This window comes from Dendrobates tinctorius, unplaced genomic scaffold, assembly GCF_039654945.1.
Source record: "Dendrobates tinctorius isolate UK_male_01 unplaced genomic scaffold, ASM3965494v1 ptg000011l, whole genome shotgun sequence".
NCBI classification, from domain to species: Eukaryota; Metazoa; Chordata; class Amphibia; order Anura; family Dendrobatidae; genus Dendrobates; species Dendrobates tinctorius.
Window position 1 is genome coordinate 120,907,547 of NW_027361679.1, and position 144,179 is coordinate 121,051,725.

The 144,179-nt window shown below is 46.1% G+C and overlaps 1 protein-coding gene and 1 long non-coding RNA gene across 2 annotated transcripts; both read left to right on the forward strand.

Moving 5' to 3' along the window:
* The first annotated feature begins 27,122 nt into the window (after positions 1-27,122).
* On the forward strand, positions 27,123-94,920 carry WDR18 (WD repeat domain 18). Its single transcript, XM_073547013.1, has 10 exons — positions 27,123-27,475; positions 27,553-27,663; positions 43,134-43,267; positions 67,528-67,669; positions 72,719-72,862; positions 73,193-73,251; positions 84,333-84,457; positions 84,634-84,800; positions 84,975-85,043; positions 93,932-94,920. Exons 1-10 carry the CDS (start codon positions 27,266-27,268, stop codon positions 94,055-94,057), a joined length of 1,287 nt encoding a protein of 428 aa, XP_073403114.1. The 5' UTR covers positions 27,123-27,265; the 3' UTR covers positions 94,058-94,920.
* On the forward strand, positions 86,083-89,532 carry LOC141050171 (uncharacterized). Its single transcript, XR_012220478.1, has 3 exons — positions 86,083-87,913; positions 88,294-88,683; positions 88,970-89,532. It is a non-coding gene; the product is annotated as an uncharacterized lncRNA (long non-coding RNA).
* Positions 94,921-144,179: the final 49,259 nt, after the last annotated feature.

Genomic DNA, 144,179 nt, shown 5'->3' on the forward strand with positions numbered 1-144,179 from the left:
ACGAGCCCTGTGTCGATGTCAACAGTTGGAGCGCCGTATCATGGGTGAACCGAGGTCCTAAAAAGACCTGTTTCAGAGTGATCAAGAACCGTAGAGCACTCTGTACCACATGATCGTCTCGCTCCCATAATGGCGTGGCCCACTCCAACGCCCTGTCCGACAGGAGGGATATTATAAACCCCACCTTAGCCTGCTCTGAGGGAAAATGTGCAGCCAGGAGCTCAAGGTGTATTGCACACTGGCTCAGAAATCCCCAACATGCCTTACTATCGCCAGAAAATTTATCTGGCAGCGGGAGGCGGGATAATGTCGGAACAGGGGTGGCAGTGGACAAAGTAGCTGCAGCAGTGCTAGCAGCCTGAACAGCTATTGCGGTAACATCCACGGCTGAGGTTTTGCGCTCAAGAGCCGCCAACCTACCCTCCAGCTGCTGGATGTACCGCTGCAATCGGTGTTCGTCCGCAATTACTAGCCAGACTCTGGCGCTAATATAATGTTAGGGCTGGCGGAACGCACCAAATAATAAAGATGGTAATAAGGTGCGTTCGCAGCCCGGGGTCCACCGTGCAGGGGTGGTAAACTGCTGCTCAGTAATGGTGGACGCTATATGGTGGCATAATAGAGGAACACACGCGCGTTAATGTCACCCCGTGTGTACAGGGGCGGACTCTGTTGCTTCACAGAGCTGCACTACTGCTGAACATAAATGCCGGAGCCTGTTAAAGTTCACAGAGCTCGGCAAGGTAAACGCTCAGTAACAGGTCACAGAACTCAGCCCCAAGGACACAGGGTCAGAGTCCCTCTAGACCTACTAAGCGTGCGGCGTCACAAATGTGGACGCCACTAAGTGACGCTGGCGACCGTGGAGTTTCGACCAAGTGAACCATGGCGTACAGACCAAGCCACCACTTGGCACTGATGCCAGTCTCTGACTCTGCCTCCTACTTGCTCCTCAGCCACGGCGCTAACAGGCTAGGCTACACGAGCGGCCATGCGAACCTTTTATAGCCGCATCCTTCCAGGACCTTCCTGATAGTCCAATACGACCTGGAGAAGGACCTGCGCATGTGACCTCTGTTCTACATTGAGAGATCTACCCACGGGCATGCTCAGTGGACCGAAAGGAGGACAGTCCCTGGAGTAGCTCGCTGCTGACCAGCATGTGTTGCTATTAGAGTTGAGCGAAACGGGTCGAACAATTTCAAAAGTCGCCGACTTTTGGCAAAGTTGGGTTTCATGAAACGAAACCCGACCCTAGGATGAGGTCTGCCACGAGGTCGGCGACTTACGCGCCAAAGTCGCGTTTCAAAAGTTTGTTTAGCGCTCTTTTTCAGCCAATCAGGATCCACTGACACTGTGGGCAACGTGATGACATAGGCAGGGGTCGCCACCATCTTTCAGAAGGGCATGCAAGTGATTGGCTTGCTTTGGTGGGCGTCACAGGGGTTATAAAAGGGCGTGCACGCCGACCGCCATCTTACTTCTGCCGATCTTAGCATAGGGAGAGGTTGCTGATTCTGTAGGGAGAGCGTTAGGCAGGGAAGAAGACAAAAAAACTGCTTCTGCTGCTAGCGATTTTGCCTGTGCAACACACCAGTCACTGTGTGTGCAGTGCAAGGGGAGGCTATATTGTGGTGGATCAGCGGTGTTGGTTGTTAGGCTGCCTTCTAAGGCTTCCTGACAGCTGCATTGCTGTTTCCCCACTGCTCTGCAAACTGCTTTTTTAAAAGCAATCCCAATTTTTTTTTTGTCCTGCTAAGGTACTGAGCGTGCATTTATTCACACCATACAGCGGTGTACGCTCCTCACACAGTACCGTGTAACGGCTGTTATCACAGCCACAGTGAAGCTATCTGTGTGTCACTGTGGAAGGATAAGTGGAGGACTTGTTCCGTTCTTACAGACCTACACTCTAGGGTGATTCCTATTCTGCCCAATTCTACAATTCACTTTTTTCACACCTGTGCCATCGAGCCTGTGACATAGCGCTCTGATATTCAGTGGGCCTCACACAATCCAAAAGTGTCCAGTGTCCACAAGTGTCTGCAGAAATTCAAAATCTCCCTTATCCTGTAGTCACTTTTTTCACACCTGCTGCATCGAGCCTGTGACATAGCGCTCTGATATTCATTGGGCCTCACACAATCCAAAAGTGTCCAGTGTCTGCAGAAATTCAAAATCTCCCTTATCCTGTAGTCACTTTTTTCACACCTGCTGCATCGAGCCTGTGACATTGCGCTCTGATATTCATTGGGCCTCACACAATCCAAAAGTGTCCAGTGTCCACAAGTGTCTGCAGAAATTCAAAATCTCCCTTATGCTGTAGTCACTTTTTTCACACCTGTGCCATCGAGCCTGTGACATAGCACTGTGATATTCAGTGGGCCTCACACAATCCAAGTGTCCAGTGTCCACAAGTGTCTGCAGAAATTCAAAATCTCCCTTATCCTGTAGTCACTTTTTTCACACCTGTGCCATCGAGCCTGTGACATAGCACTGTGATATTCAGTGGGCCTCACACAATCCAAGTGTCCAGTGTCCACAAGTGTCTGCAGAAATTCAAAATCTCCCTTATCCTGTAGTCACTTTTTTCACACCTGCTGCATCGAGCCTGTGACATAGCGCTGTGATATTCAGTGGGCCTCACACAATCCAAGTGTCCAGTGTCCACAAGTGTCTGCAGAAAATCTAAATCTCCCTTATCCTGTGGTCACTTTTTTCACACCTGTGCCATCGAGCCTGTGACATAGCGCTGTGATATTCAGTGGGCCTCACACAATCCAAGTGTCCAGTGTCCACAAGTGTCTGCAGAAATTCAAAATCTCCCAGAAATTGAAAATCTCCCTTATCCTGTAGTCACTTTTTTCACACCTGTGCCATCGAGCCTGTGACATAGCGCTGTGATATTCAGTGGGCCTCACACAATCCAAGTGTCCAGTGTCCACAAGTGTCTGCAGAAAATCTAAATCTCCCCTGTCCTATAGACACCTTGTACCTTGTTTTACATTACTATATAGTTTGTAGGATTTTGTCTACATTTCTACCAAAAATGAGGAAGGCTGGTGGAAGAGGCCGTGGAATTGGGCGGGGGTTGGCAGCTGGTAATGATGGTGTTGGTGGTGGATCTGATGGTAGTGGCAAAAGCAAAATAGGACCGAATGCAGGAGGTGTTGAGCCTGCGTCATCGTCTGGCTCCATAAGGCTTCGAAGGCTTAGTTTTCTAGGAGTTGGCAAACCGCTTTTAACGCCAGAGCATCAGGAAAAAGTTTTGTCTTACATTGCTGACTCAGCCTCCAGCTCTATAGCCTCCTCTTCTGAAGTTGTAAAAAGTAAAAGCACTGAGTCGTCATTGGAGGCTCATGTTCATGAACCACACCTTTCCTTGTGTCCTTCACCACAACCAAGATTGAAGGATGACGCAGGCCATACTACTGATTACTCCATGGAGCTGTTTTCACATACCATGCCTGGATTATCAAGTGAAATGGTGAATTACCCAGGCCAAGATGAATCTGACATGGAGTGCACTGATGCACAGCCGCTGATAGATGATTCTGCTGGTACATTCACTCAGAGCACTACATTGTCCTCGCAGTGTACAGAGCCAGATTCTGACCCTGATGAGACTCAGGTGCCCCTTCCCGCACACTATACCACCATACACGGTGACACAGAGGAAGGTGCACATGACATTGAAGAGGAGGTGATGGATGACCCAGTTGTTGACCCAGATTGGCATCCATTGGGGGAAGAGGGTGCTGCTTCCAATAGCTCAGATGAGGAGCATCCACAGCAGACATCGACATCGCAACAGCTGTTATCTGGCAGGCCCGGAGCACTCAAAAGACAGGTTCCAAAAATCAAAAGAGTTGCTGGACAGCTTGTCCAGAGGGTCAAAAGATCACAGCATGCTAGGCCGCAAAATGTCTGCCAAAGTAGGAAGAGTGCAGTGTGGCACTTTTTTGAACAAAATCCTCATGATCAGGCCAAGGTTATCTGTAAGAAGTGCGCAAAGACCTTTAGCCGAGGGAAAAATCTGAAAAATTTGAATACCAGTTGCATGCTTAGACATTTAACCAGCATGCACTTGCAAGCGTGGACACAACACCAAACCTCAAGTACCACATGTGCAACTGATCACAAAGAAGGTAGTCAGCAACGCTACATTGTTTCCCCCACTGTAAGCCCACCGGTTAGCACAGCAGCAAATGTTGAGGTGTCGTTTCAAGGCCACAGCAGTCAGGGAATCCCACTGTTATATCAACGAAATACTGAATCTAGGCCATCAGAAAGAACACCAACTCCATCCCCATCATCAACCCTCTCTCAGTCCGCCCTGTCCACCGCTACTTCCACCATATGCAGCTCTCAAGTCCAGCTCACCCTCCCAGACACTATGAGTAGGTCAAGAAAGTACTCAGTCTCTCATCCGCGTACACTGGGTTTGAACGCCCACATTGCCAAACTAATCTCTTTTGAGATGATGCCATATCGGTTGGTGGAAAGCGCAGCTTTCCGCGAACTCATGGCCTATGCGGTACCACGCTATGACCTACCCAGTCGCCACTTCTTCTCTCGCAAAGCCATCCCAGCCCTCCACCATCATGTGAAAGACCGCATTGTCCATGCACTCAAGCAGTCAGTGAGTGGAAAGGTGCACCTCACAACTGATGCATGGTCCAGTCGGCATGGCCAGGGCCGTTACGTGTCCATCACTGCGCACTGGGTTAATGTGGTGGATGCAGGGTCCACAGGGGACAGCGGTGGTGGGACAGTGCTGCCTAGCCCACGGTATAGGAAACAGTTGGCTGTAAGCGTTCCACCCTCCTCTTCCTCCTCCTCCTCCAGAAGCGAAAGCTCGTCCACAGAGCGCAGTCGTACGAGCACTCCATCTGCAGCTGCCACTGTTGCACACGAGGTGTCCCCCTATCGAGCAGCTAGTGGAAAGCGTCAGCAGGCTGTTTTGCAGATGATGTGTTTGGGCGACAGACACACCGCCGAGGTGCTGGCCGAGTACTTGAAGCGACAAACTGAGTCATGGCTGGGCAGTGTACATCTTGAGGCAGGCAAGGTAGTTAGTGATAACGGCCGTAATTTTGTGGCAGCCATAGCCCTTTCAAAACTCAGCCACATACCTTGCTTGGCTCACACCTTGAACCTGGTGGTGCAGTGCTTCCTCAAAAATTATCCGGAGTTAACAGCCCTGCTCCATAAGGTGCGAAGACTGTGCGCGCACATCCGCCGGTCGCCTGTACACTCCGTTCGTATGCAGAAGCTGCAGCGATTGCTCCACCTTCCCAACCACCGCCTCATTATCGACATTGCAACAAGGTGGAACTCCACCCTGCACATGGTGGAGCGGCTGTGCGAGCAGAGGCAGGCCATAATGCATTTGTGGGAGGATACACGGCCAGGCACTTTGAGAGCAGACATGGAGTTGACAGGTGTGCAGTGGTCGAAGCTGAAAGACCTCTGTAAAGTCCTTCAGTGTTTTGAGGAATGCACACGGCTGGTAAGCGCAGACGACGCCATCCTAAGCATGAGCATCCCACTTATGCGTCTGCTCATGCAAACTTTGACGCACCTTAAGGAGCAGGCGTGTGCAGCCAATGTTGACGAGGAGGAAGAGGTGGAGGGAATCCTTGATGACATTCAGCCATTGTCTGCTCAGGGACCTCTCCTGGACGAGTTGGAGGAAGAAGAGGAGGAGGAGGATGATGATGGGGATGATTACTTAGGGGAGGAGGATGCATCTCGTGGGGCAAGTGAAAATGTTGGCGTGGCAAGGTCTGGTACAGGGTTTGTGCGTGACTGGAGGGATGTGGATTTGCCAGAAAGTGCTCCTCCAACCAGCACTCGCAGTGCATCATTGACACCGGGAACATTGGCCCACATGTCAGATTATGCCTTGCGGATCCTAAAAAGGGACCCCCGCATTGCCAAAATGGTGAACGATGACGACTACTGGTTGGCCAGCATCCTGGATCCATGCTATAAAGGCAAATTACAAAACATCATGCCACAGGAGAACCTTGACCTAATATTGGCTAATAAACAAGCAACTCTGGTAAATCGGTTGCTTGAGGCATTCCCAGCACACAGCAGCGGTGATGGTTCTCACACGAGCCGTACGGGCCGGGGGCAGCTTGGCAGAGGTGTTCATGGTGCACACAGCAGAAGTGGCGTTGGAGACAGGGGTTTCATGACAATGTTGTGGACTGATTTTTCAAGTACCGCTCACACAACTGGTAATACAGCATCGATGGAAAGTGACAGGAGACAGCAGTTGTCAACTATGGTTACAAACTACTTTTCCTCCCATATCGATGTTCTCCCACACAGGTCATTCCCCTTTGACTATTGGGCTGCTAAACTGGACACCTGGCCTGAATTGGCATAATATGCCTTACAGGAGCTCGCTTGCCCAGCTGCAAGTGTGCTATCGGAAAGAGTCTTCAGTGCAGCTGGATCAATCCTGACAGAAAAAAGGACCCGTCTGTCAACCTAAAATGTGGATGATCTAACCTTCATTAAAATGAACCATGCATGGGTTTCCAAGGATTTTGTCCCACCTTCCCCTGATGACACATAGGGTGACAGAAAAATGGCTTGCTTTGGTCCACCTCTTCCTGGGACTTGACCTATTTCGCCTTTTGCATCAGCTGAATGTCCAACATCAACATATGCCACTTTCTAAAACTCCCTAACTGTGCTGCCTCCCCCCCATGGCCGGGGTCACCACCTAGCGCACGACACCGTGCGAGTGCCGTTGCCCTGGACAGGTGGGTAGGCCGACTCTTGGGCGCGGGCACTGGCACAGGGTCCCTCATAGAGCAATCAAGTGTCTCTGACGGTGGTGGTGCACACCCGCCGTCAGACACACCGCCGTACTATGAGGGGCCCAGTGCCAGTACCGACGCCCACGAGTGGGCCCCCCTTGCTTGGGCAGGGCCCCAGCATTTGCAATCTTTACCTCTCCCTGCTCCTCCGCTGTGTAGTCTGGGCCGTCAAATCCATACTGTGCCTGACACCGTCTGAGCCTGCCTCCTGATGTATAGACATATCTTTTGAATGTGTACGCTATCCATACATGTTATCCGGGGATACGGTACCCTTTCTCACCTTTGTGCAATCACTTGCAAGCCATACTGGGCCTAACACTGTCTGAGCCTGCCTCCTGATGTATAGACATATCTTTTGAATGTGTACGCTATCCATACATGTTATCCGGGGATACGGTACCCTTTCTCACCTTTGTGCAATCACTTGCAAGCCATACTGGGCCTTATACCGTCTGAGCCTGCCTCCTGATGTATAGACATATCTTTTGAATGTGTACGCTATCCATACATGTTATCCGGGGATACGGTACCCTTTCTCACCTTTGTGCAATCACTTGCAAGCCATACTGGGCCTTACACCGTCTGAGCCTGCCTCCTGATGTATAGACATATCTTTTGAATGTGTACGCTATCCATACATGTTATCCGGGGATACGGTACCCTTTCTCACCTTTGTGCAATCACGTGCAAGCCATACTGGGCCTAACACCGTCTGAGCCTGCCTCCTGATGTATAGACATATCTTTTGAATGTGTACGCTATCCATACATGTTATCCGGGGATACGGTACCCTTTCTCACCTTTGTGCAATCACGTGTAACCAATACTGGGCGTGAGAACGGCTGGCGAGCTGTTAAGCAAGCTACAGCACCTGTGGTTTGCACACGTAAGTTTTTCATTTTTTTCAGGAATGACGGTTAGGCCTAATTCTGGAACTGCGGTTGACCTGCACTTACTGGGAAATCATCGTTCGCGAGTAATAATTGTAATCAGTGATCCCCATCACTAACGTTGTTCAGCGGGTTATCTGCACCTGTAAGCGACAAACGCTGGCCTTTTCAGTGTAGCGCACATGCAGCCACGGACATGTAAGGGCATGACACACCAGTTATTGGCCAATCTCATGTGCCAGAGCCTCACGTGTCCCTCTAGTAAGCCGGACTCGGACCGCGGGGCATGACGGAGTCTCGTTTGTTAACGGAATTAAGCTTGCAATGTGTGCATCTGTTCTGTAGCTGGCATGGTTGAGGTTGCCCGTGTTGAGTCAAATTACGCCGTAGGCTCCACTCCTGGTGGTGCCCTTCTGGACATTCCTTTAAGGGTTCAGCTTTGCAACCATACTGCCCACGTAAAACAAACACTTTGCCTTCATGAACGCTGTTTGGAGGGTCATGACTCGTGGGAATAACGCCGCCCAATCAGTTAACCTGCTAAAGAGATCCTTCGTTGCTCCCAAGCATGACATCACACTCCCTAGGAGGAAGGTAATGCCACTGTGGCGACCGTACTCCTGGGGGCGACACAAGTGCACTGATGCCCAGCCACTGCTCGATGAATCTGCTGGTACATTGACCCAGACCACTACATTCCCCTCGCACGTTACCCGGCCTGAATCTGACCCTGATGAAACTCAGGTTACCCTTCCCATATACAGTTCCATCTTACACGGTGACAAAGAGGAAGCTGCAGATGAAAGTGCAGGTTCGGCCCACCCGCCACCAGACACACCACCGTACTATCAGGGGCCCTGTGCCAGTGCCGTCGCCAACGAGTGGGCCCCCCCTGCTTGCTCAGGATCACAGCACTTGCAAGGTTGAAATACTGTGCAGTGAGATGGAAGATGGGGACGACGAGGAGTCCAGACTAGTACAGGGATTCCCTAGCGAGGAGACTTATTTGATTGTTTTCAATGTTGGGACAGCAATTTTTGGGGAGCACTATACTCTGGAGAATGATAGATGGGGCCCACCATACACTGGAACATTCCAAAGGTGGACATCAGACACTGGAGCAGCATTTACAGGGCCCATTATACACTAGAGCATTAGAAATGGGGCCCATTATGGTTGGAGCATTATTTGGGCCCATAAGACAGTGGAGCTTCATCCATGGGGACCAACATATACTGTAGCATTATGTGGAGCTCATCATATACTGTTTCAAACATTATATGGGACCAATGATTCTGTATGGAGAAATAGATGGGCCTCGTCATGAGATGTAAAAAGTGAAGTATTTTTCATTGTACTATACCGCTATTTCTCTGCCGTATCGGAGCATGATGAGTTGTGGTATTATGTGTTAAAGGGGCGCTCTTTCGCCCAGGGCACATGAAAACCTGGAGCCAGCCCTACCCCCCCACAACTTTAGCCAAATAACCCCCATTTTTCAGTGCGTAACTTGTATTATGAAGTTAATTAAGGTTGACCAGCTTAAGTAAGAAGAATTGATGCTTTTGGCATTCAAATGAGCACTGTAGGTGTGTTTCCTGTCCTCCTCTCACTGCCGACTTTTATTCCCCATTGACTTACATTGGGTTTCGTGTTTCGGGACGACCCCGACTTTTCCCTATAATCGGCCGATCTTGCTCGACCCAACTTTTGGAAAAGTCGGGTTTCACGAAACGAAACTCGACCATAAAAAAACAAAAGTCGCTCAACTCTAGTTGCTATAGCTGGACCAGAGGTGGTGGCAGCAGCAACCAAACCTAAAGAGCTGGTCTGAGCAGAGCGCCTTGATCGACGAGTCTGCTGAGCAGCCTCCTCTGCGGCCGGAGAGGAATGGGAGACTGCTGAATGCAAGGCTTAAGATTTCTGCTGTGCAGCAACAGGAACCCGACGCCTAACAGCATGTCTGTTTGCAGCCATTGTCTGATAGGACTACTGCTCCCAGCCTGCTATGAATGCTCACAGTGATAACATTGCCAATGATGGGAAAGCAATCCCATCAGACAATGCATGTGTTCAGTAGTTAAAAAAAGACATACAGTACATACATTCAACCACAAAGAAAATGAGTACATAAAGCTGTTTAGAATGCTCAAAAAATTGACAATTTTATTATCATTACATAAAAATAAAAGTATATAAAATACACTTAAAATTATTTATGAACAACAATTTGTTCAATATTGCAAAGGAGATGAACAGTGGTAAAATATGTGATATATAGTATTAATTAAGGACTGGGTTTGTCACACCCCTTAACATAAGAAAATATATTCCTAAAGTGTCCTAGTGTGTAAAACTACATGTATAGAGCAGACTAAAAAAAGAGAAGAGGAGTGGAAAAGATCCAATATTTGCAGTCAGCTCAAAATATTCTGAACCACTCCAAAAAAAATAAAGTGCCACAGTGCAATAGAAAAGGAAGGGGGGGACTTCTTACCAAAATAGGTCCTAATATACCACGTGTATAGCAGCCTCGATGCGCGTTTCGCGTGGGCTTCCTCAGGAGGCTGTGCTCGACACATACATTACAGACAGTACATATAACATAGAGTACATGCTAAGCAATTACCTAGTCCCCAAAGCCCTCGATCTCCTGTAATAAAAATAAAAATAATAAATCAACCTATACATTACCTTTTCGCCATAGTCCAGTTAATAACGAGTTTCCCATAATGATCTCCCATGTAGAACACTGACATCGTGGTGAGCGCCGCTGATCGCGGCCGGGTGTCAGCTGATTATCACAGCTGACACCCGGCACAATGTGTCAGGGGCGGTCACGGACCGCCCCCAACACGTTAACCCCTTGTACACCGCGATCAAACACGATCGCGGTGTACCGGGGGTTAAAGGGAAGCATCGGCAGGGAGGGGGCTCCCTCCGTGCTTCCCTGAGCCCCCCACAGCAGCGCAATGTGCAGCGCTGCTGCAGGGGACTCCTTCACTACAGGCCCCCGGATCCAAGATGGCGACGGGGGCCTTCGGGGGCCTGTAGGGAGCTGACTTCCTCACTGCCTGCAAAGCGCAGGCATGAGGAAGTCTGCAGAACTGCCTGTGACAGATTGCTGATCTGTCACAGTGATCTGTGATGTGACAGATCAGCAATCTGCCACAGGACAGTGATGTCCCACCTGGGACTATGTAATAAAGTAAAAAAAAAAAGTGTAAAAATAATTTTTAAAAAAATCGCTAAATAAATTAGTAGAAAAAAAAATATTCCCCAATAAATTCATTTTTTGAAAATAAAAAAAACAAACAATAAAAGTACACATATTTGGCATCACCGCGTCCGTAGCGACCCGCCCTATAAAACTGTCCAATTAGTTAACCCCTTTAGCGAACCCCTTAAAAAATAAAAATAAAAAACGAAGCAAAAAATAATGATTTATTATCATACCACCGAACAAAAAGTGCAACAACGTGCAATCAAAAAGACGCATATAAATATCCATGGTACCGCTGAAAATGTCATCTTGTCCCGCAAAAAACGAGCCTCCATACAGCGTCATCCGCAAAAAAATAAAAAAGTTATAGCTCGCAGAATAAAGCAATGCAAAAATAATTATTTTTTATATAAAATTGTTTTCATTGCAAAAAACCGACAAAACATAAAAAAAGACCTAAATGAGGTATCGCTGTAACTGTACTGACTCGAAGAATAAAAGCGCTTTATCAATTTTACCGCACACGGAACCGTGTAAACGCACCCCCCCAAAAGAAATTCATGAAACGCTGGTTTTTGTTCATTCTGCGTCCCAAAAATCGGAATAAAAAGCGATCAAAAAATGTCACGTGCCCGAAAATGGTATCAATAAAAATGTCAACTCGTCCCACAAAGAATAAGACCTCACATGACTCGGTGGGTCAAAATATGGAAAAATTATAGCTCTCAATATGTGGTGATGCAAAAACTATTTTTACAATAAAAAGCGTCTTTTAGCGTGTGACAGCTGCCAAACATAAAAACCGCCATAAATAGTAAATCAAACCCCCCGTTATCACCCCCTTAGTTAGGGAAAAATAATAAAATAAAAAAAATGTATTTATTTCCATTTTCCCATTAGGGTTAGGGCTAGGGTTAGGATTAGGGCAATGGTTAGGGCTAGGGCTAGGGTTAGGGCTCAGATTAGGGTTAGGGGTGTTTTGGGGTTAGGGTTGGAGTTATAATTGGGGGGTTTCCACTGTTTGGGCACATCAGGTGCTCTCCAAATGCAACATGGCATCTGATCTCAATTCCAGCCAATTCTGTGCTGAAAAAGTCAAATGGTGCTCCTTCCCTTCCAAGCTCTGCCATGCGCCCAAACAGTGTTTTACCCCCACATATAGGGTATCAGCATACTCAGGACAAATTGCAAAACAACTTTTGGGGTCCAATTTCTCCTGTTACCATTAGGAAAATAAAAAATTGGGGGCAAAATGATCATTTTCATGGAAAAAAATGATTTTTTTATTTTCACGCCCAGGCGTTATAAACTTCTGTGAAGCACTTGGGGGTTCAAAGTGCTCACCACACATCTAGATAAGTTCCGTGGGGGGTCCAGTTTCCAAAATGGGGTCAATTGTCGGGAGTTTCAATAGTTTAGGTACATCAGGGGCTCTCCAAACGCACATGACACCCGCAGACCAATCCATCAAAGTCTGCATTCCAAAACGTCACTACTTCCCTTCCGAGCCCCGACATGTGCCCATACAGTAGTTTTCTCCCACATATGAGGTATCAGCGTACTCAGGACAAATTGGACAACAACTTTTGGGGTCCAATTTCTCCTGTTACCCTTGGGAAAATAAAAAAATTGGAGACTAATTGATCGTGTTTGTGGAAAAAATATGATTTTTTTATTTTCATGCCTGGGCATTATAAACTTCTGTGAAGCCCTTGGGGGTTCAAAGTGCTCACCACACATCTAGATAAGTTCCTTAGGGGGTCTAGTTTCCAAAATGGGGTCATTTGTGGGGGGTTTCCACTGTTTAGGTACATTAGGGGCTCTCCAAAGGCAACATGACACCCGCAGACCATTCCATCAAAGTCTGCATTCCAAAACATCACTACTTCCCTTCCGAGCCCCGACGTGTGCCCATACAGTAGTTTTCTCCCACATATGGGGTGTCAGTGTACTCAGGACAAATTGGACAGCAACTTTTGGTGTCCAATTTCTCCTGTTACCCTTGGGAAAATAAAAAAATGGGGACTAAAAGATGATGTTTGTTGAAAAAATACGATATTTTTATTTTCACGCCCGGTCGTTATAAACTTCTGTGAAGCACTGGGGGGTTCAAATTGCTCACCACACATCTAGATAAGTTCCTTAGGGGGTTTACTTTCCAAAATGGGGTCACTTATGGGGGGTTTCCACTGTTTTAGTACATCAGGGGCTTTCCAAACGCGACATGGTGTCCGATCTCAATTCCAGCCAAAAAAGTCAAATGGCGCTGCTTCCCTTCTGAGCTCTGCCATGCTCCCAAATAGTCAATTACACCCATATATGAGGTATCAGCATACTCAGGACAAATTGCACAATAACTTTTAGGGTCCTGCTACCCTTGGGAAAATAAAAATTGGGGGTGAAAAGATCATTTTTGTGGAAAAAATATGATTTTTTTAATTGTACCGCTGTACGTTATAAACTTCTGTGAAGCCCTTGTGGGTTCAAAGTTCTCACCACATATCTAGATAAGTTCCTTGGGGGGGTCTAGTTTCCAAAATGGGGTCACTTGTGAGGGTTTCCACTGTTTAGGTACATCAGGGGCTCTCCAAACGAGATATGGCGTCCGATCTGAATTCCAGCCAATTTTGCATTGAAAAAGTCAAATGGCGCTCCTTCCCTGCTGAGGTCTGCCAGGCGCCGAAACAGTGGTTCCCCCCCACATATCAGGTATCAGCGTACTCAGGACAAATTGCACAATAACTTTTGCAGTCCAATTTCTCCTGTTACCCTTGGTAAAATAAAAAAATTGAACCTGAATTATTTTTTTTGTGAAAAAAAGTTAAATGTTCATTTTTTTTTAAATATTCAAAAAATTCCTGTGACGCACCTAAAGGGTTAATAAACTTCTTGAATGTGGTTTTGAGCACCTTAAGGGGTGCAGTTTTTAGAATGGTGTCACTTTTGGGTATTTTCTATCATATAGACCCCTCAAAGTGGCTTCAAATGTGATGTGGCCTGTAAAAATAAAATGGTGTTGAAAAAATGAGAAATCGTTGGTCAATTTTTAACCCTTATAACTTCCTAACAAAAAAAAAATTTTGGTTCCAAAATTGTGCTGATATAAAGTAAACATGTGGGAAATGTTACTTATCAAGTTTTTTGTGTGCCGTATCTCTGTGATTTAAGGGCATAAAAATTCAAATTTGGAAAATTGCGAAATTTTCAAAATTTTCGCCAAATTTCCATTTTTTTCACAAATAAACGCAAGTTATTTGAATTAAATTTTACCACTAACATGAAGTACAATATGTCACGAGAAAACAGTGTCAGAATCACTGGGATCCATGGAAGCGTTTCAGAGTTATTACCTCATAAAAGGACAGTGGTCAGAATTGTAAAAATTGGCCTGGTCATTAACATGCAAACCACCCTTGGGGCTTAAGGGATTAAAATAAGTTTTCTGGCTGTCTTTTTTTAACCCTTAACAACTATAGGATTATTACTAATCAGGCTTGATGTCACCTTAGAATACAAAGGTGACATCAACCCAGAAATATTACCCCATATGCCACCGCTACATGGCAGTGGGAGGAGAAAGGCTAAGTGCTGGAATTGGTGCATCCTAGAGATGCGCCTTTTCTGGGGTGGCTGGGGGCAGATGTTTGTAGCCAGGTGGTCCCAATAACCATGGTCCCTTCCTAGGCTATGAATATCTGCCCCCAGTTGTCGGCTTTCGCTCTCTGGTGCAGAAAATTGCACTGGAGCCCACACCATTTTTTTTCCATTTTTTAAAAAAAATTAAGCATATTGTTCATTAATAAACATCGGCCTTGGTATTATATATCTATCTATCTATAGATATATATTTATAGATATATCTCTTTATCTATAGATATATCTCTATCTATAGATATATCTATTTATCTATCTATCTATCTATCTATATATATATATATATCTATAGCCCACTTTCAAATATCTAGCCTATATTTTTTTTTTTTGTTTGGCCAGCAAAATTGTGTCAATAAGTAGGCTAAGACACCAGAAAAACAATTCTATGGATGCCTGAAATGGCACAATTTTAAGCACAATGATATGCGATACATGTGGCGGACAAAACCCAGTGTAAAATATCTGCCCTGTAGCTACATTTTTTTTGGCAGCTAAATATTTTTTTTTAGCAGCAAACTGGTGTCAAGAAATTATATAAAACACTCCCAAAAAATTTTACAGTACCACAAAAATGGCAGAATTTTATGCGCACTCAGATGTGACCACTGGGATGGGCAAACCCGTTTAAAATAGCAGAGCTGGGTTTTCATGCTGTACTATGAAAAGTTTCTGGCTGTATTCTGCAAATAGAGAAAAAAAAAACGTGGGCTCTGGATTGCATTGGAATTAAATAAACAGGATTAAGATACAAAAAAATTATTCCTGGCCAATGATACCTGGGGTTATGTACACTCACTGGCCACTTTATTAGGTACACCTGTCCAACTGTGTGTTAAGACTTAATTTCTAATCAGCCAATCACATGGCGGCAACTCAGTGCATTTAGGCATGTAGACATGGTCAAGACAATCTCCTGCAGTTCAAACCGAGCATCAGTATGGGGAAGAAAGGTGATTTGAGTGCCTTTGAACGTGGCAAGATTGTTGGTGCCAGAAGGGCTGGTCTGAGTATTTCAGAAACTGCTGATCTACTGGGATTTTCACGCACAACCATCTCTAGGGTTTACAGAGAATGGTCCGAAAAAGAAAAAAAATCCAGTGAGCGGCAGTTCTGTGGCCGGAAATGCCTTGTTGATGCCAGAGGTCAGAGGAGAATGGGCATACTGGTTCGAGCTGATAGAAAGGCAACAGTGACTCAAATTGCCACCCGTTACAACCAAGGTAGGCAGAAGAGCATCTCTGAACGCACAGTGCGTCGAACTTTGAGGCAGATGGGCTACAGCAGCAGAAGACCACACTGGGTACCACTCCTCTCAGCTAAGAACAGGCATCTGATGGCTACTTTCAGCAGGATAATGCGCCATGTCATAAAGCTCGAATCATCTCAGATTGGTTTCTTGAACATGACAATGAGTTCACTGTACTCAAATGGCCTCCTCAGTCACCAGATCTCAATCCAATAGAGCATCTTTGGGATGTGGTGGAACGGGAGATTCGCATCAGGGATGTGCAGCCGACAAATCTGCGCCAACTGTGTGATGCCATCATGTCAATATGGTCCAAAATCTCTGAGGAATGCTTCCAGCACCTTGTTGAATCTCTGCCACGAAGAATTGAGGCAGTTCTGAAGGCAAAAGGGGGTCCAACCCGTTACTAGCATGGTGTACCTAATAAAGTGGCCAGTGAGTGTATATACGGTCAATATATGTAATAGGTAGCAGCAGAAGACAGTAATGGAATAGACCCTCTTGATGTATGCAATGAAGTATGCCACATACAAGGCCTGCCTGCTACTGATATCTTTATACCCACATACACTCCCTGCCTACCTAGCACTGCAATCTATATACCCCGTAATTAGTCCTTAGAAGGACTGTTGGTTTAGCTGGATATGTGGATTCAACAGTGGTATACCCACACTAACTAATAACTAATAAAATCACAAATCTCTCCCTATCTCAGCAGAATCTCTCCTTAAACTGCCTGAGTGGAGCTGACTGTGCCGAGCAGGGCGGCGCCAGGTCTGATATAGACCTGATGATGCTGTGCGGCCAGCCAATCACTGTAATGCCAAAACCAACATGGCTGCGGTATTACAGTGCGTGGCAGACAATCCCTGCATGTTGATTGGCACTCTAAAGAGCGCCAAATCTCTCCCTATCTCAGCAGAATCTCTCCCTACACTGCCTGAATCTGGAGCTGACTGTGCCGAGCAGGGCGGCGCCAGGTCTGATATAGACCTGATGACGCTGTGCGGCCAGCCAATCACTGTAATGCCACAACCAACATGGCTGCGTGTCACGCCGTGCTCACCTGGGGGCGGGACCTCGGTCCCGACGTCATCTCTTCCGGAGCTGCGGTCACTCCGGGGGTCCCGTAGGGTGCGCACGCGCAGCTCTCGTCCCCGGGCCTCCTCCTACATGTCACGTTTGCGCTTGCGCGCTCCTGTCAGTGCTGTATAGGGCTCGGTCCTCTCTATGGTAATGGAGGACCTGACCCGGAACCTGTAGTGGTCATGTGCTTTCTGGCTAGGTCCTGACCCGGAACCAGTAGTAGTCATGTGCTATATCAGATGACCTCCCCCTAGGGGAGGTGCCTGATTATTGTTGTGCTCCTGGCTTGGTCTGCCGTGTCCCTGCCTGGCTGTGCGCTGTACTCAGGTCCTCTGCCTTGCACTCTGTTGTGCCTCTTGGCACACGCTCTGAATCTGCACTCTGCTTTGTACTTGGTTGTGCCTCCTGGCACACGCTCTGACCCTGTGTTCTGTCTCGTACTCGGTTGTGCCTCCTGGCACATGCTCTGACACTGTACTCTGTCTCATACTCGGTTGTGCCTCCTGGCACACGCTCTTACCCTGTACTCTGTCTTATACTCAGTCGTGCCTCCTGGCACACACTCTGATTCCGTGCTCTGTCTTATACTCAGTTGTGCCTCCGGGCACACACTCTGATCCTGTACTCAGTCTCTTACTCTGTTACACCTCCTGGCACACCTGCTGCCTGACTCAGTGCTCTGACGTGCTCCTTGCACGCTTCCTGCTTCACTCACACCCAGACGAACGAAGTCTCTGTATACCACGTGTTCCCGTGTCCACACTTTACACGTTCCTGCAGACACTCTCACCCACTCGTGTCTCCTGTGAGCCGGCCGCCTGGTGCCAGCAGTCGTGGTGCCTTACCCCCTGGGGCTTGCCCCTGACACTCCCTGTATAGGGGGTGGTCTTCACTAGGTCAGCTCGCCCTGGGAGGGTTGGTGTCACGACCCAGAGGGTCCACTCCAGGAGTCGTCACACTGCGGCATTACAATGCGTGGCAGACAATCTCTGCATGTTGACTGGCGCTCTAAAGAGCGCCAAACATGCAGGGCGGGAACCCAAGCTCCCGACAATTAATCCCAGAAATGTTCGGTGTTCGCCGAGCACCGCGAGTACAGCGATGCTCGGGCGAGTAACGAGCATTACCGAATATGCTCGCTCATCACTATTTATGATACTTATTATAGATGTGACGAAACCTCAAGGGAGAGCATATATCTACATATGGTAAGTGTTCTCAGCTTATATCTCTTTTTTCCTCTGAGGGCTTCACTCTAGTCCTTTCTTCTCTTTTCTATAACTTTCCTGAGTACATTCTGAACCTTAAGGGTACCGTTACACGTAGCAATGCACCAGCGATCCCGACAACGATATGGATCGCTCATGCATTGCTAAGTGGTCGCTAGTGAGCTGCCACACAGGCAGATCTCACCAGCGACATAGCAGGGGTCGGGGGTCGCTACTTACCTGTCAGACGAGGCGATCCTGACGTCTTCCCGCCCGCGTCCACGCGTCGCTCATCGGCGCCACAGGAAGCCCAGCAGGAATTGCCCGACGAGAAATGGCCCAGGCCATTCTCGCGCGATCAGCGATAACCAGCGGGGGGAGCCGGTCGGAGGTAAGTGTCACATGTAGCGATATCGCTAGTAATATCGCTGCTACATCACAAAATCAGTGACGTTACAGCGATATTGCTATCGCTATCGCTACGTGTAACGGGCCCTTAAGAGCTATAAACTGGATTTCCACAAGATGGTGCTAGGTTCCCATACAGCACTGGAGCCATGTGGTCGCTTCAGGCTGCTGACATCATGGTCTCCTGAGCAATGCGTCCTGATTAGAGGAAACATAATTGACTGAAAGATGCCCTCTTTAATTTCACGTTCTGTTCTCATTCCTTGCACCCCTTTTAAAGAAGGTACACAAAGCGTGCCTCAGGGGTTACCGATGGCACACATTGTATGGTAATATTTTATCCTTTAGAGATACTTATTATAGTATTTACTCATTATACTGTGAAGGGTGCACATATGATTACCCACACTAACTGGTAATGATTGACACAGCTGGACTATGCAGAGATCCCAACTAGGGAAATGGTATTTGGATGCAATAAGGTTCTTTATTAGGTGTATTCCAACTATAGCTTATTTTGGACTCTGTATACTATACCCTTTGTGAACCCAGGGGTGCTATTTGTTCTTCAGTAAGGCATATGTGCCAACGTGGCCATATAATATAATGGCGCCGATGGGGTGAATGCCCTGTCGTGCATCATTTTTGGGCATGTACGCCTACTGGAGGTGGACACTCAGACATAGTAGACTGCATCTGATTGTCCATCTCCAGTAGGCATACACACGCGAAAATGATGTGGAAAAGCATCAAAAACGCATGGAATCAGCACCTAAGTACTGTATATCATTAAGGTTTTGTCAAAGCCAAATACCAGGAAGAATCAAAAACAAAACAGCTTTATTTAAAACATGACATACCAAAATGGACAAAAAGTTATAAAAACGTATGTTAAAAATTGCACACAAAAATGCAATGAAAAAAAAGAAAGTACCGTAACCTAATATAAACAGTAGGTGCAGAAATGCTGCAACATCAATCAAAAGCTCACAAAAAGCTCATTGTGGGAACAAAGCCTTAAGGCAAACCTGTAAGCAGGATTTTGCTCCGTAAACTACACTGTCAGGTTGGAGCTGGTATACTGATTAAAATTATACCTTGCAAACAAAAAAGTAATCAAAATGGCACCAGTGGCGGCACCTGCGCATTAGCATTTATCGCAACGTCCAATAGGGATGAGTTATTGCTGGTCGGATGAACCGCGACTTAGTATAATACTTCAACCACAGCCGGGGTTACAGCTATATCTATGAGGCCGGAACCAGGGACAGCGCATATTTCAACACAGGTTCCTTGTGTTTCCAATGCATCCCAGAGCAAGGCGATAGAGTGACCTTTATTAAAGCAGATGGGCGTAGGGGGTGGTATGCGATGGTGGTCACCCTGGTCTTCCCTGAAGAGGATCAATGGGTGGTGGAAGTGCAGGAGATTACACGTCACACCCATAGCGAGGGCCACCACATCCAATCCACCGAGCCCCAAAAAAACAGAAGGGAGGGGCAGCGGAGAGTCCAGCTCCAGTGATGACTCCACCAGTAGTGGTAAAGCATCTGGCCACAACGAAGTCAGGGGCACCACAATCTATGTGTGCCAAGGACCATCATCGGCCACCTATGTCAGCAAAATGGAAGCCCACAAAACATGGGTTTGAACACGGCCACGGGAAGGTTCAAGAATTTAATGATGGTCAAAGTTTGTTGGCCATGTGCACAGATGCACGTTGCACCGAAAATTTAAAAAAATTGGGATTGTTTAGCGTCCCTGAGGGCAGTAAGCCTTAAATGTGATGGGAACCAGCAACATTGGCCAAGACAGTCGAAAGTGTAAAACTTTTGTGTTTTTTCCCCTACAAGTTATTTTGTGCACATTTGAGCATCCATCTGGGTTGCAGGACTGTGGACCGTAAAAGGGACTGAAATCCTTGTGGACCCTATGGACTATGTGCAACTGCCCCATGAACTTTACCCCAAGGACTGCGAGCCTGACATGGGGACAGCACTGAGCATTTTGAAAAGGATCGTTGTTCACAAAAAGGGGGGAGGGAAATGTATGACTTTAGGATCGTGTCAGGTCCGTGTCAGGTCCGTACTCTGAGGACTATGCTCCAGGACTGGCGAAGCTGTTGCTATGTTGGCCAATGGGCCTGTAAGTTGAAAAGTACTTGGACACTCTGTATCGAGGTCCCTAAAGCAGTGGGACTGGGCTCATGCACTCATGTGAAAATGGATGACCCCATATCTCTGCTGGATTGAAGAGAACTGGACTGTGCCCATGGACTGTTGGGCAGCTGTTTTATTTTGTGTGAGCAACAAGGCCGGTATTCTTAAGAGAACTCGGACTCTGTTGTCCAGGATCGCACTAGGACTGAGGTCAAGGTTGACAGACAGAAAGTCAATTTTTGCCTCTGGATATAAGCAGTGTTAAATTTTATGTGAATTTAATGTGAAAGTGTATTTTATATGTTTTAGGTGTGCATTGTTGTCTTGCAGGTTTTGTTATGGACAAGGATGGCCTAATTTAATGAGGGGAGGTATATAAGGGTGTGACCGAGACTATAGTATACATGCCCCTGAAGATAACAAAATGTGTAATGTCAATATTGACATGTGTAAAATGTGCATCGTGTAATGTAATTAATGTACATTTTCATAGTACTGATGCTGCTGTGTGGGTACTGCAAGGTAGCACCTAAGGTAACTCTAGTACATTCAGATCAGGGGTAGGGAAAGTATACAATATAAATTAGAGCTTAGATAGTGATAGATAGGAACATTAAGGCAGAATGGCAGTGGTGGGCCTATTAGAGTATAAGACATAGGAATAGTGTAGCATACAATTAAAATGTTTGGGACCAGCACGGGATGAGAGGGGTTAAGGCCAAGTAAAAAGGGGTATAATTTCCTGATTTAGTGAGTTAGAGTAAGTGTTAGATTCGTGTTAAGATCAAGTTCAAGCTGTACTGGGCTGGAGGCACGTGGAGTACATATCGTTCTGCAGCATGAGGTTATACCAAATTTCCTGCCTATGGCCTGAACTAGGAACTGAGGAGTGTGCCTTTATCCCTTTCATACAGAGGAAACCAGACGGGGAACTGCTTGAAACTTAACAGATCTCGGGAGTGCTGTGGTGCTGGATGGAAAATCCCAGGGGCTGACAGAAGAATCAAGCATAGAGATAGCCTAAGCTAAAAGTAAGCAAATGTTCAAAATGTACTGTGTTAATGGAAAAAGAAAAGGACGGGGCTGTGCCCAATACTGCATGTTAAAAACTGAAGTACTTGAATTGTCCAGTAAAGTTGAACTTGTTTAAACCAACTGGGTGTTCCCTGATGTACAGGGTCAGCTATTTATATGGATACACCTGGGTGGGCCATTTATAAAATTGGATCCAAAATGGCCGACTTCAAAATGGCTGCCATGGTCGCCACCCATCTTGAAAAGTTTTCCCCCTCCCATATACTAACGTGCCACAAATAGGAAGTTGATATTTCCAACCATTCCCATTTTATTTAGGTTTATCCATATAAATGGCCCACCCAGATGTATCCATTTCATGTATCTCCCTTTTTTTGGTTTGTTTAGGGTGATTTAGGGCTCACAGGGCTACCGACATTGAGCGGGGGTACCACTGTGTCTCCAAACTAGGGTGCCAACCTCCGCTGGTAGGTAGGGCTTCTCTCAGGGCCTTTTAGGGAGAGAGTAGCCCCCCTCGCCATTATTGTTTTTTGGGGTTATTATACCTTTTTGGTGGGTATATTGTACATTTGGTGGTTCCTGGTTGACTCTGACACCTTTTTTAACATTGAGTACTTTTAATATAATAATAAAAGTTAAATTTTAGGGGTTATTCCTCAGTTTGGTTTGTTTTTTCACACTGGCAGAGCCCCTGAGGTGCCAGAACAACAGAAAACCCCAAAAGGTGAACTCGTTTTACAAACTACATTCCCCAATGAATTCATCTAGGGGTGCAATGATCATATTGACACCACATGTGCCTCTCTGATTTTTATACCACTGCGCGGTGAAAAAAGAATAAATTACATTTTTACCTGTAAAATGTTGTTTTAGCCCCAAATTTTTTATTTTTCTAAGGGCTAACGGGAATTTTTTTTACAACAAACTGAGGACCATTTTTTTTCCCGAAGAAGCATTGCAAAAAATGGCGTCTGGGCAGCAGGGACGCCAGGGAATCCACATGCACCTTATAGGTAAAATTTGCCCAATTTTGTCACACTAATTGGTTTCTTTTCATGCCTACCGCTAGCAGTTACTTCTAGTGGACATCATGTCCAGGATTGTGAGCACTTAGCACTTTCTTTGGCACATTTTGTCATGACTACTACCTGTAGTTATTTATAAAGGACATGTTGTTTACATAGTGAGCACTTAACACTTTATACAGCATATTTTATTATACAGTTGTGGCCAAAAGTATTGACACCCCTGCAATTTTGTCAGATAATACTCAGTTTCTTCCTGAAAATGATTGCAAACACAAATTCTTTGGTATTATTATCTTCATTTATTTTGCCTTAAATGAAAAAACACAAAAAGACTTGTCCTAAAGCCAAATTGGATATAATTCCACACCAAACATAAAAAAGAGGGTGGACAAAAGTATTGGCACTGTTCGAAAAATCATGTGATGCTTCCCTAATTTGTGTAATTAACAGCACCTGTAACTTACCTGTGGCACCTAACAGGTGTTGGCAATAACTAAATCACACTTGCAGCCAGTTGACATGGATTAAAGTTGACTCAACCTCTGTCCTGTGTCCTTGTGTGTACCACATTGAGCATGGAGAAAAGAAAGAAGACCAAAGAACTGTCTGAGGACTTGAAAAACCAAATTGTGAGGAAGCATGAGCAATCTCAAGGCTACAAGTCCATCTCCAAAGACCTGAATGTTCCTGTGTCTACTGTGCGCAGTGTCATCAAGAAGTTTAAAGCCCATGGCACTGTGGCTAACCTCCCTAGATGTGGACGGAAAAGAAAAATTGACAAGAGATTTCAACGCAAGATTGTGCGGATGTTGTATAGAGAACCCCGACTAACATCCAAACAAGTTCAAGCTGCCCTGCAGTCCGAGGGTACAACAGTGTCAACCCGTACTATCCGTCGGCGTCTGAATGAAAAGGGACTGTATGGTAGGAGACCCAGGAAGACCCCACTTCTTACCCCGAGACATAAAAAAGCCAGGCTGGAGTTTGCCAAAACTTACCTGAAAAAGCCTAAAACGTTTTGGAAGAATGTTCTCTGGTCAGATGAGACAAAAGTAGAGCTTTTTGGGCAAAGGCATCAACATAGAGTTTACAGGAGAAAAAAAGAGGCATTAAATGAAAAGAACACGGTCCCTACAGTCAAACATGGCGGAGGTTCCCTGATGTTTTGGGGTTGCTTTGCTGCCTCTGGCACTGGACTGCTTGACCGTGTGCATGGCATTATGAAGTCTGAAGACTACCAACAAATTTTGCAGCATAATGTAGGGCCCAGTGTGAGAAAGTTGGGTCTCCCTCAGAGGTCATGGGTCTTCCAGCAGGACAATGACCCAAAACACACTTCAAAAAGCACTAGAAAATGGTTTGAGAGAAAGCACTGGAGACTTCTAAGGTGGCCAGCAATGAGTCCAGACCTGAATCCCATAGAACACCTGTGGAGAGATCTAAAAATGGCAGTTTGGAGAAGGCACCCCTCAAATATCAGGGACCTGGAGCAGTTTGCCAAAGAAGAATGGTCTAAAATTCCAGCAGAGCATTGTAAGAAACTCATTGATGGTTACCGGAAGCGGTTGGTCGCAGTTATTTTGGCTAAAGGTTGTGCAACCAAGTATTAGGCTGAGGGTGCCAATACTTTTGTCTGGCCCATTTTTGGAGTTTTGTGTGAAATGATCAATGTTTTGCTTTTTGCTTCATTCTCTTTTGTGTTTTTTCATTTAAGACAAATTAAATGAAGATAATAATACCAAAGAATTTGTGTTTGCAATCAATTTCAGGAAGAAACTGAGTATTATCTGACAGAATTGCAGGGGTGTCAATACTTTCGTCCACAACTGTAGCCCTTATTTACACAGGTTATTTAATATTAGTGTTTGCTCCTTATTGCACTTTATCTTTGTTTACACATTAGTGATTGGCATTAATGTATTATATATTGATATCTATTGCATAGTGGCTATTTTATTAAATATTCTATTTTATTATTGAGCCGCTGTTTATATAACAGCTTGTGCATTGGGGTACCCTATGGTATTATGTCTCTCTTTATGTATATTCAGCACCTTTCATTTTTAAACATTTTTTAATATTGGTTTTCAATAAAAAATATATTTTATTAAGTACCCTTTTAGTTACCAGTGTTATTATTCATTTAGGTAACATTTTGTGTGAATAGTTTTGAAATTATTGAAGTGATGCATATACCCTAATGGATACAGGGTTGGACTTTTTGTGATTAAAATTTATTTATAGATAAAGTATCTTTTGATTTTTTTAATATTATTTTGGATTTTTTTGTTAAACATTTTTACAATTATTTAAAAAAAATGTTTTACTTTTTTACTTAGTTCCAATATGGGACTATCATTTTTTGCAGGCTCCATCCCCATGCTGTAGAAATTGTCTGATCAGAACTGACAGAGAGACACTTGCACTGCGCATGTTCAGCATGTTTCCTAGCTCTGGTGACCCGGATGTCGTCATGACGACATCGGGTCACCATGACAATGATCGGGACCCCATGTCACACCGCGGGGTCTCCGATCCAATGGCAGAGCTCCCGGAATGATGTGATCTCATTCAATCACAGCATTTTGGGGATAAAGTGCGTTGAGCGGTGTGTGACCGCTCCTAGCAGTTAGTGCTGGGTGTCAGCTGACACCGGGCGATCACGCAGACGTAATAATACGTCCTTGGTCAGCTAGACCCAGGTCACTTGGACAGAATATTACGTCTAATCTGAGAAAGGGGTTAGTTTACACTGCTCTCACTTGAGCAGTATCACCACCTGTGATACGGGAATTAGGAATTATACAGGCCAGGTCAATAATAGCCACGTCAATACTTGGAAGTACCCACAGCTTAAAGGGAATCTGTCACCCCATTTTAGCCCTATCAGCTGAAGGCACCGCCATCAGGGGCTTATCTACAGCATTCTGTAATGCTGTAGATAAGCCCCCGATGTAACCTGAAAGATAAGAAAAACAAGTTAGATTATACTCACCCTGGCGTCCGGTGCGATGGGTGTCGTGGTCCGGTCCGGTACTTCCCATCTTCATGCGATTTAGTCCTCCTTCTTACTTCTGCCGCAGCTTCTGCGCAGGCGTACTTTATCTGCCCTGTTGAGGGTAAAGTACTGCAGTGCACAGGCGCCAGGAAAGGTCAGAGAGGTCAGGTGCCTGCGCACTGCAGTACTTTACTCTGCCCTCAACAGGGTAGATAAAGTATGTCTGCGCAGGAGCTGCGGCAGGAGGACGGCATCGTATGAAGATGAGAGGCGCCGGACCGGACCGCGACACCCACCACACCTGCCCCCCGATGAGTATAATCTAACTTGTTTTTCTTATCTTTCAGGTTACATCTGGGGCTTATCTACAGCATTACAGAATGCTGTAGATAAGCCCCTGATGGCGGTGGCCGCAGCTATGGGGTGTCAGGTTCCCTTTAAAATCAGCTTTTGTTTGTGGGAAAACCCCTTTAAGGCTACTTTCACACTTGCGTTTTTTTGCGCTGCGTGCGCATTGCAAAAGCGCATAAAAACGCATCATGCGTTTTTTAATGTTTTTTTGCTTTTTGCGCATGTTTTTTTTTGCGCTGATGTGCGCATGACTATGCACACGTCAGCGCTCCCATAGACTTTAATGTGTGCTTGGGTGAATTTCGTGTGCATTGCGTGCGCATGCGTTTTTTTGAGACAGGTCGGACGCACAAAAAATGCAACAGGATGCATTTTGTGCGCACACTACAAAGGAACGCATGCGCATACAAACGCGTACAAACGCATGACAATGCGCAGCCATGTTAAGTATAGGAAAAAAAACGCATGCGCATTTATGTGTAAAAACGCAGCGCAAAAAAACGCAAGTGTGAAAGTAGCCTAAGTGAAGTAATAGACCAAAATACATTGGTAGTTCAATACATTAGAATAAAAAACAAAAGTTGCTCCTTTACAAGACAAAACCCCGTAATGAGATAGAAGTATAAAAAGGAACTTTCCCAAAATAAATGCATTTTTTATTAGATAAAAGCCATAAATCCTAACAATAACCCCATTAGCATCCTCTAATCTTTTTAGCGTCTGCACAATAAAGTTATAGGTTTTCATTCTCATCCCAACACATGAAATTATAAACTGCACGGCCCTCAGCCGCGCTTCATCTGCTCTACCATGGTTTTGCCACTTTTTAAAGCTACAAGCAATAACTATGTAACTTCACAGCCCTGTTCACACACCAATGGCACACAGGCTTGTAATTGCGGCATTCAGCCAAAGCTATTCATTTCTGTCATTGAGGTAGACAGGAGCAAGGTGGTGCCGGGGGAAAGGGGGACCCATTGTCTCCCTCAGGCTGAGTGTTCAGCGACGCCCCCGCCCTGCTCACGAGCTGCCTCAGTATGCGGTATGAGTAGACGAATGAGCGGCGGCAGCGCAGTCACATGACACCCAAAGCGCTGCTTGTTTGGGAACACGTGACTCTTTGCCCGGGCGGCAAATATGGCGGCGCCCTTAGAGCTCGTATTGAGCACCGATGCTGCGGGACAAGTTGCTAATTGCTCGGCATGGGACCCCCAGACGGGAGCGGTTCTGCTCACCTATCGTGGAGGAAACACGTCCACCCGAGGCCTGGTGATGCTCGGCGGGCAGTATCTCCTCGGAGGACAGCTGGGGAAGAACTACATCAATGTATGGGAGCTACAAAGAAAGGTGGGTGAGCTGAGCGCAATGGCGGCGTCCTGGCGCCTGCTCTCTGAGATTAACTCCTGCTTGTCGTTGTCCTCCAGGATCAGCTGCAGCAGAAGATCGTGTGCTCGGCGCCGGTGACGTGCTTGTCTGCATCCCCCAATGGTCTGTACCTAGCAGCTGGCATCGCAGAAAGTGTTTACCTGTGGGAGGTAAGGTGGTGGGGGGACATTGTGGATGTGGGCCAGGGTGTCGGGGGCTATGACAAAGCCAGGAGGGTGATAGAAATACAGAAGTGATATTCTGAGATAAAAAAAAAACCTGACCGAATACTGTAAGTGTGAATGTGGCCTAATAATCACCCCCAGCTCCGCAGTGTGGGCTGCCAGGGCTCACACCTTGGTGCCTTTTTTTTTCCATCACGGGTACATTTCGGATAGGGTCAGTGCCTCACTATGGGCTCTTGCAGACAGCTGCACTTGTCCTCATGCGGGCCCATGCACACTCGAATTTCCATGCCTTCCCCAGATCGAGTGGTCCAAGGAAAAAAAAAACTACAGCATGAATTTGCCTCTGAGAATCGGAACGCACTCGCCCATTTAACTCTATGGGTCTTGGTTTTCTCCGCTGTATTCGGCACAAGGAGAAGTTTGCAGTCTGCTGCGACTTCTCTCCAAAATCTGTTCAGCACGAGAAAATCATCTGATTCCATGGGGACCCCCCGTATACGGACCCCCAGTATGGCATATGACTTTTAGGCTAAGTGCACACGTACTGGAACTCTCGCGGAAATTACCGCGAGAATTCCGGAATTCCAGTCCGCGGGAAAATCGCATTTTAAATTCCCGCGATTTTCCCGCGGAAAAACTAGCGTTTTGTAAGCGTATTTAGCTTGCAAAATGCTAGCGTTCTCCAAGCGATCTGTAGCATCGCTTGGAGAACTGAGTGACAGGTTGGTCACACTCGTCAAACATAGTGTTTGACAAGTGTGACCAACTTTTTACTACTGAAGCCGCCTATGCAGCATCAATAGTAAAAGATAGAATGTAAAAAAAAAAAAAAAAAAAAATGGTGTTCTTACCCTCCGACGTCCCACGCATCCGTTCCCAGTAATCCTTTGCGAAAATGCCCGCGATGACGTCAGTTCTCGCGGGATCGCGACGTCTCGCGGTAATTCGCGATGACGTCGCGCGACTTCGCGATCCCGCGAGAACGGACGCCATCGCGGGCATTTTCGCAAAGGACTACTGGGAACGAGAGCGTGAAGAGAAGCAGGAATGCTGCGCGGGACGTCGGAGGGTGAGAATAACAATATTTTTTATTTTTAAATTCTATTTTTTACAGGGATATGATACCCACAGCCCGGAGGACAGTCTCCTCTCCTCCGGACCGTGGGTACCATCCGCAATTGTTCTGCTTACTTTCCGCATGGTGTGCACAGCCACATGCGGGAAGTAAGCGGAACAATGCATTCCTATGGGTGCGGGATCGCCGCGATTCCGCAAATTAATGAGCATGCTGCGGTTTTTACCGCGAAGCGATTCCGCCGCGGTAAAAACCGCAGCATTAGTACAGCATTGCGGAATCCCATAGGAATGCATGGGATGCTTATTTTTCGCGGCAAAATCGCACGGTTAAAACCGCCGCGGAAACGCGAAAAAAACGCCACGTGTGAACTCAGCCTTACAGATGCATTGCAATTCTGTAAGATGGGAAACTAAATGATAGCTAGATGGAGAGGGAAAGCACACGGATGACAAATGAGAAAAAAAATATTGATTCCCCTTTTCTGGATGAGAATGGGGTCAATATTTTTCTAAAACATATGATCGCCTATCCCAAACGCACATAGGACACAGGTGCTGACTCTTTCACTGCCATCTTCGTGGAATGAAGACAAATTTCCTAATTGATTTCCAATGTTCATAACTTTCTACTTTGGACAATTATTGGAAATAAATAATTAGAAATTTAGTTACTCTTTGTGGAAACAGACATATTTTTTTTTTTTCGCTTTTCTATTTTTACCCTCCTCTTTCCAGAGGCCGTAACTTTTATATTTTATTTTCGTTTTGGCGAAAGGAGGATGATTTGAACTTTATGTAAACAATTGAAGCCAAGAGTTTTGGAGTTTTGAGACTGATGCAAATTTAGTTTTCCAGTCTACCGCGTGTGTTCTTGGTTCCTTTAATCAGAGGTTTCTATGGTTACTGAAGTACAATTATAAAAATGTCATAAGTTTTTGCACTTTTTTTTTTTTTTTTTAATTCACAAATGCATCAAGTTTAAACACAGACTCAATATCTACACTGATGTCCCTTGACTTCTGACATTCACCCTTACATGCCAGTTTTAGGCTATGTGCCCACGTTAGCGTTTTTAAACGCTCAGGAAACTGATCCCCTTCCCAGAAAACGCGCGTCTTTTTTTCCGCGCGTTTCTTGCGCGTTTTTTTGCACAAGACGCGCGTTTTTGACGCATGTTTTGACACGCGATTTCTGGGAACATTGGGGAAGGCTAAAAACGCTCAGCTATGCTGAAATTAATGAGCATGCTGCATTTTTAGCCGCTAAGCGATTCCTGAGCGTTTAAAAACGCATGCATTGGCACAAAAAGCCAAAAACGCATGCAAATTAATTTGAAGCTTCTTTTAAGCGTTTCTGCAGCGTCTGAGCCGGCACAAACGTTGCGGAAACGCTTACAAAAACGCAACGTGGGCACACAGCCTTACACTTCTGGCCAAATCCTGACTGATGACAACATATTCTTTTCTAATCAGTGATTGGAGTTTATCACAATTTTCTGTGTTTTTGGGCACTCACTTTTTGAGCATTGACCACAGATTCTCAGTGGGATTGAGATGTTGGGAATTTCCTGGCCCTGGCTCCAAAATTTCAGTGACTTGTTCACCAAGCCACTGGAAAAAGAAATGTCAGTCACAAATTTGCTCCTTGATCATTGCAAGAAGTTACTCTTGGATGATATGTAGATACAATTCTTCATTCATGGCAGTGTTCTCAGGCAATATTGTGAGTGAGCTCACTCCTCTGGATGAAACGCAACCCCACACAGGATTTTTTTCCTCTTCGCCACGACAGCACCCACTGAGAGAGGGGATCCGCCCCCGGAACAGGAAACCTACAGAGAGATAAATGGGGCAGTCCCCCTCGCTCCCTCAGTTTGGTTTCCTGTTCCTGGAAAGGAACCCGCAGAAGAGGATTCCTGGTCTGGTAGCCGCCTGCGTGCAGAATATGAGCAGCAGGGGCCCCAGGACCGGAGGCAGCGTCGGGCGGAGAGGTGTATTTCCCCCCCCCAGAGCTGGTGTAATGCAGGTGAGGCTGGAGGCGACAGTGGTGCCAAGGCTCACTGGGGACATGGCTATACTCCCCCCCCCCCGAGGGGGTAGACGCATTACTAACGCCATCTGGACGTACTGAGCCGCGCGCCCCCCCAAAAGGAGAAGGACTCGAGCGTGTGTGCTGAGCGGCGCACTGGGAGTCATACCTGCGGCAGGAGAAGGACCCCGTGCGAGGGGGGGCGCAGACGTGCGGTGCGCCGGCCGCATCACTATTTGCGGTGACCCAGCGCTCCCCAGGAGAGGCAACCCGGAAGTGGAGGAGGACTTCCGGGATCAGGCAGAAGGCAGAGACCGCGGGACAACGCCCGCGCATGCGCAGTAGAGGCAGGAGAAAAAGAAAAAAAAAATGGCGGACGAAAAAGAAAAAAAGAGGAGCAGCTATAGCAAAGGCTTTAAAAGGAAGCCACAGACACAGCGCTAGTGCGCAGTCATGTCGTCCTTAGATGACCCAGCTTCGCTCCCATTAGGTCAGCTAGTGGTATCCCCACTTGGCAGTAGACAGAGCAGTGGTACAAGGAGAACCGATAGCACCAGAAAAAGTGGCAGCTCCAGGAAGGAATCTAGTGGACCTTCCAGGCAAGATGAGCCGTTAGAGAAAAAACGCAAGGAAAAGAAGTCGTCCCATGCCTCGCCTCAGCCTGGGTCTCGGACACCGCAGCCGGTAGTTGCTGACGAAATTCACGGGTGAGTGTTTTTTTGGTCAGGATAAATAATTGATGGCCTTCTCTTTCTGGTCCATACCCCCTTTAGGCTAAAAGAACAGAGAAGGCGAAACATAGAGAGTGTGCCTTATGTTCACAGCCCCTCCCGGATGGCCACCCAAAGAGATTATGCCAGTCGTGTATTGAGGAGGCCTTACAGGAGGAATCCTCACAAAAGAAGGAGGGTATCCGGGCTATGATAAGAGAGGAACTACGGGCCTTAGGCGGTTCCAGTAGTCTAGGGGGTCACTCCTCCGTGAGAGAAATACGTTCACCTAAAGGAGGAGTCTCGCTGGCGTCAAAGTCGCCGTCAGATACCGGAGAACTTGATTCCGATAAGTCACAGGAATACCTTTCCTCAGAGGACGAGGATCAGACGTGTTTCCCCACGGACAGTGTCAGTAATTTAGTGAAGTCCGTCCGAAATACCATGGGGTTGCCGGAGAGTAAGGACCCCAAGACCCCTCAGGACATAATGTTTGCGGGTATTTCCCGTAAAAAGGTCCGAGCATTCCCAGTGGTCCCAGCTGTTAAAGACCTAGTTAAGAGGGAATGGGAGAAACAAGGTCAGAGAACCTTCCTCCCCTTAACATCAAAGCGTAAGTATCCCTTTGACGATGAGGAGTTAACAGCCTGGTCGAGAGCCCCCAAGGTGGATGCGGCAGTGGCCTCTACCTCCCGTAGATCCTCTTTGCCGGTAGAGGATTCGGGAATTTTGGCTGATTCTTCGGATCGTAAGACCGATACATTCCTCAAAAGATCTTGGGAAGCTTGTACGGCAGCCTTTAAGCCCGCAATAGCGGCCACATGTACGGCAAGATCAATGTTGGTGTGGCTGAATGACTTGGAGGACAATATTAAGAATGGAGTAGCTAGGAATAGACTTCTTTCCTCTATGCCCCTCATTAAGGGAGCAGCGGCCTTCCTCTCCGACTCCTCCGCAGACTCTCTCCGGTTGTCAGCTAGAGCGGCAGGACTGACCAATGCTGGCAGGCGGGCCTTATGGTTGAAGGGGTGGAAAGGAGACACACAAACAAAAACTAGATTGTGTGCTATACCCTGCCAGGGTAAGTACCTGTTTGGCACGGAACTGGATGAGATTTTGACAAAAGCGGGGGAGAGGAAGAAGGGGTTCCTTAACCCGTATGTTCCGTTCAACAGGAGGGCCTACAGGAAGCCGCCGTTCGGTAAAAAGAAGGACTTTAGACCCCAGGACCGCTGGGGAAATAAGGACCCCAAGCAAAGAGGCAACCTATTCGGGAAACGTCCCTTCAGGGGAGACAGATCCCGATAAAACCGTTACACCGGTAGGTGGCAGGCTATTAAGATTCAGCCGCCAATGGATGAAGGTGAAATCAAACCCGTGGGCCTTAAATATTGTGTCATCAGGCCTAAAATTAGAATTTGTTCGGTATCCACCGAACTCCTTCCTATTGACTTCTATGAAGTCCCGATCACAGCAGGAAGCACTGGAGATGGAGATTGCAGTACTGCTAACTAAACAGGTCCTAGTAGAGGTCCCAGACGACGAAATAGGGATGGGCTTTTATTCTCCTCTATTTTTAGTCCCAAAACCGGATGGCTCTTACAGGACTATAATAAATTTAAAGAAACTTAATACCTTCCTAAGACTAAGGTCGTTTAAGATGGAGTCGATTAAGTCTGCAATAAAGCTTTTGTTTCCCAGGTGTTATATGGCAGTCTTGGACCTAAAGGACGCCTACTACCATCTCCCCATATATCGAGGGCACCAGAGGTTCCTGCGGGTAGCAGTCTGGTTCAAAGGTCGGATTCAGCATTTCCAGTTTGCGGCAATGCCATTCGGGCTATCCATGGCTCCTCGGGTATTTACCAAATTAATACTGGAAGTAATGTCGTATGTAAGGCTGAATGACACCCTAGTTGTCCCTTACTTAGACGACCTGCTCATAGTGGGGAATTCTGTTACACAGTGTGAAGCAAGAATAGCTAGGATTATCTCATCCCTACAAACACTGGGTTGGCTAATTAACTGGGAAAAGTCCAGACTAGAGCCAGTGACCTGTCAAAGGTTTTTGGGCCTACAAGTGGACTCCGTAACTGAGGAGTGCTTTCTGCCGAATGCCAAAGTAATGGCCATAATCGATAAGATACAGAATGCTACAGGAAGACCCGTGATATCATTGAGACAGGGCATGTCCTTGCTGGGGTCTCTGATATCGTGCATTCCAGCGGTGCAATGGGCTCAGTTCCACTCCAGAGAACTACAGTGGGCTATTCTGCATGAGACAGACTGCAGGGGCGGCTGGAAGGGAAGATGTCCCTATCGCCCGAGGTGGTTGAATCCCTAAGATGGTGGTTAAATCCTTCCAATCTATCGAAGGGAGTACAGTGGTGGGTGACTCCCTCCAAAGTACTCACCACGGATGCCAGCCCCTTAGGTTGGGGAGCCCACCTAGAGGAGCACATGGTACAAGGCTGGTGGCGTGAGAATGAAATAGAGGCCTCCTCTAATGTAAAGGAGCTAACAGCGATTTTTTTTTTTTTTTTTTTTTTTTTACGCGATATCTCACTTTCTCCCGCAGTTAAGGGGCGCCCACGTAAAGATCCAGACAGACAATACCACCGCAGTGGCCTATATAAACCGGCAAGGAGGCACGCGGTCAATGCCACTGATGTCTATCGCAGTAAAGATCCTGGAGATGGCCGAGGTCCAGCTTCTCTCCTTGTCAGCGCTCCATATAAGAGGAGTAGACAACTCCCGAGCAGACTATCTCAGTCGCCAGGCCCTATACCAGGGCGAGTGGGTCCTCAGCAGACGCGTCTTCGAAATGATAGCGTCAGAATGGGGCAGACCGGAGATAGACCTATTCGCAACCAGAGCCAACAGGCGCGTAAAAAGGTTTGCTTCTCTCTACAGGTCGGACAACCCAGACATTCTAGATGCCCTCCAAGCACCCTGGGCATTCCAACAAGCCTATGCCTTCCCTCCAATGGTGCTACTACCAACAGTAGTCAGGAAAATAAGACAGGAGAGGGCGAGGGTCATCTTGATAGCCCGTTTTGGCCAAAAAGACCGTGGTTTTCATGGCTGAGAACCATGTCGGTAACCGACCCGTGGATCCTGCCGCTGCACCAGAATCTTCTCTCGCAGGGACCCTGGTGCCATCCACAGGCCAAAGCCCTGCACCTAGCGGCCTGGAATTTGAAAGGGAGCTACTGAGGCAGAAGGGTTTCTCAAAGAACCTAATCAATACCCTGCTACAAAGCAGGAAGGAGTCCACGACAAAAATATATGCTAAGGTGTGGAGGAAGTTCCTGGCCTTTCACCCAACAAAACTAGCTGGTGAAGTACCCATTACGGCCATTCTAGAGTTTCTTCAAAAAGGCCGAGAACTGAGACTCTCAGTAAGCACTCTTAAGGTCCACGTGTCAGCCCTAGGAGCCCTGTTTAACTATAACGTGGCAGCAAATAGATGGGTGACTCGGTTTATCTCGGCTTGTCAACGAGCAGAACCGGTGCATATGCCTCGGCTACCAGCGTGGAACCTTACTCTAGTTTTGGATGCCTTCACTCAGGCACCATTTGAGCCCATAAGCTCAGCATCAGTAAAGTGCCTCTCATTGAAAACGGCTATGCTGGTGGCCTTAGTATCGGCAAGGAGAGTGAGTGATCTTCATGCTCTATCTGTAGACCCACCGTTCCTGTTAACAACACGAGACAGTCTCATTTTAAAGACGGACCCGTCCTACCTGCCCAAACGGGCAACTAAATTTCATAGATCTCAAGAGATATGCCTACCTTCATTCTATGAGAACCCGTCAACACAGGACGAGGCGAAATATCACACCTTAGGCTAGCACGGCTCTTTTCACATCTATCTAGATAGGACCAGTCCCTGGAGGCAGAGTAGGTCTCTTTTTGTCTCCTTCCAGGGCAGCAGGAGGGGGTCTGCAGTTACATCAGGCACGATATCCAGATGGATTAGAGATGCGATCACAATGGCGTATCTGACAAAAGGAGAAGACCCTCCACTGGGGATTAAGGCGCACTCCACTAGAGCCATATCATCCTCCTGGGCCGAGAGGGCGAACGTCCCAATTGAACAAATATGTAAGGCTGCAACCTGGTCTTCTCCGTCTACCTTTTATAGTCACTATAGACTAGATTTGTCCTCTACCGAGGATCTAACTTTTGGTAGATCAGTCCTTAACATGGTGTGCCCGCCCAAGTGATTATCTCTGGAAATCTCTCAGTGGGTGCTGTCGTGGCGAAGAGGAAAAACCGGATTACTTACCGGTAATACTCTTTTGTAGAGTCCACGACAGCACCCGCTCACTTCCCTCCCGTAAGAATTTTTCACACATGGGTCTCCTTGGTGGTGGAGATTGTGATTTAAGTTAGATATGTGATTAAACTTAGTAAACATAAAACTACATAGGGGTAAGATGGATGAATTGCCCAAATAAATTGACTAAAACATGTATGGCAGTTCCTCCGTTGTTCTCGGTAACACAAACTGAGGGAGCGAGGGGGACCGCCCCATTTATCTCTTTTGTAGGTTTCCTGTTCCGGGGGCGGATCCCCTCTCTCAGTGGGTGCTGTCGTGGACTCTACAAAAGAGTATTACCGGTAAGTAATCCGTTTTTTTTTCCTGAAGTCCCAACCTGTCTAAAATGGACTTTATCAAAGAAAATAACTTTCCCTCAGTCCAATCCCTGTGCTTTCTGTATAATGTCAGTCTGTCCTTGAGCAAAATGGCTTCTTGTCTTTGAGAATAGTGGCTTTTTGCTTCCCTTCTTGACACGGCTAAAATCCTTTGCTTCACTGTGTGTGTCAATGCACTGACACCTGTCTGCTCTCGTTTTTAGTCAACCTCTGCATTTGCGTTGAACAATCCCACATCTGAGTCGTCTTTGAGATGGTCCTGGCATTTTCTGGACTTTCTTGGTTCCTGTAGAGTTTTTCTCAGCAATTGAACCTCTCTGAAGTTTTTGATGATCCATTAAATGGTTGCTTTAGTGGCAATTTTACCAGCAGCAATGTTTTGCCTGTAAAGCCTCTTGGATGCAAAACAAGGAGTGCAGATGTTTCCTTGGCAGTAACCATGATTAACAGAAGACTATGATTTTAGACACCAACCCCTTTAAAAGCAACCAGACTGCTCTGGCCAATTCAGCTAGCATGAGTGTCTTTCAGGCAGCTGCCATGTCTTAATTAACGGGAACCTGTCAATAGTATAATCCATGTGAAGCCATCTGTATGGGCATTTAGGTTATAGAAAGCTGAATAAAGTGATATTTGATTTCTGGATAGGAAAAAAAGCGGTCAGACAATCCACGCTGCAAATCACTATAAACTATTATTATTACAGTGGTCTTTATTCGACGCATTTCAAAGTTTCACAGAACTCCTTCCCCAGGAAAAAAAACCCAATACATTGATTTCTGTGATCTGATGTCTTATTCCAGAGAAATCCACTTTTTTCTTGCATGTAAATGAGCTTTTCAGAATTATGGTCCAGACTTTGATCTGCATGAGAATCGGCCTCCAGAGATTATTTTTAATAAGAGAGACATTACCAGTCTGAGACAAGTAACTAGCAGAACAGGAGAACTGAACTTTTTCTCCTTACAAACTTTCTTTTTTTTTTTTTTTTTGCACTTTTCCAAGCTCTGTAGTATTGTAACCATATTGCACCATTGTCTGCCTGTAAGATGGAAGCTGAGAGGATCCTGCAGATGTGTCAGGCCATTTTCAGTAATTTGTCAGTATATTACATCAGAATTTGTAAGCCAAAACCAGTAGTGGGTGATAATACAAAAGTGGTGATGTGTTGCTATTATACTTTTCCTCTGATTGTTCCTCTCCTGGTTTTGACTTACACATACTGAGGTCAAATACTGGCCAAATACTCATATAATGTAACCGTGACCTAATAATCACTCAGAGCTCTGCTATGTGATCAGTAGAGCTGATATTAGATATCACACTGGTAATGCCCCCTCCATGTATAATAAGCTCTGGGGGCAGACTCTCCTGTAGATCAGTGTCCGGCCCATAGTACTGGAACAGCTCATTTACATACAGGGGTTGGACAAAATAATGGAAACATCAACAAAAGTTAGTTTAATATGGTGTAGGTCCACCTTTTCCGGTGATTACAGCCTCAATTCTCCATGGTATGGATTCATACAAGGTGTGAATTGTTTCCAAAGGAATTGTAGCCCATTCTTGAGTTAAAACACCCTCCAGTTCTTTGAGCGACAGTGGCAGCGGAAATCGACGTCTAACTTGAATCTCTAAAATCGACCATAAATGCTCAATAATGTTGAGGTCTGGGGATTGTGGGGGCCAGATGAGATGCTCAACTTCATTACAATGTTCCTCGTGCCATGCTTTAACGATTCTAGCTGTATGAATTGGTGCATTATCATCCTGAAAGATGGCGTTCCCCTCCGGGAACAGTGCTTGAACTGCTATGAATGGGTCACCGAGGAGGATAGCAGGCCCAGGCTAAGCCACAGAAAACCAGAGAGGTTGGTAACTAAGCGGATGCAGACCCCTGATCCTGTCCACACAACTAGCAGTAGCCGTGGAGCGTACCTATGATGATCCTAGACGCCTCGGCACAGCTGGAGAGCTAACTAAGCCTAAAGTAAGAAAGGGGAAATCTAAACTGCCCTGGAGCAGCCCCCAAACATATATTGTCAGTGAGACAAGATGAACACACAAACGCAGGCAGAAAAATAGACTGAGCAAATGATGGGTCCCACACTGACTAGACAGGAAAGGAAAGAGACTGTCTGCAATCACGCAAAAAACCCTGCAAAAGTCCAACACATCTGATGCAAAAAACACTGAAGTCACACAACTTCGCCCCCCACTATATCAGCACTCTGGTATATTCTGAAAGCATAGCAAAAAGAGACCAATATAAAAGGGGACAAAACAAACTGGCACATGCAGTAACACATGGGCGGTGATTCAGCACAGCCCCAGCCGGAGCTGGCTGACCCGCACAAAACAGAGATAGGCAAAACCAGATCAAATGCAAACAGAATAGCAAATGAACCACCTAGCTGAACATGCAGGGAAAGAGCAGGAGACATCAGACCTCAAGAGGCACAGGGAAAAAAAATCACCAGCAGTGATAGAGGGAGTCAGCTGTCTTAAATCCCAATAAGAAACCCCAGATCTCCAATCGTCTTCCTCATTATCAGGTGGCAAGCCTCTGTCAATCAGATCAGCTCCACTACCTCCAGTAACCACCATAGGGAGCCCAGAAAGAGAACTCGCAACCCCTCTGTCAATCTGACCAGCTCCACTATCTTCAGTAATCACCAGAGGGAAGCCAGAGAGAGAATTCACAACATTGAACCATAGGATGCACTTGGTCGCCCAAAATGCCTAAATAATCGCGGCTGTTAATTCTTCCATGAAGGGATATCATTGGCCCGGCGGATCTCCACGAAATGGCACCCCAGATCATCACAGGACCTCCGTCATGTTTTACAGTTGGGAGAAGGCAGTCTGGATGGAATGCTTCTTTCGGCTGTATCCAAATGTATACTCAGCCGGAGGTCGGAAATAGGGTAAACGATGTTTCGTCTGAGACTATCACTTGTTTCCACTGCTCGAGGGACCAATTCTGGAGGCTTCTACACCACTCTAAAAGCTTGGAAACATTTGTCATTGAGAGCAGCGGTTTTCGAATTGCAGCTCTTCCATGGAATCCAGATTTATGCAGCTCCCGACGAACAGTTTTCGTGGAAACTGTGTTCTAAAGGTGTTCATTGAGCTCAGCAGTGATTTTCGGAGACGTGGTCTCGCGATCCTCTCTCACAGTTCGCTTTAGAGTCCAAAGGTCTCTCTGTCAACTTTGACTTTCATTCAGACCTGTGCTTTGCTGCTGACGTTTTTCCTTCTCTTTCAAACGCAGTCATTACTTTGGAGACAGTACCTCTCAACACGCCAAGCATTCGGGCACTTTCTATTACACTAGTGCCTGCCATTCGAGCACCAACAAATTGGCCTCTTTGAAAATCCGAGAGGTCTGTCATTGGTATCAGGTTCTCATCAACGTTCTTACAATTCTGCAAAGCAAACAGTTAATTTACATACACATATCACATAGCACAAATCAACTACAAAACATTACCATATGTCACTGCATGTTTATAACATGTTCGAAGATTATGATGACAAACGTTAGTTGTTTCCATTATTTTGTCCAACCCCTGGTATAAGAAAAATGTGGATTTCTCTGGAATAAGACATCAGATCACAGTATCATTTTATTCAGCGTCCTATGACCTACATGCCAATATAAGGGTGGTTTCACATTAGCGCTTTTTAAGCGCACGCACGGCCGGGGGTAGCTCCGCCCCCGAGCCGGCTCTCTGCCCGGTGTGCCCGCCCCTTGCTTGTAGCGCCGCCTCCTAGCGGACAGCGGCGCCTGCGATCGGCGCACCCTATCTTTAGCATAGGGTGCGCAGATCGTGCGCAGGCCGTGCGCTAGTTGCGCTTTGACCTGCGCTGCGCACTTTTGACGGTGCGCCGTGCGCGCCAAAATCCGAAAAGTTCGATTTTTGGCGCGCACGGCGCACCGTCAAATGTGCGCAGCGCGGGTCAAAGCGCAACTAGCGCACGGCCTGCGCACGATCTGCGCACCCTATGCTAAAGATAGGGTGCGCCGATCGCAGGCGCCGCTGTCCGCTAGGAGGCGGCGCTAAAAGCAAGGGGCGGGCACGCCAGGCAGAGAGCCGGCTCGGGGGCGGAGCTACCCCCGGCCGTGCGTGCGCTTAAAAAGCGCTAATGTGAAACCACCCTAAACTGCTTAGGAGGGCTAATCGTACTGACGGAATCTGTTTAACACTTTTGCCTAACTAAATGAAGATCTCTGAAATTCTATAAGCAGTCCATTTTGTGGCAGGGTTTCAATTCAGCGAAAATGTGTTGATGTGTGTGGGTTTCTTTTTTTTTTTTTTTTTTTTGTCATTAAGTTCTTTTTCATTGCAAGGAACGACTTCACAATTTTTTTTGAAATTCATCTGATCACTCTTCATAACATTGTAGAATAATTGCCGCTATAAAAACTGATGGGGCGAACTTTGTGAAAACTAATATTTGTGTCAGTTCCCCTAGGGAACGTGCATCTGCGATTACCTGATCTTTTGGAAAATGCTCTGCAATACTATAATTGCAATCTATTTTAAAATAGTTGGAGTGGCCAGTGCACTTAAGAAGAGAACGCCACCAGCCCGCATTTCATGCAGCTATACAATTTGCAGTGACATCTAAAGGTACTGTCACACTTAGCGATGTACCAGTGATCCCGACCAGCGTTATGACGTGGTCAGGATCGCTGGTGCATCGCTAAGTGGTCGCTAGTGAGCTGCCACACAGGCAGATCTCACCAGCGACATCGCAGGGGTCGGGGGTCGCTACTTACCTGTCAGACGCGGCGATCCTGACGTCCTCCCGCCCGCGTCCACGGGCGAAACAGTCCAGGACGTTCTCGCTCGATCAGCGAAAACCAGTGGGGGAGCGGTCGGAGGTAAGTATCACACATAGCGATATCGCTGCTACGTCACAAAAAACAGTGACGTTATAGCGATATTGCTAGCGATATCGCTTAGTGTGACAGGCCCTTAAGGGCTTAAATTGTCAGTCTGCGCTAGCTCCAGTCAAATCAGTTAAACTCTGGTGCCGTCTGTATCAGGGCTGTGGAGTCTGAGTCGGAGCTCATTTTGGTGGAGTCGGAGTTGGAGTCGGTATAAAATGGACCGACTCCGACTCCTAAAATATATAATAAATTGGGTACAGTAATTCAATGCAGGATGTGCTGAATATTTTTTCATAGGAGTTTGGGAAAGTTATGAAATGTCCTATAAATGGCTGTTATATTCCTGATCTAAGGCTACATTCACACACAGCGTTTTTCCTTTGTTTTTTGAGGATACGTTTTTGAGCTGCAAAAGCTGATCATCTTTTTAAAAAAACTGCATCACCTGAAAGGTTTTTGAGCTCATAGATAATATTTTCAATAGCAAAAGCAGATTAGAAATCTGCTCTATATATCCATTTATCCATATCTGTCTATCCATATCGTATCTGTACCAAAAAGAATGAAAACCGGGTAGTACACCAATATATATTCTGTTCTATCTAAATATCTTGATTATTGGATCATAAAAATGATTAAATGTCTGAGGTTCACATTGTACTACAATAAATTTTTCACTTAAATATAAGCAATATGTGTGGGAGTCGGAGTTGGAGTCAGAGTCGGTGTAAGGGAAATTGAGGAGTCGGAGTCGCAGGTTTGGCTTACCGACTCCACAGCCCTGGTCTGTATAACAACTGGCACTCACACTGCATGGACTGAGCTACTGAACCCACTGCACGGTTCTGTGGTATATGCGCACTGAATATTGTCAAGAGGTTAATTTTAGTATGGTCTGTATAACTTTACCTCTATAGCCATGAGATTGTTGTGGATTTAAAAATTGGCTTAAAGACGTTGTCCACTACTTTGACAACTTTTTGTCATACCCTTCGCTTGGCCCCGCTAAAATTATGAAGTCTATATTTGCCTCCTGTGCCGGCGCCGTTCCCACGGTTTTCTTGCTCACTCTCCCCGGGCCTCTCGTGCAGTCTTGTGACACATGACGCCGGTGCCCAAACAGCAGTAGCGTCACTGTCCCCGCCTACTGTCGAATTGAGTGGGAAGAGGAAGCCAAGGATCAGCTACAGCCCGGACTTCCTCTTCATGCTCGATTTGCCCGAAGGCAAGGACAGTGATGCCGGAGCTGATTGGGCGCCCGGCGTCTCCTGTCACAGCAGCACACGAAAGCCACTGGGAGAGTGATTGCCGACACCACGGTAACTGCGCCGACACCATGGTAATGGCGTGGGAGGCAAGTATTATTTTATGGGGGCCAAACATTTTGATGAAATGGTTGTCCTAGTAGTGGACAATTGCTACATTTTCCATATTTTTATAGCTCATGCAATATGTTTTTTTTTCTTTTTGTGTTTTGTACTATTGATGTCTTAATTGAAAATTTTAACGGCACTACAATTATTTTTTGTTGTCGAAAGTGCTACCCCCCCCCCCCCCCAACCTTCCTTCCAACTACAGCTTTGCGTATCCAGATGTTTTAGACAGATTCACTAACTGATTTTTACCAAAAGTCTCTTTTTTTTGGCGCTTCTCACACTAGTCCTCGCAATTTTGCAACTTTTTAAAAGAATTGCAATCTAGAATTTTTTAATTTTGCGTCAAATTCATGAATTGCGTGTACCATTTGAAGCATTTTATTGTCAAAAATGCCAGAAAATACTACAAGACAAAAAAAAGAACATTGACCCTAATAGATATCAAATTATTAATCGGCCATATGGTCTGTTGCTAAGAAACACTATTTATTATTTATTATGAGACATGAGAGGAAATACCATATGTAATCTGTATGACAGTTATCTCTAAACTGATTTTATTCGTTTAGCTTACTGAACAGAAGATTGACAGCTAATGTGCTTTGTTCTAGCAGTGCTCCCATCATCGCCTTTATATGATCTATGCTGGAAATTGGATATTAATCTAATCTGTCTCCGTTTTCCTATTTCTCTTTTCAGGTTTGCACAGGACATCTACTTACCATTCTCAATAGTCACTACCAGGATGTCACCTGCGTCACCTTCACAGATGACAGTAGTCATTTCCTGACTGGAGCCAAGGATAGTCTTGCTCTTGTGTGGAACCTTTTCAGGTGAGATCTGTTCTTAAAACGAAGCTCAGGTTTCTGGTGCTGTAGGTTTTTTAAAATAAATGTTTATACGAGGAGCTACAAAAAGTATTACTCTGGTATGCATTCATTTATTATCTGATAACTTGAAGACAGGCAGAACGTGCTCCACTATACACCTTGCATCCAGAGCTGTGGTGGTGGTAAGCCAAACCTCCGACTCCAACTCCTCAATTTTCGTGACACAAACTCTGACTCCACCAACACAGGTTCTGACTCCACTGCCCTGCTTACATCTATACGGAATGTTTCAAATTTTCACAATGTATTTTACCAATGATTCCTATGTTATTCTGTGAGACGTTTCTGTGGTTTGAATCTGAAGTCATGGTTGCCGTCTTTTGTCTTGGGCATATGGTTTTTTTTTTTTTTCTGGGCTCAAATCATACTAATACCATTTTCCTTGGCTAACTTAGAAATGTACTGTGTGATATGGAGCATTTGGGATTCTTCATTCTTGGGGCATGTTCACATGCCATGTTTCCAGGACGTCCACCTGACAGCACCATGGAGGACGTCCTCCTCCTCCTTACAGGGACAGGAAAGCACACGAGAGGTTAAAAGGCCCCGTCCCACCCCCTTTCCCTCAGTGGCTTTCCTGTCCCTGCACGGAGGGACATACGAGAGGAGCAGGATTACTTGAGGGCGCAGGGGGATCGGGCGGCCGGTCCAATCCTTCCCCCTGTCAGGATGCCCAGGGCCGACACTTCCCGGTGGGGAGTCCCTCTGCCCCAAAGCCAGGAGCAGGACGCGCTCCTGGAGGAAGCCGCTCCTCCCGGTGGGAGGCTCTCGGCTCCAGGCCGCGCGGCAGTCGCCCAGGTCCCCGCAGGCAGCGCTGGTGCGACATACAGACCGCGCGGCGGTTGCGGCTGTAAACGCTGCCCCACACGCAGCCGGCGGTGTGGGCGCCGGCGAGAGAGATCCCGGGGCAGCTGGAACCGGGTCCCCGCAATGGGCGCCGCCATTGCAGAACGCTCGGGGGGCGGGGCTTCAAAACAGGAAGCGGAAGTGGCTGGCGCGCGGCGATGACGTCACGTGCCGATTTGGAAACGGCGCGCCAGCAGCCTGGGCACGCCAGCAGCTCGCCGCACGCCAGCAGCCCGCTGCATCAGCAGCTCTCACCGCACGCCAGCAGCTCACCGCAGACCAGGAGTTCACCGCACGCTAGCAGCTCACCGCAGGCAACAGCTGCTTCACTGGTATGGACCCAGAGGCGCCAGCCGACAGGGGGGTAAGTGCGCCTGGCGCAATCCAACCCCCACACGGCCTTCCCCGCAGCCCAGGACAACTGACCCGACTATCCCTGTTCTGTATCGTACAGGAGAAGGGTACCCCAGCCCCCCCGACAGAGGTTAAGGACCCGGTAAAGGCCACATCTAAGTCTGTCAGATGTCCGGTTTGCAGGGTAAAGCTGCCAGACAACTATACCAAGACTCTCTGCGGACCCTGCACTTCAAGGGTCGTAAGAGACGAGCAGCCGTCCCTCCTGGCCGAGATGCGATCCTTGATTCGGGAGGAAGTACAGGCCTCCAGATCCAGTCTCTCACGGCAGCAGTCCCCTAGTCCAGGGCCAAGCCGGAAGCGGCCGAGGTGGGAGACGGAGCTAGCCTCGGAGACAAGTTCGCCTGAAGGGTCAGACCCCCGGGACACGGATCCCGAGGAGGGGGAGATCCCGACTGACAGGAGGGACCAAGGCAGGAAATACCTGTTTAAGATAGAGGACACCGAGGACCTGGTGCAGGCGGTAAGGAACACCATGCAGATAGAGGATGTTCCAAAACCGCAGTCCCGACAGGACCTGATGTTTGGGGGACTGGTCGCTCGGAAACAAACTGTGTTCCCCGTAAGCGAACACATTAAGACAATGGTCCTAGAAGAATGGAAAGAGGCAGAACGGCGACTTGTACTGTCTCGGGACTTTAAGAGCCGACTGCCCTTTGACCCAGAGGAAACACGATGGTGGGAGGAAATCCCTAAAATCGATGTTCCTGTAGCTAGGGTGACCAAAAAACCCGCCATCCCCCCTTTGAGGACTCAAGTCTCAGAGACCCGATGGACCGGAAGGCGGATATTCTGTTAAAGAGAACATGGGAATCGGCAGCCGCCCTTACTAAGGTTAACATAGCAGCCACCTCAGTGGCCAGGTCCATGTTCCTATGGGTGGGGCAGTTGGAAGAGCATTTATCCAACAAGACCCCTAGATCTGAGATCCTAGCTTCTCTCTGATGAAATCAGCCACTGCGTTCCTTTCAGATACATCGGCCGAATCGGTAAGATTCGCAGCCAGGAACAGCTCCCTTTCCAACGCAGCTAGGCGAGCGGTTTGGCTGAAGTCTTGGTCTGGGGATAACGCTTCAAAGGCAAAGCTTTGCTCCATCCCCTCTTCAGGCTCAAGGGTGTTCGGGCCAGCTCTAGATAGCATCCTAGAGCAGGTGTCTGACAAAAACAAGGGGTTTCCAGAAGAAAAACCCAAGCGTCCCCAGTCCTTTCGTAGAGGGTCCTTTTTCAGGAGACAGACCGATTTTAGGAGCCAGGGTAGATCCAACAGGGGCTCCTTTAGAAACACTCAGAGCCAAGGGGGGAGAAGCAAGGCCCCTCTTTTCGCGTCATCCTCCAGGTCTAGAAGGCAATGACGCCATAGGTGTCGGGGGAAGACTGCGACGATTCGCAGCAAGGTGGCGCCAGGTAACCCAGAACCGATGGGTCCTCAGAACCATCAAAGAAGGGTACAGCATAGAATGTTATTCCCCTCCCCCCGACAGATACATCGCCCCCACCATAGTCCCGGAAGACTCTACCATGTGGGCAGACCTTCAGGATCTGCTCCGGTCAGAGGTCATAGTGCCAGTTCCGCAGCAGGAGAGGGGAAAGGGTCATTACTCTTCCCTATTCTCCATTACAAAACCATCTGGCGAGGCCAGAACAATTATAAACTTGAAACCCCTAAATGCCTGGGTGGTATACAAAAGGTTTCGAATGGAATCAATACGCTCAGCGATTCAACTTATAGACAGGGATGCTGTCATGTGTACTCTGGACCTGAAGAGTGCATACTATCAGGTCCCCATTCATCCCGCATCTCAAAGCCTATTAAGATTCGCGATCAGTCTACCATCCCGGACCTGCCACTTCCAGTTCCAGTGCCTTCCGTTCGGGCTGGCTTCGGCCCCCCGAATATTTACAAAGCTGGTAGCAGAGGTGGTAGCCTACCTGAGAAAGCAGGGAGTCATTATAATACCCTATCTAGACGACTTTCTCCTAGTCGCAGGATCAGAAGAAAGGCTCATCCAGGACAGAAGCCGAACGATCAGAACACTGGAGTATCTCGGCTGGCTGATCAACGACCAGAAGTCAGACCTAAAACCAGAAAGCAGGAAGATCTTCCTGGGAGGCCTTCTGGATTCAAGAGACAGAATATCCCGGCTACCGAGAAAAAAAGCAGCAGACAATTCAAGACAGAGTCAAGGGACTACTGAGACACCGCTCCTCCATAAGAGGTGCAATGGAAGTTCTGGGTCTGATGACGGCTTGCATTCCATGCGTCAGATGGGCCCAGTCCCATTCGAGGCCCCTGCAAAAGGAAATCCTCGCAGGATGGAACAGGCGTCAGGATTCTCTCGACGGGCCCATATCCTTACCAGACTCGGTAAGAAGATCCCTGCGGTGGTGGATACAGCCCCAGAACTTACAGGTGTGCGTGCTATGGACAACCTCGCCGTACGTGGTAATCACCACAGACGCCAGTACGTGGGGATGGGGAGCCCACGTAGAAGGGAGAATTTTTCAAGGAAGATGGCCGGTCAGCATCAGAAGCAGATCCTCCAACTTCAGGGAACTCTATGCGGTCTGGGAAGCCCTGCGTCAGAACCGGTCGGTAGTGAGAAATCGACATGTCCGGATATTGTCCGACAACACAACGGCATTCTCATTCCTGAAACACCAGGGAGGTCCGAGACATCGACCACTCCAGGCACTCGCAGGTCGAATATTCGCCTGGGCAGAAGAGGTGGTCCTCTCCATAACGGCAATCCACCTAGAGGGTTCTCAGAATGTAGTAGCAGACTATCTAAGCAGACAGCGGGTCAGCCCGACAGAGTGGGAGCTAAACGAAGAAATCTTCCATCAGCTTTGTCAGCGTTGGGGAACCCCCAGTATAGACCTGTTCGCAAACCGGAAGAACTCAAAGGTCGCCAGATTCTACTCCTTGAACCCAGCAGATCACCCTGACGGAGTAGATGCCCTGAGCCAGACCTGGACGGAACCCCTCTTGTATGCATTCCCGCCACTGGCGCTGATACCGGCGGTACTCAGGAAGATCTGCGAGGACCGCGCGTCGGGAATATTAATAGTGCCATACTGGCCACAGAGAAGCTGGTTTCCGCTGCTAGGAGCCATGGCATTAGGAAACCCAGTCGAGCTACCCCTGAAGGGAGATGTTATCCACCAGGGGACGATTCGCCATCCAGACCCAGCAAGGTTACGCCTCTCGGCATGGATCCTGAAAGGGACATCCTGAGAGCAAAGGGCTTATCCGAGCAGGTCATATCCACTCTACTGGCCAGCAGGAAACCGGTAACATCCGCAATCTACAGAAAAATATGGAAGAGATTCTGCCTGGAAGGTGGCAGGTCCGACCTCTCGGCAGGTACCCCTGACCTCCCTAGTGTCCTAGACTTTCTGCAGTTGGGATATAATAAGGGGCTTAAACCCAGCACGTTAAAGGTCCAGATCTCGGCTTTGAGCGCCTTCTTCGACTACCCTTTAGCCTCCCATCCTTGGGTGGTAAGATTCATAAAGGCCACGCAGCGTCTTCGCCCCACAATTAGGCAGCTCACCCCGCCCTGGGACCTCGGCCTGGTACTCAGATCTTTATGTAGGGACCCCTACATGCCTAGTGATAGAATGTCCATTTCGACTCTCTCTCGAAAGACGGCTTTCCTCGTAGCCATCACCACGGCCAGAAGAATAGGGGAGATCCAGGCCCTGTCCACCAAGGATCCATATCTCCAGATCAGAGACGATCATATAACCTTAAGATTAGATCCGGCTTTTATCCCCAAGGTAGCCTCTTACCAGAATATAAATCAGGAGATAGTGCTACCATCCTTCTGCAGCAATCCCCGCAACGAGAAAGAACAGCGTCTCCACTCCCTAGACGTAAGACGGGCAGTTATAAGCTATCTAGAGGCCACCAATGACTGGCGTATTGACTCAAACTTGTTCATCCTCTTCGGGGGTAAAAATAGGGGGAGAAAAGCTTCTGAGGCGTCCATCGCAAGATGGATCACATCAGTAATTTCAGACGCCTACCAGTCGGAAGGCGCCAACCCACCAGATACCTTAAGGGCCCACTCTACTAGGGCAGTTTCAGCCTCCTGGGCCGAGCGCGCAGGCGCCTCAGTCGAGCAGATTTGTAGAGCGGCAACCTGGGCCAGCCTGAATGCATTTTGCAAGCACTACAAACTTGACGTGCTATCAGGCCAACATACCGCATTTGGGAGAAAAGTTCTCCAGGCGGTGATCCCACCCTGAGGAGGTGCTTTGGTACTCTCCATGGTGCTGTCAAGTGGACGTCCTGGAAAATAGGTATTAGACCTACCGATAATGATGTTTCCAGGAGTCCATCCTGACAGCACAGGTAGTTCCCTCCCTGTTATGTTATGTTTTGTTGAGTTATGTCATATGATGTAATATGATGATACCATTAAAAGAGTTATAGCATTATCCACGCTGTGGTTCTTGTTAAGTCACTGAGGGAAAGGGGGTGGGACGGGGCCTTTTAACCTCTCGTGTGCTTTCCTGTCCCTGTAAGGAGGAGGAGGACGTCCTCCATGGTGCTGTCAGGATGGACTCCTGGAAACATCATTACCGGTAGGTCTAATACCTATTTTTTCGAGGCAAGTGAAATTGTCGAGATTTTTAAGTGGAAGCCACTCCCAATAAATGCCAATGCGGCATCATCCAAAGTGTAGTGGTTACTGCAGTACCGCTTCCATTCAGAAAAACAGGAGCTGGCAACAGCCACTAGGCTTTGTAAGGATCTTCGCTTAGCTACTCCACTCAGTGTTTATATTCGACAGCAGACAGAGCACAAGATAGCTGAGCAGTTGGGGCACAGAGTGTCCAACCCCCACCACTATGCTATTGAGCACCTATTCTGAGGATAGGTCATCAAAGACTTTCCCAGACAACGTTAATATAGTGATTATAATTATAGTGGTTTGAAAAAACCACTATATTGTAATCCGAACGCTGCTAACTTATTCTTCTTCTTATTATTAAGTTGATTTCCGCAATTAATGCGGCCCGAACCGCTACACGCACAGACTCCGTTGAGGTGTCGTTTCGAAGCCAGCGTCCATGAGAGGTGTGCTAAGTATTTTTCGTGTTGATCGGATTTGTAGTTTTTGCGCAATTTGCGTTTGAAAATTTTTTTTCCCGTCATTGGAATTCATTGTCTCCAATGCTTTTCAATAGGAAATGGCAAAACGTGCCCTGAGGCGATTGAAATGACAGTTGAGCTCATTGATATGCGCAGGCAGACCCAGTTACTATGCCAACGCCTACGAACTTCACTTGAACCCCAGCACAGAGCCTCTGCCACATAATATCAGCTCTTAAAGCGAAACCCACAGCACAAATGCAAATCTAGCTTCATCACATGACACATGCCCCTGAGAGAGAATGTGTGCGCCAAAGTGGATTTAAAAGAAGCCCAGTCAGCCAAACTAGCTCTTAAAGAGCCAATGCGCCAAAGTGATTGTTAAAGGGCCAGCACACCCAAATGAGTCTTAACCCCTTACCTACAATTGACGTAATATTCCGTCCATGTGACCATGGACCTAATTACCATGGACGGAATATTACGTCATGCCCTTTAATGCGACATCGCGACTTAAGTCGCGGTGATCGCATTAAAATGCCGATGCCATCTTACCTCAGGATAGATGGCCTCGGCATCCCGGGCAGTCTCCGCCCTGGCCCGCCCCTCTCTGAGCTGTGATTGGCTGTTCAATTCAGAACAACCAATCACAGCAACTCTCTTTGTTTCAGCCAATCAGATTGGCTGAAACAACAGGAATCTAGGCTAGGATCGAGTACCGATGTACTCGATCCTAGGACCGGTGCCTGGCAACGCCAGGCACCGGAGAAAAGCCCCCAGATTGGCGCGATCGCCGATCTAATCGATCGCGCCAATCGCAGCGCACAGCGGCGCAATATCGCCGCTGTGCCCTGCCGGTACCGGCCCGGATCGGTGCTGTAATAGCACCGATCCTAGGCCAGAGCCTAGGACAGGCCCAGTAGGGCCTGCAGGAAGTGGTTGGCGCGATCGATTAGATTGGCGATCGCGCCAGCCACAGGGCACAGCTGCGGTCACCATGTGACCGCTCTGTGCCCTGCTGATGACCTGGCCATGACCTGCCTAGGAATCGGAGCTGTGAGCTCCGATCCTAGGCAGTTACCATGGTCACCAGGCAGATCAGGGATTGGTGGGATCGATGTAATCATTCGATCCCACCAATGACAGGTCACAGCAGCGAAGTGACCGCTCTGTGACCTGCCCCCTGACCTGCCTCTGACCTGTCTAACCTGTCTGCAGGGGTCCTCACTCTAGCTGAGGATTCCTGCAGAGAGGTCGGACGCAGCAAGAGCTCCTGTGCTGGGTATTGTGGTGCCACAGCTTGTAGCATCACAATCCCTGCAGAAGAAAGAAGAAGAAGAAAGAAAACTACAACTGTAAGTGCTAATTGATCCCTGATCCCCTGCCCAATCTATCTTCACCCCCCCACCTATCTTCATTCCCCCGTCCCCCCTTTTGGCCCGCCTCCGTGTGCAGCCGCCAAGCGTTGATCGGTGACGCAGTTCACCGATCAACACTTGTGCTCGCTTTTTTTTACTCCGCACACATCCCGTTTTTCATTTTTTTTCTCCCCCCCCTTGTGCCACCTAACTACAACCCTAACTGACCCCTGCCCAATCTTTCTTCATCCACCCCAATCCCCCCATCCCCCTTCCCCCTATTTTTACCCCCCTCCACCCCACTTTTGCGCCACCTCCGTGCGCAGCCACCGAGCGTTGATCGGTGACGCAGTTCACCGATCAACACTCGTGCTCGCCTTTTTTCCTTCGCGCACACATCCCGTTTTTCATTTTTTTTCTCCCCCCCCTTGTGCCACCTAACAACAACCCTAACTGACCCCTGCCCAATCTCTCTTCATCCACCCCAATCCCCCCATCCCCCACCCCCCTCCACCCCACTTTTGCGCCACCTGCCTGCCGTTTTAAATTTTTTTCTCCCCTTTTTGTGCCACGTAACTACAACCCTAACTGTTGATCCCTGTCCGATCTCTATTCATCCACCCCAATCCCCCCAGCCCCCTCTTTTTACCCCCCTTTGTGCCGTTTCCGTGTGCACATTTAGCAGCCGCTGAATTTTGATAAGTGACGCAATTCACTTATAAAAGTTCGTGCCGGCTGTTTTCCATTTTTCTTTTTCACCTCCCCCCCCCCTTTGAGCCACCCCTGTGCACACATCCAGCAGCCACTGAATTTTGGTAAGTGACGCCGTTCACTTACCATATCTAGGTCCTGCTGTTTTAGACTGTTTTTTCCACATTTCCTTTTAGCTTTTTCTTACAGGATAGTGTGCACCAATCACTAGCCCCCCACCACATACACAGTTATAAATAAAGTACACCCAAGCACCATATTTACACAAAAAAATGTCCCGCCCATCACGTTCCTCCCAACAGCGCTATTCAATGGAGGAGGCATATTCTTACCTTGCCTCCGACACTGATAGCGAGGATGACGATCCGACTTTTCTTTATTTTTCGGATTCTTCATCCTCTTCTTCTTCCTCTTCCCCCTCCTCATCTTCCTCCTCGGGTCCTGCGGAACCGCCACGCAGACGCTCCAGGACAGAAGATGAGGCAGCGCCCACCATGCCCGCAGCTGATTCAGCAGACCCTGTGTGGACCTCGCCCCCCGAAAATTACGAGCCACTGATTCCTGATTTTGTGGCAGAATCAGGAATCAAGTTTGACACCACCGGCCTCACAGAAATTGACTTTTTCAAAGTCTTTTTCTCTGAGGATTTTGTTAACCACATGGTGGAGCAAACTAATTTGTACGCTCGGCAATTTTTGGAGCAAAACCCGCTTTCATCCTATACTAACTGGTCTCCTGTGGACGCAGTTGAAATGACGAAGTTTTGGGGCCTGGTCCTCCACATGGGTATCCTGAAGAAGCCTGAAATTTCGCAATATTGGAGTGTTGATATTTTATACAACACTCCAGTATTCCGAATGGTCATGGCCCGGGCGCGTTTTCAGGCCATCCTCAAGTTTCTGCATTATAACGATAATGCACAGTGTCTCGCACGAGATGACCCCAACTTTGACCGTCTGTTCAAAGTTCGGCCGGTCATCGAACACTTCAACAAAAAGTTTGCTGAAGTGTACGTGCTCCAAAGGAACATCTGCGTGGACGAGTCCTTGGTCCATTTTAAGGGCAGGCTCGGATTCCGTCAATACCTGCCCAGTAAGAGGGCCAGGTACGGAATCAAACTCTATAAGCTGTGTGAGAGTACCTCAGGGTACACCCACAGGTTTAGAGTGTACGAAGGAAAGGACACCAGGATTGAACCCCCTGAGTGTCCTCCTGACCTGGGAGTGAGTGGGAAAATTGTGTGGGATTTGGTGCACCCACTGCTGGATAAAGGTTATCACCTCTACACTGATAACTTTTATACCAGTGTCCCACTCTACAAAGCCCTCTTTGCGCGAGGTACCGCAGCTTGCGGTACTGTCCGCAAAAATCAGAGAGGCCTCCCGAAGACGCTACTTGGGCAGATGCTCCGAAAAGGTGAGAGCAGGGCCCAATGTAGCGACCACCTGCTGGTGGTCAAGTACAAGGACAAGAGGGATGTCTTTCTCTTGACCACCATACACGGTGATGGCAGCGCCCTCAGCACTGTACGGGGTACCTCGGCACAGGTCAGCAAACCTGAATGTGTGCTGGGGTACAATAAAAACATGGGGGGCGTTGATCGCTCCGATCAATACCTCCAACCGTACAATGCTTTGAGAAAGGCCAAGGCGTGGTACAAAAAGCTGGTCGTGCACATCGTCCAATTGGCAATGCTCAACGCATTCCTATTGTCACAATGTGCATGCCCCAGCGATACGTCGTACCTTCAGTTTCAGGAGGTAGTGGTTAAGGCCCTGATGTTTGGCACTCAGGAAGGAGCGGGCCCCAGAACTTCCGGAACTGAAGGTGCTCGTATTGTACCAGGTCAGCATTTCCCGGGGGAGGTCCCGCAAACTGGAAAAAGAGGTAAATCGCAAAAAAGGTGCCGAGTGTGTTACAAAAACGGAATACGCAAGGACACCATTTATCAATGCGACACCTGCCCCGAAAAACCTGGCCTGTGTATGAAGGATTGCTTCAAATTGTACCACACCTCAATGCACTACTAAATTTCGTTACCGGAAACATTAGATTAGTTGGGGCACATCTAGATAAGTTCCTTGGGGGTCTAGTTTCCAAATCAATGTCACTTGTGGGTTTTTTTTACTGTTTAGGCACATCAGGGGCTCTGCAAATGGAAAATGACGCCCACAGACCATTCCATCTAAGTCTGCATTTCAAAACGTCACTCCCTTCCGACCCTGCCGTGTGCCTAAACAGTTTTTTCCCACATATGGGGTACCAGCGTACTCAGGACAAATTGGACAACAACTTTTGGGGTCCAATTTCTCCTCTTACGCTTGGGAAAATTGAAAATTGGGGACTAAACGATCATTTTTGTGGGCACAAAATAGGATTTTTTATTTTCACGCCTGGGCAGTATAAACTTTAGTGAAACACTTGGGGGTTCAAAGTTCTCACCACATATCTAGATAAGTTCCTTAGGGGGTCTAGTTTCCAAAATGGGGTCACTTGTGGGGGGTTTCTACTGTTTAACCACATCAGGGGCTCTGCAAACGGAACATGACGCCCGCAGACCATTCCATCAAAATCTGCATTCCAAAGCGTCACTTCTTCCCTTCTGAGCCCCGACGTGTGCCCAAACAGTAGTTTTCCCCCACATATGGGGCACCAGCGTACTCAGGACAAATTGGAAAACAACTTTTGTGGTCCAATTTCTCCTCTTACGCTTGGGAAAATTGAAAATTGGGGACTAAACGATCATTTTTGTGGGCACAAAATAGGATTTTTTATTTTCACGCCTGGGCAGTATAAACTTTAGTGAAACACTTGGGGGTTCAAAGTTCTCACCACATATCTAGATAAGTTCCTTAGGGGGTCTAGTTTCCAAAATGGGGTCACTTGTGGGGGGTTTCTACTGTTTAACCACATCAGGGGCTCGTCAAACGCAACATGGCGTCCAATCTCAATTCCAGCCAATTTTAGGTTGAAAAAGTCAAGCGGCGCTGCTTCCCTTCCGAGCCCTGCCGTGCGCCCAATCAGTGGTCCCCCCCACATACAGAGTATCAGCGTACTCAGGACAAATTGGACAACAACTTTTGATGTCCAATTTCTCCTTCTACCTTTGGGAAAATAAAAAATTGGGGACTAAACGATCATGTTTGTGGAAAAAATATGATTTTTTATTTTCACGCCTGGGCGTTATAAACTCCTGTGAAGCCCCAGGGGGTTCAAGGTGCTCGCCACACATCTAGATAAGTTCCTTAGGGGGTCTAGTTTCCAAAATGGGGTCACTTGTGGGGGGTTTCCACTGTTTGGGCACATTGGGGGCTCGTCAAATGCAACATGGCGTCCAATCTCAATTCCAACCAATTTTAGGTTGAAAAAGTCAAACGGCGCTGCTTCTCTTCCGAGCCCTGCCGTGCGCCCAAACAGTGGTCCCCCCCCACATATAGGGTATCAGCGTACTCAGGACAAATTGGACAACAACTTTTGGGGTCCAATTTCTCCTGTTACCCTTGGGAAAATTAAAAAATTGTTGCTAACAGATCATTTTTGTGACTAAAAAGTTAAATGTTATTTTTTTCCTTCCATGTTGCTTCTGCTCCTGTGAAGCACTTGAATGGTAAATAATCTTCTAGAATGTAGTTTTGAGTAGCTTGAGGGGTTCAGTTTTTAGAATGGTGTCACTTTTGGGTATGTTCTGCCATATAGACCCCTCAAAGTGACTTCAAATGTGAGGTGGTCCCTAAAAAAAATGGTTTTGTAAATTTTGTTGTAAAAATGAGAAATCGCTGGTCAACTTTTAACCCTTATAACTTCCTAACAAAAAAAAAATGTTGTTTCCAAATTTGTGCTGATGTAAAGTAGACATGTGGGAAATGTTATTTATTAACTATTTTCTGTCATGTAACTCTCTGGTTTAAGGTAATAAAAATTCAAACTTTGAAAATCGCAAAATATTCTAAATTTTCGCCATATTTCCGTTTTTTTCATAAATAAACACAAGTTATAGCGAAGAAATTTTATCACTAAAGTGAAGTACAATATGTCACGAGAAAACAATGTCAGAACCGCCTAGATCCGTTGAAGCGTTCCAGAGTTATGACCTCATAAAGGGACAGTGGTCAGAATTGTAAAAATTGGCCCGGTAGTTAACGTGCAAACCACCCTTGGTAGTGAAGGGGTTAAAGGGCCGACACACCAAATCGGAGGCTGAGCCGCCCCGGCCTCCAAATCGGAGGCTGAGCCGCCCCGGCCTCCAAATCGGAGGCTGAGCCGCCCCGGCCTCCAAATCGGAGGCTGAGCCGCCCCGGCCTCCAAATCGGAGGCTGAGCCGCCCCGGCCTCCAAATCGGAGGCTGAGCCGCCCCGGCCTCCAAATCGGAGGCTGAGCCGCCCCGGCCTCCAAATCGGAGGCTGAGCCGCCCCGGCCTCCAAATCGGAGGCTGAGCCGCCCCGGCCTCCAAATCGGAGGCTGAGCCGCCCCGGCCTCCAAATCGGAGGCTGAGCCGCCCCGGCCTCCAAATCGAAGGCTGAGCCGCCCCGGCCTCCAAATCGGAGGCTGAGCCGCCCCGGCCCGGGCACCATTTCAAACCACTATCTGTACTTCCTTCAGGAAATACACATCTAGTTTAATCTGTTAGTGGGTTTTTTTTTTTAATAAAAATTTGGCATGATTAATTTACAAGTGCTTCTCTCGAAATTAGAATACCATCATTTATTTCAGTTTTTCAATATATATATAAAAATGAAACTCCTATATTATATAGAGTAATTACAAACAGTGATCTATTTCATGTGTTTTCTGTTGATGATTATGGCTTACAGCCAATGAAAACCCAAAAGTCATTATCTCAGTAAATTAGAATACTTTATAGCACCAGCTTGGAAAATGATTTTAAAATCCAAAATGTTGGCCTACTGAAATGTATGTTTCGTAAGTGCACTCAATACTTGGTCAGGGCTCCTTTTGCATCAATTACTGCATCATGCGGTGTGGCATAGAGGCAATCAGCCTGTGGCACTGCTGAGGTGTTATGGAAGCCCAGGTTGCTTTGATGGCAGCCTTCAGCTCGTCTACATTGTTGAGTCTGGTGTCTCTCATCTTCCTCTTGATAATACCCTATGGGGTTAAGGTCAGCCGAGTTTGATAGCCAATCAAGCACAGTGATACTGTTGTTTTTAAACCAGGTATTGGTACTTTTGGCTGTGTGGAAAGGTGCCAAGTCATGCTGGAGAATGACATTTCCATCTCCAAAAAGCTTGTCGGCAGAGGGAAGCATGTAGTGCTCTAAAATTACTCTGTTGCCTTATTGGGGGACACAGAACCGTGGGTGTTATGTTGCTGTCCACTAGGAGGCGACACTATGCATAATCTGAAAAAGATTAACTTTGGCTCCTCCTCTGCAGTATACACCCCTGGACGGCGTCAACCTTCTCCAGTTTTTGCTTAGTGTCGCAAGGAGGCACACCTAGGAGTTTTTTACTCCGCCCTTTTTTTTTTTTTTTTTCCTTCCTGGATTTTTTTCCAACGGACTACAGATGAAGAAAAGCGGGTCTACAGCGAGACTCCCGGCATGGCTCCCTCCTCGGTCCCCTATTAGGGGTACCCAGTTGAGGTCGAGGTGGCTATTCCCCATGTTGCTCCTTCCCCAGTCCTTCGGGTACTGGTTCGAAGTTGAGAACCCCCCCCCTCCCTCCTCAGTTCCTTTTTAGCTCTGGGTTGAGGTTGAGCTGATGACGAAGCCCCCTGACGGTGACGGCAGCACCCTCCCTAATCCCCCTCTGGGGGTATTAGGTTTAGACACCGCAGGTAGGGCCTGTGCCAGGCACCATTCGGACGCTTACAAGCCCAGGGACCCCAGTCCAGCTGCGGGCTCCTGTTGGGACCGGGGGAGATGCAGCAAGGCATAGCACTTGTCAGAGACCGGACTCCCTGCACCCTGTCTCTGCAGCAGCACCAGCTGCACAGCGCCTCAAAGGGACCCTCCACAGGGCCCAGTATGTTTTCAGACCCCACCGCTAGCCTTCGTTTTCATTCCGGGGGGGTCTGGGTTAAATCCAACTCCCCCACGGGCAACCGCGCCTTCCTGGAGCCCTGCTGGGCATGAGATCTCAAATTTAGGCCGCGGCTTCGGCCCCCGCCATGTTCCCGCCCCCCGGATGACGAAAATGACACTGCAGTGTCATAGAAGGGGCGGATCGAGACAGGAAGGGCGCGCTTTTACATAGCTCTGCGTGCCCTTTTCAGCTCTCCGCCCCCTCCACTTCAGAATTCCGGTGGCTATCTTGCTGCACCAGAAGACATAGTTGAAGGCAGCACAGCGGTCTGTGGGGTGCACAGGACTGGGATTTATCGGCGCTGGACCTAGGGGGCGTACCGGTGGGGTAAGATCACAGCTGGGTTCTCTGTACTCAGCTGTGAGTTCATATAACCTATAACGCTCCCCTGTTCTTCTCCTCTGCCCAGATACCCCTGTAGGGCCTCTGCTAATCAGCCTCTGGGCACTATGTCGGGCTCAAAAAAGAGAACCAGACAAGACTGCTTTTATGCAGTCTGCACAGCCTGCAAGGTTACTTTCCCCAGCGGCAGCACATACCCGCACTGCCGGCACTGTACCCAAAACACTGGATCAGAACTCCAAGAAGTCCCTACCAACGCTTCTGCGGCCGCTACTTCGCCGGAATGGGCTACTCAGATGTTGCAGTCTATGACACAGTCTATAGATAACCTGACCTCCACACTATTGCAGGCTCTGCAGGGTCATGTCTCGGCTATGAAGGTTACCCAGCAAAGGGACATCCGGTCTCAGGGACATGCCGCTTTCGACAGTTTGAGACGTAAGCGGACCCACAGGTCGCGTTCATCTGCGTCTTAACATAGCACTAGGTCGTCCCCCTCCAGGGAGAGACAGTGGCTCCAGGTCACCTAGGCCGTCCCCTGATAAAGACAATGTGGATCTCCACAACGATCCCAGACCACAGAACACCTCCGCCCTAGTTCACCCGCTAGGGAGCTCCTTAGCGATGCGCAAGACTCGGAGGGCATATGTTAGTCTAAGGCTAGTTTCACACTAGCGTTTTTGAGCGCAGCGACATCCTGCGCACGGCTGCCGCTAAGCCCCGCCCCCTGCCGCGCCTCCGTCGGTATCTCCGCCTACCGGCGCATGATGCTGCATGCGCCCTGCGTCCCCTATCTTTATCACTGGGGGCGCAGGCCGTGCGCAGTATGCGTTTGGCGGCGCATGCGCCTTTTTGACGGTGCGCCGGCGCAACCAAACTGCAGCAGGTTGCGTTTGGCGCAGGTCGGCGCACCGTCAAAAGGACGCATGCGCCGCCAAACGCATACTGTGCACGGCCTGCGCCCCAGTGATAAAGATAGGAGGCGCATGCAGCGTCATGCGCCGGTAGGCGGAGCTACCGGCGGGGGCGGGGCTTAGCGGCGGCCGTGCGCAGGCCGTCGCTGCGCTCAAAAACGCTAGTGTAAAACTAGCCTAACTCAGATAACGAAACAGAGAACGCTCTGCTCCCTTGTCCCCCTAGCAATACGGCGCTAGTTGAGGATATAATCTCCTCCATCCATCGGGTGCTGGACATTTCTGATCCAACCCCGGAAGCACCAGAACACAAGATTTCCTTTGAGAGTGTTCAGAAACCATCTAAGGTCTTCCCTAATCACCCGGAATTTCAAAAAATACTTTCTAAGCATTTTTCGCAGCCTGAGAAAAAATTCCCCAATGGCAAATACTTAGAAGCAAAGTACCCCTTCCCACAGAAGGACACTAAGGAATGGACCGATCCACCTGAAGTGGACCCCCCAGTTTCTAGGCTAGCAGCACAAACGCTTCTCTCACTGCCGGACACCTCAACCCTCAAGGACGCAGCAGACAGACAGGTAGAACGCATGGCTCGTTCAATCTTCGAAGCGGCAGGTGCCTCTTTGACTCCCGTGTTTGCTTCAGTTTTGGCAACCAAGGCCATTATGGCCTGGGCTAAACTATTGCAACAGGGCCTCCAAGCTTCAAATCCTCAGCTGGCGGACCAGGCGGTGCAAATTGCAGTAGTGGCAGATTATATGGTCCAGGCAGCGTTGGATTCTGCAAGAGGTGTAGCGGGAATAGCATCAAACGCCTTCATGATCCGGCGTATTCTCTAGCTGAGAGAATGGAAGGCGGATGCGGCCTCAAAAAAGTCTCTAACAAATCTCCCGTACTTCAGTGGGCGTGTTTTCGGTGAAAAGCTGGATACAATGATATCTAATGCTACCGGGGGTAAAAGTACTTTTCTCCCTCAACTAAAACCAAAACGCACGTTTAAAAGACGTAATCAATCTCGTTTCCGATCCTTTCGGAATTCTTCAGGCTGGTCTATCTCGCGCCCAGCACAAAATCGTAAACGCTTCCCCCCCCCCCCCCCCCTGCAGAGACAACACACGGGCGGCACAGAGGAAGGACAGGAACTGGCAGTCAAAAGCAAGCCAGGTGAAATCCAAGGGAGGAAAAGCTCAGACTTTCCCCTCATCATGACTCATGGCCTCCGAAAGACACCGCACTTGTAGGCGGACGACTGCTATTCTTTCAGCACGTCTGGCTGCCTATTTCAGAAGACAGGTGGGTCAAGGAAATAGTGTCTTCAGGATACTAGCTCGAGTTTACTACCAGCCCACCGAACAGGTTCTTTCTCTCCGTTCCTCCAAAACCTCCACTCAAGGCTCAAGCCTTCCATCAAGCGGTTTCTTCCCTCCTTCAAGCAGGAGTTATAGTACCAGTTCCAGCAGAAGAGCACTTCCGAGGGTTCTACTCCAATCTGTTCGTGGTGCCCAAGAAAGGAGACAGCGTCCAACCGATACTAGACCTCAAGCAATTCAACAAGTATGTTCGAGTTCGTCACTTTCGCATGGAGTCCCTCCGGTCAATCGTTGCGTCCATGGAGAAAGGAGAATGTCTCGCCTCCATAGACATACAGGACGCATACCTGCATATACCAATTGCTCCCGCCCGTCAGAGATTCCTCAGATTCGCAATCAACCAAGACCATTACCAGTTTGTGGTCCTCCCGTTCGGACTCGCCACGGCTCCCAGAACATTTACAAAGGTCATGGCAGCTACCATGGACGTTCTACACTCCAGAGGCATAGTAGTCATTCCATACCTGGACGATCTTATCAAGGCCCCCACCTTCAAGGACTGTGAGGTCAACGTCTCAATCACAATCGACACTGAGTCGCCTGGGATGGTTAGTCAATTTACAGAAGTCATCGACTACCCCGAGTCAGTCTCTGGCCTTCCTAGGGATGCTATTCGACACCTCCAGGGGTCTGGTGTTCCTCCCCAGGGACAAGGCACTAGCCCTCCATTTGGGAGTTCGCACTCTCCTCCGCAAGTCTCCCCGATCTCTCCGGTATGCCATGAGAGTACTCGGCAGGATGGCAGCAGCAATAGAGGCGGTACCATTTGCCCAGTTTCACCTCAGACCCATTCAACTGGCCATCCTCCAGTCCTGGGACAGGAATCCGTTCTCCCTCGACAGGGAGTTCCGGTTATCATCGAAAACCAGGAGGTCCCTGCACTGGTGGCTCAAGCGAACCTCGCTTGCAAGGGGAAAATCCTTTCTCTTAGGTCAATGGAAGGTTTTGACCACCGACGCAAGACTGACGGGTTGGGGCGCGGTGCACCTACATCACAGAGCGCAAGGCAAGTGGTCACCAATGGAAGCGAACATGCCCATCAACATCCTGGAAATTCGGGCCATCTTCCTGGCATTGAAAGCCTTTCATCACTTGCTAGCAGTCTCTCATATCCGAGTACAGTCGGACAATGCCACGGCGGTGGCGTATGTGAACCATCAAGGTGGGACCCGCAGCATCCAGGCGATGAATGAAGTAACACGTATCCTACACTGGGCGGAGGATGCGAGGTCGGTACTCTCTGCGGTCCACATTCCGGGTGTGGACAACTGGAAAGCCGACTATCTCAGCAGACAAGGAATGGACTCGGGGGAGTGGTCTCTCCATCCTGAAATTTTTCGTCGGATCTGCCATCGCTGGGGGACCCCGGACGTGGATCTAATGGCATCCCATCTCAATGCCAAGGTTCCCAATTTCATGGCCAGGACGTGCGATCCGCGGTCGCTCAGAGCAGATGCCCTGGTTCAGGACTGGACCCAGTTCCAGCTTCTGTACATTTTTCCACCCCCTCCCCCTGATCTCCAGAGTCCTGAGGAAGATCAAACAAGAGGGAGTTCCCACCATCCTGATCGCGCCAGACTGGCCCAGGCGTACATGGTACGCCGACGTCATGCAACTCACAGCAGACGCCCCCCTGGCGTCTCCCCACACGTCCCGACCTTCTGTCACAAGGCCCGTTCTTCCACCAGAACTCAGGGGCTCTCAATTTGACGGCGTGGCCATTGAGACATGGGTTTTGACCCAAGCAGGTTTTTCACCGGGCGTCGTTAAAACCATGATCAGGGCTCGAAAGCCAGCTTCAGCCAGGATTTACTATCATACCTTGAAGGTTTTCTTTACATGGTGCGAATCTCGCGGACAGATCCCACTCCCCTACTCTCTTCCAAAGGTCCTCGGTTTCCTTCAGTCAGGCTTGGACGCCAGGCTATCCCTGGGCTCGCTTAAGAGCCAGGTGTCAGCGCTCTCAGTGCTTTTTCAGAGGCGTATTGCTAACAAGCCGCAAGTGAGGACTTTTCTCCAAGGGGTTTCCATATTGGTTTCCCCTACAAACATCCATTGAAGACGTGCGACCTCCAACATGGTCCTGACAGCATTGCAGACACCTCCTTATAAACCCCTTAAGGAGGTCTCACTCCGCCTTCTATCACAGAAGGTGGTTTTTCTGGTGGCAATCACCTCGCTACGCAGGGTGTCCGAACTTTCAGCACTTTCCTGCAGGCAACCCTTCCTGGTTTTCCATCATGACAAAGTGGTTCTCCGTACAGTCCCATCCTTCCTTCCGAAGGTTGTGTCCAGCTTCCACCTCAATGAGGAAATCTCACTACCATCTCTTTGCCCGGTTCCCGTTCATAGAGTGGAGAAGGCTCTGCATACGCTTGACCTTATCAGGGCATTGCGTATTTACGTATCTAGGACTGCTCCCTTCCGGAAGTCTGATTCACTTTTCCTTCTTCCAGAAGGCGTTCGCAAGGGCCTACTGGCTTCCAAAGCCACCCTTGCTAGGTGGATCAAGTCCACCATTCAAGAGTCTTACCGCCTTAACAATTCTCTTCTGGCCGGTATCACGGCACACTCTACGTGGGCGGTAGGGGCCTCTTGGATCATTCGACATCAAGCCTCGGCACAACAAGTGTGTAAGGCAGCCTCTTGGACTAGCCTCCACACATTTACATAACACTACAGAGTGCATACCTAGTCCTCAGCGGATGCAAGCCTGGGTAGACGGGTCCTGCAGGCGGCAGTACCCCAAATCTAGGGGACTGTCAGCACAATATTCGTCCACTGCTTCCCACCCAGGGACTGCTTTGGGACGTCCCACGATTTTGTGTCCCCCAATTAGGCGACAGAGTAAAGGAGGTTTTTGTGTACTCACCGTAAAATCTTTCTCTTAGCCTTTAATTGGGGGACACAGCTCCCACCCTGTTGCCCTTGCGGGCTGTTGTTACGGTTGGGTTCTCATATTGTTGTTTGAGCTCGTTTTATGATAGCCTTCTTACAGGCATGGTTATGTTTCTGGTATATTCCTCCTAATGCTTTTGCACAAAACTGGAGAAGGCTGATGCCGTCCAGGGGTGTATACTGCAGAGGAGGGGCCAAAGTTAATCTTTTTCAGATTATGCATAGTGTCGCCTCCTAGTGGACAGCAGCATAACACCCACGGTTCTGTGTCCCCCAATTAAAGGCTAAGAGAGAGATTTTACGGTGAGTACACAAAAATCTAATTTTCTTGGGAGACTGCTGCGCTGACTTTGGTCTTGATAAAACAGTGGTCCAGCAGATGCCTTGGCTCCCCAAATTACCACTGATTGTGGAGACTTCACACTAGACCTCAAGCAGCTTTGATTGTGTGCCTCTCCACTCTTCCTCCAGACGCTGGGACCTTGATTTCCAAAATTTACTTTAATCTGAAAGCAACACCTTGGACTACTGAGCAACAGTCAGCTCTTTTTCTCCTTGGCCCAGTTAAGACGCTTCTGGCATTGTCTTTTGGTCATGAATGGCTTGACACAAGGAATGCGGCACTTGTAGGCCATGTTCTGGATACCTCTGTGTTTGGTGGCTCTTGAAGCAATGACTCCAGCAGCAATCCACTTCTTGTGAATCTCCCCCAAAGTTTTGAATGGCCTTTCCTTAACAATCCTTTCAAGGCTGCGGTTATCCCGGTTGCTTGTGCACATTTTCCTACCACACTTTTTCCTTCCACTCCACTTTCCATAAACCTCTTCCTGACATCTGACGGCACATTAACCCCTGGCACACTGCGATCAAACACGATCTCAGTGTACTAGGGGTTTAGGGAAGCATCGGCATGGAGGGGGCTCCCTCCGTGCTTCCCTGTGACCCCCGCAGCAGCGCGATGTGCAGCGCTGCTGCGGGGGCCTCCTTCCCTGCAGGTCCCCAGATCCAATATGGCGGCGGGGGCCTGCAGGGAGCCGGCTTCCTCACTGCCTGCAAAGCGCAGGCATGAGGAAGCCTTCTGCAGAGCCTGTGTCAGAATGCTGATCTGTCACAGCGATCTGTGATGTATCAGAGCAGCGATCTCACACATGACAGTGACGTCCCCCCTGGGACAGTGTAATAAAGTTGGGGGAAAAAAAAAGTGTAAAAATTTATTTTAAAAAAAAATCGCTAAATTAAAAAAAAATATATTCCCGAATTCATTTTTTGGAAATAAAAAAACAAAACAATAAGTACACATTTAGTATCGCAGCGTCCGTAACGACCCACCCTATAAAACTGTCCTATTAGTTAACCCCTTCAGCGAACCCCTTAAAAAATAAAGCAAAAAATAATGCTTTATCATACCGCCGAACAAATAGTGCAATAACGCGCAATCACAAAAACGGATATAAATAACCATGGTACCGCTGAAAATGTCATATTGTCCTGCAAAAAACGTGCCGCCACACAGCGTCATCAGTGAAAAAATAAAGTTAGAGCTCGCAGAATAAAGTGATGCAAAAAATTTTTTTTTATATAAAATTGTTTTCAATGCATAAAAGCGCCAAAACATAAACATAAATGAGGTATCACTATAATCGTACTGACCCGAAGAATAAAGCCACCTTAACAATTTTACCTCACGTGGAACGGTGTAAACGCACCCCCAAAAAAAATTCTTGAAATGCTGGTTTTTGTTCATTCTGTGTCCCAAAAATCGGAATAAAAAGCGATCAAAAAATGTCACGTGCCCGAAAATGGTACCAATAAAAACATCAACTCGTCCCGCAAAAAATAAGACCTCACATGACTCGGTGGGTCAAAATATGGAAAAATTCTAGCTCTCAAAATGTGGTGGTGCAAAAACTATTTTTACAATAAAAAGCATCTTTTAGCGTATGACAGCTGCCAAAAATAAAAACCCACCATAAATAGTAAATCAAACCCCCCGTTATCACCCCCTTAGTTAGGGAAAGACTATGGCCCCCATATGCTGCCCCATAGACTATGGCCCTCATATGTAGCAAAAAAAAAGTCATACTCGCCTCCCCTGGGTCCATCACCGCTGTCTGCCGCTTCTTGTGTCAGTGACTGTTCAGCGAGCAGAGGGGCGGCGCGCACTAATCACGTCACCGCGCCCCCTGCTGCCTAAATGTCACTGACACAGGATGCAGCAGAGACAGCGGTGAGCAGCGATGGACCGGGGGGCAGGTGAATATCCCTATACTCGCCCATCCTGCCGCGGTCTCTGCAGCCTCGCTCGCTTCTCCACTGTCTCCCTTCCTGTCTTCAGCGGTCACGTGGTGCCGCTCATTACCACTCATGAATATGTGCATATTCATGAGTGGTAATGAGCGGCACCACGTGACCGCTAAAGACAGGAAGGGAGACAGTGGAGAAGCGAGCGAGGCTGCAGAGACCGCGGCAGGACAGGTAAGTATGACCTGACTCCCCCGCCGACCCGTGTATAAGCCGAGGGGGGGGGGGGGGGACCTTCAGCCCCAAAAAATGGGCTGAAAATCTCTGCGTATATACGGTAAATGTTCATTTTTTTTTTTTTTTTTTTTTTTTAAACATTCAAAAAATTCCTGTGAAGCACCTGAAGGGTTAATAAACTTCTTGAATGTGGTTTTGAGCATCTTGAGGGGTGCGGTTTTTTAGAATGGTGTCACTTTTGGGGATTTTCTATCATATAGACCCCTCAAAGTGACTTCAAATGTGATGTTCAGTCCGTAAAAATAAAATGGTGTTGCAAAAATGAGAAATCGCTGGTCAACTTTTAACCCTTATAACTTCCTAACAAAAAAAATTTTGGTTCCAAAATTATGCTGATGTAAAGTAAACGTGGGAAATGTTAAGTATTAAGGTTTTTGTGTGCCGTATCTCTGTGATTTAAGGGCATACAAAATCAAAGTTGGAAAATTGCGAAATTTTCGCCAAATTTTCATTTTTTTCACAAATAAACGCAAGTTATGTGAATGAAATTTTACCACTAACATGAAGTACAATATGTCAAGAGAAAACAATGTCAGAATCACCGGGATCCATGGAAGCGTTTCAGAGTTATTACCTCATAAAGGGACAGTGGTCAGAATTGTAAAAATTGGCCCGGTCATGAACCTGCAAACCACCCTGGGGGGGTAAAGGGGCTTGGATACAGCACTCTGAACAGCCAGCTTCTTTAGCAATGACCTTTTGTGGCTTTCCCTCCCTGTGGAGTGTCAGTGACTGCCTTCTGGACATCTGTCAAGGTCAGCAGTCTTCCCCATGATTGTGGAGCCTACTGAAACAGACTAAGGGACCCTTTTTAAACGCTTAGGAAGCCTTTGCAGGTGTTTTTTTTTATTTTTTTTTATTTTTTAACTATTCTATATGACTTTTGGGTTTTCATTGGCTGTAAGCCATAATTATCAACAGAAATAAACACGTCAAATACATCACTCTGTAATGACTCTATATAATACGAGTTTCACGTTTTGTATTGAAGAACTGAAATTGACTTTTTTTGATATTCTAATTTAGTGAGAAGCACTTGTACGTGCATTTTTTTGTCATGCACATAGCTACTTTTATGTATATTTTTGAAACTTTTCTACACTTGAAATTATGTGAGTATGGCTTGCCCCTATGTCATCTCTACAGGTCCAATTTTAGTATTTTTTTCATGTTTGTGCCTTTTTTTTTTTGTTCAGTAAAAGATTGTTTACTGCAGATTTTATATGGTTTTGTTTTGTAAATCTGAAAAAACTGAGTCACTGTCTATACCTGTTTACTACTACTACTACTATGGTCGCAATTATAACCTTGGTATATGTCAGAAAAGTGTATATATTTTTCTGTGAATCGGTGAAAAGACAAGGTGACAATAATTGTCCTATGCCTTCGCATTTTATGCTATTCCATACAACGGAACGTAGCGCTACATAATCATATAAAAATGGCAACTACTCCTGAATAGTGTAACACTGTTGAATCCAATCTTTCTTATGTGGCAATCTCTTCCAAGGGAAAATGTGAGAAGGCAAACTGCAGGCAAAACCTAATGAAAATTTGCTGATGTTTATTTAAGTAGCATTATTTTTTCAATAAACTACCATTTTTGTTGCTTCTTTAAAGGGTTAGTACTCTAGGTGTAACATATATCTAACAGTCTCTTGTATCAGTGTTTTGCAGACTGAAGGCTCTCGAGGTTCTAAACCTCGTCACATGTGGACCCAACATTCACTTCCTATTACTGATGTGCAGTGTGGCACTGGAGGGCCCCAGTCCCGAGCAGTTACTTCATCTTTGGACCAGACAGTTAAGGTAATTTAAACTCTGTAAATCAAGTTTAATTGCTTCTGGGGTTCAGTCTTCCTAAGGGCCCGTTACACATAGCGATATCGCTGTAACGTCACTGGTTTTGTGACGCAGCAGCGATATAGCTAGCGATATCGCTACATGTGATACTTGCCTCCGACCGGCTCCCCTGCTGCTCATCGCGCGAGAACGTCCTGGACCATTTCTCGTCGGGCGCTTCCTGTGGCGCCGACGAGCGACGCGTGGACGCGGACGGGAGGACGTCAGGATCGCCTCGTCTGACAGGTAAGTAGCGACCGCCGACCGCTGCTATGTCGCTGGTGAGATCTTCCTGTGTGGCAGCTCACTAGCGACCACTTAGCGATGCACCAGCGATCCATATCGTTGTCGGGATCGCTGGTGCATCGCTAAGTGTAACGGTACCCTTAGAGAACTTTAGTAATAGTTATTGGAGAACTATGGTAACTTTGGCCAAAAAATTTACATGCAGACTGATAATCTTTATTTTTATATAGCGCTAACAGATTCTCCAGCGCTTTACAGATTGCACACATTATCATCACTGTCCCTGATGGGGTTCACAATCTAAATTCCCCATCAGTATGTCTTTGGAATGTGGGTGGAAACTGGGGTACCCAGAGGAAACCCACCCACACAAACAAGGGGAGAAAATACAAACTCCTTGTAGATGTTGTCCTTAGTGGGGATTCGAACCCAGGACTCCAGCGCTGCAAGGCTGCCGTGCTGTCCACTGAGCTACCGTGCTGCCCACTGATGTTAAGACCTGTGAAGGTGCCAGTATTTACAGGTCTGTGCATAAGGTTTAGCAGCATTTTTCCCTACCTGCCTAAGTTAGAATGCTTTCAAAAATAGAAATTTTTCTAGTTAATTTTTATAAATGTAAAAGAAAAAAAGTAAATGAATAAAAGTGAAATCTATATCAAATCAATATTTGGTGTGAAGACCGGTTGACATCAAAACTTAAATTCTTCTACGCACACAGCGAGATGGTTTGTCAGCTTCCTTGATGGTATTGCATGATGGTTAACTCATTAATCCTGACTAAATTCCCAACTTAATTTGCTGAAATGTACCCCTCCTCTTAAAAGGAACCTTCAGCATGCTTCACAGTTGCCTGCAGACTGGTTATTGTACTGTTCTACAGCCCTTCAGTGAACAAACTGCCTTCTTTCTCCTGGATATTTTACATCTTGACTAATCTGTCCAGAGCACCTCCTGCCTTTTTTTTTTTTTTTCTATAGTGGATTTACCTGACTTTGTTCCCATGTGGAAGGTATGGTTATCTTGGCTTTAATTTTTCTATAAAGACTGGACTGACTTCTCTGAACAGTAGATGGGTGCAGCTGTGTCCCACAGCTTGTTGCCAGTTTTAAGCTGATGACACTGCTGGATATCTCTAATATCTTATCTTTGATGAACAAGGAGTTCTGGAAATGAGGATATGGCTACCACAGAGCCCTGATCTTAATATCCTAGTTTGGGGTTATATGAAGACACACATAAGGACTTGAAAAAGCCTACGTCCATAGAAGACTTATGGTTAATTCTCTAAAATGTTGGGAATAACCTCTCTTCCAAGTTACTTCAAAAACCTTTGTGCAAGTGTATCTAGAGGAGTTGACGTGGTTTTGAAGGCAAAGGATGATCACTCCAAATATTGAGCTAATTTAGATTTCTCTTTTGTTCATTTTGCATTTTATTAATTGATGAAAATAAACTGCTAACACTTCTATTATTGAAAACCTTCTTACAGCAGGCTATCTATGGAGAAACAGTTGATATATATGTGAATTAGTTGGTTTTTTTTTTTTAGGTTAAGTACATACCATATTTTGTGGATTATAAGATGCACCCCAAATTTTGAGGAGGAAAATAGGAAAAAATTTAAAAAAAAAAGTGGTTGTGCTTCTTATCCATGCGTCTTACCGGGGGTGGTGGCTGCAGTGAAGTGGGATCCCAAGGTCGCTGCTGGAGGAGGCAAGAGTGGAGCTTTGCTGCAGGCTGGGATGAGGGGGTGTTCCAATGTGCGCCGCTGCGGGTGTTGGGTGGTGCGGGGGCTCTACCAACATTTTGTGAAAGCCCAGAGTCTCCGCACTTACATGGTTTACTGTGCGGTGGACTCTGGGGAAAATGGCTGTCGGGGCATGTGCAGATGGAGACCTCGGCACCAAGATCTTCTCGGAAGATGAGATCTCAGTGCTGAGATCTGGGACCCTGCTACACTGCGGCCGGTAAGGTATATGTGCATTATAAGACGCACCACCATTTTCCCCAAAAATTTTTGGGAAAAAAGTACGTCTTATAATTTGAAAAATACGGTACATGTATAAAACATCAGTGTCCTTACCCTCAAAAAGCTACTGGTTCACATGTATATCAATTATTTCTCCATAGATAGCCTGCTTTCTTCATAAGGTTAAAAAGGTGCAGAAGGGAACTAACTGTTTGTACATGTGACATGTATCTGTACCCTATAATATATACTATGGCTACCTTATCTATATATATCGTGTGTTTGTGGGGTTTTTTTTTTTTTTTTATAGGAGGTTCCCTCTCATGGTTAACCTGGCTTTCACTTAAGAAGGTTTAAAATCTGCAGATGAGTATTAAATTTCTTGACATACAGTGGGTACGGAAAGTGTTCAGACCCCTTTAAATTTTTCACTCTTTCATTGCAGCCATTTGGAAAATTCAAAAATGTTCATTTGTTTTCTCATTAATGTACACTTTGCACCCCATCTTGACTGGAGGAAACAGAAATGTAGAAATTTTTGCAAATTTATTAAAGAAAAACTGAAATATCACATGGTCATAAGTATTCAGACCCTTTGCTCAGACACTCATATTTAAGTCACATGCTATCCATTTCCTTGTGATCCTCCTTGAGATGGTTCTACTCCTTCATCGGAGTCCAGATGTATTTAATTAAACTGATAGGACTTGATTTGTAAAGGCACACACCTGTCTCTATACGACCTCATAGCTCACAGTGCATGTCAGACCAAATGAGAATCATCAGGTCAAAGGAACTGGCCAAGGAACTCGGAGACAGTATTGTGGCAAGGCGCACACACATGGCCAAGGTTACAGAAGAATTTCTGCCATACTCAAGGTTCTGAAGAGCACAGTGGCCTCCATAATCCTTAAATGGAAGAAGTTTGAGACCACCAGAAGTTTTCCTAGACCTGGCCATCCAGCCAAACTGAGCAATCGTAAGAGAAGAGCCTTGGTGAGAGATGTAAAGAACCCCAAGATCACTGTTGCTAAGCTCCACAGATGCAGTAAAGAGATGGGAGAAAGCTCCACAAAGTCAGCTATCACTGCAGCCCCCCACCAGTTGGGCCTTTATGGCAGAGTGGCCCAGATGGAAGCCTCTCCTCAGTGCAAAACATATAGCCCGCATAGATTTTGTTTAAAAAAAAAAAAAAAAAACACATGAAGGACTCCCAGACTATGAGAAATAAGATTCTCTGGTCTTCTGAGACGAAGATAGAATTATCACTAAAAAGTTCTAAGCGGTAAGTGTGGAGAAAACCAGGCACTGCTCATCGCCTGCCCAGTACAATCCCAACAGTGAAACATGGTGGTGGCAGCATCATGCTATGGGGGTGTTTTTCAGCTGCCGGGAAAAGGACGACTAGTTGCAATTGAAGGAAACATGAATGCGGCTAAGTACAGAGAGATCCTGGATGAAAACCTCTTCCAGAGTGCTCTGGACCTCAGACTTGGCTGAAGGTTCACCTTCCAACAAAACCATGACCCTAAGCACACAGCTAAAATAACATGCATGACTTTAGAATAATTCTGTGACCATTCTTGACTGGCCCAGCCAGAGCCCTGACCTAAACCCAATTGAGCATCTCTGGAGAGACCTGAAAATGGCTGTCCCATGTTTAACATCCAACCTGACGGAACTGGAGAGGATCTGCAAGGAAGAATGGCGAGGATCCCCAAATCTAGGTGTGAAAAACTTGTTACATCATTCCCAAGAAGACACATGGCTGTACTAGCTCAAAATGGTGCTTCTACTCAATACTGAGCAAAGGGTCTGAATACTTATGACCATGTGATATTTCAGTTTTTCTTTTTTAATAAAGTTGCAAAAATTTCTACAGTTCTGTTTTTTTTTTTCAGTCAAGATGGGGTGCAGAATGTACATTAATGAGAGAAAAAAAATTAACTTTTTTGAATTTACCAAATGGCTGCAATAAAAGAGTGAAAAATTTAAAGGGGTCTGAACCCACTGTACAACATATACCTTTTCCCCTAAAGATAGATTCTGCCTGCTTTAGGGTACCGTTACACATAGCAGCGGTCATGGGTCGCTACTTACCTGTCAGATGAGGCGATCCTGACGTCCTCCCGCCCGCGTCCATGCGTCGCTCGTCGGTGCCACAGGAAGCCCAGCAGGAAGCGCCCGACTAGAAATGGTCCAGGACGTTCTCGCGCGATCAGCGATAATCAGCGGGGAGCTGGTCCGAGGTAAGTATCACACATAGCGATATCGCTGCTATTTCACAAAACCAGTGACGTTACAGCGATATTGCTAGCGATATCGCTATGTGTAACGGGCCACTTACTTGTGTATTTACTTAGGAGGGATTTTCCTTCCATAGATAACCTAACTGCTTTTATGACTAAAAGGCTAGAATCACAATACTGTAGAATACGGCCGAGTGCTATGCAATAAAACATCACATAGCACTTGGCCCAGTGATAATCTCTGGGGCAGCTCACATCTGCAACTTTTCTCATGCTGAATCAGCATATGAGAACAATTGCAGCATACTGCGATCGGACTTATACCCATATAGGTCTATGGGTGCAAGTGACACAACGCACAGCACGATATTATCCGAGTGCGGAATATGCTGGCTGAAATCATACAGCCAGATACATGCATACTGGGGTTCGGGCAGCCATGCATCCATGTCAGATTAATTAATGATAGGTCGTCAGTGTAAAGGTTGTGGACAGCCATTTCAATATTCAGGTAAATGGTTAATTGCCATATTTTTTTTTTTTCTTCTATAGCTCTGGGATATTGCATCTGGGGAGCTTCTTGTGTCCATCCTCTTTGATGTTCGAATCCTGTCGGTAACATTCGACCCTGCGGAATATCATTTATTCTGTGGGGGAAGTGATGGCTCCATATTTCAGGTGGATCTTTGTGAATGGGTAAGACTCATCCGCTCAAAGCTGCTAATGAACTTAATGTATGTGTAGAGATTATTTGATAAACCTGGGGGCTCAGACCATCTTGTATAGCACTATAAACTAGTCATGCTCTGTTATAGACAAATGTGATTGTGAAAGGAGGAGAAAGGTGAGGTGTAACATCACCTGTAGAGATTAATGTTCTGTACAGAACAAGAAATGAGTCTAGTAATTAAGTTGTGTAAAAATTGCAACTTTGCAAATTTAGAAAAATATTGACAAAATTACAATTAAAATGATGTATTCCATTTAAGGTTTCCTAAAAGCTATTACCTCTCTTTATCTTTTTAGCCTGTGCAGCGAGATAGGACTTTTAATACCGAAAATGAGAAGGTGTTTAAAGGGCACAGGTAAAAATTAATTTAGAGTATTCTAATTTAATGTCTTGCTTTTCCTTGGAACTGACTATTTGATGTAATCTGCTCCTAACCTTCCTTCCTGTTTGTAATTTAATTTCTGCTTATACTAACATTTTTACAGTTGGACCCAATCATACCACGTTTCACCAATTCCACAGCATCTAGTGGGTTGACAGGGAAGGGGCTTCGTCTGGACCCCATCACAAGCCCCTCCTTTCTGAATACATGTACTGTATATCACCAAATAAAATAATTACATGGACATTATGCATACGATCATGCTATATTGCAGGCACCATAGCATGCCTGCTGAATGTGATTATTTATTTATTTTTTTTTTCCAAAACATATTCGGTATGTAAAATAGGGGGCAGATCACTGAGGGATCAGTGATCTGTCATAAGCCCATAAGGATGAATACGCAAGCAGAGCACCACATAAAGACCCTCCCCACTGGCCACTCAGCAGCACAAGCATATCATTAACTGGAAAAGATTAAAGATAAGGATTAGCCACTTTCTGACAGATGATGTACTATCCCGTCCATGTGCCCTGGGACTTAATTCCCAAGGACGAGATAGTACGTCATCAAGTTGAACTCCTTCAAAAAAAAGGCAAAAAAACAATGTTTATCATACCGATGAACAAAAAGTGCAATAACGCACGATCAAAAAGATGGATATGAATAATCATGGTACCGCTGAAAACGTCATCTTGTCCTGCATAAAACAACCCGCCATGCAGCATCATCAGCGAAAAAAGTTATAGCTTGCAGAATAAAGCGATGCAAAAATATTTTTTATGTAAAATTGTTTTTATTGAATAAAAGTGCCAAAACATAAAAAAAAGGTATAAATGAGGTATCACTGTAATCGTACTGACCCAAAGAGTAACACTGCTTTTGATAAAACCACACGCGGAACGGTGTAAATGCCCGCCCCCCCCCAAAAAAAGTTCATGAATTGCTGGTTTTGTTCTGCGTCCCAAGAATCGGAATAAAAAGCGATCAAAAAATGTCATGTGCCCGAAAATGGTACCAATAAAAATGTCAACTCGTCCCGCAAAAAATAAGACCTCATATGACTGTGGGTCAAAATATGGAACAATTATAGCTCAAAATTTGGTGATGCAAAAACTATTTTTTGCAATAAAAAGTGTCTTTTAGCATGTGACAGCTGCCAAATATAAAAACCTGCTATAAATAGTAAATCGAACCCCCCTTTACCACCCCCCTAGTTATGGAAAAATAATAAAATTAAAAAAAATATATTTTATTTCCGGTTAGAGATGGGGCTAGGGTTTGCCATGCACCCAAACAGTGGTTTACCCTCACATATGGGGTATCGGCCTACTCAGGACAAATTGCACAACAACTTTTGGGGTCCAATTTCTCCTGTTATCCTTGGGAAAATAAAAAATTGGGGGCAAAAATACCATTTTTGTGGAAAAAATGATTGATTTTTTTTTTTTCTTTTAACGTCCGGGCGTCCTAAACTTCTGTGAAGAACTTGGGGGTTCAAAGTTCTCACCACACATCTAGATAAGTTTCTCGGGGGGGGGGGGTCTAGTTTCCAAAATGGTGTCACTTGTGAGGAGTTTCTACTGTTTAGTCACATCAGGGGCTCTCCAAACGCGATTATGCGTTGAGAAAGTCAAACGGTGCTCGTTCCCTTCCGGGCTCTGCCATGTGCCCAAACATTATCCCCCCCCCCCCCTCTATCAGGTATTTTATGAGAGAGAGACAGCTGCTGAAAGGGAGGGGCTGTGGAGTCGGTAAGCCAAACCTGCGACTCCGACTCCTCAATTTCCCTTACACCGACTCCGACTCCACGACTCCGACTCCCACACATATTGCTTATATTTAAGTGAAAAATTTATTGTAGTACAATGTGAACCTCAGACATTTAATCATTTTTATGTTCCAATAATCAAGATATTTATATAGAACAGAATATATATTGGTGTACTACCCAGTTTTCATTCTTTTTGGTACAGATACGATATGGATAGACAGATATGGATAAATGGATAGATAGAGCAGATTTCTAATCTGCTTTTGCTATTGAAAACATTATCTATGAGCTCAAAAACCTTTCAGGTGATGCAGTTTTTTAAAAAGCTGATCTGCTTTTGCAGCTGAAAAACGTATCCTCAAAAAACACAGGAAAAACGCTGTGTGTGAATGTAGCCTTAGATCAGGAATATAACAGTCATTTATAGGACATTTCATAACTTTCCCAAACTCCTATGAAAAAATATTCAGCACATCCTGCATTGAATTACTGTACCCAATTTATTATATATTTTAGGAGTCGGAGTCGGTCCATTTTATACCGACTCCAACTCCGACTCCGACTCCACCAAAATGAGCACCGACTCCGACTCCACGACTCCGACTCCACAGCCCTGAGGGGAGAGGAGAGGGGGGATGGAAAGAGAGAGATACATGTGGGGTTAACACTTAGTGTCCAGGCGAGAGAATCTCTCTCTCTTGCCGGGCACTTGTGGGGTTAAACAGAGAGATCTCTCTCACCCAGACTGTGAGTGTTAACCCCACAAGTGCCTGGCGAGAGAGATCTCTCACAAGTGTCTGGGTGACAGAGAGAGATCTCTCTCTCGCCGGGCACTTGTGGGGTTAACATTCACAGAGTCCGGGCATGCGCTGTGGAAAAAGCCGGTCCGGCGCTGACAAAAAACGTTGCAGAGAACGTTTTTTGCAGATGCCGGACGGCTAATTTTTGCCGTGTCCGGCAACAACTGGACACGACGCATAACCATCCGGCACGATGCGGCGACCATGAAAGCTTATGGGACAAAACCGGATCCGGTGCTGGATCCGGTTATGAAAAATTTTGCTGCATCGTGCCGGATTACAAAAACCGGATGTGTGAAAGAGGCCTTACCCTTGGTAAAATAAAAAAAAAATTGAACCTGAAGTAATTTTTTTTTTATGTGAAGAAAAGTTAAATGTTCACTTTTTTTAAACATTCAAAAAATTCCTGTGAAGCACCTGAAGGGTTAATAAACTTCTTGAATGAGATTTTGAGCACCTTGAGGGGTGCAGTAGTTAGAATGGTGTCACTTATGGGTATTTTCTATCATATAGACCCCTCAAAATGACATCAACTATGATGTGGTCCCTAAACAAAAAATGGTGTTGTAAAAATGAGAAGTTAACCTTTTAACTTAACAAAAAAAAATTTTGGTTTCAAAATTGTGCTGATGTAAAGTAAACATGTGGGAAATGTTGTTTAAGTATTTTGTGTGCCATATCTCTGTTACTTAAGGGCATGAAAATTCAAAGTTGGAAAATTGCGAAATTTTCAAAATTTTCACCAAATTTCCGTTTTTTTCACAAGCGCAAGTTATATAAATGAAATGTTAACTTTTTGTGAAGTACAATATGTCACGAAAAAAACAATGTCAGAATCACCAGTATCCATGGAAGCGTTCTAGAATTATTACCTCGTAAAAAGACAGTGGTCAGAATTGTAATAATTGGCCCGGTCATTAACGTGCAAACCACCCTTGGGGGTTTAGAGGTTAAACAACAACCACAAGACTGATTTCATCAACCATGGTATCATTTTAGTCAGTATAATGGCGCCGACGCAACAGGTTCCCTTTAAATCAGAGATGTGTCACACAAAATGGTTAATAAGTAACATTTCTAGGACGTCCACCTGACAGCACCATGGAAGACGTCCTCCTCCTCCTTACAGGGACAGGAAAGCACACGAGAGGTTAAAAGGTCCCGTCCCACCCCCTTTCCCTCAGTGTCTTTCCTGTCCCTGCATGGAGGAACACTCGGGAGGATTGCTCAAGAGCTTACCGGAGGGCTCAGGGGGATCGGGCGGCCAGTCCAAACCTTCCCCCTGTCAAGACACCCGGGGCCGAAACTTCCCGGTGGGGAGTCCCTCTGCCCCAAAGGCCAGGAGCAGGACGACGCTCCTGGAGGGAGCCGCTCCTCCGGGTGGGAGGCTCTCGGCTCCAGTCAGCGGCCGCTGTGGCAGGTGAAGGCCGGTCCCCCGCAGGTAGCGGGCTTTGCGGGCGCCGGCGTCATGAGCAGAGCGCCCTCAGAGGCGCAGGCGGGGCTAGCGTCCGGGCAGGAAGCGGAAGCGGCTGGTGCGATTCCCGGCCTATCGCGAGAAGACGCGTGTCACTGCCGGTGACGTCACGCGCCGGGTTTGAAACACAGCGCGCGCTCCAGAAGCTCAGCGTCTCCCCGGAATTGCAGATCACGGCAGTAATGGACGCGGAGGCTCTGGGGAATGGAGGGGTAAGTGCGCCTGGCGCAGACCACCCTCCCCACAGCCATCCCCGCAGCCCAGGGCGACTGACCTGACTATCCCTATCTTATATCAGTAGGATAAGGGAACCCCAGCAGCCCAATCCCCCCCCCCCGACAGTGACTAAAGACCCCGCCAAGGCCACATCCAAGTCGGTCAGATGCCCTGTATGCAGGGTAAAGCTGCCAGACACCCATAGCAAAACCCACTGTGGACCCTGCACATCAAGAGATGAGCAGCCATCCCTCTCCGAGATGAGATCCTTTATACGGGAGGAAGTCCAAGCCTCCAGATCTAGCCTCTCACGGCAACAGTCCCCCAGTCCAGGGCCAAGCGTCCGAGGTGGGAGGCAGAGCCAGTTTCTGAAGCAAGCTCTATCGAAGGGTCAGACTTCCGGGACTCGGAACCAGAGGAGGTAGGAGAGATCTCAGCGGACAGGCAGGACCAAGGCAGGAAATACCTGTTCAGGCTAGGGGACACGGACGAGTAGGTCCAGGCGGTGAGGAACACTATGCAGATCGAGAGTTCCTAAGCCGCAATCCAGACAGGACCTGATGTTCGGAGGACTGGTGGCCAGGAGACACTGTGTTCCCTGTAAGCGAACACATCAAAACGATGGTCCTAGAAGAGTGGAAGGACACGGAACATCGACTCGTACTATCCGTGACTTTAAAAGTTGACTACCCTTTGACCCCGAGGAAACACGATTGTGGGAGGAAATTCCTAAAATCAATGTTCCCGTAGCTAAGGTCACCAAAAAGACCGCCATCCCGTTCGAGGACTCTGGGACCTGATGGACAGGAAGGCGGACGTTCTATTAAAGAGGACATTGGAGACGGCTGCAGCCCTCATTAGGGCTAACATTGCGTGGCCAGGTCCATGTTCTTATGGATGGGGCAGTTGGAGAAGCACATAACCAATAAGACCCCTAGATCCGAGAACCTAGCATCCCCTTCCCCTCATGAAATCGGCAACGGCGTTCCTGTCAGATATGTCAGCTGAATCAGTAAGGTTTGCAGCCAGGAACAGCTCCCTTTCTAATGCAGCTCGGAGAGCGGTCTGGCTTAAATCCTGGTCGGGGGATAACTCTTCTAAGGTGAAGCTGTGCTCCATCCCCTTTTCGGGCCAAAGGGTGTTCGGACCAGCCCTAGATAGCATTTTAGAGCTAGTGTCCGACAAAAATAAAGGTTTCCCAGAGGGAAAAACCTAAGCGGCCCCAGTCCTTTCGGAGAGGCCCCTTCTCTAGGAGACAGACCGACTTTAGGAGCCAGGGTAGGTTCAACAGAAGCTCCTATAGAAGCTCTCACAGCCAGGGTGGGAGAAGCAAGGGCTCCCTTTTTGTGTCAACCTCCAGATCTAGGAGGCAATGATGCCATAGGTATCGGGGGAAGACTTCAGCACTTCGCAGTAAATTGTCCCGGGTTACCCACAACCAGTGGGTCCTCAGAACCATTGGGAGGTCTATAGCATAGAATTTTGCTCCCCTCCCCCCCAACAGATATATTGCCCCCACCGTAGTCTCCGAGGACTCCGCCAGGTGGACCTACAGGAAATGCTCAAGTCGGAGGTTATAGTACCAGTTCCTCTGACAGAGAGGGGAAAGGGACACTACTCCTCCCTGTTCTACACTGCAAAACCATCCGGCGAGGCCCAAACTATTATAAATTTAAAACCTCTGAATGCCTGGGTCAGGTACAAGAGGTTCCGGATGGAATCAATTTGGTCGGCAATACAGATAATAGACAGGGATGCTGTCATGTGTACCCTCGACTTAGAGTGCGTACTATCAGGTCCCTATCCAGCCCTCATCCCAGAGACTGCTAAGATTTGCAGTCAGACTACCGACCCGGACCTGCCACTTCCAGTTTCAATGCCTTCCATTCGGGCTGGCTTCAGCCCCCCGAATGTTCACAAAGCTGGTATCGGAGGTAGTGGCTTACCTGAGAAGCCAGGGTATCGTGATCATACCATACTTAGACGATTTCCTCCTGGTGGCAGGATCCGAGGAAGAGCTTATTCGAGACAGGAATCGAATGGTTACAGTAATGGAGTTCCTCGGCTGGGTGATCAACTGGCAGAAGTCAGACCTGATACCAGAAAGCAGAAACGTCTTCCTGGGAGTTCTCCTAGACTCGAGGCAGGATATCCCTGCTACCAAGAGAGAAGCAAAAGACTATTCAAAACAGAGCCGAAGACCTCTTGAAGCACCGCTCCTCCATAAGAGGGGCAATTGAGGTTTTGGGCCTAATGACAGCTTGCATTCTGTGCGTCAGATGGGCCCAGTTCCATTCGAGACCCTTACAAAAGGAAATCCTCGCAATATGGGACAGGCTTCAGGCTTCACTAGACAAACCCATAAGACTGCCAGGACTGGTGAAAAAGTCACTACGGTGGTGGACACAGCCCAGGAACCTGCAGGTGGGCGTACTATGGAAAACCTCTCCATACGTGGTAGTCACCACAGACGCCAGTACGTAGGGATGGGGAGCCCACGTAGAAGGGAAGATGGCCAGTAGACATCAGAAACAGATCCTCCAACTTCAGGGAACTCTATGCGGTCTGGGAAACCCTGCGGTGGAACCCGTCGGTCCTGAAGAACCGACATGTCCGAATATTGTCTGACAATGTAACAGCAGTTTCATTCCTGAAGCACCAGGGAGGCCCCAGGCATCGACCACTCCAAGCCCTAGCGGGACGAATATTCACCTGGGCAGAGGGAACTGTCCTCTCAGTATCGGCAGTCCACCTGGAGGGTTCCCAGAATGTGGTAGCGGACTACTTAAGCAGACAGCAGGTCTGCACGACAGAGTGGGAACTGAACAAAGAGATTTTCCATCAACTGTGTCAGCGTTGGGGGACTCCCAGAATAGACCTATTCACAAATCGAAAAATCTCAAAGGTCTCCAGATTCTACTCCCTGAACCCGGCGGACCACCCAGAAGGCGTAGACGCCCTGAGCCAAGCCTGTGACAGATTTTACATTTTCACACAAGAAAAGGGTAAAAATGGCATGGTAATTTGTCCCACAATGTCTGCTGAATATAGAAATACCACATATGTGGCTGTACAGTACTATTTTGCCATACGGAGAGACTCGGGAGAGACGGAGCGCTATTTGTCTCCGGGAGTGCAGATTTTCCTACAATAGTTTGTGGACTCCATATACAGAGCCACTAAGTGCTAGAGAGCAGAATCCTCCCTCATGACCCCACTTTGAAAATTATACCCTTGCCAAACGTGAACGCTAAAGGTGGTTTAAGCACACTGGTGCTCAGAAGGGAGGGGGGCATTTGAATTTGGGAGCGCATAATTCACTGAATTTCCTTTGGGGGAGCATTTTGCTTTTCCAGAGCCTTTGTGCTACCAGTTACATGGAAGCCCTCTTATATTTCCTTTAACAGATGATGGACCTGAGTGGGGACTTGCTTTTTTTTTTTTGTGGATTGAGTTAAAGCTTTTATTGGGAACATTTTACATAATGTTTGGGATCACATTTATCTAGTGTTCTACGCTGAGCACTTGCGTTGAGCTTTCCATCTATAGCTCTGAGTGACATGACAGCTGAAAGCCCTGAGGGGATCCAATCATCGTGAGGCAGCAGAGTTAGGCCAGGGTCACACTGGCGAGGAATACGGCCGAGTGAGAGGCGCTAAAAGCACGTATTAGACACGGACAAATGATTCTCTATGGGGCAGCTGCCATCAGCCGTATATTTCTCATCTGTATCCTAGGCTCCGTGCCAATCGCAGCCAATGCAAGTCTGTGGGTGCGCAAAAGATACGGATTACACACGGACCACACATGTGACTTGCGAGAAATACGCACCAGGTGTCTTTTAGCAAAGCCGGCAATTCAGTGTGCTATACAGTAAACTCACACTGACAGGTTTAATAAAGAAACATATATATATATATATATATATATATATATATATATATATATATATATATATATATATATATATATATATATATAGATAATATATTAATGCATTCTATGTGTCTATATCTATTCTTTCGTTTCTGTTATAAACCCTGTCATAGGGCTCCATTATATGTCCATTTTGCAAGCCTGCGAGAAAATCATGCCATACGGATTACATACGGATGCTGACATGCGCAAAATACGCGGCCACACCTTGATTACGGATGACATACGGAGCACTATTTAGGGGCCATTCATCCGTATTACGCATGTAAAATACTGACCGTATTTTGCGTCGGTTAGTGTGACCCCGGCCTTACTCTGTACTCCATCTTGCCTCTTCAGCGTTGTCTTTCCTTTCAGAGATGCACAAGACTATGGGATCACCAAGTTTTTATGCACGCCTAAAAAGATGGACACTGCCGTATCACAGCTCCTATGGCGTAGGATAAATGTGCGCCAAGCCTTATTGCGATCTCTGGGAGACAGACTGAAAAAATAAACAGCATGTGAAGAATTGGTTTTATTAATTTTTTGCGCCATTCTTCATTCGGCATAAATGATTAGGCGACTTTATTCTTTGGGTCTGTGCCGTTACATTCCAGATTTATATCCATTTTTTATGTTTTGTTGCTGTCTCACACTAAAAAAAACACTTTTTTTGCAATAAGAAGTATTAGGCATTGCCATATTTTGAGAGCTATATTTCCATATTTTGGCTGGCACAGTCATGTGAGGGCTTGTTTTTAGCTGCCATTTATATTGTTGCCATTTTCAGTCACACGGCATTTTTTTTTTTTTTTATTGCTTTCTATTCTGATTTTTGTGGAGGCAGAATGAACAATAAACAACAATTCAGGAATTGCCACCCCCCGTTCTGCGTGTTATTAAAATTGTGAAAGTAGTTTTATTGTTCGGGTCAGTATGATTACAGGTCTACAACATTTTATACATATATATTTTTTTATGTTTTGGCGCTTTTACACAAAGCATTTTATAGAAAGGTTATAGAGAGCTGTAACTTTTTTTTTCCCCCGCTGGTGGAACTTTGTGTTGGCTTGTTTTTTGCGGGACAAGATGTTTTTTTTAGTTATACCGTTTTTATTTACATTTGACTGTTTGATCATGTTTTATTCCACTCTTTCCAAGTGGTATGATGATAAAGCATGGTTTGCTACTTTTTTTTTTTTTATTTTTGTTTTTTTATACGGCGTTCACTGAACGGGTTAACTAGTATGACATTTTCTTACTCAGTGATACAAAACGTGTACTTATTTTTATGTAAAAAAAAGTATTAGTGGAATTATTTTATTTTGTAATTTTTTAATTGTACTTTTTTTTTACTTTTTACCTAGTCCCTTTATGGACTTTTTTTTTCTTTTCTTCTTTTTACTTGGGTTGCAGGCATAATGCATTGCAATACACTAGCATTGCTGTGCATTATACCTATATTGAAAGCTTCTGACACTCTGCTGTGTGCATGGCCTCAGAAGATTTCTGTTGCTTGGTGACTCGGGGGTCGTTATGACAACCCTGGGTCACTATGGCAATGATTGGACCCTGCGATGATGTCGAGGGGTGCCGACCTGAAGGCAGAATAAGTTCCCATCCCTCTGCCTCCCTCCTGAATGTTGCAGTCGTGCTCAATCGCAGCATTTAGGGGGTTAACAGCCAGGGACGGTGCTGATGCCGCTCCTAGCTATTAGTGCAGACGGTCGGCCAGCCGCAGAGCTGAGCTGTTGCACTGATCGGGCAGGAGGTGCTGATATTTCAGCATCTCCTGCGCGATCATGCTCTGATCGGTCAGTAAGATTGACTGACCGATCACAGCGATCTGGGTGCGGGGACCATCAGCATTGGTCCCTACACCTCTTTCCGTGGCTGTCACAGACAGCCGTGGACTTTGAAACTGTCCCTGCGTTTTTACATCGTGGTCTTTCATAAATATGGTTAAAAGAGGGCCCAATGCTGACTCTTTTGTAGTAACGTTTTGTTAACTGTGATCCAATTGGAGTGTAGTTCATTAATAACCAGCTTTTGTTATCATTTCATGTACCAGCCGTTGATGTCAGACCATATTAAACGCCTTTGAATAGTACACATAGACAGTGCATTTCCCTGGTCCAGTCTTGAACTTACCACCTCATAGAAGCGGATCAGATTAGTCTGACAGGACCCATGTTGGTGTTTGGTCATGAGGATATTTTTATTCAGATACTCCAGGGTGAATTTTGGTGTATTCCATCCGGACCCGATTTGCCTTTTAGGGTATGTGCACACGCTGCAGATTCTGCTGTAAATCCGCAAGCAATGTACAGTATAATGTTATTCAATGGGTTTTAGAAACCGCGGTGCGGATTTTTCCGCACGGATTTGCTGCGGTTTTAAATCCGCAGCATGTCAATTCTTTCTGCAGATTCCACAGCGGTTTGACACCTGTTCCATTGTCCAGGTGTCAAACCGCAGGCTAATCCGCAGGAAAACCGCAGGTCACTTTACCTGCGGTTTTACCTGTAAATCCGCGTGGAAAAATCCGCAGGTGAATCCGCACTGTGTGCACTCACCCAGAGTATATCAGATATGGCTCTACAATTCCAGACTGAAAATAATTGCTAAAATGGCTGTATAATCTTCTTAATTATTTTTTTTTTTTTTGTTTTCTAACTCAAATTTTCCGACCTGGTATTAAAACATTCTCTAACAGTTTATGACGTGACTTTTCATAGTATAGTAACCTCATCAGCCCTAAAGTCTATTTAATAAAATGTTTGCAGTTTTTGAAATCTGACAATGGATTTGCTTTAATCCTCCATAAATATTAGGTAATTAAATTATATGAACTATACTTTGCCTTTATAGAGACCAGGTGACGTGTCTTTCGGTATCATTAGATGGAAGTATGCTGGTTTCGGGTTCCCATGATGAAACTGTATGCGTTTGGGACATCCCAAGCAAGCAATGCCTACGAACCGTAAACCATAGAGGTACTAACTTTTTATTCTTTATCCTTTTGGCAGTATATATATATATATATATATATATATATATATATATATATATATATATATATATATATATATATATATATATATATATATATTAATATTATACACACACACATATATAACATGTTACCTGTGTTTTCAACTAACTATTTTAGGTCCAGTGACCAATGCAATCATCATACCTGCACCAGGAAACATGCTAAGAGCCGACAGTAAACCTAGCTTTCCGCTGCCTCGCTTTAATAAACATTTTCAGGGTGCTGAAGGCTGCGAGGGCCCTGAAAATGATGGCATTGTATTGCGGCTTGGGAAACAGCAGCAGGTGAATTAATTGTATGATATATGATAAAAAGTGGGTTACTTTCATACTAAAAGCCTAATTTAATTGCCTGTAGCGCTGAGAATTATGTAGTGACTCTGTAACTGAATACATGTAGTTGATTTTTACACAACTCATAATACTTTTTAATTTATTGCTGTTTGTTTTTTTTTGTAGGGCTCAGAAGATACTTACTTGCAACGTGCAGAACAGTTGCATCTTTTGATTGGTGAAACTGAGGGCAAGGTAAGCTATGATTTTATTTTTTTTTTTCCCTTCCATTTTTTCTAAATGAGATGTAGGGAAAAAAAACTGCAAAAATGTAAGTCTTGCAATTTTAACTTGACCTCTGAGGCTTTTTTTTTTTTTGCTTGCTGTTTCTGGAACCAAAACATCTACGTTTATAGTCAGTTTTTTCACTGTGTCTATCATATGTATTAAAGCATTCAATGAGCATGCACAAAGATCATTGTGAATGGATGGGTCAGCTGTGACCTCACGTATTGTGGTGTTGTCAGCTGTGTATAGGGGGTTACCGGTCATTGTAATCCTGTGGGTTATCGGCTGTGTATAGGGGATACTGGTCATTGTAATCCTGTGGGTTATCGGCTGTGTATAGGGGTTACTGGTCATTGTAATCCTGTGGGTTATCGGCCGTGTATAGGGGTTACCGGTCATTGTAATCCTGTGGGTTACCGGTCATTGTAGTGCTGTGGGTTATCGGCTGTGTATAGGGGTTACTGGTCTTTGTAGTCCCGTGGGCTATTGGCTGTGTATGGGGGTTACCTGTCATTGTAATCCTGTGGGTTATCGGCTGTGTATAGGGGATAATGGTCATTGTAATCCTGTGGGTTATCGGCTGTGTATAGGGGTTACTGGTCATTGTAATCCTGTGGGTTATCGGCCGTGTATAGGGGTTACCGGTCATTGTAATCCTGTGGGTTACCGGTCATTGTAGTCCTGTGGGTTATCGGCTGTGTATAGGGGTTACTGGTCTTTGTAGTCCCGTGGGCTATCGGCTGTGTATTGGGGTTACCTGTCATTGTAATCCTGTGAGTTATCGGCTGTGCATAGAGGGTTACTTGTCATTGTAATCCCGTGGGTTATCGGCTGTGTATAGGGGGTTACTGGTCATTGTAATCCTGTGGGTTATCGGCCGTGTATAGGGGTTACTGGTCATTGTAATCCTGTGGGTTATCGGCTGTGGGTTATCGGCTGTGTATGCGGGTTACCTGTCATTGTAATCCTGTGAGTTATCGGCTCTGCATAGAGGGTTATCGGTCATTGTAATCCTGCCTCTGATAATATGAAGCCTTGCTGAAATTCTTCCAGAAAGGACAGGAAGTATGAGTCCCAGTGGGCAGTGTGTAAATTGCAGGATTACTAATCTTGCTTTTTAACCCCTTAGTAACGGAGCCAATTTTGACCTTAATGAACAGGCCAAATTTTGGAAATTTGACCAGTGATACTTTATATGGTAACAACTCTGCAACTCTTCAACAGATCCCACTGATTCTGAGAATGTTTGTTTTTCGTGACATATTTTACTTCATAGTAGTGGTAAATTTTGGTCGATATGATTTGTGTATATTTATGAAAATATTGAAATTTTAACAAAAAATGATGTACAATAACAAATTATTGTGGTACCGTGTTAGCCGGAAAAATCGATATGAATACTTTCTGCCCAATTATGATAAAAGTATTCTTGGAGTGATACCTTTGTTGGCAAACCAGAAAATTTGTTTGCAAGCTTTCAGAGCACAAAGGCACCTTCTTCAGGCAAGATTAGAAATAGATTGATAAGAAAAAGGCACAACATTTAAGGCCCCGTCTCACAGAAGAGATCGTTAGCGAGATTGCTGAAACATCACCGATTTTGTGATGCAACAGCGACCTCACTAGCGATCTCGCTACGTGTGACACAGCGGCGACCGGGCCCCCGCTGCGATGTTGCTGATCGTGCTCGAATGTTCTGGGCCATTTTTTGATCGCTGGTGTCTCGCTGGCCAGCATGCATCCCTGTGTTTGACGCCAACGAGCGACCTCGTTGACAACTCAGGGATGCAGGCGGGAGTCGTCAGAATAGCTGCTGTTTGACAAGGTCCCAACGACCGCCAAAGTCGTTATACGGATCGCCGGATTGCTTCTGCGTTGAGTAGATCTGTCTGTTTGACAGCTTACTAGCCACCATTTAGCAACGTACCAGCGATCCTTACCAGGTTGTATCATTGTTGGGATTGCTGGTGTGTCGCTAAAGGTACTGTCACACTCAGCGTTGCACCAGCGATATGACGCGGTCAGGATCGCTGGTGCATCGCTAAGTGGTCGCTAGTGAGCTGCCAAACAGGCAGCTCTCACCAGTGACATAGCAACGGTCGGGTGTAGTTACTTAACTGTCAGACGAGGCGATCCTGACGTCCTCCCGCCCGCGTCCATGCGTCGCTCGTCGGCGCCACAGGAAGCCCAGCAGGAAGCTGACTACGAGAAACGGTCCAGGACGTTCTCGCTTGATCAGCGATAATCAGCGGGGGAGCCGGTCGGAGGTAAGTATCACACATAGCGATATCGCTAGCAATATCACTGCTACGTCACAAAAACCAGTGACATTATAGCGATATTGCTAGCGATATCGCTTAAGGTACTGTCACACTAAGTGATCGCACCAGCGATCACGACGACACGACCTGGCAGAGATCGTTTGTACATCGCTATATGGTCGCTAGTTAGCATCCAAATACGAAGATCTCATAAACGACACATCAGCGATCTGTATAATGACCTCGGCGGTTGTTGGGACCTGTCACACAGCATTATTGTAAAAGACCCCGACCTCGATAGGCCTGATTGAGCGCAACCTTTTCCACGCCCCTCTGCACAGATTGGTGGTCATTGTATGGCTCTCGCTTGGTGATTGGACGACCGCGTAATAAAAGGACGACGTATTAGTGCTCCCTTCCATTGTTCTAGAGCGCAGTGGTTCATACGCATTTCCAGCAGCAATCCATATTGCGTCCAGCTAGCCTTCTGCTTTGCAGCTCCTGCGATCCATTCTGTGCCGCTGTTGCGTTTGACCCGGATTTGATTCCTTCAGGATCTCTATACTGTATTGTAAGGTAGGCACTTATTTTTCTTATATTATAATTTTTTTTGTTTCATCCATTTTTGTTTCTGCCGCGCCCACCGTTGCCATTTTTTTCCAGCTGTGTATTAACAGTTGTCGGCCATTTCGGGATTTTTTTGGGGCAGCTATTTTTGTTTCTGCTGCGCCCAGCACCGCCATTTTATGCAGCTGTGTTAACCGATGTTGGCCATCACAGATTTTTTTTATGGGGGCTGACATTTTTGTTTATGCCGCACCCACCTCCGCCATTTTATGATCCTAGTTGTGTTTTCAGTTGTAGGCTATGTACACATTATATTTTATCATACCTTACAATAAAACAAATGTTACTTGTATTGGGCTGTTCTAACATAATCCTTTTTTTTATTACAGATGGCCGATAAGCAAGATTTCCTGCGTGACTTCATTGAGATGTACCGCTCGATGCCTTGCTTGGAAAATAAAGTCAGCTGATTACAGCAACAGGCTGAAAAAGGAGGCTTACCAAAAACTGGTGGAGCTTACAAAAAACATAACCCCAATGAGCCTGTGGATGAGTCATCGGTCAAAAAAAGAATTCAGGCCCTCCGCACAGTATACCGGAAAGAACTTAACAATGTCGAGAATTCAACCAAGTCTGGAGCCGGGTCATAAGGTGTATATGTCCCCAAACTTTGGTACTTTGAACGTCTTGCTTTCACAAGGGACCAAGAAGTACCAAGACAAATGGCATCTATGTTTGCACCTGACCCTGTGATCCTGCAGGACTCCCCTGTCGGTGATGTAAGTACCTATCTTGTAGTACACATAGGAATGCACATGCCCATTTGGAATAGAAAATAAAAATAAATAAGGAAAAATTTACACAATAGCACAAGTTAGCCCATAACGTACTGATAATTAATCAAGTTAATCGTTTGTGGCCTATCTATTTAACATACAGTTGACTGACAGTTAATAACCATTGATGCTTTTCCCGTTATCACATTTGTTGGTGTATTTGGCTGTTATAGTGTGAAGCTTAATTTCTTTTGCTTTGTGATGTAACATGTATTTTCTCTTCACACAGGACACAGAAGAGGCAGTCATCTCACCTCCATTAATCACGCCCGAACAAGACAGCATCGCAACGGTGCAAGAGGAGGAAACAGTTGAGCCACCACCCCATCTGTGCCGAGACGACTCACATTTTCAGGTCGAAAAAGGAAGACCCCCACCTCAGCTACCCCTGAATTTATTCAACTGGCCAAAAAAGTACTAACAACACCTCAGAACCTTACCGGCTTTGCGTACTATGCTAATGAGAATCTTCCTACACTCGATCCAGTACAGCGTGTTCATGCAGAAAGGGTCATGCTCGAAGTTTTGAGTCAAGCAGCAACCGGGAAACTCGCAGACACGTCTGGTGTCATGGACAGACATCACTACCCCCAATACTCTTGGCCGCACAATCCTGAGCCTCTTGAGCCTACAGTGAGGATGGGGTTAGACAATCTGCAGAACCCAAGCCTTGTTCCCCCACCTTTTTATCACACTCCGCCAAGGCAACGTGGTAATGAAAACAACACATTACTACCAACAATTGTAGTTCTGCACATATTTCTTAAAATTTATTGTGTGTATATGTGTGTGTGTGTGTGTGTGTATGTATGTGTGTATATATATATATATATATATATATATATATATATATATATATATATATATATATATATATATATATATATATAATTTTTTTACAAATTGTTTAAGTATTTTTAATAAAAATGTTATTTCAAATGAATAGAGGTCTTGTTTTCTTGTTGTTTGGTATTTGAACATTATTGGAGACTACAATATAAAGCTGGCCGTAGACACGAACACTGACGTCAGCCGAAGTAACCAATCTTTTTAAAAAAATCTTTTAAAAAAAAAAACGACACAGCCGCGTATATGAAATTAAAATACAGTGTGTGTATATATATATATATATATATATATATATATATATATATATATATATATATATATATATATATATATCAAACTTTTTTGTGTAAACATCATACAAACTTTCTGTACCGATAGTTAAACATAAATATAACAAAATAAAAAAAGATTAGGGAATGCCACCCTGTTGTAGGCCCGCCAAGAACCTCTCCAGCATCTGTCCGGGCACGTCCATAGCTGCCAGAGTAACAGCCATAGCAGCCCTCATCCGCCGGTGAGATGCCAGCAGGGCCTGTGCAGTGGGGATCTCTGTTGAAGAAATGATAAACGTAAACCTGTCAATTATTGACACACTACAAACAAAAGGTCCATGGTTCTTGTTTTTATACTTACGGTATTGTGGTGGCTGAGTTCCGTCAGGTGAGGGGCTAATAGCCCACCCCGAACCAGTGGCACCAACGGCTATGGGAGCAAAAAGAAAATATTTAACGACAACCCTCCATCCTTTCCAAAGCCAAACATAAAAGTACCCTTTTTTATTTTATTAAAAAAAAACGTGCTTTAATTCAGTTACCAGATGGAGAGGCAGCACCAATATCACGGAGTGATGCTGGAGATGGGCTGGCAGCGGGCGAAGGGGTAGGTGGTGAGACGTGGTGATCCCCTGGAGATGGTGGGGCTGTTGGTGGTGCTGACCGCAGGCAGGGCGAGAGGTGGAGGCAGAGCGGCGCACAGACCGGAGTAGCAGATAGCAGAGATACGCTGGTCTGTCAGTGCGCCGCTCTGCCTCCACCTCCTGCCCTGCCTGCAGTGCACGCTGGTATCTAGGGTAAACATCGGGTTTCTAAGGGCCCCGCAGCCCTTAGAAACCCGATGTTTACGTTGGTAACCAGCGTGCTCGCCACCATTTAGCGATACACCAGCGATCCTGACCGGGTCGTATCGTTGTCGGGATCACTGGTGCTTCGATAAATGTAACGGGACACTTAGACCATGCATCCGGCATTAACAGGCCATCGTAGCTGGATGACCTCCGGTCGCCATAACTGCGATCAGGCTTTTGTGATTACATTTTGGTGGTGCTGATTGCAGTGTTTAAAAGAGGAAGGGGACTCCCTCTACAATGCAATCATTGATTGCGGCGTTTTGGGGGGTAAAACAGATTAACCCCTTAACGACCGCTGATACGCCTTTAGCGGCGAAAGTTAAGGGTACTTATTCCTCAGATGCTTTTTAGCGGCGCAGAGAATAGGGTATAGTGCCCCTCAGCTTTCAAATTTCTACGTGGTCTCGGCTACTGGGGGTTGTGTTGCGATCGCTGTGATTAACGGAATAATGGCGACTGCAAAAAAAAAAAGCCAATTTCACATTTAATTTCTCTGTGATGTGATCACACATCAGAGAAGAGAAATGGGGTCCCTCGATTTCTCTCCGGGACCTCCAGTGTCCCTGCATCCCCCCGTGATGTCCCCCTGCCGGCGACGTCTTCTTCCGGGAAGGAAATGGCGGGCGCATGCGTAGTGCGCCCGCCGAGATCTTCCGGCAACAATAGGAAATTTTTCCTATTGGTTCATTTTGATCACTGTGATAGGGTCTATCACAGTGATCAAAATACAAAAAATAGTAAATCAAATCCTTTATCACCCCCTTAGGTAAAAAATAATAAAATATAGTATTCCATTTTTTAGTTAGGGTTATGGTTGGGCTTACAGATGGGGTTGGGGATGTAGTTGGGGTTATAGCTGGAGTTAGGGTTTTAGACTACAGTTACTGGTTGACGTTTGAATGGGAGGCGGTCCACTGTTTAGGTACATCAGGGGATCTTCAAACGTGACATGGCGCCGACATTGATTCCAGCCAATTTTGCATTCAAAAAGTCAAACAGTGCTCCCTCCCTTCTGAGCCCTTCCATGTGCCCAAACAATGACTTTCCCTCACATACGGGGTATCGGCGTACTTGGGAGAAATTGCACAACAAACTTTGTGGTCCATTTTCTCCTGATGCCCTTGTGAAAATAAAAAAAAAATGTTCCAAAATTGTGCTGTTGTAAAGTTGACATATGGGAAATGTTACTTTTTTAACTATTTTGTGTGACACCACTCTCTGATTTAAGGGTGCAATAATTAAAACTTCTTAAATTGCAAAATTTTTGCCGAATTTCCATTATTCATAAATCCAAGTTATAGCGAAGAAATTTTACCACTAACATGAAATACAATGTCACGAAAAAAGTCTCAGAATCGGTGGGATGCGTTAAAGCGTTCTAGAGCTATAACGTCATAAAGTGAGTGGTCAGAATTGTAAAAATTGGCTTGGTCAGTAAAGGGTACTTGTCACCCCCCCCCCCCCCCCCCCTCCCCAGGGCCTATTAAAGTAAAAGAGCCACCTTCAACAGCACTAAGGCTGCATTCTGTGAAGGTGGCTCTTATGTTTATTATCCCTAGGAACACTGAAATAAAGACTCTTATTAATTGCCTGCCATACCTCTATTGCGTCATGGAGGTATGTTTTCTTTCTCCCCCTATCTCAACTGCCTCGCAGCCGTCAATCATCCCCCTCTTGCCTCTGTGCGCCGCCTCCTTTGTTGCTCGTTATGTGACTGGCGCCTGCACTCTGCAAACATTTTATCGGGCCCCGGGAACTTACATCAGGTGATGTAAGGATATCGCGCCTGCGTGTAGCGGAGGCCCCAGATCCCGCCCCGCAGTGTTATGATGTAGTCACACAGCGGGGCCGGGAATCTGGCGCCTGCGCAGTGAGGATCTCTGCGCCTGTCTCCATCCTTCTCTTTCCGACGTATTACCGGTGTAGCTGTAAAAAAAAAAACAAAAAAAAAAACGCCAGCATTACATTTTTTTGGTCGCCATGACATTGCATTAAAATGCAATAACGTGCGATCAAAAGAACCTAACTGCACCAAAAATAGTATTAAAAACGTCAGCTCGGCACGAAAAAAATAAGCCCTCACCCAACAGGAGATCATGAAAAAATGGATATGCTGCGGGTCTCGGAATATGGCACAATTTTTTTTTTTTTTTTTTTTTAAGCAAAGTTTGGAATTTTTTTTCACCACTTAGATAAAAAAGAACCTAGACATGTTTGGGGTCTATGATTCTCCAGGTCATTACGAGTTCTTAATGGCAGGTCAGTTTTAGCATTTAGTGAACAGCCAAACAAAAAACAAGTGAGGGATTGCACTTTTTTTTGCAATTACACCGCACTTGGAATTTTTTGCCCGTTTTCTAGTATACGACATGGTAAAACCAATGGTGTTGTTCAAAAGTACAACTCGTCACACAAAAAATAAGCCCTCACATGGCCATATTGACGGAAAAATAAAGTTATGGCTCTGGGAAGAAGGGTAGTGAAAAACGAAAACGCAAAACCGAAAAAAGCTATTGTCATGAAGGGGTTAAGGGGTTAAAAGTGGGGAGGGGGGGGAAATGTACTGATATGATTCTTCCTGTTATGATTTTTTTTTTTTGTTTTTTTTTTGTTTTTTTTTTTTTCCTGCAAATTTGGCAGCTTAATGGTGTGGTTTTTTTTTTTTGGGTTTTTTTTTTTGGAATCCACTGAGGAGTGAGAGGCTGCAAGCCCTGGGCTTTCATAAAAATGTTGAGCGAAGTCTCCTTTCCATTAATTTCCATGTGTGAAACCCTTTATGGGAAGGGGGCTCCCTTTATGAAAGCCCAGGACCAGCAGACTCGCACTGGCTGGACACCCCTCCTCCCAGCACGGGGCCCATAGAATTACCCCCACTCCTTCTGCCAGCTTCCTGCTGCAGCAATCCTGCCTCCAGTAGCAGAAATCTTGCCTCCTGTCACCCTGCTCCACTACAGCCCACCAAGCTACTGTAAAATCGGATGCACCACCAACTTATTTAATAAAAAAAACAAAAATGTTCTTCCCAAAAGCTTGGGGTGTTGTCTAGTCTGCAAAATACGGTATATGGAGAATTGGGGGGAAAAATAATATACATTTAAAATAACCTATTTAAAATCACGTTTTATTTTCTGTTGACACATTCCCTTTAAAATGTACATTTTATCATTGTATTCCATAGTCATGCTGCTATTTTATTTATTTATTTTTTTCCTCCAGAACCTCTCTGGCATTGTAGAACAGCTTCGATCTCGGACATCAGAACTTGAGGATGAGCTAAATATGGTGCGCAAGATAAATAAAGATCTGTTTGACTTCTCCGCTAACATAATTACAAAAACTTGATCTGTTTATGGGTTGTACTAAAGATTGACATTATAATCATGTACTTTCTAGCTTCTTCCCAAGAAGTATATTTTCATGAATTTAATTTTTTAATATACCTCCCCTCCTCCCTCTCTCCTTCTATTAGTATTGTAGTATCGATGACTGGATTTTTCTGCAATCTACATACGATATCCTCTTTATTAGTTGTGATAGCACAAGTCCTAATCTAGTGATGTCAACTCATATGTTCTTATGTATGTTGGTAGTTATGTTTTTGTCTTTTTTGCTAATTCAAGGATTTTGTTGACTTACTAAGTTTATGTATGGAATATGTTCACAGAATATTTCTCAGTGATACCACTTTTTAAATTTCTCCTACATACGCAGATTGGCACAGAATTAAAGGGCTAATATTAGTGGGTTTTTATATTGGTTTTAGTTCAGTCACACCTCAAATTTGAAACAGAAAATGGCCAACTGTAACATGTCAAAAGGGATGAAAGCCTTTGTCATATTACACATGGAATAAATTGAAAAGGTGATCAATTGCTGGATCATTTACTTGCTAAAGCAAAGGATGTTCTGTTACGAGTCGTCTTATAACAGATTCCAACAAAGGAAAAAGACGAAAGCCTTAAGAATCTCTTCATGAAGCCTGAAGAATCTCTCTATTGTCAATGGAATTCTTCAAATGCGGTTTATGTCCATAAAGTGATGGATCCATCCCGGACTTGCGTTTTTCTGTTCATATGAAAGACCATTACAAAATTTCTACTGCAGTTGTGAAGACTGAAGATAGTAGGCTAGTCACAGGCATAGTTTAAAATCTTGCATTTTGTGAAGGGCATTGATATTAATAAAATTCTAATTATTGAGATTTACTAGAGCAATCATTTTTTATATTAATTATGTGTTAAAAAAAGTTGACATGCTTACAACTCTTTATATTTTTAGTTACAGATCTATAATTAAACAGAAATCTCAGAGGTATGATGGAAGAATATAGATTTCCTCTGCGATTTGTCACCATTTTGGCAAGAAATATATGTGCTAAAAATACAAAATTGTAAATGTACCGTTTGACACGACTAAAACCATGTCAAAAGTACATGCCCAAAGAATGTGTAGCATAGTGTGATCAAAAATGTATGGCACACTACCTTAAAAGACTTTTTTTTTTTTTTCTCTAGTCACCTTCCACGACAGCATAGGAGGTTGTCTCCACACCCTAATGGGGGACAGGAAGCACAGAGGTTAAAAGCCCCTCCCACCTCCTACCCGTCGGTGTCTTTCCAGTCCCCCATGGGGCATGGAGAGGTTACATCATATACTGTGGGGCTGGTGACTTTAGCGTATCCTCTATTTAGCCGGGCTGTGATGGTCGTGGGTTCAGCCCCCCCTCCTCCTCCGTTCTGCTCCCGTCGCCAGCGTTTGCCTCTGGACCTTCCCGGCCCACCTGCGTCCCCACATGGGGGGGTAAAGCCTTCCTGAGCTCTCCGGTCTTTCCTCCTCCCCTTTCGCGCTGTTGGGCGTCACAGAAGTGACGTTACTTCTGGGCCTTGCGTTCCACGCTGGAACACATGCACTTTCGGCTGCGGGCCTGGACTGCCGAGCGGCGTGCTGAGCACGCTGAAGTACGCGGAAGCCTGCTCCTGAACCCGTGGAGGAGGGGACCGTGCAAATGCGCTGGTGGCAGGGTTTATGACTATATAAACCTGCCTGAAGACACCTCCAGGTAAGACTGATCGCCTTAGTAGAGATGGTGCTTCCTGCACTGCGCCTGCAGAGCCCAGCTCTGCCCCTCCTCCTGTAAGTCGGTATGGGGTGGGTCCTAGGCTAGGGTCCTGAGCAGTATAGGTCCCTCTACTTACATTACTCTCCCTGTCTTTTAGGGAGACAAGTCTGCCCATAATACCCCTGCCAAAAAGCCTCCCAAATGTGCTATCTGCAATAGGAAGCTTCCCTCGCTATGGGAGAAGAAGCTCTGTCTAGCATGCACGGACAAGGTGGTCAGAGCAGAACAGCCCTCTCTCATCGAGGAAATCCGTACCCTAGTTAAGCAGGAGGTTCAATACTCCTTAGCTGCCTTTAACCCTCCTCTGCCGCCACCATCCTTTCCAGGACCATCTACCTCTAAAAAACAGAATATTGAGGCGGTGGACTCTGAGTCTGAACACTCTTATACTTCATCCTCTGAAAAATTGGAAGAATCTACATCCCCCAGAGTTTCGGAGGCTGGAAAATATTTTTTCTTAGAGTATATAGAAGAGTTGCTTAGCGCTCTACGTACTACTATGGAGTTGGAGGAGGAGTCACTTTCGCAGTCCATTCAGGACAAAATGTTTGGGGGCTTAAAAACAGGGTAACAGATTGGCTTTCCAGTAGATAAAAACATACTGGATCTGATAGCTCAGGAATGGGACCTTCCAGAGAAACGCCTTTCCACCCCCTCAGAGTTGAAGCATAGGTTTCCCTTGGAGGGAGATTTCCCCACTTGGGATGTTCCTAAGGTGGACATTCAGGTGGCTAGAGTAGCAAAAAAGACCGCACTCCCCTGTGAGGATTCTTCGCAGCTAAAAGATGCCTTGGATAGAAAAATAGTCTGCTGAAGAAATCCTGGGAAACGTCCACCTCTGCGTTAAAATCTAATATACCATATTTCTCGGACTATAAGACGGACCTAGGTTTTAGAGGAGGAGATTAGGAAAAAAATTGAATCAAATGTGATAAATTCTGTACTTAATATTCCCTATCCTGGTATATATGGTCCCCTCTTCCCCATCCTGATACGCATGGATCCTTCATCTCTATCCTGGTATGTATGGCCCCCTCATCCTGGTATGCATGGCCCCATCCCTATTCTGGCATGCATGGGCCCCATCCTTATAATTGGGCATGAAATGCAGTAAATATTGATTTCTCTTTAGCAGCGGGAACAGGAGCTAGCCGCAGCCGCCGACTCCAACCTCCTGTGACCCGCTGCTCCACCGATGCCACTCCCCCACCACAGCCAGAGCTGGTACATCCGGACTATAAGACGCATCCCCCATTTTCCTCCACATTTTTGGAGGAAAAAGTGCGTCTTATAGTCCGAAAAATACGGTAGCCTCCACCTGCGTAGCCAGAGCCCTCTTCTGATGGCTGGATGAGTTGGATCATCATATATCCCAGGGTACCTCAACGGGGGAGTTACTGTACTCTCTACCTATTCTCCAAAGGGCCACAGGCTTTCTAGCTGATGCCTCTATGGAATCAATTAGGATTGCCTCCAGATCCCTAGTTCAATCTAACTCAGCCAGAAGAGATCTCTAGCTCAAGATGTGGAGCCTCAAAAGTCAAGTTGTGTTCAATCCCCTTAAAGGTGAGTGTGTTTGGCCCTGCTCTTGATGAAATTTTAGAGAAGGCCACTGACAGAAAAAAAAGCCCTTTCTGAGCAAAAACCTCTCAGGAAGCGGTTTTTCGTGCCTCTCAGTCCCAGCCCCCCCCAGACAAAGGGGAAAGGTGAAACTAGAAGATGGCGTTGAGGTACTGTCACACTGTTGGGGGTCGTTACTTACCTGTCAGACGAGGCGATCCTGACCTCTTCCCGCGTCCACGCGTCGCTCGTCGGCGCCACAGGAAGCTGATGACGAGAAACGGTCCAGGACGTTCTCGCGCGATCAGCGATAATCAGCGGGGGAGCCGGTCGTAGGTAAGTATCAGACATGGTGATATCGCTAGCAATATCGCTATAACGTCACAAAACCAGTGACTTTATAGCGATATTGCTAGCGATATCGCTTAGTGTGACAGGCCCTTTATGCTAAGGGAAAGAGGAAGAACATCCTTGTTCCCCAGCAGCAGCCTCAGCAGGATAAACAATGACTCCAACCCAGTGGAGGGGAGGCTCCCAAGGTTTTTTCACCTTTTGGTGGGCCATTTCCAACTCCCAGTGGGTACTCAATATCATCAAGGAGGGCCTTCTGATAGAGTTTGAGTCCCCCCCCCCCCCTCGAGGTCTAAGAGTCACCTCCCTTCAATCTCAGAGAGCCCAAACAATTCTGATGACAGGCCTCCAAGATCTCCTAAGGTCAAACGCACTCTCCCCAGTGCCTCCAGAGCAATGGGGAACAGGCCATTGCTTCCGTCTTTTCTTGGTGAAGAAACTTTCAGGGGAGACACGCATTATCGTAAATCTAAAAATGAGGTTGGGGAGCCATAGTTTCTTGTACTCCTTTACAGGGTCTCTGGGATCAGAGAATAAAGCAACAAGTCCTCCAACTTCTGGGAGCTGAAAGCTGTGGACCAGGCTCTTCGGGCCGCAAGCAATCTAGCCTCTGGATGTCATGTCAGAATTTATTCAGACAACATGACTGCAGTAGAAAACACCATGTGCACTACTGTAGTGGTGCCAAGTTAGTTTCCCAAACCATATATGATAAAATGAAAACCTGGCACTCAACTTAATGCTTGGTGAGGCAGTTTATTGTAGTACCAGAAAACGTTTCGGTCAATATAGACCTTCATCAGTTACGTGCTAGTATGTTTGAAAGTAGCTTGAAGGAGGGCGCTTTATGTTATTCACCGATAACGCCAGTAACCAAATGGTCAGAATGCTGCTGTAACGCAGGATAATCTTAATAGTTGAAATTATCAGCGCAGCCTGGTCCTCCTGGACGTGGGTAAACACCACTGCAGTGGCCCACCTCAAACACCAGGGGAGCACAAGGTTTAACAGCTTAAGGAACATTTCAGGCCAAATATTCTGTTGGGCTGAAAAACACCTGCTCTCCCTGATGGCGGTCCATCTAAAGGTGTACTCCAATTTTAAGGCAGATTTCCTGAGCTGCTAGGATGTACAGCCAGAGGCATGGAGCCTGAACAGAAGGGTCTTCAAGATGTTGGTAGACAGGTGGGGTCTACCAGAAATCGACTCACTTGCTTCAGGTCAAAACACCAAGGTCAAAGCTTTTTTTCTTTCTGAATCCCAGGGACAACTCGACGGGAGTGGATGCCTTTGCTCAGAAATGGAGCTTTCGGTTGGCGTACGCCTTTCTGCCATTTCCAGTGTTGGTGAAAACTCTTCAAAAAAATCCGGGAGGATCAGGTCACAACCATCCCGGTGGCTCCAGTGTGGCCGAAGAGAAGCTGGTTCAACCTCATTGTCGATCTCCAGGTAGGTGGTCCAGTTCACTTACCGGTGGAAGCCAACCTTCTTTTACAAGGACCCCTTCTTCATCCAGAACCTCAAATATTGAATCTATAGCTGCCTGGTTACTGAGGCCCAGGTGCTAAGAGCTAGAGGGCTTTGACACAGTAATTTCTACTTTACAGAGATCTAGAAAGCCAGTTACAAATGCTATAAAGAGTAAGATGTGGAAGAAGGTTTCATCCTTCTGCCTCGAATCTGCCTGAGCCATTCCATCCAAATATTCCGCAGGTATTGGATTTCCTACAGAAAGGGCTAGATCTGGGAATTAAACCTAGTACTCTGAAGGTTCAAGTCTCCGCCCTAAGTTCTATGTTCGATCAGGACTTGGCCAACCACCGTTGGATTAAGAGATTTATGACTTCAGCTCTCAGATCGCATCCCAGAAAGCAGACTGTTGTCCCTCCTTGGGACTGAAATATTGTCCTCAAGGGGCTCACACTGCCTCCGTTTGAACCCCTGTCTTCCTGTACCCAACTGCTTGCATACAAAGCTGCTTTCCTTGTCGCTATAACCACAGCAAGGCGTGTAGGAGAATTGCAAGCTTTATCAATAAGAGAACCTTATTTAATAATTAGTGATGACTCTATAGTCCTTCACGTTGATCCGTCCTTCCTTCCTAAGGTTGTATCTGATTTTCACCTGTCTCAAGAGATTTGTCTTCCCCCTCCTTTTGCCAGAATCCATCCAATCCAAAAGCGGAAGAATTCCATACTCTCTATGTTCGGCGTACCATCCTATACTACCTAGAACAAAACAGTTCTTGGAGAATTGACCAAAATATATTTGTGCATCCATCGGATCGGAATAAAGGGAGAAAGGTGGCAAAAAGCACCATCTTGAGTTGGATCGAGAAGGCCTTATCCGAAACATACCTGTCTCAGGACATGACACCCCTAGCTGGGGTCAAGGCCCACTCTACAAGATTCACATCAGTCTCCTGGGCAGAAATAGCAGGCGCCTCCACCGAGCAGATCTGCAGGGCTGCAACGTGGTCTTTGCTGCATACCTTCACAAAACACTATAGATTGGATTTATTGTCCAATAGGGATCTAGTCTTTGGCTGGAAAGTACTCCAGGCTGTGGTTCCCCCCCCCCCCCCCCCCCAGTGCTGTATTAGTTGGTATTCCTCCTATGCTGTCGTGGAAGGTGACAAGAGAAAATACTATTAGACTTACCAGTAATTCGGTTTCTAGGAACCTTCCACGACAGCACTAGTTCCCTCCCTATGTTCCTTGGAGTATTCCTGGGAGCTTAAAGGTTACCAACGCTATGGTGTTCGTTATAAGTCACTGGCGAGTAGGAGGTGGGAGGGGCTTTTAATCACTTGGTGCTTCCTGTCCCCCATTAGGATGTGGAAACAACCTTCTATGCTGTCATGGAAGGTTCCTAGAAACCGAATTACCGGTAAGTCTAATTCTATTTTTTCTTTTTAACCTCTTAACGACCGCTGATACTCCTTTTTAACGGTGGCAATTAAGGGTACTTATTCCTCAGCGCTGAGAAATAAGTGGATAGTGCTCACAAAATCGGAAAATCCTGGGGTCTCAGCTACCGGGGGTAACTGAGCCCCCAGAGCATGATTTGGGTCGGTTTTTATCAACCCCATTGTTGCGATCGCCGTTATTCACAGAATAACGGTGACTGCAAATAAAGTCTGTTTTCCCATTTCATCTCTCTCTCCTCTTGTGACCTCATAAATATGAAAGTGCGACCCGACTTTAGCTATTCTGGCCCAGTCAGAAAACTTTGGACTAGACATCATGCTGAGTTTAGACTTCTGTTCTGAAACCAAAGAGATGCTAGGCCAAGCCAAGCGTAGTTGCTCCTTTGGCTAAGCCAAGTTCTAGAAAATGAGGCAAAGGAAGCAGGATCTGGGTCCATAGACACAAAGACTCTCCTAATTGAAGTTGAGGCTAGAGACACAAAGTGTGAGACCGATCAAAAGCACTATCCATGAAGTCTGAGGCCCGAATCTAGAAACATGCATCAAACCAGAGGTACAAAGCTAGGAGGTGCAAGGCACCAAGCCAGAGGACCAAAAGCTAGAGGCACGAGGCACAAATTCACTAGGCACAAAGTACAGATGTGTCCTGAGGCTCTAAGAGGCACAGAGGTGCCATGATGCCCAAAGAGGCACAGAGGTGTCAGTATGCTCCAAGAGGCACTATGAGGCGCAAAGGTGTCATGAGGCACAGAGGTGCTATGAAGCACAGAAGCACCATGAGGCACTATGAGGTGCAAAGGTGCTCTGAGCCACTCAGGTGCCATAAGGCATTGAAGTTTAGAGGTGCTATGAGGCCACGAAGTGCCACAAGGCACTGAGGTACAGGGGTGCCATGAGGCACAGAGGTGCGCTAAGGCACAGGCTAGAGCCGCACTTGAAGGTGCGACACACAAAACCAGACTCAGACTTGCATTTAAGAGGGTAATCCATCTGAATTCAGGACAAAACTTCATATCAGTTCAGACTAGCCCCTCCCAAAGGAGCCAAATAATGAGGCAGCTGGAGAACAGTCTTCACAGAGATAATGTACTGTATTAACACAATCGGCATAAGTCAAACTTTGAAATCAGCACATGAGCCCCTCAGCCCAGCTTTGGCATAAAGGCTTGAGGCTAGTATCAGCCAAGAGGCCTTGCCTTTTGAGACAATATTTTCTCCGTGCACTTACAGTGCCTTGCAAAAGTGTTCGGCCCCCTGGAACTTTTCAACCTTTTCCCACACATCATGCTTCAAATATAAAGATACAAAATGCAAATTTTGGGTGAATAATCAACAACAAGTGGGACACAATTGTGAAGTTGAATTAAATTTATTGGTTATTTTAAATTTTTGTGGAAATTCAAAAACTGAAAGTGGGGTGTGGAGGGACGGTCAGAAAAGTAGTTTTCGACCATAGTAACATAGTTTTGAAGGCTGAAGGAAGACCTTATGTCCATCTAGTTCAGCCTATTTTTAGTGCAGCTGTTCTGCATTGTTGATCCTGGGGAAGGCAAAAAACCCACAGAGTAGAAGCCAATTTTCTCCATAGGGAAAAAAATTCCTTCCCCTAAGCTGGGTCAACCATCTACCTATAATATTCTGTTATTCGTAACCTTCTATACTGTTACTCACAAGAAAAGCATCCATTCCTTTCTTAAATTCATTCAGTGAGTTGGCTATCACCACTTCCTCAGGAAGAGAATTTCAGAGCCTCACTGCTCTTACCGTGAAGAACCCTCTTCTATGCTGGTGCAGAAATTGTCTTTCCTCCAAACGAAGAGAATGCCCCCTTGTTCTTGTCACAGTCCTTGGTACAAACAGTTCATTGGAGAGATCTCTGTATTGCCCTCTGATATACTTGTACATATATATTAAGTCTCACCTAATTTTGATAACCTTTCTGGGTGTTGTAGTGAACCAACTCCATTTATCATTTTTTATTAGCCCGCCTTTGAAGTTCAGTAATGTCTTTCTTGAGCACCGGCGTCCAAAATTGCACACAGTACTCCAAGTGTGGTCTGACGAGTGATTTGTTCAGAGGGAGAATTATGTTTTCATCTCATGTCCCCAGACCTCTTCTAATGCATCCCATGACCCTATTTGCTTTGGTGGCAGCTGCCTGACACTGGGAATTCCAATTTAGCTTCTTATTGACTAAGATGCCTAAGTCTTTTTCCATGTCTGATTTCCCCAGCAGTTTCCCATTTAGTAAGTAATTGTAGCATCTGTTTCTCCTTCCCATGGGCATAACCTTACACTTATCTGTGTTAAACCTCATTTGCCATTTTTCAGCCCAATTTTCCAGTTTACTTAAATCTGTCTGTAGTTGCAAACTGTCCTCCTTTGTGTTAACTACCTTACATAGATTTGTATCATCTGCAAATACTGATATTTTACTGTGTAAGCCATTCACTAGATCATTAATAAATATATTAAATAGTAGGGGGCCCAATACAGAACCCTGTGGTACCCCACTAGTAACCCTGGCCCAATCTGAGTATGCACCATTAATAACCACTCTTTGTTTTCTATCACTAAGCCAGCTACCTACCCATCTACACACATTTTCCCCTAGCCCAAGATTTCTCATCTTACTTACCAATCTTTTATGTGGGACAGTGTCAAATGCTTTAGAGAAGTCGAGATAAATGACATCCAATTATTCTCCTTGGTCCATTTGAGAGCTTACATCCTCATAGAAGCTGATCAGGTTAGTTTGACAGGAGCGATCCTTCATAAATCCATGTTGATATGGAGTTAAACATTTTATTAACATTGAGATATTCCATAATGGTATCCCTTAGAAACCCTTCAAAAATTTTACCCACTACAGATGTTAAGCTTACCAGCCTATAGTTTCCAGGTTCCCTTTTACACCCCTTTTTGAATATTGGTACCACATTTGCTTGCCGCCAATCAAAAGGAACAGACCCTGTTTCTATAGAGTCTTTAAATATAAGGAATAGAGGCCTGTCCATCACATTACTTAACTCCCTTAATACCCGAGGGTGAATGCCATCAGGGCCTGGTGACTTGTCAATTTTAATCTTACTAAGGCGGTTCTGCACTTCTTCCTGGGTTAGGCAGGTAATACTTAATGGGGAGTTAATATTATCACTCTGCATTTCCCCTGGCAAATCCTTTTCCTGTGAGAAAAAAGTATTTAAAAAATGTGCTTTTCCCACATCGCTCTCTATGATTTCACCCTCATTGTTCTTTAAAGGGCCGACGCCATCAATTTTAATCATGTATGGGGTATCGGCGTACTCAGGAGAAATTGCAGTATAAATTTTGGAGTCTATTTCTATCCTTGTGAAAATGAAAAAAATTGGGGCTAAAGCAACATTTTTGGATGAAAAGAAAATTTTTACCATTTTCACAGATCAATGTAAAATTCTGTGAATCACCTGTGGGTTTAAGGTGCTCACCACACATCTAGATTCATTGCTAGAGTGGTCTAGTTTCCAAAATGGGGTCACTTGTTGAGGGTTTCCACTGTTTAAGCACATCAGGGGTGCTCCAAACGTGACATGACACCAGCAGATCATTCCATCAAAATTTGCATGTCTCGACACAGCTGTCGGGTAACCCAAGACCAGGGGCTCCTTCCCTGTCCCTAACACTAGGGGGCATCCTACCTCACCCTACTCCCCAGGATACTTCTGAAGGTGAAGATGCTGGGGACTCTATCCTTGCCTTATCTCCTGAGTTATCCCTCTGTCTGTTCTCTTCCCTCATCCAAGGAAGAGGGCCACTACTGTGCACCGTAGTACACCAACCCAACAAACAAGGCAACACCAACAAGGGTTAACAGAAAACTCCAGGCATACAAAATATTCACTCGCATATAACAGGAATGCACCGGGGCGTGGAGGTAGGGGAATAAACTAAAATGGAGGATAGGGAATTACCACACATACAAACGAAACAGTCACAGATAACTCCTCCAATTCTCATATGAACTCCTCCCTCCGTTAGCCATGCAGCAAATGCTTACTCTGACAAGAATTTGTAACAGAGCCCAGATAATAAAGGGAAATGAGTGGCTAACCAAGCTCCGCTGTGAGTACAGGGATTTCTCTGACGATTTGGCGTTCAGTAAAGCTGGTAAAGCGTTAAAATGAATTTTACTGAATCTATCTACCACCACCAGTATTGCAGTATTCCCGTCTGACACTGAAAGATCCGTGATAAAATTGTCAGGACACAGTCCGAAATGCCCTGACTAAGGACACAGTCCGAACCGCGCGTCATGGTGTGTGCCACACTGCAGCAGTCCTCCATTCAGGTAACTTTCATCCTCTATCTAATATGCCACTGTGTTTCTAGCTTCATTGCAGCCTCCGCTCCACAGGACTGGTTTAGATCGCTATTACCTTTTACCTTGATCCCATCTTATGCTGTATTGACCAATAGTGCAGTTTCATCTTAACTATACTTACCATTATTTCAGCCTTATTATTACTAAACTTTACTACTTAACTATTTATGGCTGTTTCTTTCACATAATCATTTATTCCTGGCACATCTGGAGCATTTTATTCCATTTATATTTTGATGATATCTTCCTGGTCTTTGAGCCGTGACCCAATTCTGGGACTCGGCACTGGTCGCTCATATATATACACATTTGACATTTGTGCACATTGTACTTTTATATATTGATTTATTATATACCTGTTACTTTGGAGTAGGCTTTTAATATCATTTTATTATATTTACATGTTTTTTATTCTTCATGATGCGGGCACCTCTTGTATGTGGTGCTACTCTTTACCATTTGTTGTCAATAAAGGTATTTTATTGTTACATATTCTCTCGTCCCGCATTGTCTTTTGATCACATGTTCGACTTTTCCTTTCTTGGGTTTCATGAATTTATGGTGGTAGTTGTCGAAACCTAAAAACCTTTGTAACGCCTTCAAATCTTCAGGACGATCCCAATCCAATACCGCACCGACTTTCGCCGGATCCATATGGAAACGGTGGAAGACAACACATATCCTAGGAAAGGGATCTCCTCAACCAAGAACATACACTCCTCGAATTTGACATATACAGTCATATGTAAAAGTTTGGGCACCCCTATTAATGTTAACCTTTTTTCTTTATAACAATTTTGTTTTTTGCAACAGGTATTTCAGTTTCATATATCTAATAACTGATGGACTCAGTTATATTTCTGGATTCAAATGAGGTTTATTGTACTAACAGAAAATGTGCAATCTGCATTTAAACAAAATTTGACCGGTGCAAAAGTATGGGCACCCTTAACATTTTCTCGATTTGAACACTCCTAACTACTTTTTACTGACTTCCTGAAGCACTAAATTGGTTTTGTAACCTCATTGAGCTTTGAACTTCATAGCCAGGTGTATCAAATCATGAGAAAAGGTATTTAAGGTGGCCACTTGCAAGTAGTTCTCCTATTTGATTCTCCTATGAAGAGTGGCATCATGGGCTCCTCAAAACAACTCTCAAATGATCTGAAAACAAAGATTATTCAACATAGCTTTTCAGGGGAAGGATACAAAAAGTTGTCTCAGAGATTTAACCTGTCAGTTTCCACTGTGAGGAACATAGTAAGGAAATGGAAGAACACAGGTACAGTTCTTGTTAAGCCCAGAAGTAGCAGGCCAAGAAAAATATCAGAAAGGCAGAGAAGAAGAATGGTGAGAACAGTCAAGGACAATCCACAGACCACCTCCAAAGACCTGCAGCATCATCTTGCTGCAGATGATGTCACTGTGCATCGGTCAACAATACAGCGCACTTTGCACAAGGAGAAGCTATATGGGAGAGTGATGCGAAAGAAGCCGTTTCTGCAAGCACGCCACAAACAGTCGCCTGAGGTATGCAAAAGCACATTTGGACAAGCCAGTTACATTTTGGAAGAAGGTCCTGTGAACTGATGAAACAAAGATTGAGTTGTTTGGTCATACAAAAAGGCGTTATGCATGCGCTGCATTGTTGACCGATGCACAGTGACACCATCTGCAGCAAGATGATGCTGCAGGTCTTTGGAGGTGGTCTGTGGATTGTCCTTGACTGTTCTCACCATTCTTCTTCTCTGCCTTTCTGATATTTTTCTTGGCCTGCCACTTCTGGGCTTAACAAGAACTGTACCTGTGTTCTTCCATTTCCTTACTATGTTCCTCACAGTGGAAACTGACAGGTTAAATCTCTGAGACAACTTTTTGTATCCTTCCCCTGAAAAGCTATGTTGAATAATCTTTGTTTTCAGATCATTTGAGAGTTGTTTTGAGGAGCCCATGATGCCACTCTTCATAGGAGAATCAAATAGGAGAACTACTTGCAAGTGGCCACCTTAAATACCTTTTCTCATGATTTGATACACCTGGCTATGAAGTTCAAAGCTCAATGAGGTTACAAAACCAATTTAGTGCTTCAGGAAGTCAGTAAAAAGTAGTTAGGAGTGTTCAAATCAAGAAAATGTTAAGGGTGCCCATACTTTTGCACCGGTCAAATTTTGTTTAAATGCAGATTGCACATTTTCTGTTAGTACAATAAACCTCATTTGAATCCAGAAATATAACTGAGTCCATCAGTTATTAGATATGTGAAACTGAAATACCTGTTGCAAAAAACAAAATTGTTATAAAGAAAAAAGGTTAACATTAATAGGGGTGCCCAAACTTTTACATATGACTGTAATTGCCTGACGTACCTGGTGTGACTCAAGGTGAATAAATTAATATGTCATCGAGATAGATAACTAAGAATCTGTCTACCAGGTGACTAAAGATGTCATTTATAAAGTGTAAGATGACAGGCACGTTCGTCAACCCAAAAAGCATCACCAGACTCTGTGTGCCTCGGGCATATTGAACGCTTTTTTCCACTCATCCCCCTCTTTAATGCGGATGAGATTATATGCCCACCTGAAGTCCATCTTAGAGAACCATTTTGCCCCTACAATTTGATTAACCCCTTTACTCTTGAGGGTGGTTTGCACGTTAATGAGCGGGCCAATTTTTACAATTCTGACCACTGTCCCTTTATGAAGTCATAACTCTGGAACGCTTCAACGGATCTTGGCAAATCTGAGGCTGTTTTTTCATGACACATTGCACTTCAAGTTAGTGGTAAAATGTCTTCGTTATAACTTGGGTTTATTTGTGGAAATTTGGAAAATTTTGCAATTTTCAAACTTTCATAAATAACATTTCCCACATGTCTACTTTACATCAGCACAATTTTTTTTAAAAATATTCTGTTAGGAAGTTATAAGGGTTAAAAGTTTACCAGAAATTTCTCATTTTTACAACCAAATTTACAAAACCATATTTTTTAGGGACCACCTCAAATTTGAAGTAACTTTGAGGGGTCTATATGACAAAAAATACCCAAAAGTGACACCATTCTAAAAACTGTACCCCTCAAGCTGTTCAAAGCCACATTCAAGAAGTTTATTAACTCTTTATAAACCCTTTCTTTTATTTTCACAAGGGTAACAGGAAAAAAATGACCCACAAAATTTTATAAGTCAATTTCTCCTGCACATGCTGATACCCAATATATGGGGAAAAAACACTATTTAGGTGCACAGCAGAGCACGGAAGAGAAGGAGCGCCGTTTGACTTTTTCAACGCAAAATTTGCTGGAATTGAGATTGGACGCCATGTCACGTTTAGAGCAGGGCTGTGGAGTCGGAGTTGGAGTCGGTATAAAATGGACCGACTCCGAGTCCTAAAATATATAATAAATTGGGTACAGTAGTTCAATGCAGAATATGCTGAATATTTTTTCATAGGAATTTGGGAAAGTTATGAAATGTCCTATAAATGACTGTTCTATTCCTGATCTAAGGCTACATTCACACACAGCGTTTTTCCTGCATTTTTTGAGGATACGATTTTCAGCTGCAAAAGCATATCAGCTTTTTAAAAAAACGCATCACCTGAAAGGTTTTTGAGCTCATAGATAATGTTTTCAATAGAGCAGATTTCTAATCTGCTTTTGCTATCTATTTATCCATTTATCCATATCTGTCTATCCATATCATATCTGTTACCAAAAAGAATGAAAACCGGATAGCACACAGACTAACACTCCTTTTTTTTTTTAGCACCAGTCAGGTACACCTCATAGCTGCCCAAAAGGACGCCCAGGACAGGCATTACTCATTTTCAGTTACACACCAACATCAATTGATAGTTGGAATAAATAGACTGCATTCATCACCACATCTTCTTAAGGTGCAGGCTTTATTTTCAATTGTAGGGGTGTGAAGTATGAGGTTTTGCAGCAGCTGAGGTGTGCAGTATGAAATTCTGCGGAACAGTATGAGGTTCTGTCCCCCCCAGGTTTGATCCTGGCTACGCCCATAGTGTGAATGTAGCCTGAGGATCTAGGCTTTGTCTTAGCCGAGATAAGTCATAGTGTGTGTGTGTGTGTGTGTGTGTGTGTGTGTGTATATACATATGTATGTGTGTGTGTGTATGTATGTGTATATATATATATATATACACACACAGTACAGACCAAAAGTTTGGACACACCTTCTCAATCAAAGCATTTTCTTTATTTTCATGACTATGAAAATTGTAGATTCACTCTGAAGACATCAAAACTATGAATTAACACGTGGAATTATATAATTAACAAAAAAGTGTGAAACAACTGAAAATATGTCTTATATTCTAGGTTCTTCAAAGTAGCCACCTTTTTCTTTGATTTCTGCTTTGCTCACTCTTGGCATTCTCTTGATGAGCTTCAAGAGGTAGTCATCAGAAATGGTTTTCACTTCACAGGTGTGCCCTGTCAGGTTTAATAAGTGGGATTTCTTGCCTTATAAATGAGGTTGGGACCATCAGTTGTGTTGTGCTGAAGTCTGGTGGATACACAGGTGATAGTCCTACTGAATAGACTGTTAGAATTTGTATTATGGCAAGAAAAAAGCAGCTAAGTAAAGAAAAACGAGTGGCCATCATTACTTTAAATAAATGAAGGTCAGTCCAAAATATTGGGAAAACTTTGAAAGTGTCCCCAAGTGCAGTGGCAAAAACCATCAAGAGCTACAAAGAAACTGGCTCACATGAGGACCGCCCCAGGAAAGGAAGACCAAGAGTCACCTCTGCTGCGGAGGATAAGTTCATCCTAGTCACCAGCCTCAGAAATCGCAGGTTAACAGCAGCTCAGATTAGAGACCAGGTCAATGCCACACAGAGTTCTAGCAGCAGACACATCTGTACAACAACTGTTAAGAGGAGACTTTGTGCAGCAGGCCTTCATGGTAAATAGCTGCTAGGAAACCACTGCTAAGGACAGGCAACAAGCAGAAGAGACTTGTTTGGGCTAAAGAACACAAGGAATGGACATTAGACCAGTGGAAATCTGTGCTTTGGTCTGATGAGTCCGAATTTGAGATCTTTGGTTCCAACCACCATGTCTTTGTGCGATGCAGAAAAAGTGAACGGATGGACTCTACATGCCTGGTTCCCACTGTGTGAAGCATGGAGGAGGAGGTGTGGGGGTGCTTTGCTGGTGACACTGTTGGGGATTTATTCAAAATTGAAGGCATACTGAACCAGCATGGCTACCACAGCATCTTGCAGTGGCATGCTATTCCATCCGGTTTGTGTTTAGTTGGACCATCATTTATTTTTCAACAGGACAATGACCTCAAACACACCTCCAGGCTGTGTAAGGGCTATTTGACCAAGAAGGAGAGTGATGGGGTGCTACGCCAGATGACCTGGCCTCCACAGTCACCAGACCTGAACCCAATCGAGATGGTTTGGGGTGAGCTGGACCGCAGAGTGAAGGCAAAAGGGCCAGCAAGTGCTAAGCATCTCTGGGAACTCCTTCAAGACTGTTAGAAGACCATTTCCAGTGACTACCTCTTGAAGCTCATCAAGAGAATGCCAAGAGTGTGCAAAGCAGTAATCAAAGCAAAAGGTGGCTTCTTTGAAGAACCTAGAATATGACATATTTTCAGTTGTTTCACACTTTTTTGTTAATTATATAATTCCACATGTGTTAATTCATTGTTTTGATGCCTTCAGAGTGAATGCACAATTTTCATAGTCATGAAAATAAAGAAAACTCTTTGAATGAGGTGTGTCAAAACTTTGGTCTGTACCGTATGTATGTAATCGATATTATACAGTGTATTACATATTTACAATTTATTACAGTTTTTTGTGTTCTAAAGTTGTATTCCAATAAATAGATATTATGTTCTAAATATCTTGATTATTGTATCATAGAAATGATTAAATGTCTGATGTTCACATTGTACTACAATAAATTTTTCACTTAAATATAAGCAATATATGTCGGAGTTGTGGAGTCGGAGTCGCAGGTTTGGCTTACCGACTCCACAGCCCTGGTTTATAGATCCCCTGATGTGCCTAAACAGTTTAAACCCCCACAAGTGACCTCATGTTGGAAACTAGACCCCCCCAAGGAACTTATCTAGCTGTGTGATGAGAACTTTGAACACCCAAGTTTCACTAAAGTTTATAATGTAGAGCCATGAAAATAAAAAATCATTTTTTCCACAAAAATGATTTTTATCCCCCATTTTTATTTTCCTAAGGGTAATCGGAGAAATTGGACCACAAACGTTGTTGTGCAATTTGTCCTGAGTACACTGATTCCCTATATGTGGGAGGGAACCACTGTTTGGATGCATGGCAGAGCTTGGAAGGAGCGCTGTTTGACTTTTTCAAGGCAAAATTGGCTGGAATTGAGATCGGATGCCATGTCGCATTTGGAGAGCACCGGATGTGCCTAAATAAATGTAAAAGAGAAGTCAATAGCAACACCTTCAGCCTTTGGGGGCTAGCTACTGCGCATGCACCATATTCATATATGTGACTTCCGTGAGACGTTGTATGCCCTGACCCTGATTAGGGAGTGTTTCCGGGTAGTTCACTGCGCATCATCACGATGCCTCATGCCGTTCTCCTGCTGCTGGCTATCAGCTGGTAAGGATCTGTTGCTAATGAATTATGTTTAAATAGTCGGGTTTAGCGGAACCAGTTACACTCACCTTGAAGGACACCTTGAGTGTCGGAACTTGTGGGTGCCTCTACGCCACTTTGGCTGCACGACTGCTGCATATAATGTAGATGACGGGGCGACTGTTACTCCTTTCTGACTGGACTGGTCTGCGGTGATATATCATTCTGCCTGACTGCATGCAGGCTAAACAGTTTTTTACTATTTTTTTCACCCAGTATTTAGGAATTTACTATACATTAGGACTTGATTGGCAGCTTTAACCTTCATGCCTCTCGCCTCACAATGTAGGCTGGATTTTGGTCTAATCTCTGACATTTGTGCGTCCCTATTAGCAGCATACCTATATGTTATACTTTCTGTGCAATACTCAACTATTAGCAGCCAGTGGCTATATTATTGTGGTCATCTTATATTGTATTTTTGGGACTGTTTGTCTCAGTCCCTTGGATTTTTTAAGTGTTTTTAAATTGTGTGGTGTTTTTTGGTTCTGTAAACAATAAAATATATTTTGTTTATCTATTTGTATCTTGTGTGGTGATCCTAAACATATGCATGGTCTTTTCTACATTTGTTCTCTGATGTGCCTAAATAGTGGCAACCCCCCCCCCCCAAGGAACTTATCTAGATGTGTGGTGAGCACTTTGAGCACCCAAGTGTTTCACTAAAGTTTAGAACACAGAGCCGTGAAAATAAAAAATCATATTTTTTTTTCCACAATGATCTTTTAGCACCCAATTTTTTTTATTTTCACAAGGGTAGCAGGAGAAATTGGACTCCAAAAGTTGTCCAATTTGTGCTGAGTACACTGATACCCCATATGTGGAAGAAAACTACTGTTTGGGCACACGTCGGGGCTCGGAAGGGAAGTAGTGATGTTTTGGAATGCAGACTTTGATGGAATGGTCTGCAGATGTCATGTCGCATTTGCAGAGCCCCTGATGTGCCTAAACAGTAGAAACCCCCCACAAGTAATCCCATTTTGGAAATTGGAACCCCCAAAGAACTTATCTAGATATGCCTAAACAGTGTCAATGTCCAACAAGTTCCCCCTTTTTGGAACTAATCCACTGTTTCCTGGTATGTGAATTTTATAATATAGTGGCATACGTGAGTTGAGTAGTGTTTTGTCAGGTTGTCATACGTCAGTTGTGTAGTGTTCATCAGGTTGTCATATGTCAGTTGTGTAAGTCAGAAATTAATTTAGTAGTGCATGGAGGTATGGTACAGTCTGAAACATTCTTTCATACACAGGCCAAGTTTGTTGGGGCAGGTATTGCATTGATACATGGTGTCCTTGCGTTTTCCCCTTTTGTAACACACTTTGCACCTATTTTGCGACTTACCTTCTTTTTCCATTTTGAGGGACCTCCCCCGAGAAATGTTGACCTGATGCAAAACGAGCACCTTCAGTTCCAGAAGTACTGGGTCCTGCTCCTTTCTGATCTCCAAAGATTAAGGCCTTGATCACTACCTCCTGGAACTGAAGGTACGACGTATCGGTCTGGCCTGCACATCCTGACAGCAGGAAAGCGTTGAGCATTGCCATTTGTATGACGTGCACAGTCAGTTTCTTGTACCACATCTTGGCCTTTCTCAAAGCACTGTACTGCTGGAGGTGTTGATCAGAGAGATCAACGCCCCCTCATGTTTTTGTTGTACCCCAGAAGACAGTCCGGTTTGCAGACCTGTGCAGGGGTATCTCTTACAGTGCCAAGGGTGCTGCCATTACCATGTGTGGTGGTCAATAAAAAGATATCCCTCTTGCCCTTGCACATGATCACCAGCAGGTGGTCGCTACATTGGGCTCTGCTGTCACCCCTTCTGAGCATCTGCCCAATTAGCGTTTTTGGGAGGCCGCTTTGATATTTGCAGAGAGTACCGCAGACTACGGTACCTCGCGCAGACAGGGATTTGAAGAGTGGGATGCTGGTGTAAAAGTTTTCCATGTAGAGGTGATAACCTTTATCCATCAGTGGGTGCGCCAAATCCCACACACTTTTCCCACTCACTTTCAAGAAAGGGGCATTCAGGGGGTTCAATCCAGGTGTTCTTCTCTTCATAAATTCTAAACCTGTGGGTGTACCCTGTGGTTCTCTCACACAGCTTATAGTGTTTAAATCAGTACCTGGCCCTCTTACTGTGCCAGGTACTGATGGAATTTGAGCCTCCCCTTGAAATGAATTAGGGACTTGTCCACACAAATGTCCCTTTGGGGCACGTACACTTTAGCAAACTTTTTGTTGAAGTGTTCAATGACTGGCTGAACTTTGAATAGGCAGTCAAAGTTTGGGTCATCTCGGGGAGGACACCGTGCATTATCCGTATAATGCAGGAATTTGTGGATGGCCTCAAAACGTGTCCGGTCCATGACCATTCGGAACACTGGAGTGTTGTATAAAACAGGGTTCTCCAACTCAAGGCCCACCAACAGGTCATGTTTTCAGGATTTCCTTAGTATTACCCAGGTGATAATTGCATCACCTGTACAATACAAGGGAAATCCTGAAAACATGAACTGTTGGTGGGCCTTGAGGACTGAAGTTGGGGAACCCTGGTATAAAACATCAGCACTTGAATATTGCTGAAGTTCTGGCTTCTTCAGGATCCCCATGTGAAGGACCAGTCCCCAAAACTGCATAATTTCAACTGCATCTACAGGAGACCAGTTAGAAAATGATGAATCGGGGCTTTGTGGCAGAAATTGATGTGTACAAATTAGTTTGGCCCACCATGAGGTTAACAAAATCCTCAGAGAAAAAGACTTTGAAAATGTCTAGTTCTGTGAGGCCGGTGGTGTCAAACTTGATTCCTGATTAAGAAAAAAATCCTCCAGATAAGCATAATTAGTCGTAACGCAATTGTATGCACATAAGACCCAAACAAGTATAATGTAGAACAGACTCACTGACTTGGCAATTGGAAAAAGGAGAACCTGAGTCAAAACTACCGAAAAATATTACATTTTTATTTTAATACAAAAAGACACAAGACACAGAAATGCGACAGAACACATTAAAATGGTAAAGTGAATGAATAAATGGCATATGCAGTGACCAGAATACCTGAAGAAAAAAAACAATGCTGGCCGGGTTGCATTAAGGTGTAAAATAAATGCAGGGTAAGGATACACTCCTCTAAAACACATGTTAGTAGCCTGCTTTAAAATATGTGTAAGGCTATGTGCCCACGTAGCGATTTTTAAGCGTTTTTGCCACGATTTTCGGCGCGAAAACGTTTAAAAATCGTGTACAGAACGCCCCCCATGCATTCCTATGGCATTCCGCACATGCTGTGCTAATGCTGCGCTTTTTTCCGTGGCGGAATCGCATCGCGGAAAAAAACGCAGCATGTTCATTCTTTTGTGCGGAATCGCAAAGAATTGCCGCGATTCCGCACCAATAGGAATGCATGAGAATCGCTGACTTCCCGCATGTGGCTATGCCCACCATGCGGGAAGTTAAGCGTCTCATGTGCGGTTGGTACCCACGGTGTGGAGGAGAGGAGACTGTCCTCCAGGCCCTGGGTACCATACCCCTGTAAAAAAAAAAGAATAAAAAATCGGGGTATATTTACCTTCCGGTGTCCCGCGCTGCATTCCCGGCCTAAGCGTTCCCAGTAATGCCTTGCGGCAAGGCCCTGTAATGACGTATCTCGCGTGACTCGGGCTCGCGAGATCGCTATAGCAACGCGAGACTACGTCATCACAGGTCTCGCAAGGCATTACTAGGAACGCTGAGGCCGGGAATGCAGCGCGGAACGCCGGAAGGTAAATATACCCCGATTTTTTTTTTATTTTTTTTTTTTTTTTTTTTTACATTCTATCTTTTACTATTGATGCCACATAGGCGGCCTCAATAGTAAAACCCTGGTCACACTTGTCAAACACTATGTTTGACGAGTGTGACCAACCTGTCAATCACTTTCCAAGCGATGCTTCAAATCGCTTGGAAAGTGCTTGAATATCGCACGCGAAAATCGCGGCAAAATCGCGATCATAATCGCTACGTGGGCACATAGCCTTAAGCATAGCTCCGTTCAGAGGGACAAAGTGTCCAAGTAAGTTAGCAACAGAGATTGATAGCAAATACATTGATGCAAAAACTTTCCCCAGAGACCAACCACAAGAGGGTAAGTATCATAAGGGGTATCGTGGGAATAACTATGAGGAAAGTTAATGCAACTGTAAACATCAGAAAATTCAGGTTCAAACGGATGAGTTGTAATCAAAGAAAAATTTCAAAGTATACCCATTGCTGCAGTAGATAAGGTGTACCTGTCAGCAGTCCCCGATGTACGTTTCACAATGAATATTGCTTCCTCAGGGGGTGTGAGGAAGCACTCCCACGATACCACTCATGATACTTCGGTCGCAGTGTCACATTAAAAAAAGACGTAATATTCAGTCCATAGTCGAATAGGCCCAGGTCACATAGATGGAATATTAGGTCCGATATCAGAAAGGGGTTAAAGTGGTCTGGAATGAGAGGGAGCGGATAAGAATCACAGACAGTGATCATACTGAGTTCATGGAAATCCAGGCAAGGGCGTAACCCCCTTTCTTTTTTCTTTACAAAAAAAGAACCTCTCGGCAATGGGGGGATGAGGATGGTGTGATATGACCTTTAGCCAGGCTTTTGGTGATGTAGTCCTTCATGGCCTGTCTCTCTGGATCAGAGATATTATAGAGTCTGCTCTTGGTGCAATCATAAGGACTATGGGGAGGGAGTTCTTAGCATCCCTGCTCCGAGAACACATCCCCAAAATCCGACAGTTAACTAGGCACAGACTGGGTATCCACCTAAGCAAACCGGATACCCAAGCAGTGTCCTTGACAACACCCACTCCATTTTACTACTTCCTGAGTCTGCCAATCTACTACAGGGTTGTGCAGAGTGATCCAAGGAAGTCTCAGTAACAGGCGAGGGCAGACCCTCTAGCACATAAGTCTTAACACCTTAGTGTGCATGGCCCCCACCTGAAGCTGTAAGTCTCAGACAACTTGAGTAAAATGCCCCTTTCCCAAGGGGACGGAGTCGATGGCGATTATGGGTCTGGACAGAGTATGTGGGAAGAGGCCTTGGACCTGGACAACCAAACCTAGTGTCGGTCAAATAATTAAACCCCACAACACTGTCCAGAAATGCAGACACATCCATCATAAACCCACCCCGGTGGATTACAGCTGGTAGGAAAAATTGTGTCCTACTGTCACAAAGTGACTGGCCCTGCGTGACACGACCTGACGATCGGTCGGTCATAAAACAAAGACAAACAAGGGGACACAATTACAATGGTGGGCCCTGCAATAGGGACTGGGGAAATGGACACCTCCTGCACTCTCCTAAGCCCTGTTTCACACATCCATTTTTTGCATCCGTTTTTGTGTGAAAAAAACGGACCGTTTCCGTTTTACCGCAAACTGATCCGTTTTTTTGACGGATCCACGGTAACCGCTAATGGAAGTCTATGGGACCAAAAAACGGATCCTCCAAAAAAAGGCGGATCCGTTTTTTAACGGAAAACGACAGATTTTAAAAAAACGGAAGTGTGATCCAGGCCTAAGGAAGTGCCCTGAACTCTCCTGACGTTCCCTATACAGGTTCTTTCAACCTGTCGCCGACCAGGATACCTACAGAAGGTCCCTCACTTGCACTGCACCTATCCCTTACTAGGGAACTGGCAAGTGCAGACACTGGTCCCACCGCTGTACTAATAAAACACCAAGGAAAAGTAACAGACAGGGAAAAACAAACAGCACTTAGCTTCCTCTGCTGTCATGCATCGGACAGCAGAGTAAGGCACCCGTCACTGCTTTCAGCTGTATGGCCACTGCACCAGATAAGCTGCTAACACCACTGTTCCAGATAACTCCTCTCTTTAGAACGGTTGGTTTCCAAAGGACCTGTATTACCAACAGTCAGCTGGTGAACCAGGTGACCTTATATAGGAAGGTGGGAGTGGTCTCCACCTGCTGACTAACTAAACATGTAGTAACACCAGTGGCCACCGGGAGCAAAAACCCACCAGCAGACTAAGTAAACTTGTAGTAATACCCCCGGCAAAAACTAATATTAACCCCCGATGGCCTGAAAGGAAAAAAGTTTATATAAGAGAATCCAGAATCTGACACATCCAAAAATGGATTGTGACACCTATCCACGGAGGTGATGACACCCGTGTTGCTAACCTCCCCGCAACCCAGGCCACCTAGTTTTCCTGGCAGTTGTTTACTCTGTGATCGGGAGGGACACGTGCCCACAAAATGGCCCTTTTTACCACAATTGAAACACACTCGCACCTTACACTGTACAAAAGGTAGTTTCCCAGAGTGAGATGCTGCACCGACTTGCATGGGTTCCTCAGTAGGCTCAGTGCTGACCTCCCTTGACTCCGGACCTCCCACACACAAAGGTAACTCAGTAACTCTCTGTCTCTGGCAAAGACAGCGATCAGCCCGGGTCACCAGAAACATGTCTGTCTCAAGGGAGTCAGGAGTCTCATGCAGAGCTAAGGCATCCTTCACCCTTACTGTGAGCCCCTCACAGACCTGACTACGAAGTGCGGGGTCATTCCATTTGGTGTCCGTGACCCACCTCTGAAACTCGGCAATATTCCTTCACCAGCCGGTCTCCTTGCTGAAGTTGGTGCAGTGTGGATTCAGCTAAGAAGACGTGATCGGGGTCATCATGTAAGGCCCAGTGCCAGAAAAAATCCCTCCACTGTCTGATGCGACTGAGAGTCAGACAGGAGAGAAAATGCTCATGCTTGGGGGTCCGCCTGGAGGAGCGAGATTACTATTCCCACACGTTGCTCCTGTAACAGGAAATCGGACGTAACCTGAAGTACAGTTTTACAGGCCTCCCGGAACACAGCAAACTTGTCACGCAGCCCCAGAGAACCTGTTAGACAAAGCGATCTCGGGCTCCAGAGCACCAATTGAATCCATAATGGATTAGAAAAAATGGTTACAGTCAGAGCAAGTTTCATGACACAGCTGTCCTGTGACCCGGGACCAGGGGATCCTTCCCTGTCCCTAACACTATGGGGCACCCTAGCTCGCCCTACTTCCCGGCATACTTCTGAAGGTGAAGATGCTAGTGTCTTCATCCTTGCCTTATCTCCTGAGTTAGCCTTCAGTCTGTTCAATTTCCCCACCAAGGGAAGAGGGACGCTACTGTGCACCGTAGTACACCAACCTGACAAACAATGCAACGCAAACAAGGGTTAACAGAAAACTCCAGACATTCAAAATATTCACTCACATATAACAGAGGAATGCACTGGGGTGTGGAGGCAGGGGATTAAACCAAAATTAAGAAGGATAGGGAATTACCAGACATACAAACAAACAAAAGTCACAGATAACTGCTCCAACTCGCTTTCTCATATGAACTCCTCTCCCATGCAGCAAAAGCTTGCTCTGACAAGGATTTGTAACAGATCTCAGATTATAAAGGGGAAAGGAGTGGCTAACCAAGCTCAACTGTGAGCACAGGGATTTCCAACATAGCAGACTATTTCTTCTGGTTGAACAGGGGATAAACATTTAAAATGAAGGAGAAGTGCTTCTCAGCACTGGAGTAGGAGCAATAGACACTGTGGTCTTCTGGTTCCACACTGTCGTGGTAACTCAGTGACACTTAGTTTCAAGACATCACCCTTTCTGAGCCCTGCCGTGCGCCCTAACATTAGTTTTCCCCCACATATGAGATATGTACTCAGGAGAAATTGCAGAACAAATTTTGGGGTCCTTTTTCTCCTGATATGTAGGGTCGGGCTGAGCTAGGCGTGATTAGGTGTTGATGCTGATAGGCAGGGAAGGTATGCTGTTCCCACAGAACTGGGGGGGCAACCCACTTCTAAGCGTCGACAGACTGGAGACTGAGACAGAAAATGGGTTCAACAGGTCTGTGTTTATTCACCGTTCTGGACGACTTCCAACACTTTGTTACAGGAACTTCACATCTCCTTTATACACAGACCCGGGGTACCTTCTCTTCCTCTGCTTCACCGTCGTGGCGTCCTTGTTCACTATGGCTGCCCTATGTCCATCCACCACAGCAGTTCGCCATTCAAAGTACACCGTTTCTGTCGCTCTCAGACCGTCTCTGACGCCACTGTCCTTTTGGGTCACCCCCCCGTGACTGTCTCTCCTGTCAGATACTCTCTGAGGGCCTTCCGCTGCCTTTCACTTCACAGCAGACCCTCCTATCTAGCTCTAGTGAGCTCCCCTGGCTGACTGAAGCTTCTGGAACCTCCGCCCATTATCACCTGACAGTTATTCTTTAGCCAATGACAGTGACCTTGACCCCTGGCAGTTATGTAACCACTCTCTCCTAAGCTCCTCACTGCCCTCTAATGGTCACACTCAGCACAGCACCACTTTTCTCTTCATCTCAGTGCTTCCATCCCTACACTGAGCTATTCCTCTGCCTCTTGCTAAAAGCAGATCGCTCCGTTAGGTCCACCTCCCCACATTCTCCCTTCCTTTGACCATTGTCGTCCTCGACAATCTCACCCTATTCTCCTGGGGTGTACGTGGTGTCAGGGACCTGGCACTTTAAAACTAGTCATGGTCAGCGTCTCGGTCACACAGACCCCTTGGTCACACAGACCCCTTGGTCACACAGACCCTCGGTCACACAGACCCCTTTGTCATACAGACCCTCATACCCGGTACTATGCCAAATGTAGTGAGATGGGCCACAGTGAGGGCCTGACTCATGTTGGCTTCTACTCTGTGGGTTTTTTGCCTTCCCCAGGATCAACAATGCAGAACAGCTGCACTAAAAATAGGCTGAACTAGATGGACATAAGGTCTTCCTTCAGCCTTCAAAACTATGTTACTATGTACCCCGGTCTGTCTACCTTCTTCCTGTCTCGTCGTCCTGTCAACTTGAGTAAGTCGTGGTCATCATACTCCACGTACCCGAGACCTGTTGGACACACATTTTTTTAGAACACCTTAACATTTCAAATTCACTACACACTTTTCCATATTTGCTGCTACACGTTTTTATCAAAACAGATTTTTTTTTCTTTTACCTCTCTTTTGTTTAACACACTAAAACGAAATGTTAACCAGATAGGGATACTCCCCCTTCCTTTGCCATGAGCACCTCCCCGTATGCGTCCCCACTGTGTCAAGAGAGAACAAACAAAAAAAAAAAAACATTTCTATTAACTTGGACGCAAAACTGTCCTATGAATTGCACAATGGTGCATCGAATTCCCGGTTGTCCGGGCCATCTCCTGAGGTCGGTGTTTCACCAACTCAGCAAAGACTCCACAGCCGTCAAGTCCTGGGATTCTTGGGGTGTCTCTATGAGTCCCTTTTATGGGGGCACGTAATCTTCAGGACAAGCATTTACTGCCACAGCGTAGTAACCTCGGGGGCAGTACTCCTTGTAATAAGAGACCCAGTCTCCTTCCTGTAGAGCTCAGCCATGATGGATGGACGCAACATTTAAATACACTTTCTCACCAGTGGCGCGATCCCGGATGAAGCCATATCCTTTTTCCCGGTTCGCGTGCACCACCATGCCAGCCTCTCCTTTTTCATGTAACAGCCCCCAGATCTCCCGCTCTCTGGCCTTCTTTCTTTCGATGGCCTCCACAACCCAAGCGGAGGGTCCGGAATAGGCCGCAGAGTCCGGTGGGCGGGCCGAGGGCGGGGCAGGAGCGACCGCAGTCTCCGGTGGTGAGTAGGCCGCAGCCATCTTTGACGGTGACATTGGCGTGGCCGCGGGGGAGGCCACAGCTGGTACCAAGGCATCCACGGGCTCCGGCAGATCAACCAGAGGTAGGGCTACAGATGGAACAGCGGCTGCAATTGCCGGTGAGTCAGACACTGCCGCTGATGGCCCAACTTCAGCAGGGACCGGGAGTGGGACCAATGCAGCGGCAGTCAGCTTGGCGGGGGGCCATGCCTTTGCCCAGAGCAGGAGGCACCACAGCATAAGGAGTCAGGCGGGGAGGCCGAGGACCGGTGTCAAGGCCCCGTAGTCTGCTGCATGGTGCGTGGGGATGGGATTTACCTAGGGTGTCGCTGACAGGGCCAGGGACTCGCTCACCTTCCCAGCCGCCGCGGCTCCCAATAGGCGCTCCCATCGTTCCTTCCTCGGCCTTTGATTTTCACCCCGCCATCCGACAGGGCCGGCCTCCAGGCCCGACAGTTCCGCAGGGAGGCTCCCTGGGCAGATCAACCAATGAGTCTCCATTTCCTGTTGCCACCACCACTCCTGGCATCCGATGCCCCGACAGCTGCAGCGTCTCATGTCGTCCGAGGTCCAGTAGCTGAATGGCGCCCAACAGCCGCAGCAAGTCTCTCCACTCCGGCCACTCCAATCCTTGGGTGGTGTGGAGGTGGACTTCTCCACCCAATTTCCAGGGTCCAATATGAGGCGGCAGTTCTCTCCAAATGAACACCACTCCCCCCAGGGGCGGATTTGACATAGCCCCGGATCATCCAGTTCAGTATTATACGCCTGTGTCTCTTTCTTTTGGTGCCAAATTACCACAGCCATTTTTAACAAAGCACTTTTCTGCTCCGGATCCGCTTGTTAACAGCCAGCAATCCACAGTCCAGTTTTAAATTGTAATCCACAGGGAACAGAGAGAAAAAAAAAATCTTCAACCCACAAAGCTTGGGGGCCTTTGTTACTTGTTGGTAAGCTTGCCGCTGAAGATGTTGTATTGGCAGCAACGATCCTGCCGACTAAGCCAAATGTAGGGCCGGGCTGAGCTAGGCGCGATTAGGTGTTGTTGATGCTGATAGGCGGGGAAGGTGTGCTGTTCCCACAGAACTGGGGGGGTGACCCACTTCTTAGCGTCGACAGACTGGAGACTGAGACAGAAAATGGGTTCAACAGGTCTGTGTTTATTCACCATTCTGGACGACTTCCAACACTTTGTTACAGGAACTTCACATCTCCTTTATACACAGACCCGGGGTACCTTCTCTTCCTCTGTTTCACCGTCGTGGTGTCCTTTGTGACTCTGTCCACTATGGCTGCCCTAGGCCCATCCACCACAGCAGTTTGCCATTCAAAGTACACCGTTTCTGTCACTCTCAGACCGGCTCTGTCTGACGCCACTGTCCTTTTGTGTCACCCCCCCGTGACCGTCTCTCCTGTCAGATACTTTCTGAGGGCCCTCCGCTGCCTTTCACTTCACAGCAGACCCTCCTATCTAGTGAGCTCCCCTGGCTGACTGAAGCTTCTGGAACCTTCCCTCAGCCTATATAGTACCAGTCCCAGTAGCTCCGCCCAGTATCACCTGACAGTTATTCTTTAGCCAATGACAGTGACCTTGACCCCTGGCAGTTATGTAACCACTCTCTCCTAAGCTCCTCACTGCCCTCTAATGGTCACACTCAGCACAGCACCACTTTTCTCTTCATCTCAGTGCTTCCATCCCTACAGTGAGCTATTCCTCTGCCTCTTGCTAAAAGCAGATCCCTCCGATAGGTCCACCTCCCCACAGATATAGTGTGAAAATAAAAAATTTAGGACAAAAACAACATTTTTGTAGGAAAAATGTGTTTTTTTATTTTTGCAACTCTACGTTATAAACTTCTGTGAGGCATCAGGGGGTTAAATATGCTCAGCGTATATCTAGATAAGTTCCCTGAGGGGTCTAGTTTCCAAAATGATGGAACTTTTGGGGGATTTTCACTGTTTAGGGGTACAAGGGGCTCTTGAAACATGAAACAGAGTCCGCTAAACTTTTCAGCCAATTTTGCTATCAAGAGTCAATTGGCGCTCCTTTCTCCAAGCCCTGCTGGGCGCCCAAACCTCCACATATTGGGTATTGGCACACTGAGTAGAAATTGCACAAATTGTATATTGCAATTTCTCCTGTTATTCTTGTGAAAATGCAAAATTTCAATATGACCAAGAAGGCCACCTTAAGGGAGAGCATCTTCACCGAAGCCAATTTAATGGGCTCATCCTGATGTGATGACCTTGCAGGTATATAAGGAGCCCCTTAACTGCCAGTTCTACTGCCATCAGTTCCTTCAGGTTAGATGAACTCTCTAACTATGGGCAGCACAATGGCTCAGTGGTTAGCACTGCAGCCTTGCAGTGCTGGGGTCCTGGGTTCAAATCCCACCAAGAACAACATCTGCAAGGAGTTTGTATGTTCTCCCCGTGTTTGCATGGGTTTCCTCCCACATTCCAAAGACATACTGATAGGGAAATTAGATTGTGAGCCCTAGGGAAGTGCCCCAGACGTACATCACCACAGACTGCATTGAGCACATCTTTTTTCACCTACACCCAGGGAAGAACCCCAGCGGGGACGTCTTTCTATTTTTCCTCCATGCAAGCTATTTCTTTCCTTCAGTGAGGTTTGACAAAGACCCGGGTAGGGTCGAAATGTAACCTTGTCACTTATTTTGACTTTCTGTGGTTTCTGTACTTGAAATAAATACAGATACTTTATGCAACTTAAAAACATTTATTGACTGCGGCTGTTTCCTCTCTCGGCTAGCATATTGGACTTAACCCAATTTCAGTCTGCACCTCCAATACAGCAGAGTGCACTTCATTTATTTTTATTTTTCTCTAGCTGTCATCCTGACTGAGTCCGCTGAGGCATCAGACAAAAAAGCTGCTGCACCCTGAATCACTGGTAAGGCGCTTAGAATAGTCTCTAGTTGGTCCAGCCAGACCATCATTGACCTGGCCATACATGTGGATGCCACTACTGGTCTCAGGGCTCCTGCCAACATCTATACCCCCTTAAGGAACGTGTCTGCTTTTTTATCTAGAGGGTCTTTTAGGGTCCCCAGGTCCTCAAAGGTCAATGAGGATTTTTTCGATGCCTTGGCCACTGGCGCATCAAGTTTTTGGGGCTTTATCCTAAGTGCTGGCTACAAGATCCTCAAAGGGGTATCTCCTCTTAAACACTGGAGGCAGGGAGCCCCTCTTCTCCGGCCTCTTCCATTCCCGGCATATCAGAACCTGGATTTTTTCATTTAAGGGGAAGGACCTGCACTTCCTTTGATCTAGCCCCCCAAACATGACATCCTGAACAGAATATTCTGACCTAGACTCCACTATTCCCATAGTGCTCTTGAACGCTTTCACTAATTTATGTGGTCTATGGGGAAACAAAAGTAGCCAGAGTCCTGTTTTTTTAAGAGGAAGTTGAAGGAGATGAGCCGGAAGAGTCCTCATTTTCCCATATAGTCAATAGAGGAGTCTGACTCTGGGAACCTTCTTTTATGCCCTTTCCCCCTTCCCCTTGGGGCACTCTCAGTGGGATAGGGACCTCATGGACTCCTCACTTCCACTCTATTAATCTCTTTCAGGCTTGTGGTGAAGTTAGGCGTCTCCTCCGCTACCTGTGGGGAGCAATAAGCATGAGGTAATGTCCAATGCATTAACGCCTGTTACCTCTCTCCTGCCCCGCGGTGAATTCCTCTCCATCTGCTTGCTTAGTCTGGGCAAGGGGGACCTGCAAAGGGCACATTCCTTGTGTCTTGACTTCCCTGTACACTTCTTTCCCTGGCAGGACATAAGAAATAAAGGGAAGAATGCATCACCGAGTGAACATTCATGAAGATCACTTACCAGTGTTGCAGTGAGTAGATACCGAGAGGGGCACTTCTCAACCAATGCTGATGACTCGTCCACTCTGGTGGAGCTCCTGCGGCTGGACTGACCACTTGCCTGGCCATCACACGTATCGTCACGAGTCTTTCGCCGGGCTGCACAGGGCTTCTGAACAGGTTGCACCTGCTGCTGCGCAGGGTTTACCTGCTCCTGCTACTCACTTGCTTCCATTCTTTGAGAAGCACTGGAGCCTGTGTAGGTGAACACTTTATCCCCTGGTACGCCTCCCCCCAGATATCCGGGTTAGCAGGTTCTGACCTGGGCGTCTTTTCTTCCCTGACAACTGTCACGTCCCCAGCGCAAAGTGACTGCCCAGTGCCCCGCCTCCTGCAGACCTTAAACTGAGCCACCTGGCATGGCCTGTACTGGATCTGGGTGCCCCCCTGACACCTGCCACGGCGCAACAGCTCCACCTAGTGTGCGTCTGTGGCACCGACATCCGACTGAGCTGGCCAGCACCTGGCAGCCTGGACGTGCCCCCAGGCTCCACTCCCGACGCGTCGCCATATTGATCTCAGCCATGTCACTGGGGTCCATGCCAACTGTGTCACAGGACCCGCCCAGGACGCTTCACCAGCCAAGCCCCTGGCCGGCCCAAGGTTCGCACCAGCTACGTCACATGGCATGCCCCCCAGACATTGACGGCACCCCAGGACACACCACAACCCCAGCAGCATGCCGAGAAGCGCCAAGCCGGAGACCACACAGAATCTACAGGGGCATGCTCACCTTCTGTCGCTCCCCTTCGGAGTTGGTAATCCACTGGACACCACCACCTGCCCGCTCACTGTCATACAGTCCACTCTGGACCAAGCGTGGCACTTACAGGGACCCCGCACCATCAAAGGCAGGGCACCCCCGCTACCTGAACCATCTGGCTGGGCCTGGGATCCGTCGAATCTTCCTTCACAGGTATGTCTGTATGAAAGGGTTCCTGTTCAGGGACAGGAAACCAACTGATGGGTGGGAGAGGTGCCACCCTTTTATATCTTTAGGTTTTCTGTCCCTGAAGGGCGGATCCCCTCTCTTGGTGCTGTCATGGGAGACCAAATAAAATTAGATTTTTTTTATTTTCAAGACTCAACGTTATAAACTTCTGTGATGCCCCTGGGGGTTCAAGGTGCTCACCACACATCTAGTTAAGTTCCCTGAAGGGTCTAGTTTCCAGAATGGTGTCAATTTTGGGCGGTTTCCACTATGTATGCACATTAAGGGCTCTCCAAACATGACATGGTGTGCAATAATTATTCCAGCAAATTTTGCATTCAAAAAGTTAAACGATGCTTCCCTTCCGAGCCCTGTTGTGTGCCCAAATGGTGGTTTTCTCCCACATATGGGTCAATGGAATGCTCAGAAGAATTTGCACAACAAATTTTGGGGTCTATTTTTTCCTGTTACCCTTGCAAAAGTAAAAAAAAATTGGGTCTAAAGTAAAATTTTTGTGAAAAAAAGTTAAATGTTAATTTTTTATTCCACAAATTCCCATGAAACACCTGAAGGGTTAATAAACTTCTTGAATTTGGTTTTAAGTACTTTGAGAAGTGCAGTTTTTAGAATGGAGTCATTTTTGCATATTTTCTGTCATGTAGACCCATCAAAGTCACTTCAAATGTAATGTGGTCCCTAAAAAAATGGTTTTGTAAGTTTTGTTTTAAAAACGAGAAATTGCTGGTCAACTTTTAACCCTTATAACTTCCTACCAAAAAATATACAGTATATATTTCAAAAATTGTGCTGATGTAAAGTAGACATGTGGGAAATGTTATTTATTGACATAACTCTCTGATTTAAGACATTAAAAATTTTAAGTTTCAAAATTGCTACATTTACAAAGAATTTCCATTTTTTCTCACAAATAAATGCAAGTCATATTGAAGAATTTTTACCACCTATCATGAAGTACAATATGGTAAAAAAAACAATCCGAATCAATGGGATTCGTTGAAGTGTTCCAAAGTTATTACCACATAAAGTGACACTGGTCAGAATTGTAAAATTTGGCCAGGTCATGAAGGCGAAAATAGGCTTGGGAAAAAAAAAGGTTAACACTAGAGATGAGCGACTTTGCCTTCTTTCGGGTCGAGTCGGGTTTCATGAAACCCGACTTTCGCAAAAGTTGGGTTGAACAAAATCGGCCGATTATCGTGAAAAGTCGAAGGCCGACTGAAACACGAAACCCAATGCAAGTCAGTGGGGAAGAAAAGTCGGCAGTGAGTGGAGGACAGGAAACACACCAACAGTGCCCATTTTAATGCCAAGAACATCAATTCTTATTACTTAAGCTTGTCAACCTTAATTTACTTTATAATAATAGTTAGGCATTGAAAACTGGGGGTTATTTGGCTAAAGTTGTGGGGGGTAGGGCTGGCTCTAGATTTTTGTGGGCCCAGGGCCAAAGAGTGTCAATGGGCTCCTTTAACACATGCCACAATTCATGATCCTCTGATACGGCAGAGAAATAGCGGTATAGTACAATGAAAAATACTTCACTTCTTTCATCACATGACTCATATCCATTTTAAATTCTCCAATAGCTCCAAAAACGGACAGTATATTACTCCATACAGTATTATGGCCACCGCATAGTGCGCTATACAGAGTAATGAGGCCCATATATTTCTCCATACAGAATCATTGGTCCCATATAATGTTTGATACAGTATATGATGAGCTCCACATAATGCTACAGTATATGTTGGTCCCCATGGATGAAGCTCCACTGTCTTATGGGCCCAAATAATGCTCCATATATAATGGGCCCCATTTCTAATGCTCCAGTGTATAATGGGCCCTGTAAATGCTGCTCCAGTGTCTGATGTCCACCTTTGGAATGCTCCAGTGTATGGTGGGCCCCATATATCATTATCCAGAGTATAGTGCTCCCCAAAAATTGCTCCCAGCCTTTAAAACAATTAAATAAGTCTCGCTAGGGAATCCCTGTACTAGTCTGGACTCCTCGTCGTCCCCATCTTCCATCTCTCTGCACTTGGACTGTTTAGGCAGAGGGCGTACAGACGTGATGTCATTGCGCTCTCTGACCAGAATGTCACTGTCGGGAAACGCGGAGGACGTCACGGCGGTGGAGCAGGGAGAGGTAAGTATTTCAACTTTGCAAGTGCTGTGATCCTGAGCAAGCAGGGGGGCCCACTCGTTGGCGACGACACTGGCACAGAGCCCCTCATAGTACGGCGGTGTGTCTGATGGCAGGTGGGCCCTCCCACCGGCAGAGACACTTTTGCGCACTATGAGAGGTCCTGTGCCAGTGCTGTCGCCCATGAGTATGCCCCACCTGCTCAAGGAACCTGCACTTTCATCATCTGCACCTTCCTCTTTGTCACCGTGTAAGGTGGTATAGGATGCAGGAAGGGGAACCTGAGTTTCATCGGCCAGATTCTGGCTGTGTAGAGTGTGAGGGGAATGTAGTGGTCTGGGTCAATGTACCAGCAGAATCATCTAGCAGTGGCTGGGCATCAGTGCACTTGTGGCGCCCCCAGGAGTACGGTCACCACAGTGGCATTACCTTCCTCCTAGGGAGTGTAATGTCATGCTTGGGAGCAATGAAGGATCTCTCTATCAGTTAAACCAACACACAACACAGTTCCCACTCCAGGCCAGCAGGGAGAGCTCTGAACCTGACTGCTGAGGAGCTGCTCTCTGTAGTCGGGAGGAGGAAAGTTAGGGCAGTCTGTGAAGGGAAGTGGAAGTGTGTGGATGTGAGAAGGGGAGCTGGAGGATGAGCAGAGTTAAGGCTCACTCCTAGCTGGAGCGCATGGTCTGGATTCCGGTCTCCGAGTTAGTAGGGACACTGACGGTCCTGCAGCAGAAACCGGAGGAAGTAGCAGCTATAAATGCTCTGTACCCAACTAAGGCTCGGAGCCCCCAGCATCGACGTGTGCGAGGCAGAAGGAAAAGGCTACAGCTGTCTGCCATACAAGTAAAGTCTGAGGAACATCTGTTAGACAGGAGGCGTTTCAGTGAACCACGGTCCTGTGAGTGCTTCCCCCACAAGCGCTAGAAAGGAGACGTTCAGGAAGGTACATGTTGGCGGAGTGTTGGAAGGGAGCTTTCCATTCTGGTCCCGGAGGTTGGCAGAGGTCCTAACCTGGAGGACACAGCACGGAGGCAGGCATCTGTGTAACCTGCAGACTGTGAGTAAAGCTTTGGAACTGCACGCTCTGGTGTCCTACAGTTATTCCAGCACCGCTACATCTGGGTACCAGCACCTACACCGCCTGTGCCATTCCCCCATCACTACATCTACACTTCCCTGGGACTCCAGCTCCACCTGTGGGGAGCTTCACCATCTTTGCTGCACAACACCATCAGTCCCAGAGTTTCTGCATGCAGCGTCGGCCTAACATCTATGCTGCCGAACACCACAGGTGGCTTCAAACTATCTATATAAACTCTTTACCATTATACCACGCCATTTACATGGGCGCCCAGGGCCACCGTCCGGGTGAACGCTGCTGTGACACATCCCACTGACACCGGCCCGGTACCGAGTACCCCACAGCCCTGGGAGGGCGACCCATATGCCGACTGCTGGTCGGGCAGCGTTATTCCCACGAACCTCCAAGCAGCGTCCCTGAAGGCAAAGTTTTTGGTTTCCGGGGGCAGTATGATTGCAAAGCTGAACCTTAAAGGAATGTCCAAAAGGGCACCACCAGGAGTGGAACCTGTGGCTTAATTGGACTGCACCCGGGATACCACTACCATACAAGCTACAGAAAAGATGGACAGATTGCAAGCTTTGTCGATTCTGTGTGTGGTGTGGTATGCCCGTTTGTAGTTGTGCTAGCGATTTCTCAGCTTTATTCCGTTAACGACCGAGACTCCGGCATGGCCCCGCGGTACGCGTCAAGCTTACTAGAGGGATATGCGAGGCTGTGGCACGTGAGATCGAGCAATAACAGGTCTAGCATTCCAGTACATGTCCAGGGCTGCATGCACGCTACACTGAAAGGACCAGCTTTTGTCGCTAGGTGCAGATAACCTGCTGAACTCCGTTAGTGATGGGGATCTGGGATTCAGGTTATTCCCCATGAACGATGATTTCCCAGTAAGTTCAGGTCAACCGCAATTCCGGAGTTAGGCCTAACCGTCATTCCTGAAAAAATTACGTGTCCAAACCACAGGTGCTGTAGCTTGCTTAACAGCTCGGCAGCCGTTCTCAGGCCCAGTATGGATTCAACAACATTGTAGAAAGTTGATAAAGGGTACAGTTTCACCGGATAACACGTATATATGTAGCCTAGTTTACACATTAAAAATATATGTCTATAGATCAGGAGGCAGACTCAGATGTTCTCAGGCCCAGTATGGATTTGACCAGATTGTACAAAGTTGAGAAAGGGTACTTTATCACTGGATAGCAGGTATATATAGCATAGTTTAAACATGTAAAATCTCCGTGTTCTCAGTATGGATTAAACAGCATCTAAAAGTGGAAAAAAGGAAATGCATTTGAGGCGTACACAACTATATACTTTTGGTGTTATTTTTAAATCTTCATATATATTTCTGTCTCAGTAATACAGTCCAGCCTCTCCGCAATAGGAAATGAGATGCATACAATTAGTGACATAAAGGCTATTGATTGCAGAAATCTAGGAATTATTATTCACGGGAAAAACTTCCGTCACAATTCTCATAGGCGATGCTGACCCTCAATTAATTTGTGTGTTGAGACAGTGAAAACATTTTTTTGTGAATAAAGTCTTGCTGTATCGCACTTCCGTTGATTCCATCACTGTTACTCATCTCAATCCAATTTTTTCACAGGGAGCGATGTAAACATGGTGCTCACTGGCTATCATGATCTGTCACGTAACTTTGGAGTGCAAAAGACAGAAGCCACAGGCCGTAGGCGAGTCTATTTGATTGACATGAGAGGGCACATTTTGAAATGTGCGCCGGAATGTCACACGTTTGTGAGTAGGAAACCTGTGAAAGCTGATGATAAACCACCACTGCATGTAATTGTGAGTCGACGTCCATAAGAAATGGAAGCCACTGATCATCTGGAGCTAGAGCCCGGCCAGCAGGACAGGGCATAGCTACATCTTAACCATCATCTTTCAGTTCAATCAATTTGTAGTGGCAGTCCCAGTGAAGGATTTGACAGCCCAGACTACACAGCGGAGGAGCAGGGAGAGGTAAACATTGCAAATGCTGGGGCCCTGCCCAAGCAAGGGGGGCACACTCGTGGGCGTCGGTACTGGCACTGGGCCTCTCATAGTACGGTGGTGTGTCTGACGGCGGGTGTACACCAACACTGTCAGAGACACTTGATTGCACTATGAGGGACCCTATGCCAGTGCCCGCACCCAAGAGTCGGCCTACCCACCTGTCCAGGGCAACGGCACTCACACGGTTTTGTACGCTAGGTGGTGACCCCGGCCATGGGGGGGCCGCCCACTTAGGGAGGTTTACAAAGTGGCATATGTAGATGTGGGTCATTCAGCTGCTGCAAAAGGCGAAATAGGTCAAGTTCGCGGAATAGGAGGAGGACCAAAGCAAGCCATTTTCTGGCAACCTATGTGTCATCAAGGGAAGGTGGGACAAAATCCTTGGAAACCCATGCATGGTTCATTTTAATGAAGGTTAGATCATCCACATTTTGGGTTGACAGACGGGTCCTTTTTTCTGTCAGGATTGATCCAGCTGCACTGAAGACTCTTTCCGATAGCACACTTGCAGCTGGGCAAGCGAGCTCCTGTAAGGCATATTGTGCCAATTCTGGCCAGGTGTCCAGTTTAGCGGCCCAATAGTCAAAGGGGAATGACCTGTGTGGGAGAACATCGATATGGGAGGAAAAGTAGTTGTTAACCATAGTTGACAACTGCTGTCTCCTGTCACTTTCCATCGATGCAGTATTACCAGTTGTGTGAGCGGTCCGTGAAAAATCAGTCCACAACATTGTCATGAAACCCCTGTCTCCAATGCCACTTCTGCTGTGTGCACCACGAACACCTCTACCAAGCTGCCCCCGGCCCGTATGGCTCTTGTGAGAACCATCACCGCTGCTGTGTGCTGGGAATGCCTCAACCAACCGGTTAACCAGAGTTGCTTGTTTAGTAGCCAATATTAGGTCAAGGTTCTCGTGTGGCATGATGTTTTGTAATTTGCCTTTATAGCGTGGATCCAGGATGCTGGCCAACCAGTAGTCATCATCGTTCATCATTTTGGCAATGCGTGGGTCCCTTTTTAGGATCTGCAAGGCATAATCTGACATGTGGGCCAATGTTCCCGGTGTCAATGATGCACTGCGAGTGCTGAATGGAGGAGCACTTTCTGGCAAATCCACATCCCTCCAGTCACGCACAAACCCTGTACCAGACCTTGCCACGCCAACATTTTCACTTGCCCCATGAGATGCATCCTCCTCCCCTAAGTAATCATCCCCATCATCATCCTCCTCCTCCTCTTCTTCCTCCACTTCGTCCAGGAGAGGTCCCTGAGCAGACAATGGCTGAATGTCATCAAGGATTCCCTCCACCTCTTCCTCCTCGTCAACATTGGCTGCAGACGCCTGCTCCTTAAGGTGCTTCAAAGTTTGCATGAGCAGACGCATAAGTAGGATGCTCATGCTTAGGATTGCGTCGTCTGCGCTTACCAGCCGTGTGCATTCCTCAAAACACTGAAGGACTTTACAGAGGTCTTTCAGCTTCGACCACTGCACACCTGTCAACTCCATGTCTGCTCTCAAAGTGCCTGGCCGTGTATCCTCCCACAAATGCATTATGACCTGCCTCTGCTCGCACAGCCGCTCAACCATGTACAGGGTGGAGTTCCACCTTGTTGCAATGTCGATAATGAGGCGGTGGTTGGGAAGGTGGAGCAATCGCTGCAGCTTCTGCATACGAATGGAGTGTACAGGCGACCGGCGGATGTCTTCGCACCTTCTGGAGCAGGGCTGTTAACTCCGGATAATTATTGAGGAAGCACTGTACCACCAGGTTCAAGGTGTGAGCCAAGCAAGGTATGTGGCTGAGTTTTGAAAGGGCTATGGCTGCCACAAAATTACGGCCATTATCACTAACTACCTTGCCTGCCTCAAGATGTACACTGCCCAGCCATGACTTAGTTTGTCGCTGAAAGTACTCGGCCAGAACCTCGGCGGTGTGTCTGTCGCCCAAACACATCATCTGCAACACAGCCTGCTGACGCTTTCCACTAGCTGCTCGATAGGGGAACACCTCGTGTGCAACAGTGGCAGCTGCAGATGGAGTGCTCGTACGACTGCGCTCTGTGGACGAGCTTTCGCTTCTGGAGGAGGAGGAGGAGGAGGGTCGAACGCCTACAGCCAACTGTTTCCTATACCGTGGGCTAGGCAGCACTGTCCCACCACCGCTGTCCCCTGTGGACCCTGCATCCACCACATTAACCCAGTACGCAGTGATGGACACGTAACGGCCCTGGCCATGCCGACTGGACCATGCATCAGTTGTGAGGTGCACCTTTCCACTCACTGACTGCTTGAGTGCATGGACAATGCGGTCTTTCACATGATGGTGGAGGGCTGGGATGGCTTTGCGAGAGAAGAAGTGGTGACTGGGTAGGTCATAGTGTGGTACTGCATAGGCCATGAGTTCGCGGAAAGCTGCGCTTTCCACCAACCGATAGGGCATCATCTCTAACGAGATTAGTTTGGCAATGTGGGCGTTCAAACCCAGTGTATGCGGATGAGAGACTGAGTACTTTCTTGACTACTCATAGTGTCTGGGAGGGTGAGCTGGACTTGAGAGCTCCATATGGTGGAAGTAGCGGTGGACAGGGCGAACTGAGAGAGGGATGATGATGGTGATGGAGTTGGTGTTCTTTCTGATGGCCTAGATTCAGTCTTTCGTTGATATAACAGTGGGATTTTCTGACTGCTGTGGCCTTGCAACGACACCTCAACATTTGCTGCTGTGCTAACCGGTGGGCTTACAGTGGGGGAAACAATGTAGCGTTGCTGACTACCTTCTTTGTGATCAGTTGCACATGTGGTACTTGAGGTTTGGTTTTGTGTCCACGCTTACAAGTGCATGCTGGTTAAATGTCTAAGCATGCAACTGGTATTCAAATTTTTCAGATTTTTCCCTCGGCTAAAGGTCTTTGCGCACTTCTTACTGATAACCTTGGCCTGATCATGAGGATTTTGTTCAAAAAAGTGTCACACTGCACTCTTCCTACTTTGGCAGACATTTTGAGGCCTAGCACGCTGTGATATTTTGACCCTCTGGACAAGCTGTCCAGCAACTCTTTCGATTTTTGGAACCTGTTTTTGGAGTGCTCCGGGCCTGCCAGATAATAGCTGTTGCGATGTCGATGTCTGCTGTGGATGCTCCTCCTCCTCATCTGAGCTATTGGAAGCAGCACCCTCTTCCCCCAATGGATGCCAATCTGGGTCAACAACTGGGTCATCCATCACCTCCTCTTCAATGACATGTGCACCTTCCTCTGTGTCACCGTGTATGGTGGTATAGTGTGCGGGAAGGGGCACCTGAGTCTCATCAGGATCAGAATATGGCTCTGTACACTGCGAGGACAATGTAGTGCTCTGAGTGAATGTACCAGCAGAATCATCTATCAGTGGCTATGCATCAGTGCACTCCATGTCAGATTCATCTTGGCCTGGGTAATTCACAATTTCACTTGATAATCCAGGCATGGTTTGTGAAAACGGCTCCATGGAGTAATCAGTAGTATGGCCTGCGTCATCCTTCAATCTTGGTTGGGGTGAAGGACACAAGGAAAGGTGTGGTTCATGAACATGAGCCTCCAATGACGACTCAGTGCTTTTATTTTTTACAACTTCAGAAGAGGAGGCGATAGAGCTGGAGGCTGAGTCAGCAATGTAAGACAAAACTTTTTCCTGAAGCTCTGGCTTTAAAAGCGGTTTGCCAACTCCTAGAAAACTAAGCCTTCGAGGCCTTGTGGAGCCAGACGATGATGCAGGCTCAACACCTCCTGCATTCGGTCCTATTTTGCTTTTGCCACTACCATCAGATCCACCACCAACACCATCATTACCAGCTGCCAACCCCCGCCCCATTCCACGGCCTCTTCCACCAGCCTTCCTCATTTTTGGTAGAAATGTAGACAAAATCCAACAAACTATATAGTAATGTAAAACAAGGTACAAGGTGTCTATAGGACAGGGGAGATTTTGAATTTCAGCACACACTTGTGGACACTGGACACTTTTGGATTGTGTGAGGCCCACTGAATATCACAGCGCTATGTCACAGGCTCGATGTCGCAGGTGTGAAAAATGTCACTAGAGGATAACGGAGATTTTGAATTTCTGCACACACTTGTGGACACTGGACACTTTTGGATTGTGTGAGACCCACTGAATATCACAGCGCTATGTCACAGGCTCGATGTCGCAGGTGTGAAAAATGTCACTAGAGGATAACGGAGATTTTGAATTTCTGCACACACTTGTGGACACTGGACACTTACTTTTGGATTGTGTGAGGCCCACTAAATATCATGGCGCTATGTCACAGGCTCGATGTCGCAGGTGTGAAAAATGTCACTAGAGGATAACAGAGATTTTGAATTTCTGCACACACTTGTGGACACTGGACACTTTTGGATTGTGTGAGGCCCACTGAATATCACAGCGCTATGTCACAGGCAGAAATTGGCTAGTGTATGACAAACTACAAGGTGTATATAGAATTGGGCAGAATAGAGTGTAGGTCTGTAAGAACGGAACAAGTCCTCGACTTTTCCTTACAGAGCGACACACAGCTTCACTGTGGCTGTGATAACAGCCGTTACACGGTACTGAGAGAGGAGCGTGCACGTACAAGGCTGTCCGGTGTACGTAAAATTGTCAAGCTCCGTGTTTTTTAAGTATACGGACTGACACACGCTGTCTCTCTATAGTTTTGAATGTGATCAAACAGCAAATATATTTAACTGTTTGAAAGCTAGACAAAACTAGAAGGTGCAGGTCTGTAAGAACGGAACATGTCCTCGACTTATTCTTACAGAGTGACACACAGATAGCTTCACTGTGGCTGTGATAACAGCCGTTACACGGTACTGTGTGAGGAGTGTGCACCGCTGTATGGTGTGAAAAAATGCACGCTCAGTACCTCACCAGAACAAAAAAAAAAATTGGGATTGCTTTTAAAAAAGCAGTTTGCAGAGCAGTGGGTAAACAGCAATGCAGCCGTCAGGAAGCCTTAGAAGGCAGCCTAACAACCAACACCACTGATCCAGCAAAATATAGCCTCCACTTGCACTGCACACACAGTGACTGGTGTGTTGTACAGGCAAAATCGCTAGCAGCAGAAGCAGTTTTTGGTGTCTTCTTCCCTGCCTAACGCTCTCCCTACAAAATCATCAGCAGCAGTTCTCCCTATTCTGAGATCAGCATGAGTAACATGGCGGTCGGCGTGCATGCCCTTTTATACCCCCTGTGACGCCCACCAAAGCAAGCCAATCACTTGCATGCCCTTCTGAAAGATGGTGGTGACCCCTGCCTATGTCATCACGTTGCCCACAGTGTCCGTGGATCCTGATTGGCTGAAAAAGAGCGCTAAACAAACTTTTGAAACGCGACTTTGGCGCTTAAGTCGCCGACCTCGTGGCCGACCTAATCCTAGGGTCGGGTTTCGTTTCATGAAACCCGACTTTGCCAAAAGTCGGCGACTTTTGAAATTTTTCGACCTGTTTCGCTCAACTCTAGTGAAAACCTTTTCAGCTAGGAGCCCTGATACCTCATGCAACACCTCCAATTTTTTTTCCAGCCACACTCACATGGCACAAACATCAGTTTCATACAGAACTATTGATAGAAAAATGTAAGTGAAGTAAGACAGATTGTTGACTGATTAATTGACCCACAGTAGAACCTTTTATAATGGCTCAAAAGCAGTCAGGAATGGGCCATGCATGAGGTATCAGCGTCTGGGCCAGTATTTACATCTTGGAATTTAAGTTTCAAAGAGGACCTGGAGGTTAAGGGAGCGGTGTAGGCTTTCTTAGCTGGGAGCCCTGATACCTCATGCAACACCTCCACTTAGATGGCACAAACATCATTTTCATACAGTTCTATTGGTAGTAAAATGTAAGTAAAGAAACACAGGTAGATGACGGAAAGTAAGTGCAGGCCTGCCTGTCTGGGAGCTCTATTTACACAGGAAAACCACCAGATGAAGACCCAACTTGGAGTCTCCACATTTAAAAAAAAAATATTGTCACACCCCACTAAAGTGGCATAATTTTCAACAGAGTAGAAATATTATAATAGGCCTCTGACATACCTTCCACTACAGGCAACCCACCAGATGGAGACGCAACTTGGAGTCTCCACATTTCAAAAAATTATTGTAACAGACCACTAAAGTGGCAACAATTTCAACATAGTATAAACAGTATAAAAGGCCTATGATATACAGTATCATACACTACAGACAACTCATAAGATAGAGTCCAAACTTGCCCATCTCCACCATCGCCTAGTCTGCCCAGTCTGTCACTGGGGTGCAAAAGTCTCTGGAGATCCATGACTTGTTCATTTTGATGAACCAGGGAGGAAACATCTGGCTAAATTTACTGTTGTACCGTGGCAACCCAGTAGTGGCAACCCAGTATTCAGTACTATTTCTAACCCTAAGAATATGAGCATCATGTTAAAGATAATGCAGCAAGAAGGCACGCCAATATCGGGCGCTTCCGTGAGATCCATGTCCATGGTGTGTTGGTGGTGGGGTAACAATCAAGTTTGCTTCCTCCGTCCCCTCCCACCAACCATGGACAACAGAAGCATGGCGGGGAAATATCATTCTTTGGGGGTGCTTTTCTGAATAGGGGACAGGACGACTGCACCATATTGAAGGGAGAATGGATGTGGTCATGTACGGTGAGGTTTTATCCAACAATCTCCTTCCTTCAGTTAGAGCATTGAAGATGGGTCGTGGCTGGGTCTTCCAGCATGACAATGGATCACTTGAGTCATACTGCTAAAGGTCAGCATAAGGTTATATATAATTATGCTAAAGGTCCCTTATTAAAGACTCTAATAAAACATAATTTTTATTTAATTATTAAACAACGGAAATTGACTATTATTAAAAACACAATACTTTGGAGGGCATAGTGTTATGAGTTCATTTTTCCCTTCACCATTGAGGTCTGATGAACTCCCTCCTCTGGTGAAGGAAGGTAGTGAGACTGATTACCAAACACCTGGGCAGCTAGATGATAACTGGGTGGCTGGAATTGAGGACTGGATATAAGGCTGCCGACGCCCTTCTTCCTGGCTGGTGATTTTCCTGCTGGATTCTTGGAGACCAGTCTGATTCCTGCGTCTCAAAGCTAAGTTGGTTATTTCTGGACTTAGCTGGTATTTTGTTTTTTCCTCCTTCGGTGACTCATCATATCAGAATCAAAAAACAAAATACCAGCTAAGTCCAGAAAAACCAGAGAGGTTGGCAGCTATCGGATTGCAGACCCCTGAACCTATCCACAACAACTAGCAGTAGCCGTGGGGGGTTCCTACGGTGCCCTAGACCCCTCGATCACAGCTGGAGAGCTACATAGCCTAAAGACAGAAAGGGGAAAAACTAAACTGCCCCAGAGCAGACCCCAAAGCAATAGGCAGCCCCCAACATATAATGACGGTGAAGCAAAATGAAAACACTAACACAGATAGAAAGATAGGTTGAGCAAATGATGGGGCCCAAGCTAACTACATAGGACAGGATAGGAAAGCTGCTGTCTGCCATCTGCAAAAATCCTATCAAAATGAGCCAACCGACTGATAGGAAAAACAGGCCCTGAAGTCACTAGGCTTCAAAAAACTATATCAGCACTCAGGTATATTCTGAAGACAGAGCAAAAGATCAACAGATCAGAGACAAAAATGGAATTCAGCTCACCCCCGGCCGGGGATGGCAGAACTCCCAAAAACAAGGCAAAACAAAAACAAAACTGAAGAGTACAAAGCAGAGCAGAAAAACTTAGCTTTGAGACGCAGGAATCAGACTGGTCTCCAAGAATCCAGCAGGAAAATCACCAGCTAGGAAGAAGGGCGTCGGCAGCCTTTTATCCAGTCCTCAATTCCAGCCACCCAGTTATCATCTAGCTGCCCAGGTGTTTGGTAATCAGTCTCACTACCTTCCTTCACCAGAGGAGGGAGTTCATCAGACCTCAATGGTGAAGGGAAAAATGAACTCACAACAGCATAGTGTACAATAGATCACTCCGCTTTCTCGGTGTGTAAGGTGCTTATGTTTCACTAAATGACAGTCTTTATATCTGATCCTATCTTTTAATGGATGATTGATATCGGACTTATTTAATTTCATAAAGTGCTAGTGCTTTCAAAGCTCTGGTTTTCTGCCAATGAACTTCTTGCCCAAGGTTTTATCTTTATATGAGCACCACTATAAACTACTCAATAGGCTACTAGATATATAGCTAGAAAGTATACCACCCTACCCGCGCCCTCCGTTCTGCTGATGACCTGAGGTTAGCATCATCAATAATCAGAACCTCCCACTCCCGTCTCCAAGACTTTACACGTGCTGTGCCAGTTCTTTGGAATGCACTTCCCAGGTCAATACGATTAGTACCCAATCCCCACAATTTTAAGCGTGCCATGAAAACGCATTTATTCAGACTGGCCTATTGCCTCAACACATTAACCTAATCTATCCCTGTGTGGCACAGCCAAAAGTTTTACTATAACCAGGTTCCCCCCCATCAAACGCCCACATACTTTATGCACCCATTAGCCCTCTGTGTCTGTACTGTTACACACTTAACATTATGGCTGGTCCAAACAATCAGGGCAACTGTTACCACCCACCTTTCGTGTCTACCTCTTTCCTCATAGACTGTAAGCTTGCGAGCAGGGCCCTCATTCCTCTTGGTATTTGTTATAATCTATGTGATTATTGTTATGCTGTAATGTCTATTGTCTGTACAAATCCCCTCTGAAATGTAAAGTGCTGCGGAATATGTCGGAGCTATAGAAATAAAATTTATTATATTTATTATTATTATTTTTTTCATTTTCACGGATCAACGTTGTAAAATTCTGTAAAGAAGGTGCTCTGCTCACCATACATCTAGATAAATTCCTTGAGGGGTCTAGATTCCAAACTGGGGTCACTTGTGGGAGTTTACCACTGATTAGGCACATCAGGGGGCTCTCCAAATGCAACACGACACCCGCAGACATTTTGATCAAAGTCTGCATTCCAAAATATCACTCTTTCCTTTCTGATCCCTGCCGTGGGCCCAAACAGTAGTTTTCTCACACATATGGGATATCTGAGCACTCAAGAGAAATTGCACAACTAATTTTGGGGTCCATTATATCCTGTTTAGTGTTGAGCATTCCGATACCGCAAGTATCGGGTATCGGCCGATACTTGCTGTATCGGAATTCCGATACCGACTTCCGATATTTTTTCAATATCGGAAGTCGGCATCGGAATCGGAAGTTCAAAGTTGATTGACAGCCTGACGTCATCATGATGCGCGGTGTGTGCGCATCATGATGCGCCGTCATTTCGGGCCTTCCGGGGGTCTCTGCCGGCCTGCCGGGGGGCTGTGAGGACTGCCCGGGGTCTGTACCGGCCTGCTGGGGGGCTGTGCCGGCCTGCCGGTGGTCTGTGCACCCTGTGGGGGTCTGTACCAGCCTGCCGGGGGGCTGTGCCGGCCTGCCGGTGGTCTGTGCACCCTGTGGGGGTCTGTACCGGCCTGCCGGGGGGCTGTGCTGATGTCCGGGGGTCTGTGCAAGCATCGTCCGATGGGACTATAAGTCCCATCTGGCGATGCCTGCTACCATGACAGTGATTGACACATTAGCCAATGATGGGACAGTAGTAGTCCCATCATCCGGCTAATGTGTTAAATGTTAAAAAAAAAAAAATACTACATACATACTACATACATGCTACATACATACTACATGCTACATACATACTACATATATACTACATGCATGCTACATACATACTACATGCTACATACATACTACATATATACTACATGCATGCTACATACATACTGCATGCTACATACATACTACATACATACTACATACATACCACATATATACTACATGCATGCTACATACATACTACATACATACTACATACATACTACATACATACCACATATATACTACATACATACTACATGCATGCTACATACATACTACATACATACTACATACATACTACATGCATGCTACATACATAACACATATATACTACATGCATGCTACATACATACTACATACATACTACATATATACTACATACATACTACATACATACTACATGCATGCTACATACATACTACATGCTACATACATACTACATATATACTACATGCATGCTACATACATACTACATGCTACATACATACTACATACATACTACATACATACTACATACATGCTACATACATACTGTATGCTACATACATACTACATACATACTACATACATACTACATACATACCACATATATACTACATACATACTACATGCATGCTACATACATACCACATACATACTACATACATACTACATACATACTACATGCATGCTACATACATAACACATATATACTACATGCATGCTACATACATACTACATGCTACATAGATACTACATGCATGCTACATGCATGCTACATACATACTACATGCTACATACATACTACATATATACTACATGCATGCTACATACATACTGCATGCTACATGCATGCTACATACATACTACATACATACTACATGCTACATACATACCACATATATACTACATACATACTACATACAATACATTCATACAATACATACATAGACATACAGTACATATAACATAGAGTAACATACTTACCAATACTTGTCACATTGTTCCCCGAAGCCATTGTCTTTTACTGAATAAATATTAACATAACAAACCACAAAAATACTCACCCACGATCCGAAGCAGTCCACGAGTGTGTCCCACGATGATCTTGGGTAGAGAACTGCAGCATCACCTGATGCTGCCGTTCTCTACGGGCTGCAGGAATCCAATGACGGAAGGTAGGTATCCTTCCGCACTGTATTCCTCCGCCACTTAAAAAAAAAAAAGTCCCTAGTCTCACTTTATGCCATTGCTGCGTGGGAAATTCCCACACAGCAATGGCATAAAGTGAGACTAGGGACTTTTTTTTTTTTAAGTGGCGGAGGAATACAGTGCGGAAGGATACCTACCTTCTGTCATTGGATTCCTGCAGCCCGTAGAGAACGGCACTGGCTAATGTGTCAATCACTGTCATGGTAGCAGGCATCGCCCGATGGGACTTGTAGTCCCATCGGACGATGCCTGCACAGACCCCCGAAGCCTGCACAGCCCCCCGGCAGGCCGGCACAGCCCACCGGAGCCTGCACAGACCACCGGCAGGCCGGCACAGCCCCCGGCAGGCCGGCACAGCCCACCGGAGCCTGCACAGACCACCGGCAGGCCAGCACAGCCCCCCGGCAGGCCGGCACAGCCCACCGGAGCCTGCACAGACCACCGGCAGGCCGGCACAGCCCCCCGGCAGGCCGGCACAGACCACCGGAGCCTGCACAGACCCCCTGGCAGGCCGGCACAGCCCCCCGAAAGGCCCGTACAGACCCCAGAGAGGCTGTACAAGGCAAAAACAGGGTTTTTCTTATTCCGATACCGGAAGTCCCATAGACTTGAATGGGACTTCCGGTATCGGAATCGGCGATACCGATACTTTTTTTTAAGATCGGCCGATCCATTCCGATCCGATACTTTGAAGTATCGGACGGTATCGCTCAACTCTAATCCTGTTATATTTGCAAAAATAAAAAAGTGGGGATAAAAGGACATTTTGTGGCAAATTTTTTTATATTTTTCTATTTTCACAGCTTTACGTTATAAACTTCTGTGAAGTACCTGGGGCTTCACTGTGCTCACCACACATCTAGATAAGTTTCTTGAGGGGTTTAGATTCCAGAATGTGGTCAATTGTGGGGAGTTTACACTAATTAGGCACATCAGGGGCTCTCCAAACGAGATATGGCGTCTGCTAATTATTTCAGCAAATTTTGCATTCAAAAAGTCAGTTTGAGCTCCTCTTCCGAGCACTGCCGTGCGCCCAAACAGTAGTTTTCCCACATATATATCATCATGCTCAGGAGAAATTGCACAACAATGTTCAAAATAGGAAAATGTGGGTCTAAAGTAAAATTTTTGAGAAAAAAAAAGTTAAATATTAAATTTTCCTTTCACATTCAATTAATTCCTGTAAAGCGCGTGAAGGTTTAATAAACTTCTTGAATGTGATTTTGAAAAGGTGCAGTTTTTAGAATGGTGTCTTTTCTGTCAGATAGGCCTCTCAAATTCACTTCAAAAGTGATGTGGTCCTTAAAAAAATGGTTTTGTAAATTTTATTGGAAAAATTAGAAATCACTGGTCAATTTTTAACCCTTACGACTTCCTAGTAAAAAAATTATGATTCCAAAATTATGCTAATGTAAAGTAGACATGAAAAATGTTGTTTGTGAACTCTTTTGTGTGACATAACTCGCTGATTTAAAGGCATAAAAATGTAAAGTTTGAAAATTGTAAAATGTTTTAAATTTTTGCCAAATTTCTGTTTTTTTCTTAAACAATGTTTTATTAGAGTTTTCAAAAAAAAAAACAGAAATATAAAACATACATTCATATAGTGTGAATCATTTCCATATGGCATTTGAACATTGTATATCAAAGCTATACAATATAATACAATTTTTGTTTCATGTATCAAAGACATGGACACTAGAGATGAATGTGAACAACAATAAACAAATCGAACCAATAGGCAAGTGTATAAGCACC

Bases quoted from the DNA above. Each gene is read 5' to 3' on its own strand.
- WDR18 (XM_073547013.1), top strand. From the start codon at position 27,266: ATGGCGGCGCCCTTAGAGCTCGTATTGAGCACCGATGCTGCGGGACAA. The intron at 27,664-43,133 runs GTAAGGTGGTGG...TTCTCTTTTCAG, and splicing joins AAAGTGTTTACCTGTGGGAG to GTTTGCACAGGACATCTACT. The intron at 84,801-84,974 runs GTGAATTAATTG...TTTTTTTTGTAG, and splicing joins GGCTTGGGAAACAGCAGCAG to GGCTCAGAAGATACTTACTT.